We start from the raw sequence: 117,934 nt of genomic DNA on the forward strand, positions 1-117,934 counted from the left end.
GAGATGGCTGCAAATCCACTAGCAAGGGTAGCAGACTTGGAACTTGCAATACCAGACAGTCCTAAATCTCTCCAAGGGCAAGACAACACAGGCCCACCTGATAAAAATGGTATATGCAGAGTTTACATTTGCTTTATGGATAGAGAGGAATAGGAGAATTTTTGAGAAAAAGGAGACACAAGGGGAGCACATAGCAAAAGAAATCGCATGCTTTTGTACTGCTAGAGCCACCTCCACAGTGAAAACAAGGCTACTGCACAGCAGATTCTGATAGAGATTGAAATGAGTTTTCTTAGAAATGTAGGCTATAACTAATGATTTGTTTGGCTATCTATATCGCTACAGGCTACCAGTTTTATCTTACTTTGTAGGACAGAGGGGTGATCCCAAAAGAACAAGCAAGCTGTGTTATAGCTTAGTTGCGTAGTAATTATTCCCTTGGTATTAATACAAGATTATTAGTTACCAAAAAAAAGATAAGGAAAAACAGTCCTGGGATAAAAATTTAGTACCACTATATATCCCTTGTTTGATTACTAATCCTGAGATAAGTTATTCCGGGATTAAAAATAGTATAGGGATAAGTTATCCCTAGCAGAGGGCGGAATAGCAATTTCAGGATTAGTTATCCCATGATAAAATAAAGAAAATGACAAAAAGAGCCTGAGGTCTCTCAAATTATTATTTTTACTAAATAAGGTGGAGGATATTTTTCTAAACAAACAACTTTTTCTTAGAAATTATGCAATGCATATTACTTTTAATATAACAAACTAAACAACCAATAAAAAATAATACCAGGATAATTTATCCCAACATACTAATCCGGTATAAATAATCTCAACATAACTTATCCCATCATAACTTGTATTCACACCAAACAACCCCTATGTGAAATTGAGCGGATGTGTTCTTCGTTAATAGTGGAATTGATCCAAGAACTATCATGCTTACGTGTCCTTCATGGGTTGAAGTGTCGTCACAAAAATAGACTGAAGTTTGAAAGACCCAAACACTTCTTCCTCAATTGCTCCACAAAACACTCTTGTCAAGCCTCGTGTATATTTCGTGTGCAGGAGAGGAATTGACCCATGTGGTAACAAAATTCTCTTTATTACTTCTTGCTCTTTACTAATCTACAACTAAAAGAATATTTCTTTATAAACTGAATATAAAAGAATTCCTAACCAATAAGGAACACTCGTGACTAAGGTAGCATACTCAGTTTCTAACAGTCTGTTGAAAGATTAATGATATGAAAAGACATTTATCTGCTTACACTGTTACTTAAAAAAATGGTAGAGACTATTGTATAACATCATTTCAATGACTTTTAAGTTTCTGTTCATTGTCAGTATATTTTTTTTAGTTATCAGGTTAAGTTAACTTATACTAATATATAAATTTTCATAGATAATCTGATATACAACAACAACAACCCAGTGTAATCCCACAAAGTGGGGTCTGGGGAGGGTAGGATGTACGTAGACCTTACCTCAACCTTTTTGGGTAGAGAGGCTGTTTCCGATAGATCCTCGGCTAAAAAACGGGTAGAGAGGCTGTTTCCGATAGATCCTCGGCTAAAAAACGGGTAGAGAGGCTGCTTCCGATAGATCCTCGGCTAAAAAACATAGTCAATGCAGGCAGCAAAATATCAAGGTAGAAAATAAATGGAGCGACACATAATAATACACACATAAGAATAATACTCTACGGGATACCTAGATACCACTATTAAAAATTAAAAAGAAAAAAAAAAGAGATGGAAATGGCTATCGCCACCCCCACCCCCACCCCCACCCCCGCACACACAACACGACAAAACTCAACTACCTACTAACCTTTTATCCTAATTTTCGATCTCCAAATCTTCCCATCTAAGGTCATGTCCTCAGTCAGCTCAAGCTGTGCCATGTCCTGTCTAATCACCTCCCCCAAATTCTTCTTCGGCCTACCTCTACCTCTCCTAACTTCTGCGACCGCCAATCTCTCACACCTCCTAACTGGTGCATTCTCACTCCTCCTCTTGACATGCCCAAACCATCTCAGTCTTGCTTCCCTCATCTTGTCCGCCACGGAGGCCACTCCGACCTTTTCCCGTATAACTTTATTTCTAATCATATCTCTCCTAGTATGCCCACACATCCATCTAAGAATCCTCATCTCCGCTACCTTCATCTTTTGAACGTGGGCGTTCTTGACTGGCCAGCATTCTGCCCCATACAATAATGCTGGTCTAACCACCACTCTGTAGAACTTACCTTTCAGCCTAGGCGACACCTTCTTATCGCAAAGCACCCTGGAGGCCTCCATTTCATCCACCCTGCTTTAATACGGTGTGAGATGTCATCATTAATCTTCCCGTCCCCCTGTATTACGGACCCAAGATACTTGAAGTTTTCTCTTTTAGGTATAACTTGTGTCTCGATCTTCACTTCCACATCTGTCTCTTACGTCACACTACTGAACTTGCACCCCATGTATTCAGTCTTAATCCTGCTTAACCTGAAACCTTTAGACTCTAAGGTCGTTCTCCAAACTTCCATCCTATCGTTAACTCCACTACGTATTTCATCAATCAAAACTATGTCGTCTGCAAACAACATACACCACGGCACCTCCTCTTGAATATGTCGCGTCAACTCGTCCATCACTAAGGCAAATAGAAACCGGCTAAGAGCTAATCCCTGGAGCAACCCCATCACGTACGACCGGAAAGTGTTCTGAATCACCTCCCACTATTCTAACCCGGGTCTTGACACCATTGTACATATCCTTAATCGCCCTGATGTAGGCCACAGGCACACCTCTAGACTCCAGGCATCTCCAAAGGACCTCCTGAGGGACTTTACCATATGCCTTCTCCAGGTCAATAAAGACCATGTATAAGTCTCTCTTTTTATCCCTATAATGCTCAACCAATCTCCTGACAAGATGAATAGCTTCTGTAGTCGATCGGCCCGACATGAATCCGAACTGGTTCTCGGCTATCGACACATCCCTTCTCAATCTCATCTCGACCACCATCTCCCAGACTTTTATAATATGGCTTAGCAGCTTGATCCCCCTATAGTTATTGCAATTATGAATATCGCCCTTGTTCTTGTACAACGGAACCATTGTACTCTGCCTTCAATAAATTAAAAAATAAACCTACCGTAACTGATTAATTTAAACTGATAGTGTAAAACTTTTTTACACAATCAATACACATGCCTTAAATCCTCCGAAAACCTACAATATTTACTATGGTTATGGACCCACCTTGTATGTTTTCCAATTTCCATCACAAATTGCAACTTATATTATAGCCATTCAGTCTAATCTAGCTATTGAATTGAAAGGCAATTTCACCTTCCAATTGTAATTATTTGATTCACAACCACGACGAAGGAATATTATATATATATATATATATAAATCATAGTAAAAAGCTGTTGGTCCCATTTAAGTCATGATTAAATTGCAACCACATATTCTTACTTAAAATGGATGGGCACATTGACGCTGGACACAATTTTGTAAATTGTGTGGAACACGTATAGACATGCTAAACAAGCTTTTCTGTTCTATACACACATGAAACCATTTTCTGTCCCTATATATATTATATAGTATATATGACAAAGTGACCACCAAGGCTTTAAAATCTCATTTTTAAGCAGTTGCAGAAAAACATAGACAACCACAAATGGCAGAATCAAAAGATAACGAGAAAATATTGAGAGGAAGATGGAGTCTCAAAGGCACCACTGCCCTTGTTACTGGTGGCTCCAAAGGCATAGGGTGAGTTTTATATTTTCCCCTTTACTCTTCCATTTATATAAATCCAAGTAATTTAATAGTAAGTCATATATAGTAGTTGTCATGGAAATAAAATAGATGTTCCCTCTCTAATTATTTTGCTAATTTTTACTTTTCGGAGTGTAATTAGCTTTGATATTTGATACTGAAATGATTTTTCTTTTAATTCCCACGAGTTATCACTACACTTTGGTTTTTCTTGAATGAATTTGATGATCCAGTGGTACATCCTTTTTTATATATACCCGATTGTTGTTTCAATTTGGAGATTAATTTATTGACCCACAAAGTTTTTTTTACCGATTTTTTATCCCAATCAATTTATTCCAGATTTTGCCCCATCAGGATCAATTGCATTGAATAATTTTCTCACAAATTTAGTGTTTATCTTTCCTGAATTCACTCTTCCCCATTTTTGGTCTGAAAATAAAGAAAGGTCTTCAAATTTAAACTCGAATTCGGTTCTAGTTCATTGATTAAAGTTTAAAACTTATCAATTTTTGTTTATAATAACATTTTATCAACCATATTCACTTTTGTTTAAAATTTTCTAGATGAGTACTATTGTTTATCATTGAAGGCGAAAACCTTTTATGTCGTACTTATCTTAACTATTTGTTTAGTTTATGCTTTATTCTCTGTTTTTTTATTTTGGCTATTGGAATTTGAGGTATGCAATAGTGGAAGAATTGGCAAGTTTTGGAGCAACAGTATATACATGTTCACGTAATGAAAAGGAGCTGCAAGAATGCCTTGAGATTTGGAGAAAAAAGGGACTTAAAGTTGAAGGTTCTGTTTCTGACTTATTATTGCGCACTGAACGTGAGAAGCTTATGCAGACTGTTGGACATGTTTTTAGTGGAAAGCTCAATATTTTGGTAAGACTTTACCCATCTATAGTCCACTGTCTCAAAAATATTAATTAGAAGTGGTATTTGACTACTTTACTTTTTTTAATATCCAAGTTATAATTTCTCTTCATTAAATGCTTACTCTATTTGTGTGTCATCTCCTTTAATTACAAAATTCCATTAAAAATGGAGAAAAACAATGAATTGTGCCTTGAACTATTAAAATGACAAATAATTTGAGACAACTATTTTTAGTAACCACGATAAATAATTTAATACAGATGGAGTATATATTATTGTAGTTCTATCTCATGTCAACTAGTTAGTCACTAATTACTCTCCTTTTCAAAATATTAAACCCCCACACTTACTATAAACCTATGTTGCTAGAAGCCTACAACTCTAAAAAAATATTGCCGCATGCATGTCTGATCCTTCAGGAATACACTATGTTTGGAGGATCTGACGTGCAACTGCCAACATTTTTGTAGAGTTCGAGCAACATATAGTTAAAGAACTATTTTGTAATTAAATTTTAAGCAATTTAATTTTGTAATAATAGATTTTTTACACTGTGGGTTATAGTAAACACTATTGGAAACACGCGCATTCTAAAGTAATCATTATAAATATTATGCTCATCGAGAATTCTTCCGGATAACTTCCTGTAAAAAAAAAATAAAAAAAAATACATATTTGTGACGGAATTTTGACAAATTCGTCCATTGTTTCTAGTAGTGAAATCTTATTTTATTTTGAAGGTTACAAATCTACAACTCTACGGTTACTATAGATTGTTAATTACTTGCATTTTGATTTTAAGTAATGTGACAGAGTACATAAGTTACTTACAAAATAATAGTATATGAAAAATAAACTTAAAGTACAACAATTGTTTGACCAGTTTTTTCATGATGATTAGGTAAATAATGCAGGAGTATCAATATTTAAGGAAACTAAAGATTTCACAGCAGAAGATTACAACATCATAATGGGAACTAATTTTGAAGCAGCTTATCATTTATGTCAAATTGCTCATCCCTTATTGAAGGCATCTGAAAATGGCAATGTTATTTTTGTCTCTTCAATCGCTAGCTTTTCAGCTCTGCCTTCTCTGTCTCTTTATTCTGCCTCCAAAGGTAACATTTTCTACCCATCTTTTTTACTTTTTTAAAAATAATACTCCCCATTCTATCGTGTTTGCCATTATATTTTATTAATCCATTAAAAAAAATATCACATTTCTATATTTTTCCTAAATGAGAAGCTTTTATAGCGATCATTGGCGAATCTAGAGGATTAGTTATGGGTTCACGTGAACACAATAACTCTTGCCTATATATTAAAAACTATATTAAATATTTGACTATGGACTCAGTTGTTATTGTACATAGATTAATTTGAGGTTGTTATAAGAACTTATAAACTTCAAATCCCTTAACGGTTTTGATAGCCAGACAAGCACTGTGACATATTTATAACCATAAATTTCCAAAGTTTTATAGCTACACAAATGTTATGAAATGTTAAAATTCACAAATTTTAAAAGTTTTTCTTAAAAAAAAATCGTGCTCAATCAAAGTATGAAAAACAAAGTGGGAAGGGCGGAGTACCATATTTTCTTTGTGCTAAAGCACTTTATTAACTTTTAAATTTAAATTAAAGATTGGTAAATCAGGGAGAATTTTTTTCCAAAAGCCTCAAAAGGTTTCACTCTAATTCCATCTCTATCTTATATGTTATTTATATTTTAAATATCTTTTACTTATGATCTTCGAGACCATTGAAAAATGATGATTCTCTTCTCAAAATTTGGAGTATGTTATAAAATAAAGACTATAGAATAAATATACGGGAGAAATATATAGAGAGAGATAAGATTGTGTCTTACTTATGTTCTATGTTACAAAACATATGGCCTCATATTTATACAAGTAAAAATCCTTGATGACCAAGTGATTAGAGGACACATAGTGGCCAGGATTTTTGGTGACCAAACCAAAAATCCTTGATGGCAAAGTATAAGAGGAAACATAGTTGCCAAAATATTTGGTGACTAAGAAATGATCTTGCTCTCCAAAATAGTCTTGATGGACATTCATTAGATAAATAAATTACAACACTCCCCCTTGGATGTCCATTAATTAGATGATGTGCCTCGTTATAACTTCCAAATCCACTCCTCAAAGAGAAAGTGTACATGGTCGTATGCAATATAATTTACCCAACTATGAGTCGGGGTCGATCCCAAAGGGAACAATATACTAGGCGATTTAAACAAGTAAGGAATTATCACCAATAAAGCTAAGCCAAACGATAGATAATATTTTGGTTTTTTGAGAAAATTATAACTAATGCGGAAATGTAAACTAACCTAGAAAGCAAGTAAAATGATCAATGGCCACAAGTTTGGATACAAAGGAAGTTACACTCAAGTAACGATCCAATGTATTTCATGATTTTACAATTAAGAGCAGGTTTATGTTAATAGATAATGGTTTCTACAATCTCATTGAAAGTCTTCCAACCAAATCAATGAATTTCACTCTAAGCTTTTCCAAGCCTTAGAGTGTGATATCAAGCACAACCAATTGAATCTCAAGTAACTATCCTCTTCCGAGCTCAAGTTATTAGATGGGTTTAATGACCCAAATTCTTGCTATTAACTCTTTTCCTAACCTCTACTTTCTTTTCCAAGCAAAGTATGGGTATTTAGGCACAAATAATGTTGTACACCATTAAATGACATTAAAGCTTGAAGAGTTAATAGAGAAACAATAAACCCACTTCATTAGAAATAACAATCATTCAATACATAAGCATAACAAGAGGTTTAATCCAACACTTAATAATGAATAATATCATAAACAAGATTCAAGTAATGGAATAAAATACAACACCCTTAAATAAGCAATAAAAATCAAGGAATTGAAGAAAAGGTTGAGAAATTTATCATTAACGAGCTCCAATCTTCTCCCCCAAAGGTGTGGTGTAAAACCTAGGCTCCAAAACGTGTAAAAAACTGTCAAAGATGTCTATTACAAATCCTAAAAGAGTATTTATATCATTCCAAAAACGGGAACAAAATCTGGACAATAATACCCTCATGCACAACATGCTACTCGCATGTTGTGTCGCAGGTGCAACATGCTAGTCGCATGTTGTGCCAAAACCATAGCAGGTTGTGCCAATTTCTCTGTCAGCATCTGCTGCACAACCTGCTACTCGCAGGTTCAACATGCTGCAGCATGTGCTACTCGCAGATACTGCATGCACAACATGCTGCACAACCTGCTACTCGCAGGTTCAACATGCTGCAGCATCTGCTAATAGCAGATGCTGCCAGAAAGTGTTGATTGTTCTATTTTTGCTCTATTTTGCTTCGTTTTGCCCCGTTATGCTCTCCGGGCATCTTATCCTACAAAACAACATAAATACACAAAAAGTAACAACAAAAGTGCTTAAAGAGTCACAAAAGCTTAAGGAATTACATCGAATATCCCGTAATTTCACGACACATCAGTTGCACATCAATATCACCATTTTTCCGGAGATCATGTGTGAAAAATAACTTTGGTGAAATATGTTTCGTTCTATCTCCTTTTATGAAGCTTCCTTTTAATTGAGCTATATATGCAGCATTGTCTTCATTTAATACTGTGGGTATTTTTGTATCACACTTCAAGCCACATCTTTCTCTGATGAAATGTATCACTGTTCTTAACCACACACATTTTCTACTTGCTTCATGAATAGTTATTATCTCAGCATGATTCGAAGAAGTAGCAACAATGGACTGCTTTGTAGATCGCCATGATATAGCAGTACCTCCGCATGTAAACAGATAGCCTGTTTGAGATCGAGCTTTATGTGGATCAAATAAATAACCTGTATCTGTATAACCAACAAGATTTGTACTACCTTTGTTAGTATAAAACAGACGCATATCGTTAGTTCCCTTCAGATATCGCAATATATGCTTAACTCCGTTCAATATCTTAGTGGGCAGCCGTGTTCTCATAAGTAGTGGTCTTGCTATCAATTGTAGTCATTTAATGAACGATTCAGCAAGAACATTTTGGGTATGAACATGAGCTACAGGATATTCAACTTTTATCCCATCTGATAAACAGTAAGCATCAAAAGATTAAGACGTAAATTATCCAGCATTATCGAGGCGTATAGCCTTAATGGGATAATCCGAAAACTATGCCCTTAAGCGTATTATTTGTGCCAATAATTTCGCAAACGCCAGGTTGCGAGATGATAGGAGGCACGCATGAGACCATCTTGAAGATGCGTTTATTAGGACCATAAAATATCTGAATGACCCACAAGGTGGATGAATAGGTCCACATATATCCCCATGTATACGCTCTATAAAGGCAGGGGATTCAATGTCAACTTTCATTGGATATGGCTTAGCTATCAATTTATCCTGATAATAAGCGACACATGAAAATTCACCACTTTCAAGAATCTTCAGGTTCTTAAGTGGATGCCCTTTTGAATTTTCAATAATTCGTCTCATCATTATTGATCCAGGGTGACCTATTCGGTCATGCCAAAACACAAAAGTACTTGAATCATTAAACTTCTGGTTTACGATCAAGTGTGCTTCAATTGTACTAATTTCTGCATAATACAGGTCAGAAGACAGAGTTGGTAATTTCTCTAAAACATATTTTTGGACGGAGACATTCTTTGTAATGACAAGATATTCAGCATTTATTTCGTTTAATATCTCAACGTGATACCCATTACGGCGGATATCGTTGAAACTTAACAAGTTTCTTAGGGATTTAGAAGAGAATAATGCATCTTCTATAGCAAGTTTCGGCCCCCTAAACAGAAATATAGTAGCTCTTCCGGAGCCTTCAATCAAATTGGAATTGCCAGAAATTGTATTAATATTTCTCCTTTTCCTACGCAAGTGAGAAAAATATTTCTCATCTTTGAATAAGGCATGCGTTGTTTCATTATCAATCACACAAATATCTTCATGATTGCTCATTGATCCAAATAATATTTGAGGATTTTCTATATATTCCTCAAAATGAAAGAATAGACAAAGTAAACATTGGAGTAGATAATATTATTAAACAAAGCATGACACAAACTTTATTTACATAACTATATTAGCTAATACAAATAACATAGATGAAAATATCTAAGTTATTATAGATCCATCACCGATCATATGATTTATTTTTTCCTTAAGGGTGTTCAAAGAAATCTTCCACATCTAGATGTATGAGCTCAACTTTATCTTCAGAGATGAAATTTGCTTTGGCATTCTTTTCTGCCTTTTTGAGAAAGGCTTGATACAACTCAACTAGATGCTTTGGCGTACGATAGGTACGTGACCAGTGCCCCTTTCCTCCACATCGGAAGCATTTATTTTCTGAATTTTTCTTTTGCACAGCTTCATGCTTTTAATCCTTCTTTTTACACTGCTGGTGGTGAAGGGTATTATTTGGTGCAAAACGAGAATCATGATTAAAATTCCTTCCTCGACCACGGCCATGACCACAACTGGGGCCACGACCTCTTCCACGCCTAAAATAGCGAAAATTTGTCTCATTCACTTCAGGGAATGGGGCAGTACCAGTAGGTCGGCTTTCATGATTTTTCATTAATAATTCATTATGTTGTTCAGCCACTAGAAGATGTGAGATTAGATTAGAATATTTCTTGAACTTCATCTCTCGGTATTACTGTTGCAGGAGCATACTCGAGGTAGGAAAAGTGGAGAATGTTTTCTCCAGCATATCATGATCAGTGATATTTTCACCACATAATTTCAACTGAGAAATAATTTTAAACATGACAGAATTATATGCCCAAATAGATTTAAAATCTTGTAGCCTCGGATAGATCCAATCAAAACGTGTTTGTGGAAGCATAACCATCTTCAGGAGGTCATATCTATCTTTTAATTTATTCTACAGCATAAGAGGGTCTTTAATAGTGAGATATTCCATTTTCAAGCTCTCATCAAGGTGATGGCGAAGGAATATCATTGCCTTGACACGATCTTGATTCGATGACTGATTTTTATCTTTGATGGTGTCTGCTAGACCCATCGCATCAAGATGAATTTCGGCATCAAGTACCCAAGACAGGTAGCTTTTGCCAGATATATCTAAGGCAACAAATTCACGTTTAGAAAGATTTGCCATTAATTAAAAAAAAGAAAGTCAATAACTTTGAGGCTTTCAAAGTATTTGCTCGAAATGACAGAGTCTCGTGCTGATAATGTGTTATAAACTAAAGACTAAAATAAATACACGGGAGAAATATATATAGAGAGAGAGATAAGATTGTGTCTTACTTTTGTTCTATGTTACAAAACATATGGCCACATATTTATAGAAGTAAAATCCTTGATGACCAAGTGATTAGAGGACACATAGTGGTCAAGATTTTTGGTGACCAAACCAAAAATCCTTGATGGCAAAGTATAAGAGGAAACATAGTTGCCAAAATATTTGGTGACTAAGAAATGATCTTGCTTTCCAAGATAGTCTTGATGGACATCCATTAGATAAATAAATTACAACAGAATAATCAATTTTTTTCATAAAAGATAAAAATCAAACAACTGTGTGTGTGTTTTTTTTTTTTGGTTTTTGGAATAGTTTAAAGAAACTTGAATTGCAAAAAATCTGCTTAAATTATTGAAGTAGTTACTGTTATAATTTTCTTAGTCAGTAGAGACTTAATTTTATTTCGCTGTAGGAGCAATAAATCAACTGACAAAGAATTTGGCATGTGAGTGGGCCATGGACAAAATTCGTGTTAATACAGTTGCACCAGCAGTAACTTTAACCCCACTTATTGAAGCAGCAATAAAGGTAAGGTCTTTTATTTTAATCCCTTTTTTGATATATTAAAAAAATTATTTATCTCATTTAATTTACTAGTCAAGAATACTTTGTACTTATGTTTTTTTTTATTAGAAGCCTCGTGAGCTTAAGTGAAATTATACTTTAGTGAACTCCGTTTAAACTCGTACAACCACACTTCTAATTTATCAAATGAAAATAACTTTTAGCTTGTTTAGCCAAGCTTTCAAATTTTGTTTATTCTGAAAAGTGTTTTTTTTTTATAGAAGTACTCTTTGAAAAAACGTTTTTAAAAAGTAACAATTTGTGTTAAGCTAAGTAATTTTAAATAGTACTTTTACAATATTAGAACAACAATTTGTGCTTGACTAATGTTCTGAAAGTTCTTCACGAGAAAAATCACTTATTTATGGTACTACTAGAATTTTTTTTTTTTTTTTCTAAAAAATTTGGTCAAACACAAGCACTCTTGACTTAACAAAAACATGATCTAGCAAACTGTAAGTAAAATTATTCCTTAGTAAACTCCTTTTTAGTTTAATCTAGCATAAGTACATCTTTTCTACTCTCTCCGTCCCAATTTAAATGTTTTAGTTTGACTAGACACGGAATTTAAGAAACAACGAGAGACTTTTGAATCTTATGGTTTTAAATTAAAAAAATGGCCCTTGAATTTAGTGGTTTTAAACTTGTGATGTAGGATGTTTGGATTGTCAACTTACTAAACATAGAAAGAGACACTCTTTTTTAAACAGATCAAAAAGGAAAGTAAGACACTTAAATTGCGACGGAGGGAGAATATTTTTTTTATAAATGGAAATAACTTCATATGTTCAAAGTAGTTAAGTTTTCTTTATATATTTTATTTTAATGATCGACCTTACTGCAGAATCCTGTGCACAAAGAAGAAATAGACAAATATATTGTTCGAACTCCTATGGGTCGACCCGGAAAGCCCGAAGAAATTGCTGGCACAATAGCCTTCCTTTGCTTCCCTGCTGCTTCATATATCACAGGCCAAATTATATATGTTGATGGTGGATTCACTGCTAACGGATTTTAATTAGAGAAAATTGCCCTAGTCACGGGCCAGATGAGATGTTGTTTCTTTTCTTTTGGATTTCTTACGCTAAGCCTTATCATTCATAAGTTTGTTGAATAATGTGAGACAGTTTGTTTATACTTGGTAATATTATTGAGCTTTTCGCCTTTTGTAGTTGAACTTGAACTTCTTTTCTGGCGTAAATTTTTAGGGTTATTCTGTTTTGATTCCATCATTTAATTTGTATTATTCGTCTTACGGGTCATCAGTCAATTTTTTTTTTGGTATGAATGGGCTGGCCGGCTAGCGTCTGAGATTAGTTTGGGTCAAAGTGGCACCTCGCGGTATTAAGCCTAAAATGGGGCCTTTTGAGTTTTTTTTTTCTCTTTTGCTGGTAGCCTCTCAATGTCCTTTTACCAAAAATTAAAGACCTGTTCATTGGAAGGACAAACCGTGCAATTACTTCTTTTAAATGGCTACATATTCAGTAGAGGTTCCAGGATTTGGAGCAATTCAGTTTTCTCTTTGGGCTTTGTGTAATCTTTTACTTTTTGTGATTTGTACCTTGGGCCCTTAAACAGCCCATTATGGCTTGAACAATTTCCATGGCCTTATGTTTCTGGCCTACATGCTTCCATTTTCATGGGCTTATTCTTTTGGGCCTATATGATTATTGTGTCAGCAAGCTTCTATGTGTTCTCTGTTGTCATCATCACAATAAAAGGGTAAACATAGCCCACATTGACCATCCTTGTGCTCTGTTTAAACAGTAATTATTGTTATGGAGTGTTAAAATTTGAAAGTAAAATTTCAAGATATTATAGTGACTTATTTTTTAACAAGGACTGAAAATGGTTAGTTATGAATTTTATCGAATAAAAGATCGCTGAAAAGTTGCATGGATTTATATATGGACAAGTTATTCAACTATTAGTTAATTCGAGTGGTGGAAGATGAATTGAATATTTTATTAAAGTTATTCATGTAGTAAATTTTGGATAAGTAATATCATGTTTGGTAGCATTCTTTTGTTATGTATAAAATTTAAAATTGGTTTGCAATTTAGAAATCCTCATGTCTAATACATGTATAAGTTATGAGGAAATCTATGTTTTATTTTAGGAAAAAGGTTCAACTATTATCCTTGTTCTATCGAAAAAGAGTCAAATATACCACTCGTTATACTTTCGGACCAAATATACCCCTCTTGTTATACTTTCTATCCAAATATACCTTTCATACTTCGGCACAAACTTGCCCTTAATTTTGATAGAGTTCGGATTTCGAGAGTCAAATAAAAAAATCTTTGACTGCGATTTATTTGTATGCCCTTTAAATATTTTAAATTGTTATATATTCTGACTTATAGTACTTTTTATGCATTTCTAAATATGTAAATTATTTTTCAAACATTTTAAATATTATATGTCCGAATTCACGATCTAAATAAGAAAGTTCAATCTTGAAATCGAAAATGTATCACATAAATTGGACATACATGAGTTACTTACAAAGTAACAATATATGAAAAATAAACTTAAATTACAATAATTGTTTGACCAGTTTGTTCATGATGTAGGTAAATAATGCAGGAGCAACAATATATAAGGAAACTAAAGATTTCACAGTAGAAGATTACGACATCATAATGGGAACTAATTTTGAAGCTACTTATCATTTATGTCAAAATGCTTATCCCTTATTGAAGGCATCTGAAAATGGCAATGTTATTTTTGTCTCTTCAATTGCTAGCTTTTCAGCTCTGCCTTCTCTGTCTCTTTATTCTGCTTCCAAAGGTAACATTTTCTACCCATCTTTTTTACTTTTTAAAAATAATACCCCATTCTATCGTGTTTGACATTATTTTTTATTTATCCATTTAAAAAAAGAATATCACATTTTCATATTTTTCCTAAATGAGAAACTTTTATAGCGATCATTGGCGAATCTAGAGGATTAGTTATGGGTTCACGTGAACATAGTAACTCTTGCCTATATATTAAATATTTGACCATGGGCTGAGTTATTATTGTACATAGATTAATTTGAGGTTGATATAATAACTTATAAACTTCAAATCCCTTAATGGTTTTGATAGCCAGGCAAGCACTATGACATATTTATAACCACAAATTTCAAAAAATTTATAGCTACACAAATTTTAAAAAATTTTCTTAAAAAAAAATCGTTCTCAATCAAAATTTGAAAAACAAAGTGGGAAGGGGGGAGTAGTGGAGTACCATATTTTCTTTGTACTAAAGCACTTTATTAACTTTAAGTTTAAATTAAAGATTGGTAAATCAGGGAGAAAATTTTACCAAAATCCTCAAAAGGTTTCACTCTAATTCCATCTCTATCATCTATGTTATTTATATTTTTAAATATCTTTTTACTTATGATCTTCGAGACCATTGAATAATGATGATTCTCTACTCACAATTTGGAGTAATCAATTCTTTCTTAAAAAAATAAATTCAAACAAGTTTTTTTTTTTGGAAAAGTTTGTATGTTGAAGAAGCTTGAATTTCTAAAAGCCTACATAAATTTATTGAAGTACTTATGGTAATGTTATCTTAGCTGGTAGACCTAATTTTATTTCTCTCCGTAGGAGCAATAAATCAACTGATAAAGAATTTGGCATGTGAGTGGGCCATGGACAAAATTCGTGTTAATACAGTTGCACCAGCAGTAATTTTAACCCCACTTATTGAACAATCGATAAAGGTGAGGCCTTTTTATCTTAATCCCTTTTTTGATATTTATTAAAAAAAAATTATTTATCTCATATATTTTCTACTCAAGAATTCTTTGTACTTATGTTTTTTTTATTAGAAGCCTCATGAGCTTAAGTTAAATTATTCCTTAGTAAACTCCTCTGGTTTAAACTAGTACAACCACACTTTCTTCTGATTTATCAAATGAAAATAACTTTTAACGTGTTTGGCCAAACTCTTAAAATTTGTTTATTCTGAAAAGTGTTTTTGTAGAAGTATTCATTGAAAAAAAATGCTTTTGGAGAGTAACAGTAAGCAATTTTGAATAGTACTTTTGCCATATTAGAAGAACAATTTGGGCCTGACCAATGTTCCGAAGTTCGTTTCGAGAAAAACTACTTATTTTTGGGTACTACTCGATCGATAACGCTTATTTTTTCTTAATAATTTTGTTAAATACCTCAACTCTCTAACATAAGCACTTTTTACTTCACAAAAACTTGATCTAGCCGAGAGAGGGCAGTCTTTAGAAACAACGGGTTGGGAAAGCAAGAGAATGCTTCGCGTTTTCTTATCTTCTTCATTCTTTAGTAAACTCCTTTTTAGTTTAATCAAGTACAATTACATTTTTTCTATAATTCAATTAAAAAAATGGAAATAACTTCATATGTTCAAAGTAGTTAAGTTTTCTTTATGTATTTTATTTTAATGATCTACCTTACTACAGAATCCTGTGCAAAAAGAAGAAATTGACAAATATATTGTTCGAACTCCTATTGGTCGACCTGGAAAGCCCAAAGAAGTTTCTGGCATAATAGCCTTCCTATGCTTCCCTGCTGCTTCATATATCACAGGCCAGATTATATATGTTGATGGTGGATTCACTGCTAATGGATTTTAATTAGAGAAATCACAGACCAAATTATATATGTTGTTTCTTTTCTTTTGGATTTCTTACGCTAAGCCTTATCATTCATAAGTTTGTTGAATACTGTGTGACGGTTTGTATATACTTGGTACTATTATTGAGCTATTCGTCTTTTGCATTTGAGGTTGAACTTCTTTTCTGGCTTAAATTTGTTACGGGTCATCCTGTTTCGATTCCATCATTTAATTTGCATTATTCGTCTTCGTAAAATTTTTGCATACATATCCACTTCAGATATGCGGTGACTGCAGCTAGGCTCAACAAACAAGGTTAATTTTGACTGAAGTTTAGATAGTAATGGTTGGCCTCCAATCATTTAATTTGCCTGACTTCAGTCATTTCTGTTCGAAGTTCATGCACATATGATCGAAGTTCAACAAAAGGTTAAGAAAAGCTAAAATAATTGAACTTTAACTATATATGACTGAAGTTCAAGCAAAAATAACTGAAGCGAGGAAAAATTATTAAAATTATTTTCAAGTGAGGCTTCGAAAGCAACAGTTAAAAAGCGTGGCCTTAGGGCAAAGGTTACGTTGGTTTAGGCTGTTCCCGGAAAAGCATTGTCTAAAGCCGAAAAGTGTGGCCTTTGATCAAAGACTACGCTTTTTGATAGTTTAAGCCACACTTTGCTGGGGTGGTTTAAGGCCTAAAGGAATGTTTTTTGCGAGGCTCTTTGGTGAAGAAGTTGGAAGAGGAATTGTTGTAGAAGCATGACAAGCAAGCAGTGGCGGAGCCAGGATTTCCGCCGAGGGGGTTCAAAATATAAAAAATTAAACATACGAAGAAGCCTAAGGGGGTTCAACATCTACTATATATACATAAAAAATAATTTTAATCTTGTAAAAACAGTGTTTTTTTCCGCCAAGGGGGTTCGGATGAACACCCTCGGCATAGTGTGGGTCCGCCACTGCAAGCAAGATGCAATTATTTGCCAAAAATGTTGTGTTTATGACTTCCACTGCTCAAAAGAAGAAAAAACACTTAGGAGTCCGCGTGAAACTGACCACAAAAAATTGGCTCACAACTAGAAAACATCGCAACATTGTCTCCTAGCTATGAGGAATGGCTCCAACTGAAAATTTCTTTGGACCAATTGGACATTTCAGGATAGATAGATGGCAAAACTGAGTTCCAGGATGAGTTTACTGTTTACTCTTTAATTTTTTGTTTGTGTTATTTTTATCTGAACTTTAGACATGATTGTTAGAAGCATTGTTATATAAAAGGTCTGATTTGTTAAGTAGCACTTTTGAAGAAATTTATTCTTATGTTACTGTTATTTTCGTGGGTTGTTATATAAAAGGTCTGATTTGTTAATTTTTTCATTATACCTTTAATGTGATATTTATATAGCTAGAAGAGTGGAACTTAATTGATGCCTCACTGGCCCAGAAAAATGGATACTTAAAATGTTATGATAATGCATTATTATATGGGACCTAAGTTTAAGTGGGTGGACAATTATTTTCTCTATATTTTATAGGTACTAATGTGGTCCACTATCAGTAGTTTCTAAATAAGGCGTATGAAAGTTGGCTTTATTCTAGCCAGCACATATTTGTTCTGCTAAAATTAGAATAACAAGCTTCTTCTTTTTTATTTTATTTTAATTTTTATATTAAGTTAGTCCAAATAGCTTGATCTGGACTTCAATTATTTTATTTTTAGGTATGGAGCTTCCACGGGTACCTCTACATCCAGGTCCAGAAGTGTACGATGTGTTAACACTCCAACAGAAGCATTGATCACAAGGTGTGTGGGATGGGATCTTGAGAGGATCGAGAGGATGCCTAATTCCACGCCCCGTGAATACCGAATTTTGGAAGCACATGAGGCGTCATCCTCGCATCCTTGACTACTTTTGCCTGTGTGGATTTAGGGGAGTAGTAGAGTAGGATGTGTATCATATGATTGGGTAGTCATCACTACACTTATAGAGAGATGACGTCCTGAGACGCACACCTTTCTTCTGCGTGCGGGTAAGGCGACTATCACATTACAAGATATTGAACTCAAAATTGGTAGCCAAAAATGATGATAGCAGTGGTTCATATAAGGGAAAATAATATTTTAGCACAATGGAGCATTAAGAACATAGATTCTCAGACCAGCGTCAGTCCCTCCCTTAGATCTCTTCTTTTTGTGTTTTTTTTTTTTAGTAAATATATGCCTATGTGCAAAGTATTTAACAATTACAAAAAAAATCTAGAGCAAAAACAATGAGTGAATAAAAATGTCAAATATATACTAAAGGAGATCTAAAAATGTTGAGAAAAAAAAGAACAGTAGAAAACCCAATATAAAAAAAAATTGTTCGTAGTTTGTGTGAGTGTAGAGAAAGAGATGAGAGTTAGAAAATTTTTAGAAAGAAAAATACAAAAAGATGTGAGCTTTTAAGGGAGATGAATGTGAGAAAAATATTTAAGAGATGGACTTTTTTTTTTTTTTTCATTCTTAGGGGAGATGGGCGGGTGAGTGGAGAGTAAAATGAGGGGGAGAGGTGAGAATAAGAGCCCGTTTGGATTAGCTGAAAAAAGTGACTTTTAAGTATAAATACTTAAAGTACTTTTAAGTGTCGAAAGTTATTTTATAAATAAGTAATTACGTGTTTGGATAAAAGTGTTTAAATAATTTTTAGAAGTAAGGGTAGTATTGGAACTAAAAGAAAATATAAGGGATAAAAGGGTAAAGTTATTGGTCAAATCAAAATAACTTTTAAGCCTAAAAAATTAAGTTGGGATTGAACAACTTTTTGATTTTGGATTATTTTAAGCACTTTTTAATTTAATTTAATCTATTTTCTATTTTTATCAAATGCTTAAATAAGTTAGAAATGATTTATAAGCTAATTTGATCAATTTATAAGCCAATTGATTCTAAATAGGAAAGAAAAGAGTCAAAAAGAAAAGAGAGAATTGAAAAAAGTAAGAGAGTTAAAAAAGGAAAAAATAAGTTTAAAAAAGGAGAAAGGGTGAGAGTGTTGAAAAAGAAAGAATGAATTGAACGGATGAGGGAGTGATTTTAGGGAAGAGAGAGATGGAGTCAAAAAGAGAAGGAAAAGATATGGGGGCCCAAGAGGAAAAAAATCAAATAAGATGAGGCCTTAATCCAGAAAAATGAGGAGAGGGATAAAGATTGGGTTGTGTGGAATAGTAGGTAGATAGATAAATCTAATTTTACACCGGCCAATGGCGACATCTTTTGACATGGTAAGTGGAATAGCGAAACTTTTGACATTGAAAATTCAATAATATTAAGTTATAATATGACTTTTTCAATCATCATTGAATGCTATTTAATTTAATTTTCTATTAAAGTGTAAAATTGAAAAAAGCTAATTAATTTATGTCTTGATTTTATAAGGTAACATTTATTATGAAATAATTTTTTTAGTTAAAGTAATACTTATTATGATATAGGGGGAGTAATATTTATGACAAATCAAGGCTTTAAAATCTCATTTTTAAGCAGTTGCAGAAAAACATAGACAACCACAAATGGCAGAATCAAAAGATAACGAGGAAATATTGAGAGGAAGATGGAGTCTCAAAGGCACCACTGCCCTTTTAATTCCCACGAGTTATCATGGATGTACCTGTATTTATACGCGGTTTTTCTTGAAAGAATTTGATGATCCAGTGGTACATCCTTTTTTATATTTACCTGATTGTTGTTTCAATTAGGTGATTAATTTATTGACCAACAAAGTTTTTTTTTTTTTTTTACTGATTTTTTATCCTATCCAATTTATTCAGATTTTCCCCATCAGGATCAATTGCATTGAATAACTTTCTCACAAATTTAGTGTTTATCTTTCCTGAATTCACTCTTCCCCATTTTTGGTCTGAAAATAAAGAAAGTTCTTCAAATTTAAACTCTAATTTGGTTCCTTACTTAGTTCATTGATTAAAGTTAAAAACTCATCAATTTTTGTTTATAATGACATTTTATCAACCATATTCTCTTTTTGTTTAAAATTTTCTAGATAAGTACTATTATTTGTCATTGAAGGCGAAAACCTTTTATGTCGTACTTATCTTAACTATTTGTTTAGTTTATGCATTATTCCTTCTTTTTTTTACTTTGGCTATTGGGGTTTTAGGTATGCAGTAGTGGAAGAATTGGCAAGTTTTGGAGCAACAATATATACATGTTCACGTAATGAAAAGGAGCTGCAAGAATGCCTTGAGATTTGGAGAAAAAAGGGACTTAAAGTTGAAGGTTCTGTTTGTGACTTATTATTGCGCACTGAACGTGAGAAGCTTATGCAGACTGTAGGACATATTTTTAATGGAAAGCTCAATATTTTGGTAAGACTTTTAGCTCAATATTTTGGTAAGACTTAGCCCATCTATAGTCCTCTGTCTCAAATTATCATTTTTTTTTACACGCCCCTTAAAAATATTAATTAGGAGTGGTATTTGACTACTTTACTCTTATTTATATAATTTCACTTCATTAAAAGCTTACTCTATTTGTGTGTCATCTCCATTAATGACAAAAGTTCATTAAAAATGGAGAAAAAACAATGAATTGTGCCTTGAACTTTTAAAATGACAAATAATTTGAGACAATTATTTTTAGTAACTACGATAAATAATTTGAGACAGATGAAGTATATATTATTGTAGTTCTATCTCATGTCAACTAGTTAGAGCCCGTTTGGATTGGCTTATAAGTTGCTTATAAGCTGTTTTTAGCTTTTTTGAGTGTTTGACTGACTAACTTAAAGTCATTTTGTGCTTAAAATAAGCTCAAAAAAATAATTGGGCCCATTTGACTTAGCTTATCTAAAGCAGCTTATAAGCTGAAAACAGCTTATAAGCCAAAAAAAAAAAAAAGTTAGACTACCCCAACTTATTTTTTTAGCTCATAAGCTGTTTGCAGCTTATAGACATAAGCTCATCCAAACAGGCTCTTAGTCACTAATTACTCACCTTTTCAAAATATCAAACCCCCACACTTACTATAAAGCTATGTTGCTAGAAGCCTACAACTCTGAAAAAATATTGCCGAATGCGTGTCTGGTCCTTCAGGAATACGCTATGTTTGGAGGATCTCACGTGAACATTTTTGTAGACTTCGAACAACATATAGTTAAAAAACTATTTTGTAATTGAATTTTAAGCAATTTAATTTTGTAATAATAGATTTTTTACACTTTGGGCTGTAGTAAACACTACTGGAAACACGCGCATTCTAAAGTAATCATTATAAATATTATGCTCATCGAGAATTCTTCCGGATAACTTCTTGTAAAAAAAAAAACCATATTTGTGAAGGAATTTTGACAAATTCGTCCATTGTTTCTAGTAGTGAAATCTTATTTTATTTTGAAGGTTACAAATCTACAACTCTACGGTTACTATAGATTGTTAATTACTTGCATTTTGATTTTAAGTAATGTGACAGAGTACATAAGTTACTTACAAAATAATAGTATATGAAAAATAAACTTAAATTACAACAATTGTTTGACCAGTTTTTTCATGATGATTAGGTAAATAATGCAGGAGTAGCAATATTTAAGGAAACTAAAGATTTCACAGCAGAAGATTACAACATCATAATGGGAACTAATTTTGAAGCAGCTTATCATTTATGTCAAATTGCTCATCCCTTATTGAAGGCATCTGAAAATGGCAATGTTATTTTTGTCTCTTCAATCGCTAGCTTTTCAGCTCTGCCTTCTCTGTCTCTTTATTCTGCCTCCAAAGGTAACATTTTCTACCCATCTTTTTTACTTTTTAAAAATAATACTCCCCATTCTATCGTGTTTGCCATTATATTTTATTAAGCCATTAAAAAAAAATATCACATTTCTATATTTTTCCTAAATGAGAAGCTTTTATAGCAATCATTGGCGAATCTAGAGGATTAGTTATGGGTTCACGTGTACACAATAACTCTTGCCTATATATTAAAAACTATATTAAATATTTGACTATGGACTCACTTATTATTGTACATAGATTAATTTAAGGTTGTTATAAGAACTTATAAACTTCAAATCCCTTAACGGTTTTGATAGCCAGACAAGCACTGTGACATATTTATAACCACAAATTTCCAAAGTTTTATAGGTACACAAATGTTATGAAATGTTAAAATTCACAAATTTTAAAAGTTTTTCTTAAAAAAAAATTCGTGCTCAATCAAAGTATGAAAAACAAAGTGGGAAGGGGGGAGTACCATATTTTCTTTGTGCTAAAGCACTTTATTAACTTTTAAATTTAAATTAAAGATTGGTAAATCAGGGAGAAAATTTTTCCAAAAGCCTCAAAAGGTTTCACTCTAATTCCATCTCTATCTTATATGGTATTTATATTTTAAATATCTTTTACTTATGATCTTCGAGGCCATTGAAAAATGATGATTCTCTTCTCAAAATTTGGAGTATGTTATAAAATAAAGACTATAGAATAAATATACAGGAGAAATATATAGAGAGAGATAAGATTGTGTCTTACTTATGTTCTATGTTACAAAACATATGACCACATATTTATAGAAGTAAAAATCCTTGATGACCAAGTGATTAGAGGACACATAGTGGCCAAGATTTTTGGTGACCAAACCAAAAATCCTTGATGGTAAAGTATAAGAGGAAACATAGTTGCCAAAATATTTGGTGACTAAGAAATGATCTTGCTCTCCAAGATAGTCTTGATGGGCATCCATTAGATAAATAAATTACAACACTCCTCCTTGGATGTCCATTAATTAGATGATGTGCCTCGTTAAAACCTTATTAGGAAAAATTCTGTGGGAAAAAGTCTTAATGAAGGAAAAAGAGTACACATATCTAGTAATACGCTTTAAGAGCTGCCTCATTAAAAACCTTCCCAAGAAACCCCAATGGGACAAAACCTTGGTTAAGGGAAAAAGAGTGCAACACGTATTTCACTCCCCCCTGACAAGGACAAAAATTCAGATGTCGGAGTCTTCACATTCCAATCTTGAATATCATCTTCTCAAGAGTTGATGTTGGCAAAGATTTGGTGAACAAATCTGCAGGATTGTCACTTGAACGAATTTGTTGCACATCAATATCACAATTTTTCTGGAGATCATGTGTGAAAAATAACTTTGGTGAAATATGTTTCGTTCTATCTCCTTTTATGAAGCTTCCTTTTAATTGAGCTATATATGCAGCATTGTCTTCATATAATACTGTGGGTATTTTTGTATCACACTTCAAGCCACATCTTTCTCTGATGAAATGTATCACTGATCTCAACCACACACATTTTCTACTTGCTTCATGAATAACTATTATCTCAACATGATTCGAAGAAGTAGCAACAATGGACTGCTTTGTAGATCGTCATGATATAGCAGTACCTCCGCATGTAAACAGATAGCCTGTTTGAGATCGAGCCTTATGTGGATCAGATAGATAACCTGCATCTGTATAACCAACAAGATCTGTACTACCTTTGTTAGTATAAAACAAACCCATATCGCTAGTTCCCTTCAGATATCGCAATATATACTTAACTTCGTTCCAATATCTTAGTGGACAGCCGTGTTCTCATAAGTAGTGGTCTTGCTATCAATTGTAGTCGCTTAATGAATGATTCAGCAAGAACATTTTGGGTATGAACATGAGCTACAAGATGTTCAACTTTTATCCCACCTGATAAACAGTAAGCATCAAAAGATTTAGACGTAAATTCTCCAGCATTATCGAGGCGTATAGCGTTAATGGGATAATCTGGAAACTGTGCCCTTAAGCATATTATTTGTGCCAATAATTTCGCAAACGCCAGGTTGCGAGATGATAGGAGGCACGCATGAGACCATCTTGAAGATGCGTCTATTAGGACCATAAAATATCTGAATGACCCATAAGGTGGATGAATAGGTCCACATATATCCCCATGTATACGCTCTATAAAGGCAGGGGATTCAATGTCAACTTTCATTGAAGCTGGCTTAGCTATCAATTTACCCTGATAATAAGCGGCACATGAAAATTCACCACTTTCAAGAATCTTCAGGTTCTTAAGTAGATGCCCTTTTGAATTTTCAATAATTCGTCTCATCATTATTGATTCAGGGTGACCTATTCGGTCATGCCAAAGCACAAAAGTACTTGATTCATTAAACTTCTGGTTTACGATTGAGTGTGTTTCAATTGTACTAATTTCTGCATAATACAGGCTAGAAGACAGAGTTGGTAATTTCTCCAAAACATATTTTTGGACGGAAACATTCTTTGTAATGACAAGATATTCAGCATTTATTTCGTTTAATATCTCAACGTGATACCCGTTACGGCGGATATCTTTGAAACTTAACAAGTTTCTTGGGGATTTAGAAGAGAATAATGCATCTTCTATAACAAGTTTCGTCCCCCTAGTCAGAAATATAGTAGCTCTTCCGGAGCCTTCAATCAAATTGGAATTGCCAGAAATTGTATCAATATTTCCCCTTTTCCTACGCAAGTGAGAAAAGTATTTCTCATCTTTGAATATGGCATGCGTTGTATCACTATCAATCACACAAATATCTTCATTATTGGTCATTGATCCAAATAATATTTGAGGATTTTCCATATATTCCTCAAAATGAAAGAATAGACAAAGTAAACATTGGAGTAGATAATATTATTAAACAAAGCATGACACAAACTTTATTTACATAACTATATTAGCTAATACAAACAACATAGATGAAAATATCTACGTTATTATAGATCCATCACCGATTATATGATTTATTTTTTCCTTCAGGGTGTTCAAAGAAATCTGCCACATCTAGATGTATGAGCTCAACTTTATCTTCAGAGATGAAATTTGCTTTGGTATTCTTTTCTGCCTTTTTGAGAAAGGCTTGATACAACTCAACTATATTCTTTGGCGTACGATAGGTACGTGACCAGTGCCCCTTTCCTCCACATCGAAAACATTTATTTTCTGAATTTTTCTTTTGCACAGCTTCATGCTTTTCATCCTTCTTTTTACACTGCTGGTGGTGAAGGGTATTATTTGGTGCAAAACGAGAATCATGATTAAAATTCCTTCCTCGACCACTGTAGACACGTGATTTTTGACCCTCCCCGTGTGTTTCACCTTATAGTGTTTAAATATTTCTTTTAATTTTAATTCTTGACGTGTCGATTTTATTCTATTTTTATTTAGTAGGCTTATTTGCGAAAATCAAAAAGAACAAAATATTTGCTATTTTTAGAGTATAAGTTTTGTATTTTAAAGAAAGAAAATTACAAAAATATGCTTTGTAGGTTTTAATTTTGCTTAGACAGTTATTTATTTTAAGATTTTTTTTCTTTCTTTTCAGTTATCTAGAATTAGTTATTAAATATATATATATATATATATATATATATATATATATATATATATATATATATATTTGTTTTTATTTATTTATTTTTATTTTTACATTTAAAAAAAAAAATGATGAGTAAATAAAATTGTACCACCTCACCACAAAATGATAAAGTTTGGTAACAAACCTTATCACAAAGGGGAGGGGTTCACGTGATAGGGAATAAATTATTGTTGCAGGTGGGGCCCATGAAAAAAAAATGAAAGAAAGAGGGAGGGAGCACGTGACAAAAGGGGATTCATTACTTTTACATAGGGCAATACAGATAATGATACAAAAAGGAGAGGCATATGAGGGAATAAGGGGATTGAGCCACAAAAACAAATGAAAAAAAAAGACCTAGAATATAGGAACCTACAACCACCATAACAAAAAGAAAAAAGGAGGGGCCGCATGAGGTCTTTCTTTTTTCCTTTTTTGTAGCTAAAACGTGTACCCAAGAAGAATATAAAACTAAGAAAACTCAGTACACCAAAAATATATATAAGCAGCTCACCCTTTTAACTCCAAAAAAAAAAAAAAAAAACGAGCCCACCACCATCGTCCTCTATTCCCTGTTCTCATTTTCAGATCAGTCACCACCCGTCCCCACACCATCAAAAAAAAAAAAAAAAAAAAAAAAAAAGAAAAGAGAAAATCATCATCGTCTCCTTCACCCCATCATCAACGTTCCACCATCGAAAACCACCCTGTTCCCATTTTCACCACCATCCAAAAAAAAAAAAAACACAAAAAAAAAAACCACCAGTTAACCACCATCCAAACACCATTAAACTCACCCATTCTTAATCACATAAAAGACCCATAAGCTTACTCTTTAAACTTCAACAAAAATCAGCCTAAAACAGCCATGTGAACGTCACTTTCACTGCTCCTTTTCTCCATTTTTTTTGTCCACTATTAAAACCTTCCAAAACCACCATCGTAGACACCGTGAAAATCATCGTAACACCACCCTAGAACCACTGCTTTATCTCCGTTTTGGTTTTTCGATCTGAACAGAAGAGAGTTGCAAAGCTGTCCGTCATCGAGGTTCTTGTTCGAGGTTTCTGATTCGAGGTTCGCTGTCTGAGTCTTGGTCCAAACTTGCAGATTCAACGTTGTTGAACGCTCTTTAAGGTTCATTATTTTATCTCAATTTAATTAACATGTACGCAGTGGAGTTTGTTCAGCAATAAAGATCCTTTCTTCTACTGTTTAATTTATCATTTTTTTATTGTTTGTTTGTTTGATAATTCTATGCTTAGTACTTTCATTACTGGGTCAACGCTTTATTGTATGAATCTGTTATATTTTACTTAATGAATAATATTGTGGAGTTGTCATTAGTAAATTTGTTTAATGAAAGTTGAAAAAATGAGACAAGTGGTGGAGAAGGGGATATACTGAAGGAATAATCCATGTGAAAGTTTAGTTGGAAATAAAAGTTTTGGCTTTAGTATATGATTTTTGCTTTTAACGGTGCCAATAAAGTTTCTTGTTAGATTGATTAATGACCTTATCATATTCAGTGAGATTGCAAGTTAGTAAAACAACCTAGTAAAGTTTAGAATCATATAGTATTTTCACGGGTCTTTAAATTCTTAGCGTCCTATGGTGTTCTCTTAGTGTGTGCATTTCCACAGGTTCAAGTAAGTGGGTTAGCATCATGTCTAATTATTTGCCTGTATATTTTTATTTTTATTTTAATTTTTATGATCATCCTAAATTAATTTGTCATGTCACTATCATAAATTATCCTTTTGGCCATGTTTGCATATACGTCTGAGTACTAAAAGACTAGGGCTTATACCCAAAATGTAAGGTTCATTTAACTAATTGTGAGATGAGCGAGATGAGGTGTGAATTATTTCAAACTTCATTGTCAAGAGTAAAAGAAAAGAATGGTAAAATCAATTATAAGGGAGCGATATGGGTTGCGAATATATTTCAAAACCTGTTGTTAAAAGAGTGAAATTTTAACCAAATAATTTTAAGTCTCAGATTTTAGAGACAAATAATTGTCTTTAACGCTAGACGAGCTTTAGGCACGTTTTAAGACGTTTGTTTCGATTAAGAATGCGGTTACGCATCTTATTTCGAGATATTTTTTTTAATAATAACTCAAGGATGCGGTTACGCACCTTGGCTAAATTCGTTTTAATAAATAATCTTGTTTCGAGTAAGAATGCAGTTATGCATCTTATTTTGAGACGCTTAAAAGATCCGGAATGTGGTTACGCATCCGAGTTAAAACCAATAAAAAGTTCAACAAATCAAGGCTCGGGTACACAAAATATCCAAAATTAATTTAAGCTAAGTATAAGTCGATAAAGCGACCGTGCTAGAACCACGGGACTCGGGGAATGCCTAACACCTTCTCCCCGATCAACAGAATTCCTTACCCGGTCTTCTGTTTTCGCGGACCATAATAAAAGAGTCATTTCCTTTTGATTAGGGATTCATAAGGTGGCTTGGAACACCAAAACTCAATTCCAAGTGGCGACTCTGTAAATAAAATAATCCCTTTTCAAAACCGTCACTTCAAATGGAAAAACCCTTTAAATATAAAAATATGCGCGTTTATAGCGCGGGGACGCAAAAAAGGGGTGTGACAACCACGGCCATGACCACGACTGGGCCACGACCTCTTCCACGCCTAAAATAGCAAAAATTTGCCTCATTCACTTCAGGGAATGGGGCAGTACCAGTAGGTCGGCTTTCATAATTTTTCATTAATAATTCATTATGTTGTTAAGTCACTAGAAGATGTGAGATTAGATCAGAATATTTTTTTAACTTCATCTTTCGGTATTACTGCTGCAGGAGCATACTCGAGGTAGGAAAAGTGGAGAATGTTTTCTCCAGCATATCATGATCAGTGATATTTTCACCACATAATTTCAACTGAGAAATAATTTTAAACATACCAGAATTATATGCCCAAATAGATTTAAAATCTTGTAGCCTTAGATGGATCCAATCAAAACCTGTTTGTGGAAGCATAACCATCTTCAGGTGGTCATATCTATCTTTTAATTTATTCCACAGCATAAGAGAGTCTTTAATAGTGAGATATTCCATTTTTAAGCTCTCATCAAGGTGATGGCAAAGGAATATCATTGCCTTGGCACGATCTTGATTTGATACCTCGTTTTTATCTTAATGGTGTCTGCTAGACCCATCGCATCAAGAAGAATTTCGGCATCAAGTACCCAAGTGTCACGACCCGGCTGGGGGCCGCGACGGGTACCCGGGGCTAACCGCCGAGCACCGCTCGTATTATTACTTCTTAGGCTTATTAACAATCAATTATCCAATTCATGTTCGAATTTAAAAATAAAGAAATCCTTTTACATTTAGAAACAAAATGATTTTATACACATAAGCCCTTAGGCTAGCAAAACAATATATATATATATATATATATATATATATATATATATATATATATATATATATATATATATGTATACATAAAGACCCTGCCATGAAACTGCACGACCCACATCGAGTATCTACGAGCCTCTAGGAGATGATATCTACAAATGTACACAAAAGAATCATCATAGGCACCTCCGGAACAATGGAGGCCTTTCAGTCAGCTAGCAGCCTCTAAGAATCCGGAGCAAGATCTCCTCCCTGTCTACCTGTGGGCATGAACACAGCGTCCAAAGAAAAAGGACGTCAGTACGAATATTGTACTGAGTATGTAAGGCAGGAATGAAATAAACAATATAATGGAAAGATCATGAGTCAGGAGACAAGGATATAACCTGCACAAATATCATAGGCAACTATATTACTTACTTATATCCCATTTTACATGATCATAGTATACATGTTAACACATCCCACACATCATCGCGTCATCATCTGTATCGTCATTTGTATCGTTACCCGCGTCCGGGTAACCCTCATAAGCCGCCCACTAGTGGTGATCATGCCCGGCCCTCGCGGCTCGGTGTAAACATAGCAGCCCACATTAGCGGTGACATGCCCGGCCATATAGACGCGGTGGAAATCATAGTAGCCCCCATTAGCGGTGACATGCCCGGCCATATAGGCGCGGTGGAAATCGCATCGCAATATCGATCATAACACATTACCATCATACATCACATACCATAGCATCATGTACCATCTCTTAGTATTCCGTATATTTCATAATCATGTTTCAAGTTAGCATTATTCATTATCTTTTCATCATAGCATATATTAGCATTAAGAGCATACAATGGGCTCTAAGACAACCATATTATGTCAGGGTGACGTAAGGTCGTGACCCCCGATTTTATTATGGACATTCATGATTATCATGCCTCGCCTTGAAGGGAAGTAAGACATAAGGCGAGTGTTAACGATAATAACATCATTAGCATTATAGGGACATCGTGTCACAATTTCGTAAATCTGTATACTTTAGCTCATTGTCATCATTATCATACTCATAGGTGATTCAATAGATAGGAGAGCTCATAAGTTTCATCTTATAGAAGGATTATGGAAACTTGAAAGATTCATGCCTTTGAAAGAAGAGTTAAGCCCCACATACCTTTCTCGTTTAAGCGATTTAGCGTTCGCGTATTCTTCTTCAATGTCGCGCCTCTACCTTCAAAGAGGAGTCGTACTAACATTAGTCAATTAGCCATAAGAACGCACTAATATTCTAGAGAAAGTTGGGCAGTGCTTCCTTTGTTTGTACTACTTTTCCCGCATTCCATTTCAACTCCCAACATCCACAACAATAATTCACAATATAGTACTAGCTTTCATTATTTAATTACATTGGCAAAATCCACCATTTTTCTCCAATTTCTTCACATTTATGGCTATACCTCGTTATCGCATTTCCGCATACATAAGACTCATTCCATGACCTAAACATCATTTACAATGTATTCATAATCATAGCACAACAACATTCATGACTCAACCTAGCTATCACCCAACTATGACACTATTCACTCAGTAATGGTCCATTTTCTATGTCTTGCTACAATTCATGCATCTTAGCTTTCCAATACCTTAAACAACACGTAATGGTCATGAAACTTACCTTGGATGAGGGTTGAACAAGTCTTGAGTGAAGTTCTTCCTCTTTCACCAAAACCCTATCTCACCTCTTTTGGTTTTCCTTGAAGAAGATGGACTTTACTTGAGTTTACACACTTTGTTTCATGTATTTGATGTTGTTGATCTTAGTTTTCCTTTGATATCTCTTGTAATGGACGAGTAGGGAAGGTTCTAGTTTTCTCTTGAAGTGTAGAGTGGAGTGGAAATGAAATATGAAATGAAAAAGACCCATAACACTTAAATTTAAAAGCTGCCCGAGCACCATTATACGGACCGTATGTCCTGGCGTACATTCGGTCCATAGGCTGGTCCTCTCTTTGGCCAATTATACGGCCAGTATAAATTATACGGTCCGTAGGTTGGACCGTGTAATGCCCAGTGGTTCCGTTTTCGTTCTCGTTGTCTCGTTTGATCTCCGATCCTTATGGAACCTTCTTGACACTTGTTTAACACCCCAATATCAATCTTAGGGACATCATCACACTTCTCTAAGACATTATTATACTATCATGGACTCGTTTCTCGGAATTCTTACCCGATACACAACGTATGATTCGCTTTCCTTAGCAACTTTCTTTCCTTGCATCATGTGCTTTGAAACCTCGTCGAGGGTCATCTAATACTCTTTCTTACTTGTCTAAACATCGCATACGCTACATCCTCTCTTAGCCTGTTCACTGTATATGTACGGGGGATTTTCCAAGGTGTAACATTCTTCCCCCCTTTTGGAACATTCGTCCTCGAATGTTGAACACTCGGGATTTTACAAAAATATCATCGCCTCACAGGGATACATCACAATAGCAACATATCTATGGCCACACATGACCAAAAACATAAAGATAAAACATACATACCTTATATTGTCGACGTTTCATCTTGGATCTCCCCTGGGGGTTGGAATAAGTGCGGATACTTGGACTTCATCTTCTCTTCCGCTTCCCAAGTCATTTATTCCCGATTGTTGTTTCTCCACAAGACTTTGATTGAAGCAACCTCTTTATTTCGGAGCTTCCGCACTTGTCTATCTAAGATAGCAATGGGCACCTCTTCATAAGTTAACTTTTCCGTTATTTGCACATCATCTACCGGGACAATATTTGTGGGATCTCAAACACATTTGCGGAGCATCGAAACATGAAAAACTGGGTGGACTGATTCCAGTTCCGAAGGTAAATCCAATTCATAAGCTACTTGTCCCACCTTGCGGATGACTTTGTAGGGTCCGATGTACCTCGGTCTTAGCTTCCCCTTCTTATCAAATCTCATTACCCCTTTCATTGGTGAAACTTTCAAAAATACCCAATCATTAATTTGAAACTCCAAGTCCCGTCGGCAGTTGTCTGCATAGGAATTCTGGCGACTTTGGGCTGTCAACAACCGATCTCGAATCACCTTAACCTTTTCTATTTCTTGTTGGGTTAATTCGGGACCCACTAATCGTGCTTCTCCTGTCTCGAACCATCCGATTGGAGATCTACATTTCCTTCCATATAATGCCTTATACGGAGCCATTTGTATACTAGAATGATAGATGTTGTTATATGCGAACTCAATGAGGGGTAAGTGATCATCCCAGCTACCACCAAAATCCAATACACTCGCCCGTAGCATTTTATTCTACGGTCTGAATGGTACGCTCGGCCTGTCCATCAGTTTGTGGATGAAATGCCGTGCTAAACTTCACTTACGTGCCCAAACCTTCTTGAAAAGACTTCCAGAACTTAGCTGTAAACTGTGCTCCCCTGTCTGTGATAATAGACAATGAAATACCATGGAGTCGCACAATTTCTTTAAGATACAACCTTGCATAATCCTCTGCAGCATACGTGGTTTTAACTGGGAGAAAATGAGCTGCTTTCGTCAACCTATCCACGATCACCCATATCGAGTCATATTTACCACGAGAACGAGGTAATCCCACAATGAAATCCATGTTGATCACGTCCCATTTCCAGGTAGGTATCTCTATCGCTTGCAATAAGCCTCCCGGCTTTTGGTGCTCAACTTTTACCTGTTGGCAATTTGGGCATTGTGCTACGAATTCTGCTATATCTCTCTTTATACCATCCCACCAATACATCATCTTGAGATCGTGATACATTTTGGTTGAACCCGGGTGAATAGAATATCGGGAACAATGTGCTTCTTCTAAAATTCGTCGGCGCAATCCCGCCACATTCGGCACACATAACCTTCCTCGGTATCTGAGAATCCCATCAATAGAAACTTCAAATGGGGACTTTTCTTTCCCATGAGATGTGTCTCTCTAACGACATAACTGAGGATCTTCACACTGCCATTCTTTCACTTCCATATCCAAGGACGAAATTGTAGAATCCTTGACACTAATCCCTGCATCACCCGAATCAAGTATACGCACCCCAAGATTTGCCAATCGATGAAGTTCTCGAACCATCTCTTTCCTTTCCGGAGGAATTTCACATAAACTGCCCATTTATCTGCGGCTAAGGGCATCAGCTACTACATTCGCCTTCCCGGGGTGGTACAAAATGTTAACATCGTAATCTTTTAATAACTCTAGCCACCACCTCTGTCGCAAGTTCAATGCCCTTTGCTTGAAAATGTATTGGAGGCTCTTGTGATCTGTATGATGTCAACGTGCACACCGTACAAATAATGTCTCCACATTTTTAAGGCATGAATGACCGCAGCTAACTCGAGATCATGCATTGGATAATTCTTTTCATGTTTCCGCAATTGTCTCGACGCATATGCAATAACCTTACCATGCTGCATCAATACACATCCCAATCCGACACCCGAAGCGTCACAATACACCACATAGCCATCTGGCCCTTCTGGAAGTGTTAAAACTGGAGCTGAGGTCAGCCTGTTTTTCAACTTTTGGAAGCTACGCTCACAAGCATCATTCCATTAGAATTTAGCTGACTTCTGGGTTAGCTTCGCAATGGGGTTGAAATAGATGAAAAACCCTCTACAAATCTTCTATAATAACCTGCCAAACCCAGAAAACTACGAACTTCTGTCGGCGTCGTAGGCCTTGGCCAAGTTTTCACCGCTTCAATTTTCTGAGTGTCAACTCGAATACCATCATCGGAAATAACATGGCCCAGAAATGTCACAGAATTCAGCCAGAACTCACATTTTGAAAATTTTGCATGTAGCTCCCGGGCTCGAAGAATGCCAAGAACAATTCTCAAATGATCTGCATGTTCCGATTCCGTGCGAGAATACACCAGGATATCATCAATAAATACAATCACAAATAGATCCAAGAGAGGCTTGAATACGTTGTTCATCAAGTTCATAAATACGGCCGGAGCATTAGTCAACCCGAATGACATCACTCGGAATTCATAATGGCCATATCTCGTTCTGAAGGCTGTCTTGGGAATATCCGCTTCTATGACTCTCACCTGGTGGTAACCCGACCTTAAATCTATTTTTGAAAACCACTTGGCACCTTGTAACTAATCGAATAAGTCATCAATCCTTGGAAGAGGATATCTGTTCTTTATCGTCACCTTGTTCAATTGCCTATAGTCAATACACATTCGTAAAAACCCGTCTTTCTTTCTCACAAACAGAACCAGTGCTCCCCACGGCGATGAAATGGGTCTAATGAATCCCTTCTCGAGCAAGTCTTTCAACTGCGCCTTCCCCTCCTTTAATTCTGCCGGAGCCATTCGATAAGGAGGAATAGAAATAGGCTTTGTGTCCGGCAATACATCAATGGCGAAATCAATTTCCCTTTCTAGCGGAAGACTTGGAAGTTCATCTGGGAATACGTTTGGGAATTCATTCACTACTGGAACTGACTGGAAAGCTGGTGGAGTTGCCTCAGTATCATGAACCCGAACTAAGTGATAAATATAACCCTTGGCTATCATCTTCCTTGCCTTAAGGTAGGAAATAAACCTACCCCTTGGGGTTGCTGCATTACCCTTCCATTCAAGCAAGGGCTCTCCCGGAAATTGGAATTGAACCACTTTTGTCCGGCAATCAACATTTGCATAGCACGAAGCCAACCAATCCATACCCATTATTATATCGAAGTCGACCATTTCTAGCTCAATTAAATCAGCTTGGGTCTGACGATCACATATCACAATAACACAATTTTTGTATACTTGTCTTGATATCACGGGTTCACCAACCGGAGTAAGTACCTCAAAGGGTTTAATGAACTCGGGTTTCACCCCAATACAACCGGCAACATATGGAGTAATATAAGAAAATGTAGAACCCAGATCTATCAGCGTATACACATCTCGAGAGAATACAAACAATATACCTGTGACTACATCCGGAGAAGACTTGAGATCCTGTCGTCCCGCTAAAGCATATACACGGGGCTGAGTGGCACCTGAAGTAGATGCTGCCCCTCGAACTCTACCTCGGCCTGCTGTCACCTAAGGAGTCTGCCCTGCCGGGCGAGCTGATGAGGAACCCGCTGCTGAGCCTGTGGGCTGAACCCCACCTCTACCATATCGCAAGGGACAATCTCCCATCAAATGTCCTGTCTGTCCGCAAACATAGCACCCATCGGTGTCCTGACGACACGACCCTGAATGTAATTTGTGGCACCGACTGCATCGTGGAACTGGCGGTCGCCTCTGGCTGTGATCACCCCCAAACTGAGAACCCGGAGCTCTCGAGCTCTGACCCTGTCCCGATGGAAAAGAACAATCAAACCCCATGTCTGTGAACCGGGGAGGTGCACTTGTCGCTGACTGACCCGAATGTCAGGAATAACCCTGCCTTGATCCCCCTCTATACTCACTGCCTGAGCCCATAGATCTAGCCCTTTTTCCTTGCCTTCTGTCACCATCGCGATCACCCCTTTGTTGTTGTTGTTGCCCCTCTAAATTTTGAGCATGGGCCTGTATCCGGGAAATGTCCATCCCATCTTGCAAAGAAGCTGTCAGGCAATCTCTGAATAAATGTGGTCCCAAACCACTCACAAATCTATGTACCCGATCTCCCATGTCGGCCACCATGGTCGGAGCATACCTAGCCAAGGAATTGAATTACGTGCTATACTCTCGGGCACTCATGTTTCCTTGCCTCAAATTTAGAAATCTATCCGCTCTAGCCCGGCGGACCTCGGGTGGCAGATAATGACGAATGAAGGCATCTACGAACTCTTGCCAAACCGGTGAAGGCGCATTTTCCCCTCTTGATAGTACCCAATTGTTGTACCATAACACCGCCACATCTCGGAGTCGATAAGATGCCAACTCCACTGATTCGGTCTCGGAGGTATGGACAATCTTCAATGTCCTCAATACTTCATCAATGAAATCTTGTGGGTCTTCCTCCAGCTTTGACCCATAGAATTCCGGGGGATTTAGACTCATAAAATCACGGGCCTTTGTACTTGCTGCCCGGTCACTGGGACCTACATTTTGTCGTTGTGCTTGTGCGGCAACCAATTGGGTCAATAACTGAATAGCCTCGGTCATTTGTTGACCCGAAACAACTGGAGGAGGAATTGGAGCTGGAGCTCCTCCTTGCTCTTCCGCATTAGGCGGGGTAGAAGAAGTATTTGTCAATGCCTCATGGTGTGACTCGTCTTCCTCTATATTCATCGGAGGCTCTCATTCTACCCGCTTCTTTGTTATGGTCTTGCCCTTTTGGGCGGCAGTAGCTTTTCCTTTCGGCGGCATTCTGAAATAATAGCACACTATTAGGGAGGATAAAATCTTATGCACGGCTCTATCGCACGATTCCACAAGGAGAAAGATGGTCATTTTTCCTAAATGCCCTGTAGCCTCCTGTTTATTGATGTGACGCGCTACACACCATAAACAAGACTCTACTAGACACGGCTCGTAGACACTTTCTAAGACCGAACTGCTTTGATACCACTTTTGTCACGACCCGGCTGGGGGCCGCGACGGGTACCCGGGGCTAACCGCCGAGCACCGCTCGTATTATTACTTCTTAGGCTTATTAACAATCAATTATCCAATTCATGTTCGAATTTTAAAAAAAGAAATCCTTTTACATTTAGAAACAAAATGATTTTATACACATAAGCCCTTAGGCTAGCAAAACAATATATATATATGTATACATAAAGACCCTGCCATGAAACCGCACGACCCACATCGAGTATCTACGAGCCTCTATGAGATGACATCTACAAATGTACACAAAAGAATCATCATAGGCACCTCCGGAACAATGGAGGGCTTTCAGTCAGCTAGCAGCCTCTACGAATCCGGAGCAAGATCTCCTCCCTGTCTACCTGTGGGCATGAACACAGCGTCCAAAGAAAAAGGACGTCAGTACGAATATTGTACTGAGTATGTAAGGCAGGAATGAAATAAACAATATAAAGGAAAGATCATGAGTCAGGAGACAAGGATATAACCTGCACCAATATCATAGGCAACTATATTACTTACTTATATCCCATTTTACATGATCATAGTATACATGTTAACATATCCCACACATCATCGTATACATCATCGCGTCATCATCTGTATCGTCATTTGTATCGTTACCCGCGTCCGGGTAACCCTCATAAGCCGCCCACTAGTGGTGATCATGCCCGGTTCTCGCGGCTCGGTGTAAACATAGCAGCCCACATTAGCGGTGACATGCCCGGCCATATAGGCGCGGTGGAAATCGCATCGCAATATCGATCATAACACATTACCATCATACATCACATACCATAGCATCATGTACCATCTCTTAGTATTCCGTATGTTTCATAATCATGTTTCAAGTTAGCATTATTCATTATCTTTTCATCATAGCATATATTAGCATTAAGAGCATACAATGGGCTCTAAGACAACCATATTATGTCAGTGTGACGTAAGGTCGTGACCCCCGATTTTATTATGGACATTCATGATTATCATGCCTCGCCTTGAAGGGAAGTAAGACATAAGGCGAGTGTTAACGATAATAACATCATTAGCATTATAGGGACATCGTGTCACAATTTCGTAAATCTGTATACTTTAGCTCATTGTCATCATTATCATACTCATAGGTGATTCAATAGATAGGAGAGCTCATAAGTTTCATCTTATAGAAGGATTATGGAAACTTGAAAGATTCATGCCTTTGAAAGAAGAGTTAAGCCCCACATACCTTTCTCGTTTAAGCGATTTAGCGTTCGCGTATTCTTCTTCAATGTCGCGCCTCTACCTTCAAAGAGGAGTCATACTAACATTAGTCAATTAGCCATAAGAACGCACTAATATTCTAGAGAAAGTTGGGCAGCGCTTCCTTTGTTTGTACTACTTTTCCCGCATTCCATTTCAACTCCCAACATCCACAACAACAATTCACAATATAGTACTAGCTTTCATTATTTAATTACATTGGCAAAATCCACCATTTTTCTCCAATTTCTTCACATTTATGGCTATACCTCGTTATCGCGTTTCCGCATACATAACACTTATTCCATGACCTAAACATCATTTACAATGTATTCATAATCATAGCACAACAACATTCATGACTCAACCTAGCTATCACCCAACTATGACACTATTCACTCAGTAATGGTCCATTTTCTATGTCTTGCTACAATTCATGCATCTTAACTTTTCAATACCTTAAACAACACGTAATGGTCATGAAACTTACCTTGGATGAGGGTTGAACAAGTCTTGAGTGAAGTTCTTCCTCTTTCACCAAAACCCTATCTCACCTCTTTTGGTTTTCCTTGAAGAAGATGGAATTTACTTGAGTTTACACACTTTGTTTCATGTATTTGATGTTGTTGATCTTAGTTTTACTTTGATATCTCTTGTAATGGAAGAGTAGGGAAGTTTCTAGAGGTCTTTTGAAGTGTAGAGTGGAGTGGAAATGAAATATGAAATGAAAAAGACCCATTACACTTAAATTTAAAAGCTGCCCGAGCACCATTATACGGACCAACATATGGTCCGTACTATTTATACGGACCGTATGTCCTGGCGTACATTCGATCCATAGGCTGGTCCTCTCTTTGTCCAATTATACGGCCAATTCTACGGCCAGTATAAATTATACGGTCCGTAGGTTGCACCGTATAATGCCCAGTGGTTCCGTTTTCGTTCTCGTTGTCTCGTTTGATCTCCGATCCTTATGGAACCTTTTTGGCACTTGTTTAACACCCCAATATCAATCTTAGGGACATCATCACAATTCTCTAAGACATCATTATACTATCATGGACTCGTTGCTCGGAATTCTTATCCGATACACAACGTATGATTCGCTTTCCTTAGCAACTTTCTTTCCTTGCATCATGTGCCTTTGAAACCTCGTCGAGGGTCATCTAATACTCTTTCTTACTCGTCTAAACATCGCATACGCTACATCCTCTCTTAGCCTGTTCACTGTACATGTACCGGGGATTTTCCAAGGTGTAACACCAAGACAGGTAGCTTTTGCCAGATATATCTATGACAACAAATTCACGTTTAGAAAGATTTGCCATTAATTAAGAAAAAAGAAAGTCAATAACATTGAGGCTTTCAAAGTATTTGCTCGAAATGGTACAGTCTCGTGTTGATAACGTGTTATAAACTAAAGACTATAAAATAAATACACGGAAGAAATATAGAGAAAGAGATAAGATTGTGTCTTACTTTTGTTCTATGTTACAAAACATATGGCCACATATTTATAGAAGTAAAAATCCTTGATGACCAAGTGATTAGAGGACACATAGTGGCCAAGATTTTTGGTGACCAAACCAAAAATCCTTGATGGCAAAGTATAAGAGGAAACATAGTTGCCAAAATATTTGGTGACTAAGAAATGATCTTGCTTTCCAAGATAGTTTTGATGGACATCCATTAGATAAACAAATTACAACAGAGTAATCAATTTTTTTTCATAAAAGATAAAAAACAAACAACTGTTTTTTTTTTTTTTTGGAATAGTTTAAAGAAGCTTGAATTGCCAAAAATCTGCTTAAATTATTGAAGTAGTTACTGTTATAATTTTCTTAGTCAGTAGAGACTTAATTTTATTTCGCTGTAGGAGCAATAAATCAACTGACAAAGAATTTGGCATGTGAGTGGGCCATGGACAAAATTCGTGTTAATACAGTTGCACTAGCAGTAACTTTAACCGCACTTATTGAAGCAGCAATAAAGATAAGGTCTTTTATTTTAATCCCTTTTTGATATATATTAAAAAATTTTATTAAACTCATTTAATTTACTAGTCAATAATACTTTGTACTTATGTTTTTTTTTTAATTATTTTTAGAAGCCTCGTGAGCTTAAGTGAAATTATTTCTTAGTAAACTCCTCTAGTTTAAACTCGTACAACCACACTTCTAATTTATCAAATGAAAATAACTTTTAGCTTTTTGGCCAAGCTTTCAAATTTTGTTTATTCTGAAAAGTGATTTTTTAAATTTTTTTATAGAAGTACTCTTTGAAAAAACGTTTTTAAAAAGTAACAATTTATGTTGAGCTAAGCCATTTTAAATAGTACTTTTACAATATTAAAGCAACAATTTGTGCTTGACTAGACACGGAGTTTAAGAAACAACGAGAGACTTTTGAATCTTATGGTTTTAAATTAAATTTAGTGGTTTTAAACTTGCGATGCAGGATGTTTGGATTGTCAACTTACTAAACATAAAAAGAGACACCCTTTTTTAAACATATCAAAAAGGAAAGTAAGACACTTAAATTGCGACGGAGGGAGTAATATTTTTTTTTATAAATGGAAATAACTTCATATGTTCAAAGTAGTTAAGTTTTCTTTATATATTTTATTTTAATGATCGACCTTATTGTAGAATCCTGTGCACAAAGAAGAAATAGACAAACATACTGTTCGAACTCCTATGGGTCGACCCGGAAAGCCTGAAAAAATTGCTGGCACAATAGCCTTCCTTTGCTTCCCTGCTGCTTCATATATCACAGGCCAGATTATATATGTTGATGGTGGATTCGCTGCTAACGGATTTTAATTAGAGAAAATTGCCCTAGTCACAGGCCAGATTATATGTTGTTTCTTTTCTTTTGGATTTCTTACGCTAAGTCATATCATTCATAAGTTTGTTGAATAATGTGAGACGGTTTGTTTATACTTGGTAATATTATTGAGCTTTTCGCCTTTTGTAGTTGAACTTGAACTTCTTTTCTGGTGTAAATTTTTAGGGTCATTCTGTTTTTATTTCATCATATAATTTGTATTATTCGTCTTACGGGTCATCAGTCATTTTTTTTTGTATGAATGGACTGGCCGGCTAGCGTCTGAGATTAGTTTGGGCCAAAGTGGCACCTCGCGGTATTAAGCCTAAAATGGGGCCTTCTAAGATCTTTTTTTTTTTTTTTTTTTTTTGCTGGTGGCCTCTCAATGTCCTTTTACCAAAAATTAAAGACCTGTTCATTGGAAGGACAAACCGTGCAATTACTTCTTTTAAATGGCTACATATTCAAAAGAGGTTCCAGGATTTGGAGCAATTCAGTTTTCTCTTTGGGCTTTGTGTAATCTTTTACTTTTTGTGATTTGTACCTTGGGCCCTTAAACAACCCATTATGGCTTGAACAATTTCCATGGGCTTATGTTTCTGGACTATATGCTTCCATTTTCATGGGTTTGTTCTTTTGAGCCTATATGATTATTGTGTCAGCAAGCTTCTATGTGTTTACTGTTGTCATCATCACAATAAAAGGGTAAACATAGCCCACATTGACCATCCTTGTGCTCTATGTTTAAACTGTAATTATTGTTATGGAGTTTAAAATTTGAAAGTAAAATTTCAAGATATTATTGTGACTATTTTTTAACAAGGACGGAAAATGGTTAGTTATGAATTTTATCGAATAAAAGATCTCTGAAAAGTTGCATGGATTTATATATGGACAAGTTATTCAACTATTAGCTACTTCGAGTGGTGGAAGATGAATTGAATATTTTATTAAAGTTATTCATGTAGTAAATTTTGGATAAGTAATATCATGTTTGGTAGCATTCTTTTGTTATGTATAAAATTCAAAACTGGTTTGCAATTTAAAAATCCGCATGTCTAATACATGTATAAGTTATGAGGAAATTTATATTTTATTTTAGGGAAAATGTTCAAATATTATCCTTGTTCTATCGAAAAAGAGTCAAATATACCACTCGTTATACTTGCGGACCAAATATACCCCTGCTATTATACTTTCTGTCCAAATATACCTTTCATACTTGGCACAAAATTGCCCTTAATTTTGATAGAGTTCGGATTTCTAGAGTCAAACAAAAAAATCTTTGACTGCGATTTATTTCTATGCCCTTTAAATATTTTAAATTGTTATATATTCTGACTTATAGTACTTTTTATGTATTTCTAAGAGAAAAGATATCATTTCACCCCTGAACGTGGCACGAACACTCACTTTAGCAACTAAACTTACATTGTATTTATATACCCCCTTAACAACTTTCATTTCAATTATTTTCCATTTTAAAAAAAATAATACCACTCTCATAATGTGAGGTGTATTACACTCACTCCACGTCATTGCCACATCGTTGCCACGTCATTGCCATGTCAAAAATTACCAACCTTTCATTTTTTATTTTTCTTTTATTATTTTTTCTCTTTCTTCTTCTTTCTAAGAACAACACCCAGAAGCAACACCAAATTGAAATACATTTATTTCTTCTATGAAGATGACCCATATACACCCAGAAGCACCTCCATGTATATTCACATTTTCTACTGCAAAATCACTGGAAAAAAAAAAAAGATGACCTGAATTTCAGTAGTTGTTGATCGAATTGTCATCTTTAACCCACAACAGCCGCCACCACCACCATCATCTCCCCACCAAATTTCATCCCATTTCTTCTCAAGTTACTCCCACTTACACTCAAATTCATCCAAATTGGTTGTTTTGGTTGTTATTGTTGGTCATTATTATTATTATTAGCAGCCTCATTTCTTCCATAACTATTATTCCATAACTATATTTTTGAAAGAAAACAAAAAGCAAAATCAAGAAACCAAAAAATGATGAAAATGGAAAGAAAAGAATGATGAGAACATAGAGAGAAAGAGGAATTTGTGAAGAATAAGAAGGTGGTGGGGGCGGGGCTATGGCGTGAGGTGAGGGGTTATGAAGAAGAAGAAGGTGGGGGGGGGGGGGGGGGGGGGGGTTGTGGCTTAGGGTGGGGGTTGTGAAGAAGAATAAGGTGGTGGGGGCGGGGCTGTGGGGTGAGGGAGAGGGGGCAGGGCTATGGGGTGGGATGGGCTGGGGGGTTGTGAAGAAGAAGGTGGTTTTTTAATTGTATAATAATAATAATATATATATATATCAGCGGGTCCATCTTTTTATGTTCTTTACTTTCTTAATTTTTTTTTTTGCCACGTCACCATCTCTGGTGGGGTTGTATTTAATTAAGATGAAAGTTGTTAGGGGGGGGGGGGGGGTATATAAATACAACTTAAGTTTAGTTGCTAAAGTGAGTTTTCGTGTCAAGTTCAGGAGTGAAATAATGTCTTTTCTCTATTTCTAAATATGTAATTATTTTCAAACATTTTAAAGATTGTATGTCCGAATTCACGATCTAAATAAGAAAGTTTGATCTCGAAATCGAAAATGTATCACATTAATTGGACTTGGCGAGTAATAGATTACAATCTAGTTCTAGATTTCTCTAATTTTTCTTTCTGCCAAAGATTTTTACACAAAATTGTTCAGAAGAAGAAGACAAAACGCACAAAATTATTGTAAAATGACAGAAATTGTCCCTTATCTTTGACGGTAGTTTAAAAAGTAATCTCTTAAGTGTCACCTAAGCAGTTTTGGTCCTTTAAATTTGCAAAAGTGAACACTTTTGATCTCCATTAAATATTTATCAAACTTTGATCGTTAAATTTTACCCAAATTGTGGGGGGAATAACTATTTAACAAAAGATCCCTATTCTTCGATAAAAGCTAGCCTGCCTCGATAAATTACATGAGTTACCTGTTATCTTTTACTAGTATGAGGTAACTCTGTCCACTAAGATTTGGATAAATGAAAAAAAATAACTTAATATTTTTATCTTGGCTGATTTTGAACATGAAATTCATGCTTCTTAACCCCACTTCATTCACCATTATGCCACATTCTCAACATAGCAGCAGTATATAACCACTCAATTAGATATGGCAAATGATCGGTTAGGCTGACTAAGCTCGTAAGGTGTAATCCAATATTAATGTTATCACTATTTAAAGTTTTAAATACAAAATTCAAGTCTTTAGAAATTGGGGAAGGTGGGTGGGATGGGGTAAGGTTTGGGATATTTTTTTTTTTTTTTTGAATAACCTCAGACCAATTAATCGAATACTGATTAATACGTAATTTACCACTACTTGAAAACAACTCTTCTATTTTAAACTTCCAAGTCTCTGTCTTTGTTTAGAGTTCCATTTGCTGAATGAGTTAAAAAAGAATAGTCATGCGAGCCATCACGTTGAGCTATGTGGCTTTTAAAGAGCATTCTTTAGCGGGCAATTTTATTTGGCATTTAATTTGCAAAAAAATTACTGAATTATTAATTAATTTCCCCAGTCTGTCATTATATATTTTCCTTTATAAAACAAAAAGACAGTTGACTTTGAGGAGGAAAGTCAACCATTCAAGAGATGTTATATAACCTCTGTAGTCTATACATAGCTGAGTGACTGCTTAATTAGCATTCAAATCAAACCTTGTGTTGTTGCTGCTATGGCATATCAAGTTATCTCTTACTTTTCTGTTGTTTGCACTTTGTATTAATATTATTTGGTGACGCTGTTCTTTTATTTTGTGTTGTCTTCTCTCTCTAGTATATTTCTGTGAATCCAATAATAACGGGATGTTTAATTTCTGAAACAAATCCAAGTAATTTGAACTATTAGTAAAACTTCATTAACTTTCATAATCAAGGAAGGTTTGAATCTGTGTATCTTTGTTTTTTTCCGGAAAAGCTCCAACTATAACTCTATACTTAAAAGTATTCGAAAAGCCATCTCTGAAAAGTTATCATCAGAAGATTTGTCAAAATATATACGGTTGGCCCCTAAGTCTAATACACATTTCTTTTTCTCTACCCCATTTCTGGGAAGATACTAAAACATAGTGTGTTAAAACTTAGAAGATCCAACTATTGAGTATCAAAATTTGGGAAGATCTTTAACAAAGTTTGACTACAACGGATCAAGGTTCGTATTCATCATTGCGATCCTCTATGGATTATCTAAAGCTTTACTTCAAGCGGTGTCAGACCACAGTCTAGGTAAATCATTAGACGTGATATTTAATTTTTCCGGGTCGTGTTTTTGATGGTTCTATAATGCCAGATTGAAGAATCCGTTGTTCTAAATTTGCCGCAAAGCGAGATTTAGTTTGGCACTTTCAAAGAACAATTTTCGGACAAATTTGTCGTTCGTTTTATTTTTTTCCTTCAACTGATATATGTATCATAACTTATTGTTTAATATGACTGATACATTCAGATTACGTTTTAAGTTTTGAATCGGAAGGAACTAGAAACATATTGAAATTTTGTTGTCTGAATAGTTGAGATGTATGTGGCAACTTTAGAGATTGGTTGTCAGGAGTTAAAAGTGTTTATTAAACAACAAGAATTGTCTGCCACTATTTACTTCTTTAGTTTTATGTTCTTTTGTTTTCCGCTTTCATTGATTACAATGGAACAAGAGAAGGGAATATATTAAGAAGTGTAAGTTTACTGTCAAACAATATTTTAATCTCTTAAACTACTGATATATTCTACCCTCTATTAGTTATTCCAAATTTATGGGATATTTCTTTTGTTCCAATTTCTTTATTCCGTTTAAAATGAATCAAGTTTGGGAGATGCAGTATTTGAATAGGACCTATGAATTTAGAAGATTTTCTTTGGGTCACATTCTTCGTCAATAAAATTTTTGTGTAAGATTTTCTTTTGACCATAAAGTTAATATGTAATTTCTTAAGTCACGGAATTTTGAGTTGTTGGACTATTTAACAGTTTTGGGCATTCAAAATATTCGATTAGGCCATGAAGGAGATATGATTTCATTGTTAAAGTATTGTATTGTTTGTCCAATTTCAAATAAATTACAATTTTTGTAATTTGATTCCTACATTATGCAATAGATGAAGTTTGGTCCTCATTTGCGCACATTTATTTTAAGTTTATACAATTTTAAAGTGTTATTTTGTTTTAAGTTATTAATCTTTATTTGACGTTTTCTTTGAGATTAATATTTTAAAAGGCTAACCAAAATAAATTGGAGGATAATTTTGTGTCATAATATTTTTCCAGATCTAATGAGGTTTTAGGAGTAACCAAAGCACTTTAAGACCATAAACTACTAAGTTCGGAAGATTTCATATGGTGTATGACATTAAATTTGTATATTTTTTGCACTGTTTTCGGTAATTTTTGGCACATTGTTTTTGCATTATTCTGCAGAACTTTATGTAGATTTTTGTTATGCTTTTCGAATTTTCTAAAGCAGTCTTGCACAAAGCAAATATTGATCTGCATTTTGGGATGCCTTTTTTGCTATTTTTTCGCTGCGCATAAAAAAAATAGTTATTTGTACTGAGAAGGGAATTATACCATGTGTGCTTCTTGTTTCAATGGAATAGATTAGTCTAATAGGTTGTCAAAGTAACCTCTATTAGATAAAATTTATTTATTTTGAGCATTCAGCATGTTTTGTCTATGCGAAATAATTATCCCAAAGAAAGATTATTTTGGCTAGATTATGGATAGTCATGAATATGTGATACATTTAGTAATATCATGCTGGTAAGACTAGGCCGTTTTGGTAGCAATATTTTTTGAACTATGTATAAGAGTACCACTTATAAATTATTATTTATGTCCAAAGACTAGATAATAATGTTTTGTTAGGTATCTTGAGACGAGCCCTTTTAGGATATGTATGTGTTTGGAATATGTATCTCTGAAGTTTGTCGAAACTAAAGCATATACACATTAAAAATTTATGAATGTGAAAAAAAGAGTTCAGAGTCTTCTTGTGTCAATAGAGCATATTAGTACAAACTCCATTATTGCGGATCCACTCGTGAAGGGTTGCAACATAAAGGTTTTTTTATGAGCATGCAGCTTATATGGATGTCGTTGGACTTTGGACTCTATGATGAGTCACTTCAGTGGGAGTTTGTTGTTTTATCTATTCTTTTGACATGTTTAAGTATATTTTCTGTACAGATTAAAATTTTATGAAATTTATGAATTTCGTGCGTGTATTGAAAACTCTGAAATAAAGTTATTGACTTTTTACTGCAGTTTTGCATAACGTGTATGAAAGTGATATGGGACTATTCAAGTCATAAAGTAGGACCCGTTGAAAATAGACATGACTTAGATCATTTTACATGTAATTTCTGTGTTTGATCTATGTCATTGATTTTGCTAATATATGTGACCATTGATGGATTTGTTGAATTTTCGAATATATGTTACGAAAACCGTTTTGATCCTATATTGGTATTATCGATGGATCAGATTGTTTTGAGATATTTCAATTAAGATAGCAAAAGTTTGTGCACACTAAAGTTTTATCTATGTATGATTGTTCACAAATATATGTGGTCAAAGTGGGAGATTGTTACTAATTTTTTATTTATGGACTCACATTAATATATTTTACATAGATATGCTATCATTAAAGAAGTCTATTTTATGATCTAATAAAGCATTATTATATGGGTCTAAAAAATATAAGTTATTTCTTTTCTTTTATATTTGATGGAAATATATCTGAAAAGGCACCTATTCTGAAAAGTCATCTTTGAAGAGTTGTCTTCAGAAGAGTTGTCAGAATGTATACGGTTGGTCCTAAGTCTAACACCTTTTTTTTTCCTCTAACCCATCTCTGAGAAGATACTAAAACATAGTGTGTTAAGACTTGGAAGATCCAACTATTGAGAACCAAAACTTGGGAAGATCTTTAACAAAGTTTGACTCCAACGGATCAAGGTTAGTATTCATCATTATTTAATGATTTACTTGCGATCCTGTATGGATTGTCCAAAGTTTTCCTTCAATATGACCTTAATATATAAAGTTGATTCAGATATGCCATTAATTTAACTGAAACCCCCAATTAACCTGATTAAAAAGCAAATGAGGGTCAAATATGCCCTTAAAGTATGCGAAATTGAGCAGTTATGCAACATACAAATGATATGATTGAGCAGATATGCAAAGGTACAACATTGAGCAGATAAGCTCATAAAAAGGCAAACGGGCAATATTTACTAGAGTTCTGGACCACCACGTATATTTTCCTTCACAAATTGAAACTTACTAATAGCCATTCAATCTAAACTATTGAATTGAAACCTGAAAGGTAATTTCACCTTCTAAATCAATTATTTGATTCAAAACCACGAATAAAAAAGCTGTTGGTCCCATTTAAGTCTTGATTTTATAGCAACCACATATTCTTACCTAAAATCAATGTGCGCATTGACGTTAGGTCGTTAGCCATTAACATGCTAAGCTTATAAATTCTAGAAATTGTGCAAAACACGAATAGACATTGAGTTTTAAAGTCTTTGTACTGATAGCCTGGGGTGGACCCAACTGGGAGAACTCCATCCCGTGGAAATTATACTTTATATATAAGGTTAAAATTATTTTTTAAATATATATATATAGTAGATATTGATTCCCCTTGACTTATTCATGTGTCTACTTCTTCATATGTTGAACCCCTTAGTGAAAATTCTGGCTCTGCAACTGTTGATAGCGTAACCGCCCCCTCCCCCCCCCCCAACCAAAACTATTAATTTGAAGTAACCTTCAAAAACATATAAAGTCGAATGGATTGTTGAATTCGTGTAAACACAGGATATGATTAAATTTTTTCCTTGAAACCATTTTCTGTCGCTATAATAGAGCGGAGCTAGCATATCAGGTGGGGGTTCGGCCAAACTCAGTAACTTTGGTCCAAATCTTATATTTGTATTAAAAAATCCATTCAACATATACAAATTATTAAATTTAGAACCCAATAATTTTAAGAAACTAAAATCTCAAAATCCATAAACGTCAAATCCCAGTTCCGCCTCTTGCTATATATAGTATTTATGACAAAGTGACCACCAGGGCTTTAAAATCTCATTTTTAAGCAGTTGCAGAAAAACATCCACAACCACAAATGACAGAATCAAACGACAACGAGGAAATATTGAGAGGAAGATGGAGTCTCAAAGGCACCACTGCACTTGTCACTGGTGGCTCCAAAGGTATAGGGTGAGTTTGATATTTTTCCCTTGACTCTTCCATTTATATAAATCCAAGTAATTTATTAGTTAATATATAGTTTTCATGGAAATAAAATACATAGATGTTCCGTTTCTAATTATTTTGCTGGTTTTTACTTTATGGAGTGTAATTAGCTTTGATATTTGATACTGAAATGATTTATCTTTTAATTTCCACGATTTATCATGGAAGTATCTGTATTTGTATGAGCTTTTAACACGTTTGTTTTTTCTTGAACGAATTTGATGATCCAGTGATACATCCTTTTTTATATTTACCCGATTGTTGTTTCAATTTGGTGATTAATTTATGTGACCAACAAAGTGTTTTTTGTTTTTTTTAATACTAATTTTTTTATGCCAATCAAATTTTTCCAGATTTTGCCTCATCGGGATCAATTGCATTGAATAATTTTATTTTGCTCCATCGGGATCAATTGCATTGAATAATTTTCTCACAAATTTAGTGCTATCTTTCCTAAATTCACTCTTCCCCGTTGTTGGTCTGAAAATAAAAAAAGGTCTTCAAATTTAAACTCCAATTTGGTTTCTTACTAGTTCATTGATTAAAGTTTAATACTTATCAATTTTTGTTGATAATGATTTTTTATCGACCGTATCCACTTTTTATTTAAAATTTTCTAGAGAAGTATTGTTTAAGATTGAAGCTAAGGTGGAAACCTTGTATGTCTTACTTATCTTAACTATGTGTTTAGTTTATGTATTATTCTCCGTCTTTTTTTACTTTGGCGATTTGGATTTTAGGTATGCAATAGTGGAAGAATTGGCAAGTTTTGGAGCAACAGTATATACATGTTCACGTAATGAAAAGGAGCTGCAAGAATGCCTTGAGATTTGGAGAAAAAAGGGACTTAAAGTTGAAGGTTCTGTTTGTGACTTATTATTGCGCACTGAACGTGAGAAGCTAATTGAGACAGTTGGACATGTTTTTCATGGAAAGCTCAATATTTTGGTAAGACTTTAGCCCGTTTGTATTATTGTAGTTCTATCTCATGTCAAGATAGTTACTAATTACTCTCCTTTTCAAAATATCAAACCCCCATACTTACTATAAACCTACGTTGCTAGAAGCCTGCAACTCTAAAAAAATATTGCCGCATGCGTGTCTGATCCTTCAGGATTACACTATGTTTGGAGGATCTGACGTGCAACTGTCAACATTTTTGAAGAGTTCGAGCAACATATAGTTATAAAACTATTTTGTAATTGAATTTTAAGCAATAATTTCGTAATAATAGATTTTTTACACTGTGGGTTGTAGTAAACACTACTGGAAACACGTACATTCTAAAGGAATCATTGTAAATATTATGCTCGTTGACAATTCTTCCGGATAACTTCCCGTTAAAAAAAAAAACATATTTGTGACGGAATTTTGACAAAATCATACATTGTTTCTAATAGCGAAATGTTATTTTAGTTTGAAGCAGATATACAACTCTACGGTTACTAAGGATTGTTAATTACTTGCATTTTGATTTTAAGCAATGTGACAGAATACATGAGTTACTTACAAAGTAACAATATATGAAAAATAAACTTAAATTACAATAATTGTTTGACCAGTTTGTTCATGATGTAGGTAAATAATGCAGGAGCAGCAATATATAAGGAAACTAAAGATTTCACAGCAGAAGATTACAACATCATAATGGGAACTAATTTTGAAGCTGCTTATCATTTATGTCAAAATGCTTATCCCTTATTGAAGGCATCTGAAAATGGCAATGTTATTTTTGTCTCTTCAATTGCTAGCTTTTCAGCTCTGCCTTCTCTGTCTCTTTATTCTGCTTCCAAAGGTAACATTTTCTACCCATCTTTTTTACTTTTTAAAAATAATACTCCCCATTCTATCGTGTTTGACATTATTTTTTATTTATTCATTTAAAAAAAGAATATCACATTTTCATATTTTTCCTAAATGAGAAACTTTTATAGCAATCATTGGCGAATCTAGAGGATTAGTTATAGGTTCACGTGAACACAGTAACTCTTGCCTATATATTAAATATTTGACCATGGACTGAGTTATTATTATACATAGATTAATTTGAGGCTGATATAATAACTTATAAACTTCAAATCCCTTAACGGTTTTGATAGCCAGACAAGCACTATGACATATTTATAACCACAAATTTTAAAAAATTTATAGCTACACAAATTTTAAAAGTTTTTCTTAAAAAAAATTCGTTCTCAATCAAAATTTGAAAAACAAAGTGGGAAGGGGGGAGTAGTGGAGTACCATATTTTCTTTGTACTAAAGCACTTTACTAACTTTAAGTTTAAATTAAAGATTGGTAAATCAGGGAGAAAATTTTACCAAAATCCTCAAAAGGTTTCACTCTAATTCCATCTCTATCATCTATGTTATTTATATTTTTAAATATCTTTTTACTTATGATCTTGGAGACCATTGAATAATAATGATTCTCTACTCACAATTTGGAGTAATCAATTCTTTCTTAAAAAAAAAAATTCAAACAAGTTTTTTTTTTTTGGAAAAGTTTGTATGTTGAAGAAGCTAGAATTTCAAAAAGTCTACATAAATTTATTGAAGTACTTATGGTAATGTTATCTTAGCTGGTAGACCCAATTTTATTTCTCTCTGTAGGAGCAATAAATCAACTGACAAAGAATTTGGCATGTGAGTGGGCCATGGACAAAATTCGTGTTAATACAGTTGCACCAGCAGTAATTTTAACCCCACTTATTGAACAATCGATAAAGGTGAGGCCTTTTTATCTTAATCCCTTTTTTTGATATTTATTAAAAAAAAATTATTTATCTCATTTATTTTCTACTCAAGAATTCTTTGTACTTATGTTTTTTTTATTAGAAGCCTCATGAGCTTAAGTTAAATTATTCCTTAGTAAACTCCTCTGGTTTAAACTAGTACAACCACACTTTCTTCTGATTTATCTAATGAAAATAACTTTTAACGTGTTTGGCCAAACTCTTAAAATTTGCTTATTTTGAAAAGTGTTTTTGTAGAAGTATTCATTGAAAAAAATGCTTTTGGAGAGTAACAGTAATCAATTTTGAATAGTACTTTTGCCATATTAGAACAACAATTTGGGCCTGACCAATGTTCCGAAGTTCGTTTCGAGAAAAACTACTTATTTTTGGTACTACTCGATCGATAACGCTTATTTTTTCTTAAGAATTTTGTTAAATACCTCAACTCTCTAACATAAGCACTTTTTACTTCACAAAAACTTGATCTAGCCGAGAGAAGACAGTCTTTAGAAACAACGGGTTGGGAAAGCAAGAGAATGCTTCGCGTTTTCTTATCTCCTTCATTCTTTAGTAAACTCCTTTTTAGTTTAATCAAGTACAATTACATTTTTTTCTATAATTCAATTAAAAAAATGGAAATAACTTCATATGTTCAAAGTAGTTAAGTTTTCTTTATGTATTTTATTTTAATGATCTACCTTACTGCAGAATCCTGTGCAAAAAGAAGAAATAGACAAATATATTGTTCGAACTCCTATTGGTCGACCTGGAAAGCCCAAAGAAGTTTCTGGCATAATAGCCTTCCTATGCTTCCCTGCTGCTTCATATATCACAGGCCAGATTATATATGTTGATGGTGGATTCACTGCTAATGGATTTTAATTAGAGAAAATTGCCTTAATCACCAGCCAAATTATATACGTTGTTTCTTTTCTTTTGGATTTCTTACGCTAAGCCTTATCATTCATAAGTTTGTTGAATACTGTGAGACGGTTTCTATATACTTGGTAATATTATTGAGCTATTCGTCTTTTGCATTTGAGGTTGAACTTCTTTTCTGGCTTAAATTTGTTACGGGTCATCCTGTTTCGATTCCATCATTTAATTTGCATTATTCGTCTTCATAAAAATTTTGCATACATATCCACTTCAGATATGCAGTGACTGCAGCTAGGCTTAACAAACAAAATTAATTTTGACTGAAGTTTAGATAGTAATGGTTGGCCTCCAATCATTTAATTTGCCTGAATTCAGCCATTTCTGTTCGACGTTCATGCACATATGATCGAAGTTCAACAAAAGGTTAAGAAAAGCTAAAATAATTGAACTTTAACTATATATGACTGAAGTTCAAGCAAAAATAACTGAAGCGAGGCAAAATTACTAAAATTATTTTCAAGTGAGGCTTCGAAAGCAACAGTTGAAAAGCGTGGCCTTAGGGCAAAGGTTACGTTGGTTTAGGCTATTCTCGGAAAAGCATAGTCTAAAGCCGAAAAGTGTGGCCTTTGATCAAAGACTACGCTTTTTGATAGTTTAAGCCACACTTTGGTGAAGAAGTTGGAAGAGGAATTGTTGTAGAAGCATGACAAGCAATTTGAAGGGCAAAGGCATGCAATTATTTGCCAAAAATGTCGTGTTTAAGACTTCCACGGCTCAAAAGAAGAAAAAACACTTAGGAGTCCGCGTGAAACTGACCACAAAAAATTGGCTCACAACTAGAAAACATCGCAACGTTGTCTCCTAGCTACAGAGGAATGGCTCCAACTGAAAATTTCTTTCGATGAATTGGACATTTCAGGATAGATAGATGGCAAAACTTGATAGATGGCAAAATTGAGTTCCAGGATGAGTTTACTGTTTACTCTTTAATTTTTTGTTTGTGTTATTTTTATCTGAACTCTAGACATGATTGTTAGAAGCATTGTTATATAAAAGGTCTGATTTGTTAAGTAGCACTTTTGAAGAAATTTGTTCTTATGTTACTGTTATTTTCGTGGGTTGTTATATAAAAGGTCTGATTTGTTAAGTTTTTCATTATACCTTTAATGTGATATTTATATAGCTAGAAGAGTGGAACTTAATTGATGCCTCACTGGCCAGAAAAATGGATACTTAAAATGTTATGATAGTGCATTATTATATGGGACTTAAGTCTAAGTGGGTGGACAATTATTTTCTCTGTATTTCATAGGTAATAATGTGGTCCACTATCAGTGGTTTCTAACTAAGGCATATGGAAGTTGGTTTTATTTTAACCAGTGCATATTTGTTCTGCTAAAATTAGAATAACAAGCTTCTTCTTTTTTATTTTATTTTATTTTTTATATTAAGTTAGTCCAAATAGCTTGATCTGGACTTCAATTATTTTATTTTTAGGTATGGAGCTTCCACGGGTACCCCTACATCCAGGTCCAGAAGTGTACGATGTGTTAACACTCCAGCAGAAGCATCGATCACAGGGTGTGTGGGATGGGATCTTGAGAGGATCGAGAGGATGCCTAATTCCACGCCGCGCGGATAGCGAATTTTGGTAACACATGAGGCGTCATCCTCGCATCCTTGACTACTTTGGCCTGTGGATTTAGGGGAGTAGTAGAATAGGATGTGTATCATATGATTGGGCAGTCATCACTGCACTTATAGAGAGATGACGTCCTGAGACGCACACCTTTCTTCTACGTGCGGGTGAGGCGACTATCACATTACAAGATATTGAACTCAAAATTGGTAGCCCAAAATGATGATAGCAGTGGTTCATATAAGCGAAAATAATATTTTAGCACAACGGAGCATTAAGAACATAGATTCTCAGACCAGCGTCAGTCCCTCCCTTAGATCTCTTCTTTTTGTGTTATTTTTTTTTTAGTAAATATATGCCTATGTGCAAAGTATTTAACAATTAAAAAAAATCTAGAGCAAAAACAATGAGTGAATAAAAATGTCAAATATATAGTAAAGGAGATCTAAAAATGTTGAGCAAATAAAAGAACAGTAGAAAACCCAATATAAAAAAAAATTGTTCGTAGTTTGTGAGTGTAGAGAAAGAGATGAGAGTTAGAAAATTTTTAGAAAGAAAAATACAAAAAGATGTGAGCTTTTAAGGGAGATGAATGTGAGAAAAAAAAAATTAAGAGATGTGTTATAAAATAAAGCTATGAAGTAAATACACAGAAGAAATATGTAGAGAGAATATGTAGAGAGATATCAGTTTATATTACTTCTGCTCTTTCAACATTGCATTTGTGCATCCTATTTATAGAGAAACAGGACATGAGATATTTTGAGATATTTTGGGATATTTTGGGATATTTTGGATATCCACTATTTGGGATATTTTTGACACTCCCCCTTGGATATCCATTAATAGATGATGTGTCTCGTTAAAACCTTATTAGAAAAAACCCTGTGGGAAAAAGTCCTAATGAAGGAAAAAGAGTGCGCATATCTAATAATACGCTTTGAGAGTTGCCTCATTAAAAACCTTACCAAGAAAACCCAATGGGACAAAACTTGGTTAAGGGAAAAAGAGTACAACACGTATTTCACTCCCCCTGACGAAGACCAAGATTCAGATGTCGGAGTCTTCGCATTCCAATCTTGAATATCATCTTCTCAAGAGTTGAAGTTGGCAAAGATTTAGTGAACAAATCTGCAGGATTGTCACTTGAACGGATTTGTTGCACATCAATATCACCATTCTTCTGGAGATCATGTGTGAAAAATAACTTTGGTGAAATGTGCTTTGTTCTATCTCCTTTTATGAAACCTCCTTTTAATTGAGCTATGCATGCAGCATTATCTTCATATAATACTGTGGGTATTTTTGTATCACACTTCAAGCCACATCTTTCTCTGATGAAATGTATTACTGATCTCAACCACACACATTCTCTACTTGCTTCATGAATAGCGATTATCTCAGCATGATTTGAAGAAGTAGCAACAATGGACTGCTTGGTCGATCGCCATGATATAGCAGTACCTCCGCATGTAAACAGATAGCCCGTTTGAGATCGAGCTTTATGTGGATCAGATAAATAACCTGCATCTGCATAACCAACAAGATCTGTACTACCTTTGTTAGTATAAAACAGACCCATATCGCTAGTTCCCTTCAGATATCGCAATATATGCTTAATCCCGTTCCAATGCCTCCGTGTAGGAGAAGAGCTATATCTTGCTAGCAAATTAACAGAAAATGCTATGTCAGGTCTTGTAGCATTAGCAAGATACATAAGTGCACCTATTGCACTAAGATATGGTACTTCAGGACCAAGTAGCTCTTCGTTTTCTTCCTGAGGTCGGAACGGATCTTTGCTCACTTCAAGTGAGCGAACAACCATAGGAGTACTTAAAGGATGCGAATTGTCCATGTAAAACCGATTTAAAACTTTCTCAGTATAGGCAGATTGATGGATAAAGATCCCTTTTGCGAAATGTTCAATTTGCAGACCAAGACAGAGTTTTGTCTTTCCGAGATCTTTCATCTCAAATTCTTTCTTCAAATATTCAATCGCCTTTTGGAGCTCTTCTGGAGTTCCAATGAGGTTTATGTCATCAACATAAACAGCAAGTATAATGAACCCTGATTTTGTTTTCTTAATAAAAACACATGGACAAATGGCATCATTTATATATCCTTCATTTATCAAGTATTCACTTAGGCGATTATACCACATACGCCCTGATTGTTTTAAACCATATAATGATCTTTGTAATCTGATTGAATACATTTCCCGAGACTTTAAACCAAATGCTTCAGGCATTTTATATCCTTCAGGAATTTTCATATAAATTTCATTATCAAGTGAACCATAAAGATAAGCTGTAACCACATCCATAAGATGTATTTCAAGGGTTTCACAGACAGCTAAACCCATGAGGTATCGAAATGTTATAGCATCCATAACTGGTGAATATGTTTCTTCATAGTCGACGCCGGGTCTTTGAGAGAATCCTTGTGCAACAAGGCGTGCTTTGTATCGCACAATTTCATTTCTCTCATTTCTTTTCCGTACAAAGACCCATTTGTGACCAACTGGTTTTACACCATTAGGCGTTTGGACTACAGGTCCAAAAACCTCACGTTTAGCAAGTGAATTCAATTCTGATTGAATTGCTTCTTGCCATTTTGGCCAATCATATCTTCGTCGACATTCTCCGACAGATTGAGGTTCCTGATCCTCACTGCCCTTTATAATATTTAGTGCAACATTATATGCAAAAACAATATTCACCACAATTTTCGAACGATATAGTTCTTCACTCACTGAAGTCTCGGGTTTGCTGATTTCTTCAGGAATATCAGAATTAATCAGATCTTGAATCTCTTCATGAGATCCTTTCATAGTGTCATTCTGATCATTGTTTGTATTTCTTTTTCTTGGATTTTTATCCTTGGAGCCCAATGGCCTACCACGCTTCAGGCGTGGATGAGATTCAGAGGCTATGACACTAGTAGATTGTCCCTTTGGAACATCAATTCGAATAGGCACATTCTCTGCAGGGATATGCGACTTAGTTATTCTTTTCAAATCAGTAAATCCGTCTGGCATTTGATTTGCTATTTTCTGTAAGTGGATGATCTTCTGGATCTCCTGCTCACATATAGGGGTACGTGGATCAAAATGAGATAGTGATGGAACTCTCCACGCAATTTCTCTTTTGATTTCTTTTCTCTCTCCCCCTAATTGTGGAAAATTTGTTTCATCAAATCGACAATCTGCAAATCGGGCAGTGAATAAATCTCCCGTCAATGGCTCAAGATAGCGAATAATGGAGGGTGATTCAAACCCAACATATATTCCTAACCTTCTTTGGGGGCCCATCTTAGTGCGTTGTGGTGGTGCTACAGGCACATATACAGCACAGCCAAAGATTCGGAGATGAGCAATATTTGGTTCATGACCAAACACTAATTGTGACGGGGAGTATTTATTATAATGAGTCGGTCTAAGACGAACAAGAGATGCTGCATGTAAAATAGCATGACCCCAGACGGTTGTAGGCAACCGTGTTTTCATAAGTAATGGTCTTGCTATCAATTGCACACGCTTAATAAATGACTCAGCAAGGCCATTTTGGGTATGAACATGTGCTACAGGATGTTCAACCTTTATCCCAACTGATAAACAATAATCATCAAAAGCTTGGGATGTAAATTCTCCAGCATTATCAAGACGTATAGCCTTTATAGGATAATCTGGGAAGTGTGCCCTTAAGCGTATTATTTGTGCCAATAATTTCGCAAACGCCAGGTTGCGAGACGATATGAGGCACACATGAGACCATCTCGAAGACGCATCTATTATAACCATAAAATATCTGAATGACCCACAAGATGGGTGAATAGGTCCACATATATCCCCATGTATACGATCTAGAAAAGCAGGGGATTCAATGTCAACTTTCATTGGTGATGGCCTGGTTATCAATTTGCCCTGATGACAAGCGACACATGAAAACTCACTACTTTCAAGAATCTTCAGGTTCTTAAGTGGATGCCCTTTTGAATTTTCAATAATTCGTCTCATCATTATTGATCCAGGATGACCCATTCGGTCATGCCAAAGCACAAAAGTTCCTGAATCGTTAAACTTCTGGTTTACGATTGAGTGTGCTTCCATTGTACTAATTTCTGCATAGTACAGGCCAGAAGACAAAGTTGGTAATTTCTCCAAAACACATTTCTGGCCGGAGACATTCTTTGTAATGATAAGATATTCATCATTTGTTTCATTTAATGTCTCAACGTGATACCCATTACGGCGGATATCTTTGAAACTCAACAAGTTTCTTGGGGATCTAGAAGAGAATAGTGCATCTTCTATAACAAGTTTCGTCCCCTTAGGTAGAAATATAGTAGCTCTTCCGGAGCCTTCAATTAATTTCGAATTGCCAGAAATTGTATTAATATTTCCCCTTTTTCTACGCAATTGAGAAAAGTATTTCTCATCTTTGAATATAGCATGCGTTGTTCCACTATCAATCACACAAATATCTTCATGATTTGTCATTGATCCAAATAATATTTGAGGATTTTCCATATATTCTTCAAAACGAAAAAATAGGCAAAGTAAACATCGAAGTAGATATTTTGATTAGACAAAGTATTACACACACTTTATTACTTATATATGGAAACATAACCACATTAGCTAATACAAATGACATGTATGAAATATCTAAGTTAATACAGATCCATCACCGATCAGATGATCTATTTTTCCTTCAGGGATTTCAAAGAAATCTGCCACATCTAAATGCATAGGCTCAACATTATCTTCAGAAATAAAATTTGCTTCGGCATCATTTTCTGCCCTTTTGAGGGAGGCTTGATATAGATCAACAAGGTGCTTTGGCGTACGACAGGTACGTGCCCAGTGCCCTTTTCCTCCACATCGAAAGCAATTATTTTCTGAATTTTTCTTTTGCACAACATCATGCTTTTCATCCTTCCTTTTACACTGCTGGTGGTGAAGGGTATTATATGGTGCATAACGAGAATCATGATTAAAATTCCTTCCTCGACCACGACCATGACCACGACTGGGGCCACGACCTCTTCCACGCCTAGAATGGCGAAAATTTGCCTCATTCACTTCAGGGAATGGGGCAGTACCAGTGGGTCGGCTTTCATGATTTTTCATCAGTAATTCATTATGTTGTTCAGCCACTAAAAGATGTGAGATTAGTTCAGCATATTTCTTGAACTTCATCTCTCGGTATTGCTGCTGCAGGAGCATACTCGAGGCAGGAAAAGTGGAGAATGTTTTCTCCAGCATATCATCATCAGTAATATTTTCACCACATAATTTCAATTGAGAAATAATTTTAAACATTGCAGAATTATATGGCTTAACAGATTTAAAGTCTTGGAACCTTAAATGGAGCCAATCAAAACGTGCTTGTGGAAGTATGACCATCTTCAGGTGATCATATCTATATTTCAGATCATTCCACAGCGTAAGAGGATCTTTAACCGTGAGATATTCCATTTTCAAATTATCATCAAGATGACGGCGGAGGAATATCATTGCCTTAGCACGGTTTTGGTTTGATGCCTCATTTTTATCTTTGATGGTGTCTTCCAGACCCATCGCATTAAGGTGAATCTCGGCATCAAGAATCCAAGACATATATCTATTACCGGATATATCTAAGGCTACAAATTCACATTTAGTAAGATTTGCCATTAGTAAAGGAAAACGAAGAAATCAATACCTTCGAGGTTTTGAAGTATTTGCTCGAGATAACAGAGTCTCGTGCTGATAACGTGTTATAAAATAAAGCTATGAAGTAAATACACAGAAGAAATATGTAGAGAGAATATGTAGAGAGATATCAGTTTATATTACTTCTGCTCTTTCAACATTGCATTTGTGCATCCTATTTATAGAGAAACAGGACATGAGATATTTTGAGATATTTTGGGATATTTTGGGATATTTTGGATATCCACTATTTGGGATATTTTTGACAAGATGGACTTTTTTTTTCATTCTTAAGGGGAGATGGGCGGGTGAGTGGAGAGTAAAACGAGGGGGAGAGGTGAGAATAAGAGCCCGTTTGGATTAGCTAAAAGTGAAAGTACTTTTAAGTGCCGAAAGTTATTTTATAAATAAGCAGTTACGTGTTTGGATAAAAGTGTTTAAATGATTTTTGGAAGTAAGGGTAGTATTGGAATTAAAAGAAAATATAAGGGATAAAAGGGTAAAGTTATTGGTCAAATCAAAATGACTTTTAAACCTAAAAAAATAAATTGGAATTGAACAACATTTTGATTTTGAATTATTTTAAATACTTTTTAATTTAATTTAATCTATTTTCTATTTTTATCAAACGCTTAAATAAGTTAAAAATGATTTATAAGCTGATTTGATCAATTTATAAGCCAATCTAAACGGGTTCTAAACAGGAAAGAAAAGAGTCGAAAAGAAAAGAGAGAATTGAAAAAAGTAAGAGAGTTAAAAGAGGAAAAAATAAGTTTAAAAAAAGAGGAAGGGAGAGAGTGTTGAAAAAAGGAGGAGAGTTGAAAAAGAAAGAATGAATTGAACGGATGAGGGAGTGATTTTAGGGAAGAGATAGATGGAGTCAAAAAGAGAAGGAAAAGATGTGGGGGCCCCAAGAGGAAAAAAATCAAATAAGATGAGGCCTTAATCAAGAAAAATGAGGGGAGAGATAATGATGGGGTGGGTGGAATAGTAGGTAGATAGATAAAGTCTAATTTTACACCTGCCAATAGCGACATCTTTTGACATAGTAAGTGGAATAGTGAAACTTTTGACATTGAAAATTCAATAATATTAAGTTATAATATGACTTTTTTAATTATCATTGAATGCTATTTAATTTAATTTTCTATCTATGTGTAAAATTAAAAAAAATTAATTAATTTATGTCTTGATTTCATAAGATGACACTTATTATGATATAAGGGGAGTAGTATTTATGACAAACCAAGGCTTTAAAATCTCATTTTTAAGCAGTTGCAAAAAAACATAGACGTAGACAACCACAAATGGCAGAATCAAAAGATAACGAGGAAATATTGAGAGGAAGATGGTGTCTTAAAAGACACCACTGCCCCATACTAAACACCAACTAATATTTAAAAAAAAAAAAAAGTGAAATTCACCATCTTCAAACTCACGGGAAAAAAAAAAGTAGACTCCATATTAACAAAATCAAGTAATATAAAAAAAAGTGAATCCTATATTAAAAAAACAAACAATGTAAAAAAAAAAGTGCATCCCATATTAAAAAAATCAAACAATATTCATGTAATTTTCAAAGTATCTCATTAAATCAATAATGATGGATTCATTGTCACATGCGTATCAACCCATTAGTGAAGCAAATGAAATTATTGTACAGCAAAAACATGGACCACATATTATTAATTTTCTTCAAAAGGTTAAGTAGTCAAACCATACAATTTTTTTTCTTTTTTATATTAGCCTGAGATGTAATCTAGATCCATCATGTTAATTATTTGTTATGTTTACTAAAATAAATATACTTAAAATACTTATATTTTAAAATATAATAGAATTTAATTAGTTTTTCATTTTTTTCCTTACTCTAATAAATGTGAAAAGAGATTAATGTCATAAAAGAAAAAATAATATTAAATGGAGATCTAATTAATAAGGTAAATTAGTGAAATTATAATTCTAATTGACGTTTCCTTGATCATTTTTTTCCTTACTCTAACAAATGTGAAAAGAGATTAATGTCATAAAAGAAAAAATAATATTAAATGGAGATCAAATAATTAATAAGGTAAATTAGTGAAATTATAATTCTAATTGACGTTTCCTTAAAAGCCCGTGCAAAAGACAACATGAAATGTAAAATGAGCTAAACAAAAAATATTTACCAAAAATTAAAAAATAGTAGTTCTTCATTTAAATAGAAAATCAAATTTCTACTTTGTTTCATTTTAAACATGTAAAATTAATATAATAATTTGAATTAGAATTATTCAAAGTATCAACTGATGCTTAAATATTGCTATTGTTTTATCTCAAAGAGAGAAAAATAGTTTCCTTTTAAATAAGTCTTCTCTTTTAAAAAGTATTAATAAATTTTTGCCAACTTTGTATTCGTAGCAAACACTACTATAATAAAGTTTTTAATACGGAGCACAAACTATGATGTTATATTAATCGTGTTTTGAACATAATATATATCTATATATATATATATATATATATATATATATTACTTTACTACTATATAGAAGAGTCAGTTTATAAGCAAGATCGCCGTCCATCCTTTGGTCCAACTTTTTTATTTAAGGGCAAAAAAATCTTTTGTGATCCCACCCACTTTTTTCTTTAAGGGAAAAAAAATGACATTTTATATTTTATATTACTAACTCTTCTAAAAAGTAGATAGAAATACTTTATTATATTTCTATTTTCTACTATATAGAAGCATCGGTTTACCCATGCTTCGTCGTCAGTCACTCTAAAAAAAAAATAAGGTGGACCCCATACTAAAAACACCAAGTAATATTATTTTTTAAAAAAGGAAAAAAAGTGGACCCCACCCTTTCCAGACTCATTAAAAAAAGTGGACCCCACCCTCTCCAAACTCATGAAAAAAAATGGACCCCATATTAAAAAAAAGCAATGTCAAAAAAAAAAAAAAAACGTGCACCCCATATATTAAAAATCAAATAATATTCATGTAATTCCCAAAGTATCCCCATCAAGTCAATAATAGTGGATTCATTGCCACATGCGTATCAACCCATTAGTGGGAGTAAATGAAATTATTGCACAGCAAAAAACATGGAGCCCATATTATTGCTTTTCTTCAAAAGGTTAAGTGGCCAAATGCATATAATTTCCTTTCTTTTCTTATATTAGCCTGACATCTAATCTAGATATTTAATTGTTGTATTTGTTATTCCGCCATATCATTTATTTGTTATGTTTACTAAAAAATTAAAAAATAGTATTTCTTCGTTTAAATAGAAAATCAATTTCTACTTTGTTTCGTTTTAAACATGTAAAATTAATTTAATAATTTGAACTAGAATTATCCAAATCAAAATTTGATAAAAAATAATAAGTATTTTACACCTTTAAATTAATCGAATTAAAATTGAAAAGTATCAACTGATGCTTAAATATTGCTATTGTTTTATCTCAAAGAGAGAAAAATAGTTTCCTTTTAAACAGGCCTTCTATTTTAAAAAGTATTAATAAATTTTTGCCGATTTGTATTCGTAGCAAACACGAATATAATAAAGTTCTAGATACGGAGTACAACCTACAATGTTATATTAATCGTGTTTTGAACATAATATATATATATATATATATATATATATATATATATATATATATATATATCCATAAAAACAGTATAAACTTATGTATGTTTATTATCAATATAAAATATATATATTATCACTATCGAAACACAACTACAAACACATAGATACACGATAATCCAAAATATTGAGCCCGTGCTGGCCATCTAGTACATATATATATATATAAAAAATTAGTATCACTGTTATTAAAAAAAACTAGATTTATGCTTGTTATTTGGGGAATGTCAAAGAGATTATTTAGAAACAAATAGAAGTCATTTAGATAAATATTCCCTCAGTCTTGATTATGTGACACTTTTTGCTTTTTTAAAGTCAATTTTGGAATAGATCAACTCTAAATGTTTAAAATTAAATGTTTAAAATTATACAATAAGTACTATAAGTCACATTTCTTTTTGTGTCAATACGATGAAAAATATATTTCAAAATGGTTGGTCAATTTCTATACTTCAATTTCGTAATAAACATCCAATTTAATGATGATATTGACAGTAGAAAGACATTCAAAGTCTCTTATACATCTTTTAGAGTTGATTAATTCTTATAAAGAGAGGATCGAACCACTAATTCAATTCAAAACAGACTTAGGATTATCCCAAATATAAAGTTATTTTAACATCTACTTAGTAGTACAAAATTAGTAGAGTTAGCAGTTACCTTCGATAGAAAAAGTTAATATGTTGTCGAATGAATGATCAGGATATGTACAAGATGATCACATACACCATACACCATCATTGCAAAATGAAAAGGAATGAAATCAAATAAACATATATAAATTTTTATTAATTAAATTTAAGGGCCCTTTTTTAAAGTTGTCTTTAGGCCACCAATTCCGTTGAGCCGGCCCTGCCTCTCTAATTATTTTGCTAATTTCTACTTTTCGGAGTGAAATTAGCTTTGATATTTGACACTGAAATGATTTTTCTTTTAATTTTCACTAGTTATCATGGACGTATCTGTATTTATCATTGTTTTAAAAGGCAGTGTCAGGACTCGTCCCGGGGCTTGCCTCGGGGCAGGGCAGTGGCAAAACGCCTTGGGGCTAATGTGCGAGGCTTAGTTCCTATGAGGCTTACGCTCTAAACGCCCAACCGTACGCCCTAAACACGCCTAACGCCCAACGCCCAACGCCCAGGGCTCGCCTAATAGTTCTTACACAAATTATATTTTAAATTCCTTAATTAAAATCATTCACCCTCATAATTGTTTAACAAAATAATGATACTTAATAGTTTTTCATCTATAGAAATAGAAGATTGGATGTAACTCATATAACAAGTCGTAATATTGGATATTTACTATTTGAGAACGTCGTGAGGGTGAATATCACTTAATTTAAAAAAAAAAAAAAACACATAGCGGAATTGTATATTTTCACTTGTCATTGGTCATAAGTCCTATGTATCAGAATTATCATATAATTTTATTTTTTGTTCATGAAGAAGTTATGTTTTAATTGTAATATTGATAAATTTTATTGATTATTTGTTTATAGGGAGATAAAATGAATAGTATGATAGTAATAGTGTTTTAAGAAACTGTGTTTTTTTCCGTGTTTGAAAGTTAAAATGTTAGAATTGATTTGCATTTCATTGTATTGTTTATACTTGTAAAATTATGTTATATCTAATTACAAGTTATAAGCGGTGTATAATGGATTGCTTTGATCATTTTTTTGTGAGGATCAAGCGCGCGCGCTCGCGCTTACACACACACACACACACACACACACACACACACACACACATATATATATATATATATATATATATTTCATTTATTTACAGTTTTTTTAATTTTTTTTTATGTAATTTTACCTATTTAAATTTTTTTATTGTAATTATATTATTTTAAGAAATACTAAAAATTAAATACCCATGGGGCTTACGCCCCGTGCCTCGAAGCTTACGCCTCGTCGAGGCGAATGTAAAACGCCCCGCCTTACGCCCCCGCCTTTTAAAACACTGGTATTTATATGAGTGTTTATGTCACTACACATTTGATTTTTCTTGAACGAATTTGATGATCCAGTGGTACATCCTTTTTTATATTTACCCGTTTGTTGTTTCAATTTGGTAATTAACTCATGTGACCAACAAGGTATTTTTCTTACTGGTTCTTTTTTATCCCAATCGAATTTATCTAAATTTTGTCCCATCAGGATCAATTGCATTGAATAATTTTCTCACAAATTTAGTGTTTTCTTTCCTGAATCTATTCTTCCCTATTCCTCTCTTCCTGGTATGAAAATAAAAAAGATCTTCAAATTTAAACTTGAATCTGGTTCCTGTTATAGTTCATTGATTATTACATAGTTCATTGATTAAAGTTAAAACTTAACAATATTTGTTGATATTGATTTATTATCAATCGTATCCACTTTTTCTTTGAATTTTCTAGAGAAGTATTATTTATGTCTGAAGGTGAAAACCTCGTCTTTTTTACTTTGGCTATTGGGGTTTTAGGTATGCAGTAGTGGAAGAATTGGCAAGTTTTGAAGCAACAGTATATACATGTTCGCGTAATGAAAAGGAGCTGCAAGAATGCCTTCAGATTTGGAGAAAAAAGGGACTTAAAGTTGAAGGTTCTGTTTGTGACTTATTATTGCGTACTGAACGTGAGAAGCTTATACAGACTATTGGACATGTTTTTAATGGAAAGCTCAATATTTTGGTAAGACTTTAACCCATCTATATGTAACATCCCGTAAATCCGAATTAGGTATGAATGTATGAATCTAGTATAAAGGTGATATTTTAGATATACGAATCTATTTGGGATGAACTCGGGTGATAAACAGTCGTTTTGAAGTCAAACCAAAAAGTGAAGTTCTTAAGGTCTTCTAAATTCGTCTAAGTCTAGGATGGTCTGTACTTATGGACTGTTTTAGGGTACTTGCGTTAGGAATTTGTGAAATCTTCCTTCTTGAAAGTTGTAGACCTTTGAAATACCTTTCCAACGGTATATTATGGGGTTCAAAGGGACATCTGTACAAAAGGTTATGGCCATTTTACTGAAGGATTACAGTGCAGTCCGTTCACCGATCATGTTATACGAACTTGTTATACGGCCCATATAATTTTATACGGACCGTATAACTCGTCCGTACTTCATGACGCTCCAAATCGACGTTCTGTTCAGCCATGATAAAATATGGTCATATTATACGGATCGTATAATTTTATATGGACCGTATAATACGTTCATATAATTTCCGTCTCAGTTTTGTATAAATTCAAGCCTTGAGTTCTTTTATTTCATTATTCACAATTCCAAGCCCTAGCAACAATCCAAAACATCAAGGTAAGTCAATCCAAACCCTTCCAACTGAATTCTAACATATACTCTAATAATCTAAGCAAGAAATCATTGTTCCAAAACTAGGGTTTTCAAGAAAACCCATCTCAAGGTTCAAGATTTTGGAAATCTTCTTCAAAGTTCAACTCTTTAATTCAAGTTTTGGAGCATTACCAGGTATGTAGAGTTACTATCTATGTGTGGGAACATCATTGTTCTTCCCCACGCCTCCTAATGCATAAAGTATGAAACTTTACAAAACTAGGGTTTCTATTCTATACTATGCTCATGATAACCCTAGGTCCATATCTATGACTATATTATGTTTGAATTGCTATTATTCTATCATTGTGTTCTTGATACTCATTATGATTGTTGAGAATATGTCTGTAATCCATGAAAACCCATATTTTGTATTCCATGGGTTCTTGCATGCATGTTTTTGACTAAGAATGATTATTTCATGAATATCCTATATGTCTATAAGTTTTCATGCAATTAAATCATATAATTACTTTCATGCCACGATACAAGAAATATACATGCTAAATACAAGTTATTTCACAAAAATCATGGGCTTCTTAGCCAACTATATTATGTTCATGTTTTGAGAGTTGTTTTAATTACCTAGGAGGGCTTCCGATAGCCTGAAACTACGTAGCCACCGTAGGATGAGGATCGCTCCACCCATGTCCCGGACGATCTCTCATAATGACTGGATCCTTTCATATTTTATTAAATCTCATGTTCCCTGGCAAGGATTGAGTGTTCTGTTGGCGGGACGCAAGCACCAGACCATGGATCGGTTATAAGTTATTGCTCTCCCTACTTATGATATTTTTACCATGTTATATATATATATATATATATATATATATACATATGTATGTATTCATGTTCATGACCAGGTTTCAGTTCCTATCATCATCATTTCATATTCCATGTTATTTCATTCAGTTGCTTTACATACCAGTACATTCAAAGTGCTAACGTCCCCTTTATATTGCCCGGGAGGCCTGCATTTCACGATGCAGGTACTGATATACAGGACGACACATCTACTCAGTAGGACAGCATTCGTATCAGCTTATTGGTGAGCCCCATCTCATTCGGGGTTTAGTAAACTTTTGTTTTATGATTAGTTATACATCTAAGGTATGCTGGGGGCCTTGTCCCAGTAAGTATATTTTCCATGTTCAGACTTATGTTAGAGGTTTCATAAACTAGACAAGTCAGTTATGTTATGTCAGACATTCGGAGTCGTATAGCCATTTTGGCTCATTCATGTTATTTCCGCACTCACGTTTAAACAAGTATTTTTATTAAGTATTATGACTTACTACGTTTTATAAAGACTCATCATGCATTCACGTTATATTCCGCTCATGTTATACCTCATGATGATTCAGCAAGCATGTGGTTCGTTCGGTCACATGCTTACTACGTTTTATAAAGGCTCATCATGCATTCACGTTATATTCCGCTCATGTTATGCCTCATGATGATTCAGCAAGCCATGTGGTTCGCTCGGTCACATGCAGTAAGGCACCGAGTACCGTGTTTCACCCAGGACATGGTTCGGGGCTTGACAAAGCTTGGTATCAGAGCGTAGGTTCAAGTGTCTTAGGGAGTCTATGAAATCGTGTCCAGTGGGGTCACTTTTATATGTGTGTGCGCGCCACAGATATAAATTATTGACCACCAAGACATCGAGGATTGTCTCACTTCTTTCAACTCTAGATCGTGCAATAGAGCTATGTTATCAGAAATCAATTGAACTCGTGCATTGTTTCCCATTCTACCGAATACGCCTTGTCTCAACGGATGAGGGAGATGTAAATTCTAATCATTATCGATATGTTGCTTTCAGATGGAGTCATCAGGAATTATTCTAACTCGTGCCATGAAGCTTAGAGCAGTAAGTGACATTTGTTTTCTATCGAATTTTGGACGTATCGAATGCGTAAGTGATGAGAAGGAAATTTAAGACCAAGACTCGCCAAATGGGCCTGGTGTGTTTAACAGACGGTAATACCTTTTTTTTTGACAAGTTTCGGTATGGTAGTACATGTAGGCTATTTACCTTACATAGTAAGTTTATTTGGGTTCTTTGACCATGGAGCTATAGTATAAGGATGATAGTTCAGATTTAAGACCTTACAAGGTAACATGTTATGAAGTTGACCACGAGCAGATGATAGTAAATTTCTAAGGATAGTTTTAGATTATTTAAGCTTATTCAAATCAGACCTAGAGAGTATGACGTTAGTAAGTTACTACAAGAAGCAAATATTCTATGAGATAAAAAGATATGACAGTTCCCTTTTAGGGTTTTGTTATTAAGTATTTTATCCCTGATGTGTATAGTATGGTATAATTTTGAAAGTGGGGTTAGTTGTTCCAATTTCTCGTTTGAGACAGATGAAATTTCTCTAAGTGTGATCTATGTCTATAGTTCAGAAAGATAGTATACAATCCAAGAATAGAGTCAGATGAGGAGGAAAAGTTAGAAATAACCTTATGCTTCACATTAGTACTCAGAGAAGAATTAGAGAGTATGATGCTAGCAAGTGGTTAACAGAAGCATAATAAGTAAGTTTGAGTAGATACAGTGAATTAGAAATTCTCAGTAGAGTTAGTAAAAGTACGATTTGAGTTACTTAGTCAAGTTAGCACTACTAAGTGGGTAACTGTCTGAATACACCGAAGGCGTGTTAGAACCCAAAGGGTTTAAATTAAATTTGAGGTATAGAAATTGGTGAAAGAAGAAAACCATCTAAGCAGTAAGAGAGCAAGCTACAGAAGAAGAGCCTTTAGGAGTTATCAGGAAAGAGTTTTCCTCAAGACTGACAAAGCTAGTATGCCAGTTATTTACATTAGAAACCCGTTCATTTAAGTAATCCAGTTTTCCCAGTAATAAGACTTGCTTGAAGTAAGTCGAAGAAATGAATCGTCAGTATGTTGGGGGAAATTAGCGAAACCACTAGATGACCACTTATTGATAACTCAAGGGATCCACAGGCTTTAAATGTCAGCTTTTGAATTAAGGTGGAGATCATGTGATAAGGTGCCAATATAGATTATGTGTTTCGTAAGTTGATAGGTGTTAAGGAGATTATGTCACAGGATCACAGTTTCATGTAGCCAAGATAAGATGCGTAGAATGTTATTTTTGTCATGCTGTTGAGATCAAGTACTAGGTAATTATGTTATGAGATAAAGTTCTAGATCGAATAGCAGAGTTTAAGGGTATAACGGTTCCAATTCCAGAATAATTCATGCACTATGTAGTACCAATGCCCAAACGTACTCTACACATTCCTACTATACCTATCTTATGCCCTTGTTAAAGCTTTACACTCCATATTTAAGATACAAGAATTAAGACTCCATACGATAGTAAGCTATGCAAGAGAATGTTTTTTCATGTTTCTCACATCAGGTTGTACTCATGTCCAAGGTTAAAGACCGCATTCATGTCTCACGTATTTATCTTGCTTTTATACCCATGATCACGTTCTAGCTCCTAAGTGATTTCTTATTATGATGTTGACGTTGATAAGGATCGAAAGGAAGGTAACATAATAGTTTAAAGACTAAGAATCCTATGAAATGCACACTTATTCCTTGGACAAGAGGAGAATGCCTTAGGTGAATGACTTATTTCGACTCCAATGGTATACTACCTATGTTTTCACGTACTCATGTCCACGATAGACTTATTCGAGCATCCATCTAAATAAATAGTATAAAATAATGTTGGTAGGCAATAATGAGAGTAAGTCATGATGGATGTCTTATCCACGATTCTATGTAACACATGCTTATGTCCCTTTAGCTAATGTTTTACGATCATTATGACATGATCCCTTTCTCCTTTCGCTAAGTATCTATGCCTCGTTATGTTCAAGGTGACTATCTACCCATGTCTTAGATGCTCAAAGAACGAAGTATTCATGCCTATAATCCATTCTTTCATGAACCTTATTTATAAAAAAAAATAAAAAAGGGTGTTCACTCACGGTGATAAGAGTAAGCTATGTTGAAACATGTCCCATTCTTTCGGTATATCTAAATCCTAAAGGTAATGTTTTATCCATGCCTATGTCTCTGACTCAAGAGTGAAGCCTACAAATTGTGCTCCATGCAAGTCACACTTATGTCTTAGTCATACTTCAATGCTCATAAACTCAAGTCCATATGCCATAGTATGCAGGTACCCATGTAAATGCCATGTTTATCATGTACCCATGTCCCATGTCCTGATACTCATGTATTCATGTTTTATGCCATATTAATCATGTTACCATGAATGTTCCATGTTACGTCCTTCCGTTTGATGTACGCATGCCACGTTTATGTTCTAAGACAAAGTGCCTCCTATGATTCCTCGCTCTCAATCCTTTATGATCCACTCACGATAATAAGCAAGGTATGCCAAGGTATTCCCATCTATGTTCCAGAGCAAGCAAGAGTTCCTTTCCTTCACCCTATGGGGCTTATCTCAGGAGTATTCTACTCAGATTCGACGTATTTATGTCATGCCTATGCTAGACCTTTATGAATATGTAGGTAGGATAATAATCCTATTATATGACTCAAATCTATCTCTTTCGCACCGAGTTGTGCTCACATTCAAAGCTTAAGTCGTACTCATATCTTATATGTCAATCGTGATGGTGAAATACGAACATCTATGATCAAGCCTCTAAGTGTTCAGATCTCATCTCCGCTCATCATACAAATCCCCTGCTATAACAATCATATTTTCGATATTCAAATCTCATGTTATGATATCCATGTTTACACGTATTCGTATCTCATGACAATTTAGCACTCATGTATCCATATCATCTAGTCTTCATGTATTTATGTCCCACGTCAAGCGTCTTATGGCCAGGTAATCATGTAATGTTCGTGCCTATTTTCCAGTACTCATGTCATTCGTGCCTACGGATTATCTTCCAAACTCCATGTACAGTAATCATGTAATCATTCAGCCAATATCCGTGTGTCAGGCCAGCTCAGTATACATGTTAGCCACATTAAAGATTCAGAAATCACGTCATGTCACATCATGTGTAATAAGATACCCTGTGAGTTATGTGTCTGTACTTTATTTAGCTGGCAGGCGTTTGAGAAATGTCGTGAGGGTCTGAATTATGAAGGGAGTCCTACCATAAAATTTTCTAGATTCCTTAGTTAGTAGTGATTCTTAACCTCTATTCATAAATCGAGGACAGTTGTTTCACGATTCTCATTCAGGTAGGTACGACTCAGTTTCATGCTCCCATGTATGTTTCTATGTAATGACATATTTAGTTCTCATGATCCATGACCATGTTCCCATGTAATCATGTTGAGCTTTTATGTTTCATGTCATGTTTCTTCACGTTCATGTATTCAATCCATGTCCAGTCCCATTGACCCATCATTCGAGGACGAATGATCCCAAGGAAGAGATATTGTAACATCCCGTAAATTCGAATTAGGTATGAATGTATGAATCTAGTATAAAGGTGATATTTTAGCTATACAAATCTATTTGGGATGAACTCGGGTGATAAACAGTCGTTTTGAAGTCAAACCAAAAAGTGAAGTTCTTAAGGTCTTCTAAATTCGTCTAAGTCTACGATGGTCTGTACTTATGGCCTGTTTTCGGGTACTTGCGTTAGGAATTTGTGAAAACTTCCTTCTTGAAAGTTGTATCCCTTTGAAATACCTTTCCAACGGTATATTATGGGGTTCAAGGGGACATCTGTACAAAAAGTTATGGCCATTTTACTGAAGGATTACAGTGCAGTCCGTTCACCGATCATGTTATACGAACTTGTTATATGGCCCATATAATTTTATACGGACTGTATAACTCGTCCGTACTTCATGACGCTCCAAATCGACATTCTGTTCAGCCATGATAAAATATGGTCATATTATATGGACCGTATAACTTTATGCGGACCGTATAACTTTATACGAACCATATAACTTTATACGGACCGTATAATACATCCATATAATTTCCGTCTCGGTTTTGTATAAATTCAAGCCTTAAGTTCTTTTATTTCATTATTCACTATTCCAAGCCCTAGCAACAATCCAAAACATCAAGGTAAGTCAATCCAAACCCTTCCAACTCAATTCTAACATATACTCTAATAATCTAAGCAAGAAATCATTGTTCCAAAACTAGGGTTTTTAAGAAAACCCTGTTATACCCTATTTTAACTAGAGTCAAAATAGTTTACAACATCCCGATAATTCCGGGGTTAATTAAAGTTAGGGAGTCGCCACCTAATTATTTACGGTGAATTAGGACACCTAAAGTTCATTAAAGTTATTTTCTAAAGTTAACTCCGTTTTAAGGTCTACCAACTTAAGATTCTAGGTAAGAGTTCAATTTGTCTAAAGGGAAGGTATTAGGCATCCTTTAAGACCCATTAACAATGGTTAACCGACCGAACTTATGTTAAAAGACTAAGTGGTGTAAAATTAATTCTACAAGAGACTACAAACACTTTAACTGATTTTGGGATATCTAAAGTGAATTAGCGAATGAAACTAACACGTACATTAACTAAAAATTCTATGAGGGGAATTAGTAGATTAGTTTTGAATCAAAATATTAAGAATGAAATAGTTTTTCTTTTTGAAAATAGAAGAGTGGCTAGAAGCTAAACTCATTTAGTTTTAACACTTTTGAATCGAGTCATGCTTCACTCCTTTTCTTTTAAGTAGAAAAGTATGAGACTTAGGAACAACTCAAATTCTTGGTTTATTTTAAACGACGAGGTCACCTACTAAGCGCTAACCAACATTGATATTAAAATAAATGTATCAACCTCTTCTAACAGTCAACATATGGCTGAAAATAAACAGTTAGTCGCACCCCACACAAGTAAATCAAACAAGCTAAAATAAGCGGAATAATCAACAACCATGTTCGGCTTTAACGGGAGGATAAAACCCCTTTTTTTGCAATTCAACATCTGAACAGTAGCTTGAAGGCAAGAAAGAAAGAGAACGTGCAGGCTCCGCGTAATGCCAGTGTCGTTGAGTATCAAAGTGAAACTCTTCGGCTCCGGTGTTCATGCAAAGGGAAAGAAAAGAAAATAAGAAGGATTAGCAAAGGGCAATTTAATCTCTCCATAAAGTAAAATCGATGCCAACAAACAATTAATTCTAAATTAATGTCCACCAAGTTCATCGTGTCTAGAATGTTTCGGCATAAAATGAATATCATAGATATTTTAAAAGATAGGTACAGTTTGTGTATCCGAAGTGGCATCGACATCTCAAGGAATATTCACAAAGTTGAGCATTGTTTTATATAGAGAAAAACTTAGAACTTCCTACTGATGAATAGTTATTATAGGTAATAGACGTTCCTAAAAAAGGCTACAAACACAAAATAGAGCTTGTTGTCTATATGTAGTGACTACTAGAAGGCATAACTAGAATTTTCAAATCACTGTCAACAAATGAATAGAAAATTTTATGTGACACGAGCTGTTAAAGGGCAAAACCACGAACTATCATATAATCCAAATAGCTACCAGCTGGTTTAGCAAGGTTGTGTCATGCCAACAATCATAAAGGTTAGGATGCAGGATACAGATAAAACTTTCAGCATTTCTAAAACCTTGTGTGGGTGCAGTGAAATGGGACGTCGAGGCCTCGAATCTAACTCTTCTCCTCAAGAACGAATTCGAAACTAGAGTTGGGTGAGTCGAATACCTTTGTCGTGGCTAAAGTTCACCGGAAAAGGAAAACAAGTTTGGAAGATAGTTGGGTATCTCCGAAAACGCCGAGTAATGGCTCCCCAAAAAAAATCCTCCCCTCAAATGGATAACGAAACGAATATTTATAGTAGGATCCCTAGGGTTTGCTATGGTTCAAATTGGGCGGGATTTGAATTTTGGTTTTTGAAAACGAATCAAAAGTGAACCGTTGAAATTTGATCAATGTTCATGTGATTTGATTCGGGTGTTACCCGAAGTGGACCAATTTTTCTATTCTTTGTGAATCCGTTGTGTTTGAAGCGAGAAAAGGGAATGCCTTTCCCTGTCAACGACAGAAGGCTTAGGCGTCGCGACAATTTTGGTGTGGAAATGGCATAGACGAAACTGTCATGGCTAAAACAAATGGAGGAGGGAGAAGAGAGGGAAAGGGATGAGAGGAGCTGTGAGGGGCAGCGTATGATTTTGTTTCTCTAGGTTTTTAGACGAATAGGAATAGTGGGCCGGGTCGGGTATTTCAGATAGTGGGCCGGTCGGGTAAGTTAAAATAGTGGGCTGATGAGCTGGTCGGGAGTTGGGTAGGAGAGGTAATGGGCTGGTCTGTTGGGCCATTTATTTGGCTGGTCTAAAAAAGAGTTTTGTGGGCTGGTGGATCCGAATTTTCGGCCCTTTTCCTCCTTTAATTTAATTATTTTTTGGGCTTCTAATTTAATAACTAGTACAATATATACTATGATAATTAGTGATTAATATGTAGAAAATAAAGGACTTGATAAAGTATAGTTAATTTAATGAGCTCAAAATCCGAAAATAAAATGATAATGAGCCATTAAAAATTATGATAAAGTAATGCTCGTAATGTTGATAGTAAAAATAATGAAAATGAAAGTAAAGATATTAATAGCAGTAGAAATAAAAAATAGTAGCGAAAACAAAGTATTTAGCTCGTTAATAAATTTAGAAACCCAAGGAAATAAATTCGAATAAAGGAGAGACAAAATTGGGTGTCAAAAAACCTATCTCAAGGTTCAAGATTCAAGATTTTGGAAATCTTCTTCAAAGTTCAACTCTTTAATTCAAGTTTTGGAGCATTACCTGGTATGTAGAGTTACTATCTACGTGTGGGAACATCATTGTTTTTCCCCACGCCTCCTAATCCATAAAGTATGAAACTTTACAAAACTAGGGTTTCTATTCTATACTATGCTCATGATAACCCTAGGTCCATGTCTATGACTATATTATGTTTGAATTGCTATTATCCTATCATTGTGTTCTTGATACTCATTATGATTATTGAGAATCTGTCCGTAATCCATGAAAACCCATATTTTGTATTCCATGGGTTCTTGCATGCATGTTTTTGACTAAGAATGATTATTTCATGAATATCCTATATGTCTACAAGTTTTCATGCAATTAAATCATATAATTACTTTCATGCCACGATACAAGAAATATACATGCTAAATACAAGTTATTTCACAAAAATCATGGGCTTCTTAGCCAACTATATTATGTTCATGTTTTGAGAGTTGCTTTAATTACCGAGGAGGGCTTCAGATAGTCTGAACTACGTAGCCACCGTAGGATGAGGATCGCTCCACCCATGTCCCGGACGATCTCTCATAATGATTGGATCCTTTCATATTTTATTAAATCTCATGTTCCCTGGCAAGGACTGAGTGTTCTGTTGGCGGGACGCAAGCATCAGACCATGGATCGGTTATAAGTTATTGTTCTCCCTACTTATGATATTTTTACCATGTTATATATATATATATATATATATATATATATATATATGTATTCATGTTCATGACCAGGTTTCAGTTCCTATCATCATTATTTCATGTCCCATGTTATTTCATTCAGTTGCTTTACATACCAGTACATTCAAAGTGCTGACGTCCCCTTTCTATTGCCCGGGGGGCCTGCATTTCACGATGCAGTTACTGATATACAGGACGACGCATCTGCTCAGTAGGACAGCATTCGTATCAGCTTATTAGTGAGCCCCATCTCATTCGGGGTTTAGTCAACTTTTGTTTTATGATTAGTTATACATCTAAGGTATGCTGGGGGCCTTGTCCCACTAAGTATGTTTTCCGTGTTCATTCTTATGTTAGAGGTTTCATAGACTAGACAAGTCAGTTATGTTATGTCAGACATTCGAAGTCGTATAGCCATTTTGGCTCATTCATGTTATTTCCGCACTCATGTTTAAACAAGTATTTTTATTAAGTATTATAACTTACTACGTTTTATAAAGGCTCATCATGCATTCACGTTATACAGTGGCGGACCCAGGATTTCAGGGTCGTGGGTGCCTCATTTTCTTTAACATGAGTTTCTAACGATGACATAATATAAATGCACAACTATTTGAATGCAACACTAAAAGAAAACTGCAACTAATATTATCAATACCAAAAGAGGCTTTTAATCACAAGTTTCATACAAAAGAAAGACTTCTAGTCAGTAGTCACAAGTTCGATCCCAAAAAAAAGACTTAGTCTCAAGTCTGATCCAAAAAAAAAAAGACTTCTAGTCAATAGTCACAAGTCCGATCCAAAAAAAAAAAGACTTAGTCTCAAGTCTGATAAAAAAAAAAAGACTTGCAGTCACAAATCACAACTGCGCTCGACGACTTTTCATTTTCTGAAAATGATGAATAATAGCACCATTACTTATTGTTGCAAATATCCCACGCTCTACATACCAGACTAAACAACCATTTAAAAATTCATCACTCATACTGTTGCGGAGTTCATTTTTGATGTACTTCATCGATAAGAAAGCTCGTTCCACAGAAGCAGTAGCAACAGGAAGAATAAGAGTCAACTTGATAAGCAAATAAACAAGTGGCCAGGTCTGGTGCAATTTTGATTGAACCAGTACTTTAGAAAGATCAGTAATCCCCTTCATATTGAAAAATCTCTTATCAGAACCTCGAACATACACTATGAAATTATCAAGCTGGCAACTGAGATCTCGAAGCTTGTTGCTATCAAACTCATTCGGATAATATTCAGCCAACCTCATTACCTTTTTCTTATCAAAATTACCAAATGACTTAGCTAGATGTAAACAAGCCATACCAAGAAGTAAATCAGTACTAATAGTGTCGAAACGATTATTAAGCTCCTGAAGCAGCAAATCAATAACAGGATAAAAAATTCCAACACGAAAATGATGAGAATATGTATCATCAAGAGCTCTACGTTTCGACTTCCCAGGAATGTAGTTAGCATCCATCTTCGGAATAAATATCTCATGCATATTACAAAAAGAAAGGGCATCATCCTGTAATGATTTCCAACCCCTATCCCTCATCATTTGCAATTCTTGCTTTGCAGTATTGAGTAGTCCCATAGCATTGACAATATCTTGATCCATCTTCTGTAACGAGCAGTTCAAATAATTTGTCTTCTTCAGAACTTCCAACATCAAGCGCAACATAAAAACAAAATCAAACCCCTTAATCTTATCCACAAGACTTTAAGCTGTAAGTCTATCGATATAATTTGGACACTCACATGCAGCAAATTCAAGAACATAAAGAATTGATGGAAATATATCAATGAAGTTCTGTAATGTTTTATAATGAGAACCCCAGCGAGTGTCACCTGGTCGTTGAAGCCCACATTCTTGATTTAGTCCCCGTCCTGTGTGCACTTCACCAGAAATGAGCAACTCTTCTAACTTTGCAGCTTGATGTTGTCTGAGCAAATCCCTACGCTTATAAGATGCTCCAACAATATTCAATACATTAGTAACTATACAAAAAAATCATCCACATCTGAATTTTTCTTCACAAGAGCCACAAGTGTCAACTGCAATTGGTGAGCAAAACAATAAGTGGAATATGCAGATGGAGTATCACGCAAAATTAAACTTTTAAGACCATTTAGTTCTCTTTGCATGTTACTAGCACCATCATAACCTTGTCCACGTATTTGGGATTGGCTTAATGAGTGATCCGAAAGAAAAGAAAAGAAAAATAAAGAATAGATTGTTTCCTTCATTGATCGTGCAGATGTATCATTAACATGGACAATACCAACAAATCGCTCTATTACTTCACCTTTTTTGTCAACATATCGTAGAACAAGTGTCATTTGCTCCTTGTGTGATATATCCTTCGATTCATCAACCAGTATTCCGAAATAATCACCATCCAAGTCTTCAATAATAGCTTTGTTTGTTTCTTTTGCACAAGCATCAACAATATCTTTTTGAATTTTTGGACAACACATCATTTCATTTTTTGGACCATTTTTTAATATAATGCTTCCAACTTCCTGATCCATGGCTCTATACCATTGCAAAAGTTCAAGAAATATACCTCTATTTGTAGATGATATGCTCTCATCATGACCACGAAATGGCAATCCTAATCTTAATAGAAACCTTGCCACATCAGTTGAAGCACCCAAGCGATGTCGAGATTCATTTTTGTCTTTCTCGTTACGCTTGTCAAAAGAAGTGCGAATTGATTGTGATTGATTTATCAAATCAATCATCATGTTGAAACACTTGTTATGGATGCTATTTACCTCTCCAATATGAGTTTTGAATCTTTCCTTAGGCTTGTTCCAACCCTTATAACCCTTTTTCGTAAAATCATCTCCCATATTTCCACGAACATCATGCTCATTTTTAAACAAATAGCAACACAAACAATAAGCAACATCTTTTGATATACTGTACTCTAACCACTTGGAATGTCGACCTTTGAACCAACCAGGATGAAACTGACGCATTTTTTTTTTCTTCCCAAACTGAGTTTTAGGAAAACCATGATTCATAGGCTGACAAGGTCCTTTTTTAATATAATATCTTCTAACTTTATCACGTATATTAGGGTCATATTCTGCAATAGGCCTTCTGTTTGCCAGGTCTACTTTCAAATAATTGAAATTGATACTTGAAGGATTTGTATCCCTCTGAACTTCCGAAGGTATGGACGAAGCAACAGGTGGAATAGTAGAACTAGAGCTTGGTTGTCCACGTTTTAAACTGGTGACAAACTTATCCATCCGATTCACAAGATTTAAGACAATTCCTACAAAACAAGATTCAATTAATACTCCTTTTAAATGTAGCATACCGAAAGAAAGAACCATTTCCAAATTTAGAAAGGAAAGAAACAAATATGCTCATTTCCAGACAACAAAGAACACTAGTATTACAATTTTGCAAGTTCTATTATCAATTTATGCTCACGTTCGCTCTATTTTGTACTACAAAGTAATAGATTATGGATAGAGTATACTTTTTATTCTGCTTATTAAGAAAAAAATAGCACCAAGTGCTTGAAACAAGCTTTGGCTTTAGTCCAATATCTACGTATTCTGCTATTCCAATGCAATTATTTAACATTCTTAGCTAATAATGGTTTATGTAAGTTGTATTTTTGTTGTTTGTAAATTCAGTGAAATGCTTAGTTAGAGTCTACTACTTAATTTGATCTCTCCTTGGATAGATATATCAAATAAGAATCACCATGAATGAAAATGCAATAGCCTCATGGCAGACATGTTGAAATAGCTTTTCTGAAGTTATTTCATCCATCGTTCCAAGCTAAATTTATATGTAGCTTGGGATGAGTTTTCCCCCGTTCTCCCCAAAAGCCTCTCTTTTGTTCATAAAATAGCTGGTCAGAAGCAATGCTTGTGAATTCATTAGCTTAGCGCTATTTTTATTCAGACCACTAGAAATGCACATAAGAAAAATTCAAAATCATGAGCCAAAAAACTAACAAAGGAAAAAACACAAATTACACTATCCACAATTTGGTATTCAAATCAACAATATATGATTAGCAACCAGCCAACGATGAACCATTAGACGGAAGATTGGTGAGAAAATATAGAAGCCCTTAACTTGTAATGTGTAAGAACTAAGAAATAAACAAACATCATTAGAAAAATTAAATCCCCCAAAACCATAATTCAAATTTTTAGCTCTTAAAAAATTAAAATACCTGTGTTCTGAGATTAGTGGACGACGATAATAAAAATAAAAAACAAAATTGGAAAGAATAGGAGAAGAACTGAAGAAGATTGAAATTTTGTTTTGGGGATAAGGGTTTTAGTTGCGGTGTCTCTTGTTTGATTTTTGGGAAAGGTATACCCCTTTTACCTTTTATTTGATAAACTAAAAAGTAGGAAAAGTAAAATATTAAAATATACAAAGTCAACAAAAAAAGCAGTCTTATAATCCGTATATACTAACTCACAACGGCACAAGAAGAGAAGGAAGTAAAAGCTCTAATTATGATTAGCTAAAAAATTAAAATGCTGGCACGGAGGTTCGAACATAGAACCTATGTGACCCGCCGAAACACTTAAGTTGGACCTGGAAACCAAAGCACCCACTAAACTTTTTGGTTTCCAGGGTGCTTTTTAAATATTTATACCCATTTTTCATATATTTTTTATATGACTATACCTAATTTGCGTCGGGTTTAACGGGTGCTGGAGCACCTCCAAATTACATGTAGGTCCGCCCCTGACGTTATATTCCACTCATGTTATGCCTCATGATGATTCAGCAAGCCATGTGATTCGCTCGATCACATGCAGTAAGGCACCGAGTGCCGTGTTTCGCCCAGGCCATGGTTCGGGGCGTGACACTATATTAATTGAAGTTCTATCTAATTTCAAGTTAGCTGCTAATTAAACTGCTTTTCAAAAAATCAAACCGACACTATAAACCTATGTTGTTGGAAGCCTAGAGCTCTAAAAAAGATACTGTCGTGTGCGTGTCTAATACTTCAGGAATGCGTTATTTTTGGAGACATGCAATTGTTAATATTTTTGAAGAGTTCGAGCAACATGTAGTTATAAAACTATTTTGTAATTGAAATTTAAGCAATTTAATTTTGTATAGTAGAGTTTTTACATTGTGGGTTCTAGTAAACACTACTGGAAACACGCACATACTAAAGGACTCATCGAAAATATTATGCTCGTCAAAAATTCTTCCAGACAACTTTCCGGCAAAAAATTCATATTTTTGACCGAATTTTGACAAAATTGTCCATTGTTTCTAATATGATTTAAGTAATGTGAGAGAGTACATAAGTTAGTTATAAAGTAACAGTACGTGAAAAATAAACATAAATTACAACAATTGTTTGACCAATTTGTTCATGATTAGGTAAATAATGCAGGAGTTGGAATATATAAGGAAACTAAAGATTTCACAACAGAAGATTACTACATTATAATGGGAACTAATTTTGAAGCAGCTTATCATTTATGTCAAATTTCTTATCCCTTGTTGAAGGCATCTGAAAATGGCAATGTTACTTTTGCCTCTTCAATTGCTAGCTTTTCAGCTCTGCCTTTTCTGTCTCTTTGTTCTGCTTCCAAAGGTAACATTTCTACCCATCTTTTTACTTTTTAAAAATAATACTCCTCATTCTATCGTGTTTGACATTATCTTTTTATTAATTCATTTTAAAAAGAATATCACATTCCTATATTTTTCTTTAATGAGAAGTTTTCTCGCAATCATTGGCGGATCTAGAGGATTAGTTATGGATTCACGTGAACTGTTAGCAGCGGAAAAACTTACAAATTGAAGAAGTTGATGAACGAGGTCAAAGTTTAGAGAGAGAAAGAAGAGAGAGAATGTATTAGATTGAATGAATAATCGTCTTCTGTTCAGTGCATATATCAAAGGTAACAAAACAATAATACAACTGGACCTGACCGCATTGGGCCGACCCGGTACAAATAAAAGAAAAGGCTCAAGTGGACTAAGACTAATCTGGGCTAGTCTGAATAATTCCAACACCCCCCGTCAAGTTAGAGGGCGCCAACACCCCTAACTTGGGTAAAAGACCATGATGAACAACACCAGGAAGAACTTTAGTGAACAAATCAGCCAGCTGAGTAGCAGAAGATGTATGTGAAAGATGAATGAGACCCCCTTGAAGCTTGGCCCTGTTACACCCCGTACTTCGAAGAAACACTGTTAAATTTGAATGTAAGAATGTCGAGTTACGACTAGGTAAAACAACTTTGGAGTATGAGGAATGAGGCATTATTAAGTATATTGTTTAAATAATGGATGATTATGATCTTGTAAGTCGTCATCGGGAAAGAGTATTTTAAAATACAAGAATATGGTCATTATCATAAGTGATAAATATCATGTATGGAAGGTTTCGGGATATTTCGAGATCGAGCAAGTTGAAGAAAATAAGTTCGACGAAAATTTGAGAAATGCTGGACAGATTTTTAGTCAACTTTGGAGGGGTATATCTCTATGCATATTTGGAGTTTTAAGGCATTTCAAAAGCCTAAAATGAAGTTCGTCAAGTCTAGTTTATGATTCAACAAACCACTCATCGATAGGACGTCGGAGTAGAGAATTATAGACGCTACAAACTGAACTGTCGCGCAGAAACAGCACTGCTACAGTACGCTACAGCACTGCTACAGTACTGTAGCTACAGTGACGCCGTTTCAGCCCTTATAAAAAGGGGCAAACCCCCATTTTTATCATCTAAAAACTTCTCAAATTTTCCAGAAAATTCAGCAACAAAAAGGGGCCTAAATCTCACATAAAAGTGAGGATTGTGAGTGAAATTTCAAGCTACGAAGTACTAATAGAAGTCCGGGCAACGCATAATCACGAATATAATTTTGTTTGGAGTTAGAGGAGCATGGGAACAATAAGATGTTGAAGAATTTGCTACTTTCATAAAAACAAGGTAAGAATCAATTCCTTTTTCTTATGTTATGAAGGTTTGTTTGTGTTGTAGTATGTAGAAATGAGTAGAATTTATGGAAATATGAAAGTTTGCAAACTGGGTATGTATATATATTATATATGTAGCCATGGGTGTATATATGTTGTATACATATATGAGTTGAATTTTAAGTTGTATACTAGTTGTGGTTATTGTGGAATTTGTATTGGAAATGGAAGTTGAATGAAAATTGGATGAAATTGGAAAGAAGCCATGTTGGCCGTGTGGTAGATTGTTGTTGGAGATGAATTAGTAAGTAGAAAATGTGTTGGAATGGTTTTGTTGCATATATAAGAATTTTGGATTGAATATGGAAGTTGATGGAATTGTTGAATATTGAATATATAGCTTGGAATACTTTTGGTTTATGTTTGAATGGTCTTATATTAGTATGTGAATATGAAAATATTGATATCGGGTTGTAAGTGCAAAGTTGGATTTGGAATTGTCGCATTATTTGGAAAATAAGACTATTTACGCTAGAATGCGTTCCTAGTCGATTATTGATGTTGTATATATTGTTGTTGGTATGGTTGTTGTTGTTTTAGCCGAGTTTTAACCTCGGGGATGATATATATATAGGGGAGATGCTGCTCAAATTTTTATAGACAAGAATTGGTTAAGGTTGAAATTTTAAGTCTTATGAATAGTAAATTGGTAAATGTGACCATTTGTAGGTTTTGGACGAAACGGGATTTGAGTTTTGGCAAGCGTAAAGGGCAAGAAAGGTATGTAAAGCTATCCCGATTCTTCTCTTGGCATGTCCTAGATGTACTAGGCTTGAATTTACGCCTCGGGGAATATTCTGTCCATCGGAATCCGCGTTTGAAATCGTCGCTTTTTCATTCAATAGAATTGAATTCCTTAAGTATGCTTTGATGAAAAATTGAAATTTTTTCCCAAATTGCTTAGGAAGTTATGGAATGTCCTAGAACCTTTGTAGGTGACCCCATAAGCTTAAAAATACGTAATTTGAGCCCACCGCTTCATTGGTTCCGAGGTGGGCCCACTATTTTCAATTTTACCCTTTATGTGTCTATGACTTGTCTTCGAGCGTTTTCGTTAGAGATACTCTAACTACTCCTTTATCTACTAAATAAAAACTATTTTAAATATTTCATTAAGTCTTATAAATTGTTTTGAATCTTGAAAACGATCTCGGATAGATTATGCCTCCGTAACCCGTTATGACATCTAAATTTACTTACTATGTTTCTGTCCGATTTCATTGATTTGATTTGACATTCGATATGCCTCATTGAGTCTCTGGAAATATATATATGGTATTTTTAGTGCATTTAGTTTCTCACTACTCCGTTCGTGGATGCCTCAATGTTTCCCCCACTGAGCCCGGGCCAGGATATGTTGTCAAGCGTGATCCTTTGCATTGTTCGCCGTGCCTCGATGTGCGGGGGCAGGTATACGCGTACATGGGTTTGTGGAGTATGCTGTGCCATGTACGCTTGTTCTGATATGATCTGATATGGCCATCTGATATGATATGATATGCTATGTTACGGGGTTATTCCCCTTTTCTGATCCTTATGTGTTGTGGCACCAGTGTCGGGGGGTGACCACGTTCTGTCTGCCGAGTCCCTTGGCAGGGGCCGGATATGATATGGCATATGTTTCTGTACATACTCTTCATGTTTTGAAAATATGCATTTGATACTCTGGACATCTCACTCACATTTCTGTACGTTCTGTTCCGGTTATGATTTTGTTCCGTAATGGGACCAGGTATGACATACGTTTCCTGTAAGTACTATTTATGCTTTATGATCAGCATTTTGCTAATCTGGATATTCCGTTCATTTTTCTGTACCTCTTGTTCCGATTATGACTTTGTTTACTACGTTTCATGCTTTACATACTCAGTACATATTTCGTACTGACCCCCTTTCTTCGGGGGCTGCGTTTTCATGCCGCGCAGGTACAGACTACAGATTTGCTGACCCACCTGCCTAGGACACCTATTCTGCTATTCTGGAGCGCTCTTTTGTCTAGAGCCTATACTCTGGTACAGTCTGCTGCTGTTGGATATATGTACGCTATTCAGGGGTACGACGGGGCCCTGTCCTGTCTTATGTTTCTGTTATGTTCTGTAGAGGTCTATAGACATACATGTGGGTTCTGTATATGTTTTAGGTTGCTATGATTTGTGATAGCCTTATCGGCTTCCATGTGTTATATATGTTCCTCTATGACACTAGTAATGTCGACTGACTTTTATATTTATATAATCTGCTAGTCTGCTGGTTTGGATTATTGGGTACGTTTAGGTGTCCAGCACGGACACTAGTCACGGCCTACGGGGTTGGGTCGTGACAAAAGTGGTATCAGAGCAGTTCGTCCTCGGAATGTCTACAGACCGTGTCTAGTAGAGTCTTGTTTATCGGTGTGTTGTGCACCACATCTATAAACAGGAGGCTACAGGACATTTAGTGTGTTACTTTTCTTTGAATCTTAGATCGTGCGATAGAGCCAGCTATAGGAAATGAACCCCCTTTTTTTTTTACTAACCCTTGATTGCAGCTGGAGAACGGTATCGACGTAAGACAGCGACTGATGATATTGGAAGCTACACAGTACACAGGTAAGTAATGGGATGAAAGATGTATGCTGGGTAAGGTGTTTGAAATACGATTGAAACATGAAGCTGAAGATTGAAAAGAGAAAAAAACAAGCAGGAAAGTGTAGTAGGTGCAGTTTGAGTTGGGCATGTGAGGTAAGCCTCAGCATCTTTATACTTTTATTTGAAATTATTAGCCCCGTGTGGCTATGAGGCGATATGATACGATATGTATATATGTATATGTGTTGGCCCTGTGAGGCATGGTTGGTATTTCCTGTGTACAGGTTTTGGGATAGTAAGAAATACAGAGGAACCTCTGCCCAATTTTTTCTAGAAATACGGAGAGGAAAATGAGATATAAATTCTTAACGTGTCTTGAAGATCGATATCGTAGGGTAAATCTATTATGTTGGATTAAAGTTTAAGAGATACCCTCCATGTCATTTGTAAGAAGCATTATCCCTATTTGGAAAATTTTTATCCCGAGAAATCATATATGAGTAGCAAATTCTCAATTTATTTAAACGGACCGGAAATATGTTCCAACCCCATTTTGCTTTAGAACAGCCTAGGTTGAGGGGCAAAAATATGTGGAAGGGCAAAGATGCCCAACGGTTAAGTTTCCTCTAATTGGAAGAATACAAAGTGTATGACAGGCAGTTGAGGATTGAGTGGTCCGCTTACGACTCAAATATATATATATATATATATATATACAAATATGGAGGTAATTATGTGAATTAAGTACTAACAGATTCCGCGAAGTTCGTCGGATTCTAGTTTTCTTTTGCTGGTAGTCGGAAGATGCCTCACAGTAACATTATATCAGTTTTCATCGACTGATTGGAGATGGGATCTGTGGAATAAAAACTTAAACTCGTGAGCTGTCTAAAATTACATATATACACACATGGAGGTGAATATTGAGGATTTACAGGGGCGATACGGTAACTATATAGTTAGAAAAGTAAAAGAATCCCCTCTAAGTCGGGGTGGGACCCGCTACGAGGGCGTTTTGAAAGTTGTTAAGACCCCAATTTGCCTTAAATTACGTGGCCAAGGTCGCGCGGGGCAGTTGACGTGATTATACCGGCCTTAACGCACCTAAATGTATTGAAGTTTTCGAGGTTAAGCGTGTTAAGGTGGGAGGATGGGTGACCCCCCTGGGAAATATGTACGAAATCCCAAAGATTCAGCCACAAGAGACGAATGAAAGAATGAGATCAAAATTGGATAAGGGTGTGTGGTAAGCACGAAATGAAAGGGGCATACAAGGATATAACGACGAAGACTGAAGAGACGACAGACTAAAGAGACGACTGAAGCGATAAAGCATGGAGAGTTAGTGGACAGACAAATAACAAGAAAAAGGGATGACCTTGAGTACAGGCGTAAATCTTGGCTACAAAAGAAGAAGAATGGATTGCATAGTTTGGATAAGTTCAGTTTTACCGGGCAAGCAATACTGAAAGTAAGTAAAGTAAATACTGATAAATACGGGAAAAAACATTGATATCTACCTCGGGGAGAACTCTACCTCAACATTCGAGGACGAATGTTTTTAAAGGGGGGGAGAATGTTACACCCCGTACTTCGAAGAAACACTGTTAAATTTGAATGTAAGAATGTCGAGTTACGACTAGGTAAAACAACTTTGGAGTATGAGGAATGAGGCATTATTAAGTATATTGTTTAAATAATGGATGATTATGATCTTGTAAGTCGTCATCGGGAAAGAGTATTTTAAAATACAAGAATATGGTCATTATCATAAGTGATAAATATCATGTATGGAAGGTTTCGGGATATTTCGAGATCGAGCAAGTTGAAGAAAATAAGTTCGACGAAAATTTGAGAAATGCTGGACAGATTTTTAGTCAACTTTGGAGGGGTATATCTCTATGCATATTTGGAGTTTTAAGGCATTTCAAAAGCCTAAAATGAAGTTCGTCAAGTCTAGTTTATGATTCAACAAACCACTCATCGATAGGACGTCGGAGTAGAGAATTATAGACGCTACAAACTGAACTGTCGCGCAGAAACAGCACTGCTACAGTACGCTACAGCACTGCTACAGTACTGTAGCTACAGTGACGCCGTTTCAGCCCTTATAAAAAGGGGCAAACCCCCATTTTTATCATCTAAAAACTTCTCAAATTTTCCAGAAAATTCAGCAACAAAAAGGGGCCTAAATCTCACATAAAAGTGAGGATTGTGAGTGAAATTTCAAGCTACGAAGTACTAATAGAAGTCCGGGCAACGCATAATCACGAATATAATTTTGTTTGGAGTTAGAGGAGCATGGGAACAATAAGATGTTGAAGAATTTGCTACTTTCATAAAAACAAGGTAAGAATCAATTCCTTTTTCTTATGTTATGAAGGTTTGTTTGTGTTGTAGTATGTAGAAATGAGTAGAATTTATGGAAATATGAAAGTTTGCAAACTGGGTATGTATATATATTATATATGTAGCCATGGGTGTATATATGTTGTATACATATATGAGTTGAATTTTAAGTTGTATACTAGTTGTGGTTATTGTGGAATTTGTATTGGAAATGGAAGTTGAATGAAAATTGGATGAAATTGGAAAGAAGCCATGTTGGCCGTGTGGTAGATTGTTGTTGGAGATGAATTAGTAAGTAGAAAATGTGTTGGAATGGTTTTGTTGCATATATAAGAATTTTGGATTGAATATGGAAGTTGATGGAATTGTTGAATATTGAATATATAGCTTGGAATACTTTTGGTTTATGTTTGAATGGTCTTATATTAGTATGTGAATATGAAAATATTGATATCGGGTTGTAAGTGCAAAGTTGGATTTGGAATTGTCGCATTATTTGGAAAATAAGACTATTTACGCTAGAATGCGTTCCTAGTCGATTATTGATGTTGTATATATTGTTGTTGGTATGGTTGTTGTTGTTTTAGCCGAGTTTTAACCTCGGGGATGATATATATATAGGGGAGATGCTGCTCAAATTTTTATAGACAAGAATTGGTTAAGGTTGAAATTTTAAGTCTTATGAATAGTAAATTGGTAAATGTGACCATTTGTAGGTTTTGGACGAAACGGGATTTGAGTTTTGGCAAGCGTAAAGGGCAAGAAAGGTATGTAAAGCTATCCCGATTCTTCTCTTGGCATGTCCTAGATGTACTAGGCTTGAATTTACGCCTCGGGGAATATTCTGTCCATCGGAATCCGCGTTTGAAATCGTCGCTTTTTCATTCAATAGAATTGAATTCCTTAAGTATGCTTTGATGAAAAATTGAAATTTTTTCCCAAATTGCTTAGGAAGTTATGGAATGTCCTAGAACCTTTGTAGGTGACCCCATAAGCTTAAAAATACGTAATTTGAGCCCACCGCTTCATTGGTTCCGAGGTGGGCCCACTATTTTCAATTTTACCCTTTATGTGTCTATGACTTGTCTTCGAGCGTTTTCGTTAGAGATACTCTAACTACTCCTTTATCTACTAAATAAAAACTATTTTAAATATTTCATTAAGTCTTATAAATTGTTTTGAATCTTGAAAACGATCTCGGATAGATTATGCCTCCGTAACCCGTTATGACATCTAAATTTACTTACTATGTTTCTGTCCGATTTCATTGATTTGATTTGACATTCGATATGCCTCATTGAGTCTCTGGAAATATATATATGGTATTTTTAGTGCATTTAGTTTCTCACTACTCCGTTCGTGGATGCCTCAATGTTTCCCCCACTGAGCCCGGGCCAGGATATGTTGTCAAGCGTGATCCTTTGCATTGTTCGCCGTGCCTCGATGTGAGGGGGCAGGTATACGCGTACATGGGTTTGTGGAGTATGCTGTGCCATGTACGCTTGTTCTGATATGATCTGATATGGCCATCTGATATGATATGATATGCTATGTTACGGGGTTATTCCCCTTTTCTGATCCTTATGTGTTGTGGCACCAGTGTCGGGGGGTGACCACGTTCTGTCTGCCGAGTCCCTTGGCAGGGGCCGGATATGATATGGCATATGTTTCTGTACATACTCTTCATGTTTTGAAAATATGCATTTGATACTCTGGACATCTCACTCACATTTCTGTACGTTCTGTTCCGGTTATGATTTTGTTCCGTAATGGGACCAGGTATGACATACGTTTCCTGTAAGTACTATTTATGCTTTATGATCAGCATTTTGCTAATCTGGATATTCCGTTCATTTTTCTGTACCTCTTGTTCCGATTATGACTTTGTTTACTACGTTTCATGCTTTACATACTCAGTACATATTTCGTACTGACCCCCTTTCTTCGGGGGCTGCGTTTTCATGCCGCGCAGGTACAGACTACAGATTTGCTGACCCACCTGCCTAGGACACCTATTCTGCTATTCTGGAGCGCTCTTTTGTCTAGAGCCTATACTCTGGTACAGTCTGCTGCTGTTGGATATATGTACGCTATTCAGGGGTACGACGGGGCCCTGTCCTGTCTTATGTTTCTGTTATGTTCTGTAGAGGTCTATAGACATACATGTGGGTTCTGTATATGTTTTAGGTTGCTATGATTTGTGATAGCCTTATCGGCTTCCATGTGTTATATATGTTCCTCTATGACACTAGTAATGTCGACTGACTTTTATATTTATATAATCTGCTAGTCTGCTGGTTTGGATTATTGGGTACGTTTGGGTGTCCAGCACGGACACTAGTCACGGCCTACGGGGTTGGGTCGTGACAGGCCCGAACCAGATGGCAGTCCAATTCTATGTGCTTGGTCCTTTCATGAAATATAGGATTCTTGGCTATGTGAATGACTGCTTGATTATCACAAAGCAAGGGAATTGGAGATGAAGAGCACAAACCAAAATCAGTAAGTAGCCGAGAAAGCCAGACAAGATCAGCGAAAGCTTTGCTCATAGCCCTGTACTCAGCTTCAGCAGAAGACATTGAAACAATCTGCTTCTTGTTGGCCTTCCAACCAATAAGGCTGCCCCCAAGAAGAACACAGTAACCAGTCACAGACCTCCTGGAATCATGGCATGAGGCCCAATCACTATCACAATAAGCAGCAAGAGACAAGTCTGGACCATTGTTGAAGAAAATGCCATGCTCAGAAGTGCCTTTCAAATACCTCAAAAGATGAAGGGCGGCAGTCATGTGTGGAAGACAAGGGGCTTGCATAAACTGACTGAGATGCTGAACAGCAAAGCAAAGGTCTGGTCTGGTGCGAGTTAAAAAATCAACCTCCCAACGAGGGACCTATAAACCTCAGGCTTTGGAAGAGGATCACCGTCATGAGCTTTAAGTTTGACATTCAATTCAAGAGGGCACAGAACAGAAGAGGCATTGGAGCAATGAAACTCATGTAACAAATCCTGGACAAACTTCTTCTGATGGAGTAATACACCAGAACTGCAAGAAAGGACCTCAATGCCTAAAAAATAATTCAAGTACCCCAAATCTTTGATTTTGAATTGCTCATGAAGGATAGCTTTAAGAGAGGAAATCTCATCAACATCAGTACCAATCAATATAATATCATCAACATAGACAACTAATATCACAACTGAATCCCCAGAAATCCTTGTAAAAAGAGAATAATCATTCAGAGAATGAGAGTAACCTCTGGTAGAAAGGGCTTGAGAAAGTTTGGCACACCATTGCCTAGAGGCTTGTCTTAACCCATAAAGTGATTTTTGAAGTTTGCAAACAGGATGAGCATAGGAAGGTGAGGAAGGAGGTATATATCCAGGTGGCAACTTCATGAAAACCTCTTCATCCAAATCTCCATGTAAGAAAGCATTGTTGACATCTAACTGAAACATAGGCCACTGTTTCTTGATAGCAACATCAATCGGGGTCTTAACAGTGGACATCTTAACCACAAGAGAGAAATTTTCATGAAAGTCTATCCCGTCAACCTGTGTGTCCCCCCTAACAACTATCCTAGCTTTGTATCTTTCAATGTGACCATCTGCCTTGTACTTGACCTTAAAAACCCACTTACACCCTATGGGTTTCTTACCAGAGGGAAGATCAACTATGGCCCATGTATGATTAGCCTCTAAGGCCTGAAATTCTTTACTCATTGCATCTTGCCACTCAGGAATGGAGGCTGCCTGAGAATAAGTATTGGGCTCAAACACATGATTTTCAGAGGAAGTAGCTAAGGAAATAGCAGATGAAGAGACAGAGAGAAGAAGGTCACAATGATAGTCTTTGAGATAAGCAGGAGGATGATGAGACCTAGAAGACTGTCTAACAGCAGGAACAGGATCAGCAGTAGAATTAGTGACAGGTGGAGAAGAGGGAGAAAGGGGGGTGGAAGAAGATGTAGAAGGATTAAAATGAGACGGGGAATGAGGATCATGATCAGGGTGGATAGAAGGGGAAGGAGAAGTGGAAAAGGAATAATCATCGGGTATTGAAGACAAGGGGAAAGTAGAAGGTGAGTCTTCAGGTGGTGTAGAAAAAGGAAAGATATCTTCAAGGAAGACTACATCCCTTGAGTTGAAAACAGATTTAGAAACTAGATTGTATAATTTTTACCCCTTTTTAGCAAAAGGATAGCCCAAGAAAATACAAGGAATGGACCTAGGATCAAACTTGTGTCTATTGACTTTAGGTGTGGTAGCATAGCATAAGCATCCAAAGGTCCTTAAATGAGCATAAGTAGGAGGGATGCCATATAACATCTCAAAGGGACTCTTATTATTAAGAATAGAGGAAGGAAACCTATTAATGAGATATGTGGCTGTGAGAAGGCAGTCACCCCAAAAAGAAATGGGCAATTTTGACTGAAAAAGCAATGCCCTAGCAGTTTCTAGGAGGATTCTGTGCTTCCTTTCCACCACCCCATTTTGTTGTGGGGTGTGTGGACAGGAAGTCTGATGGATGATGCCTTTCTCAGCAAAGAAGGAAGAACCAGCATGACTAGAACCTAACTCCATGGCATTGTCACTTCTCACAGTTTGCACTTTAGTGTGAAATTGAGTGCAACCATGGCAATAAAGGCTTTGAGCAAATCAAAAGCATTGCTCTTAGCCCCCATCAAGTGGGTCCAAGTACATCTAGAGTAGTCATCAACAATAGTTAGAAAGTATCTAGCATTAGATGTAGTGGATGTGTGATAAGGACCCCAGGTATCTACATGTATTAATTGGAAAATGGAAGTAGAATGAATGTCGCTGGAAGGGAAAGGGAGCCTAGTCTGTCTAGCTAAAGGACATATAGAACAAGGAAAAGATTGAGTAGGAGATGAAGATAAATTAATAGGAGGAATGGTTTTCATTCTAGAAAATGGGATATGGCCAAGCCTGAAATGCCACACAAAATATATTTTATTAATATTCACAGAAGAACATACAGATGCTTTAGAGGAAACAACAGAATTAAAGTCATCAGCCAAAACAGTATCAGAAACTGGAGCATTACAAGCAGCAGGCTTAACAAAAAGAGAATGACTAGGGACAGAGGTGGTAGCAGCAGTAGACAGTGGAGGAATAGCCAGCTTGTATAAGCCATTGTCCAACCTACCAAGTACCAGTGGCTTCTTCTGTGAATGGTCCTGAAAAAGGCACAGATTCTTGGTAAAATGGGCAATACCATCAAACTGGGAAACTAACTGATATACAGAGATAAGATTGTACTGGAAAGTAGGGACATACAGCACATTATGTGGAGTAAAATTTGGAAACAGATTTAAAGATCCAGTATTTATTACCTTGACCTTATAGCCATTAGGTAAAGAAATAAGGCAGAGGATAGAAAGGGGTTTAATGTTGAATAGGAGAGACAATTTGGATGTCATATGATCAGATGCCCCTGAGTCTATGATCCATACTGAACTATCGACCTTTGAAAATAGACAAGGTTTGAGCAAAACACTATGAGTAGCAACTCTACCTGCAAAGTGAGCAGATGCCATGAGAGAATGAGAAGATCCAGTTGATATGTGAATTTTGGGTAGTAGGAACTGCAACTGAAAGTGCTCATCTTTTGGTTAAACCTGATCCCTCATAAGTCTGATCAGGAACAATCATTTGAGTACTCTCATTGAAAGGAACACTGCTGGTTGATGAATCAGTAGGATAACTCTCACAAGCAGCTTTGGCAGCAACCTTTCTAGGACCAGAATTAGAACCAGAACCCTTAGTGAATTTAAAGTTTGAAGGGTAACCATGAAGCCTGTGACATTTCTCAATAACATGCCCAGTCCTCTTGCAGTATTTGCAATATAAAGATGGCTTCTGAGGATCAAATTGCACTTTGGGAGCAAACTTAGATCCACCAGTGTTGAAAGAGGCATGGAAGGAGGCTGATTCAGAGGGAAAAACGGTACTAGTAGACACTTGTCTTTGTTTTTCATCACTGAGAAGGATGTTATAAGTAGTGTCCATGGAAGGGAGAGGCTTAATCATAAGAATGTTACTCCTCACTTGGACATAAACCTCATTTAAACCCATGAGAAACTGATAGACCTTTTGTTCATCCTCAGATTTAGCACCCCTAATACAATTACACCTATTCTCAGAATGAACAGAGATTGAAGCTAACTCATCCCACAGTTGTTTTGTCTTGGTAAAATAAGAAGCAATGTCAAGAGAACCTTGGGAAATGTGAGCCAAGGCTTTTTTCAACTCAAATACCTCAGCACCATCAGCCTTACCATACCTAGCTTCTAATTCCCTCCAAATATCCTTAGCAAACTCAGAGTATACAACAGACCTATGTATTTCCTTAGTAACAGAGTTGGCCAGCCAAGCAACAACTAGGTCATTGCAACGATGCCATTGTCGAAGGAGAGGAGATCCTTCAGGAGGCTTCTCAGTAGTGCCATGGATGAAATCAAGCTTATTTCTAACAGATAAGGCAATCAAAATTGACCTACGCCAACTACCATAGCAAGTTCCATCAAACAATTCAAAAACTAAAGATGAAGCTAGCAAATCAGATGGGTGCACATACAAAGGGTGACAGGGGTAAGTATAGTCATCTGGGTGAAATGGCATGTTAGCAGCGGAAAAACTTACAAACTGAAAAAGTTGATGAACGAGGCCAAAGTTTAGAGAGAGAATGTATTAGATTGAATGAATAATCGTCTTCTGTTCAGTGCATATATCAAAGGTAACAAAACAATAATACAACTGGGTCTGACCGCATTGGGCCGACCCGGTACAAATAAATGAAAAGGCCCAAGTGGACTAAGACTAATCTGGGCTAGTCTAAATAAGTCCAACATGAACACAATAACTCTTGCCTATATATCAAAAATTATATTAAATATCTATAAATATTTGACTGTTGGCTCAATTATTAACATAGATTAACTTGAGGTTGTTATAAGAATCTATAAACTTCAAATCCCTTAACGGTTTAGATAGCTAGACAAGCACTATGACATATTTATAACCACAAGTTTCGAAAGTTTTATAGCTACACAAATATTATGAAATGTTAAAATTCACAAATTTTAAAAGTTTTTCTTAAAAAAAAAAAATCGGGCTCAATCAAAATATGAAAAACAAAGTGGGAAGGGCGGAGTACCATATTTTCTTTTTACCAAGAGCCCGTTTGGCTTAGCTTATAAGCTATTTTCAGCTTTTTTAAGTGTTTGGCTGGCTAGCTTATAAGTCATTTTATGCTTAAAATAAGCCCAAAAAAATAAGTTGACCCGTTTGGCTTAGCTTAAAAAAAGCAGTTTATAAGAGCTTATAAGCCAAAAAAATAGAAGTTGGATACCCCAACTTATTTTTTTTTTGGCTTATATGTTGTTTTCAACTTATAAGTTGCTTTTTTTTAATCCCATCCAAACAGGCTTGAAAGCACTTTATTAACTTTAAGTTTAAATTAACGATTGGTAAATCAGGGAGAAAATTTTACCAAAAGCCTCAAAAGGTTTCATTCTAATTTCATCTCCATCATATATGTTATTTATATTTTAAATACCTCTTACTTATTCCATCTTCGAGACCATTGAAAAATGATGATTCTCATTTTTTAAAAATAAAATAAAATTCAAACAGGTGTTTTTTTTTTTTTCGGAAAAGGACCAAATATACCCTTGTACTATCGAAAAAGGGCCAAATATGCCCCTCGCTATACTTTGGGTCTAAATATACCTCTACCGTTATACTATTGGATCAAATATACCCCTCATCCGTTAAAATTGTCTGAGGTGGATATATAATCTTACGTGGCATTAACATTTGATGAGGCGGCATCCCACGTGGCATGCCACCTCATCACCCCTAGCCCATTTTACCTTCTCCTCTATTTGTTCTTCCACAAATAAAATTTACTCCCCTCTACCACCATTGCTATGCCTCTCTCCAAAGTGGAATCTCCAGCCACATTTCCAAAAGTAGTAAAACACCCAATCAGTACACACTATCTAGTCCATTACCCAAAATCCATCAATTTGAACGCAGTACGTAGAAAACGAAATGGAGAAGGGAAGTGATGGGTTTGTGAGAGCTAATCAAATTGATTTGAAGAGTTTGAATGAACAACTGGAGACGCACTTTAACAGAGCATGGACTATGGGAAAGAGCAGCAATAAGAAGAAACTGTTGGATGATTGTGCGTTAACTACTCTACCGCTACATCAGTAGACGCCATCGTCACCGCCGCTGCCGTTTCCCTCTCTCTATCTAATTCCCCCGTCGTCAAACGCAGGCAAACATACGACTGGGAAATTGACCCTTCCAAACTCAAACTCATTAACAGAGTTTGGAAAAGGAGTATTGACCCTTCCAAGCTCATTAACAGATGTTTACACCACGGAGTAATCGCCGAAAACAGAAAACTGACATTCCGGCGAAAATGTTGTCGGAGATTTCACTTTGGAGAGAGGCATATTTTAACCAGTAATGGTGACAACGGTGGTGGAGGGGAAGAAAATTTTATTTGTGGAAGAACAAATAGAGGAGAAGGTAAAATGGGTTAGAGGTGATGATGCCATCTCATCAAATGTTAATGACACGTAGGATCGTATATCCACCTTGGACAACTTTAACGGATGAGGGGTATATTTGGACTAAAAGGATAACAAGGGGTATCTTTGGCCCTTTTCCTTTTTTTTTTTTGGATTACAGTGCATGTTGAAGAAACTTGAATTTCAAAAATCCACATAAATTTATTGAAATAGTTACTCTAATATTATCTTATAGCCTGTTTGGTCAAGCTTCTAAAATCAGCTTATTTTAAAAAGTACTTTAAAAAAAACACTTTTAGCGAAAAACAATTTGTATTTGACCAATTAATTTAAAAACACTTTTGAGTAGCAATTAGTAGTTGACCAAGCTTTTAAAAGTGCTTCTAGATGTATTTTTCTCAAAAGTACTTTTCAAATAGTGCTTTTGGGGAAAACTATTTTTTTAACTTTTGAAAAACTGCTTCTGCTAATCCACAAAAGCACTTATTTTCTCCCAAAAGCTTAGTCAAATACTTTATTTTTTTAAATAAGCATTTATTAAAAAAATAAGTATTTTTTAAGAGAAAATAAATTTGACCAAACACTCAGTAGACCTAATTTTAATTTCTCTCTGTAGGAGCAATAAATCAACTGACAAAGAACTTGGCATGTGAGTGGGCCATGGACAAAATTCGTGTTAATACAGTTGCACCAACAGTAATTTTAACCTAAGGTATGGAAGCATCAATTAAGGTAAGGTCTTTTTATTTTAATCCCTTTTTTGAAGTACATTAAATTTTTTTATTTATCTCATTTAATTTTCTAGTCAAGAATGCTTTGTACTTATGCTTTTTCCAAAAGAAGCCTCATGAGCTTAAGTGAAATTATTCCTTAGTAAACTTCTTTCTAGTTTAAACTACTACAACCACACTTCTAATGTATATAATGAAAATAATCTTTTAGTTTGTGTGGCCAAATTTTCAAAATTTGCTTATTCTGAAAAGTGTTTTTTTTTTTTAAATAAAGGTGCTTTTGAAGAGTAACAATATGTGTAATCAATTTTGAATAGTATTGCAATATTAGAACAGCCATTTGTGCCTGACCAATATTCTGAAGTTCTTCTCGAGAAAAATTACTTATTTTCTAGTACTCCTCGAAAATAGTTTTTTGTCTTATAAATTTGGTCAAACACTCCTACTCTCTAACATAAACATTTTTCACATCACAAAAATTTAATCAAGCAGACTGTAAGTGAAATTATTCCTTAGTAAATTCCTTTTTAGTTTAATATCTTACAAGTGCATTTTTCTAATTTATTTAAAGAAATGGAATTAAATTCATATTTTCAAAGTAGTGAACAACAACAACATACCCTGTATAATTCTACAAGTGGATCTAGGGACGATAGACTGTAAGTAGACCTTACCCCTATCTTGGAAAGTAGAGAAAGGTTATTCCCGATAGAATCTCGGCTCAGAATAAAGCAAAATGAAGTAGGTCAAAAAGGAAAAAGGGACAGTAACTACAACAAAACCGTACGCTAAGCGAATAATGTTCAAAGTAATTAAGTTTTCTTTATATATTTTATTTTAATTATCTCCCTCGCTGCAGAATCCTACGCAAAAAGAAGAAATGGATAAATATATTGTTCGAACTCCTATGGGTCGACCCGGAAAGCCTGAAGAAATTGCTGGCACAATAGCCTTCCTTTGCTTCCCTGCTGCTGTGGATTCACAGCTAACGGAGTTTAAGTAGAAAAAATTGCCCGAATCATGGGCCAGATTATATGTGAGAGGGTTTGTTTATAAATAATGTGATACATTGAGAAGTGTGATGCATTATATTTCCCATTATATTATATTGTTAAAACTCGTGTGATACATTTGTGGATTGTTAGATATACATTATATGTTATCATAAGTATTTGTATACATTATATAAATATGTAATATATATATATATTTGATGTACATTACCTGTATTTCGGCTAGGGGTAGCAAATGGGCCGTTTGAACTGAAATTGGGTTGATCAAGATGGGTTGAATTCATAGATGAGCTAATGCCCAACCCTGTCAAAAGTGCATTTGGGCAAGGATGAGCTAGGTCAAGATGGGCTAAACAATGGGTCGTAATTCAACTCGCCCAACTTGACCCAATTCTTTACAATATTCTCAACTTTTAAGCAAATAAAAAATTTATTATTTTTTTAAAAAATATATATATAAATTTATTTTTTAAAGCTATACTATAGCAAGCTACAGTTAGTTTTTTTGCACAAATAACCAAAACCATCAACAAATATTTACCCATTTTGAAAAGGAAATAATTTTTTTTGCAACCTAAAGAAAGGAACTGTTTTCATGACAAAAACTAATCACATCAACGTTATCCACGTATGAGTTATCATATCCCCTAAAATTGACTTGAGTGAGAGTACTAGAGTTTGACTTACTGTTCCATATCTAAAGCTCCTTAAAACTGCAAACTTGTGTCGGTATGGGTGGGTCGAAAATAGGTTAAACAAAAACGGATAAGCATAGACCCTAAGGAAAAAACAATTAAAAACTTAAAAACAAAAAATTTCTAGTAAAAAAATTAAAATAAGGAAATTAAAAAAAATCTAAAAATAAATAAAAATAAACATTTTTAAAAGTAAAAATAATTACAAAAATAAATCTAAATAATAATTAAAAAAGAAGTTAATCATGTTTTGTAGCTTTTATACATGTGAATGGAGGACAATTGATGGGTCAGTTTGAGCTCATTTGATGGGCCAATTTGGGTTGATGATTAGTGATGGGTCAACTTGGGCTAGCCCAAATTAGCCCATCTTCAAAATCACTCTAACTCAAACCCATTAAAGCTTAGACGAGTTAGGCGGGTCAAATGGGTTGGGTTAGTTTTGCCACTCCTAATTTCGGCCATCATATGCCAAAAGCTAAAACCTGAGCTCTTTTATCCCAATGTTTTGGCCGGATTGTATTCCCACGTAAATTTTCCATGAAGTTACACCGGCAGCAATTGTAACTCCAGTCACTGAAGCAGATAAGGGTAAGTTCTTTTTATTTAACTCCTTTTTTCATATCTTAAAAAAACTTATTCATCCATTTCCTAGTCAAGAATGCTTTGTACTTGATATATTTTTTGGGAAAAATACATAAGTTACTCCTACACTTGTTTGAAAAAATTATTTATATTAAACTCTATGTCATACAAAAAATAGCTTATTATTTTAGCACACAACTTGACCTCTACCTCTTTTTTAAATAAACGAAAAAATTGTTATATCTCGTTTTTAAACCCAATTGTTAATTATAGGTCTGTCTCTCTCCTCCTCGCTTAAGTACTGTTATTAATTCTTCTTACTGTTATTAATTCTTTTTCAAACTCATGATGTGCATCTCCCTATCCCATGTATGCAACGTAAAACTTATCGATAAAATAGTCAAGTTCTTTTTTATTTATTTTTCTTAAAATTCTATATTTTGTTGCAAAATAAAAATCCTCAGCTACAAGAAAACCTAATAAGTTTGTGGGCCTAACTCCAATGGGTCGGGCCGAAGATGTTTCGGGGCTAATAGCCTTCCTTTGCTTCCGCTTCATATATTACGGGCCATATTCTATCATTTTCTTGCGCGGATTCCCCTTCTTTTGGTGTGGTCTTTAATTTTTGTCGTTCGCTTAAAAAGGTGACCGAAAATACACCGAGGTTTTGGGTTCGAACCCCCTGCTCAGTCAAAAAACAAAATCGCAAGGCAAGACTTTGCCTTAAGGCTTATCTAAAAGTTAACTTTATAAAGTAAAGTTTGCCTTACAAAGCAAAGTTTGCCGTCTCCGGCATAGGTTCTATATAACTTCACCCGAATAGGCATAATAGGTTCATAGAAACCTATGCCTTGCGAAATTATTCTTATTTTCGACTCCGCTGGATTTCAAGCTCGAAACCTCAGAGTATTTTCGGCCCCCTTTTTAAGCGAAGGGCAAAAATTAAAGACCAGGGAATTGAGGGGCAAAATTAAAGATAGTCCGTATGAAGGGCAATCGTGCAAATTGCCCTAGCGGCTAATGGTGGTGGATTTTAGATATGACCAAGCTGTGGACATGCTCTAATTGGAAGAAGTTATTCTCTTTACTTTGAGACTTGGTATATGATTGAGCTTCTTTTTGGATTTTGTATTTGAGCTTGAACATTTTTTTCTAGCCTAAAATTTTTACGGGTCATTTTGTTTTGATATTGTCATTTAATTTGTATTTGTCTTTTTAAAATTTGTGCATACATATCCACTTCAGATATGTAGTGTTTGAAGTTAGGCTTGACAAATAAGGTTAAATATGATTGAAGTTCAGATAAAAATGATTGGACTTCAGTCATTTTTACCTGACTTCAGTCATTTCTGTCCAAAGATGATGCACATATGGCCGAAGTTCACACAAAATTGATTAAACGTTAACTGTATATGACTAAAGTTCAAGCAAAAATGACTGAAGTGAGGCAAAAATAACTGAGCTTGAAGTGAGGTAAAAATAATTGAGCTTCAGCTATATAGATGTCTCAAGTTGTCTTGAAGTAGGTTCACGTGCAATTTTTTATTTTTTTTAAAAGAGGGCACAAGTTAAATGGATGAGGCAAAATGGGCCAATCGGGCATCAGTAAACTTTTCCCTTTTATGGCAATGGGTGACAATGGGTGATCGAGCTCTTGGGCCTATGTGATTAATATTTTTATATATTCCTTTCTTAAATATATTGCGAGCCAAACTATAGCAAACAAATTGGATCGGAGAAATTACTATAGCAATGTGCTTGGTTTTCTTTTTTTGGTTTATAAAAAAGGACAGATCATTAATTGTTACTTGTTGTGAAGGTGCTTCAACTATGAGCTATTTTGCTTGAGTGGTAAAAATACAAATTTTGCCTTTTGATGAAATTTACCTTGTTTTCAAAGCAATGGCTTGGAATGACATTGCTTTTGGTGCAATTCATATTTCATCCAATATATGCTTTGCCTCATGCTTTAAGCATATGTAACGCTTTTCACTTAAAAAGCTGCAACACATAATTGCCTTTCATTTCCTTGTCTAATATTTCCAATTCAAGTGAAAATAGCAAATACTGCAAGCAGGCATAAAACATATGATCCAAGAAATTGCTTTGTATTTATAGTTTTTTTTTATTATTATTATTTTGTATTTATAGTTTAATATATGCAATTCTTAGATGATAAGTAAGGAAAGTAATCAAAACCATTACTAATTCCTTTAACAAAACCTAATTTCTACTAGTCAAAGCCTTAAATTCATGGGAATATTGTATCACAAGCCTCTTAAGAAATTTTCAGCATCAAAGGCTACGGGTTAATGGTCGTTGAATTGAGAGAAGAACTTGTGAGGTCCAGTTTCAAGTTTCAACGAAGGCAAAATTAGTAGGTGGTTTCGTCACATCTTCTTACAAGTCTCGGTGGACAGAATTATCCCATACTAGTGCTGGTGGGGATAAAAGGTACTCCAAGTAATAATCAAGGTGCGTGCAAGCTGACTCGGATACCACCATCATAAAAATAACGGCAATACATAAATATTTAATTAATTTATCTGGTTCAATATCCTTCGACACCTCGAATATCTATAAATTCAGCATTAACCAAACACAATTGGAAATATGAAAAGGACATGAATTATTTCATTAATTAGGTTTGAGTTCTACTTTAGACTGTCTTACTAGTACCTACGAATAAAAGGGCATTCCCTAACCTAGACATTAATTAACTATTTTGTATACTTGTACTTTTTCCCTTAATCTTGCGTAGTTGATTGTGAAATCCTTCAAGTATGGTTTAGCTTAAGTAGCAGCTCGATGATCTGCTACACAAAGATATATAGTGTACTATAGTAAAAGAAAGAGTGATTATTTCATTCGGATGATTAAATCCTTTAATAATTTTATTCTCTTTCGCATTTGTAAATCTAACAAACAAAAAGGAGAAATTTAAAGAGGTGCATGAACTGCTATTCAATTTTAAAGTTCTGAATACATGTATAGTTCTAGACTTCCCTTAAAGATAAACCTAAATGGAAAATTTCCCTGACATTTGACCTAAACAATATATATTCATCTAATATACACATCATACAAGTAAACATCATTAATAAAGCTTCTATGATTCACAAAAAGTATTGTCATAATCAAAGATACTACAACTTAAAACCATAAAAATTTAACTAGATTTGGCAAAACCAAGTACTATGACCTCCTCGATTAGAAGATTAAGAGACTTTTTATTAACCAACCAAAAGAAATTAAACTTCTTGCCCAAAAAAAAAGAGACAAAAAGAAATTTAAAACAACAACAATAACAATAATTAATACTAGCAACGTAGAGAGATGAATCTAAGCTAAAACACTTGAACAAGAAAATTGAAGTACTTATCTGTTTTCTTGATTTACAAGGAGCTGTTTGTTTGAGCTGCTGAAAAATGGGTGTGAGGAATGAAGCCTGGTCCGAGATCATCAGTCCATTTTAAATATATCTCTCACAAAATTATATTTTTTATCAGCCAAAAAGATAGAGATAAATACTAGTAAAAAATAAGTTATATATTGGAGAACAAAAAAACAATAACCAACAAAACAAAGGGGTAAAGAATATGAAAAAGTAAAGTATAAAAAGAAGAAGTGAAGAGACAAAAAGAAAATGGAAGGATCTTGGATCAGTCTTCATTCCAAACACTTCATTTTTCCTTTGAATGAAACGTTCATAATTCTCTTTTTCTCATGATTTAGCAATGAAGAGGGGTATATATGAATAAAGCTGCACACACACTCGATTTCTCAATCAATAGCTCACCAAACAACCACATCATATACTAATTCAGAAAAGTGGAGGATTAGGTATATGTTAAAAATAAAACATAGGGAAATTACCTACAAGGGAATAGTAGGGGAGAAAAAGAAGAAGAGCTACCTATCTTATGAAATTCTTAAAAGTAAGGTATTTGTGTCAGCTTCCAAAATAATATTTGTTAGCTCTTCCATTCTAATTTATGTCGGCACTATTTGGCTATGCATAAAGTTTAGGCCAGAAAAAAAATACTTGAAAGTTGTGATCTCAAACAAGGTTTAGATATTTATTTGCTATAAATAAGCTCATCAAAAAGTAAAATGATATTTTTGAAGTTGAATTATTTTTAAATAAAAAAAAGGTCATATTTTTGTTAGATAAAGTAAAAAGAGAGGCGTGTCACAAAAAAAATAATGAAAGATAGAAGTAAGATCCAAGTCTATGATATGTATTTTCCATTTAATTTGGTCGAACAATTTTCACAGAATATTCCTAAGTATGTTACATTGAGACCAAAGTGGCACGTTATGTAAATTTGAGTTATGTCTTAAATTGTAATTTACTATTTTCTCCCTTTCTAATATATATAAGTTTGCCAAAGATGTTCTATTTTAGTTGAATTGAAGTGTGATTATCTTATGTAAAAGCTTAAACTGTAATAGGGAATGACATTCTCTTGTTACATTATTTAATTATTATCTTCGACATGTCCCTCGCATGCGCTTTTGATTCATTTTCATGAGAAAATTATGAAAAAGGCAAACAAAGTAAGACTAAGATAGATATCGACATGTAAAACTCAACTCATTTTTACATATCAAGTTAAGGATTATTTATAACTATAGAATAACTAGTTTTTTTTTTCATCATATTAGTTTACATGTGTCTAGTAGTATGTGTGACAAGATTCTTGAATGGGTTTTACTTTATTGAACTACTACTAATTATTAGTTAAAAAGCTTTCATTTTATAATTATCAGATTAAGCCCTAACCTTGTCGCTGATGAAAATTCAAAAACTTGCATTCCCTTCCTAAGAATATTTCTGATAAACTATTGGTGTGTGACATATTGTAACAGTTGTAGTGTACTGTTTTTCTCCTTTATGTAGTTTTATGGGTAGAATTTGGACAGAAGGTGCATGTGGAAGAGCACATGAAAGACAGGTCATGGAGATAGATTTTAAATAAAGAAAAGCTGATTGATTTTGGAGTCATTGAATTGTCTTGTTCTCAACCTCTTTGGTTGAAGGGATTTTTAATAGAGACAGTACCTATCACAACAGCTACAACTTCTTTTTTTCTGCACTGCTTCCTCTCTGGGAAAAGAAAAAGAGATTAACTCAAGCACTGAAAACAAAGCAAAAAAAGCCATGGGGAAATATGACAGGAGATCATGGTCCCCTAATAAATTTTGAAGATTACTTCCTTCATTCACTTTTATTTGTTTATTAATTTATCATGATATACATATTAATTAAGACATATTTTAATAGATTTGAAAAGTAATTAAAATGAGTAATTAATTCTATGGGTAAAACAAGAAAAAAAAATTATCTTCGGTTGATATACTAAAAGTGATAGTTAAAAGTAAAAATTTATTTTTAAAATATTGAACAAGTAAAAGTGAACGAAGATAATAATTTATAAGCTTAAATTATATGAGTCTTTAATTTTTTTTATACTATCAAGTCATTAAAAAATATATCTTTGAATAAATTTTTTTAAAATATGAGATTTATAATTTTGAAATAAAATAAAATAATATGCTGTAATAGGTAATGGAATCTGATGAATAAAGGTACAAAAGTTTCATTTATTGACGATCTATATGACTTAAACCTTTTCATTTATTACTGTGGGAATTGACAGATTTCGTTTGAGAGTATATATACAATGCCAAAAATCTAAGTCAAGCTAATTAATCAACTATGAACCTACTCCGTCGACTTCATGTTACTTTATTCCTCTTTATTTATATGTCTCAAAGTGCTATCTTCTTTTTAAGCTTGAATTTTATTTTTCTTTGAATGTTGTTCTCACCAACTCCACATACATGTTCGAACTTGTTTACATTATTGGTCTTAAACTAGGATTGAAGAGAGGACAAGTGAAGTAGATTGAAAATTTATGTAAACAAAAGTTATAGTAGCTCATGAATTCTCATAACACAAAATACACATCAGGTACTGATTTATTTATATATTGATTTATATTTGGTTATACACTCTTTCGATCCAAAATGCAAACCGAGACAAACTCAGGATTTGAAGTATGAGTTTCTACAACGATCTAAAGTTAAAACAATATTAGTAATTGATTTACAATCAAATATTTATAGATATTTAGTAGATTTTTTAATATGTATGTATAGGGTCTACAACAACATACCCATTGTAATCTCACGAAGTGGAGTCCGAAAACCAAAAATTATTGGGTTCACATGAACTCATAAGAATGCTTCTAGATCTGCCCTGTACGCAAAGATGATCAAATAAAAGCCATGGTTTCATTTATCGAAAATCAACTTGACTAACTATTTGTTCAAATGGGAAAATCTTATTAACAAAACAAGATATTATAAAATTTGTATCTTTTATACGTCAAAATAAGTGACAGAGGACATAGACTTAGTACATCCAGATCTGATATTTTCTAAAATGAGTAGAGAATAATATAGAAAAAGTATACTACTGAAAAGTGTTAAGACAAATTAGTGCTAAAAGAAAAGATTTCTCCATCATGAACTGTCCGCTGCAAATTATTATATTAATGCAAAGATATCAGCACAACTCAGAAAGGATTTTCCACTAGCTAATTACAAGTGGATCGCCTTAGACCTATGGTTATGATAAATGTCAATCAATGAAATATATTCATAACCCGTGGGAGAGAAAGCATTCTTGAAAATTATGGAAATTTTTATCATGAAATGTAATTAACATTTTCACCTTAATACTAGTTTGAACACTACTGTATATTTGTATCAATGTCTATATATATTGTCCATTGAGTTTCTTCTTCCCTTATAAATTATGTAAATTTAAATGAATTCCACAATGACAATATAAAACCTTTGTTTGACACTGTTGTTATATTAAAGTGTGTAACGACCTGGTCAGGTTCGGAAACGGCCCAATTGGATTAAAAAAAAAAAAAGAGGAAAATGACTTAATAATACTACTTAAGTAGGTATATTACAAAACATAAGGATACTTTTTCTTATATACAAAACATACCAGATCTGAAAAAATTAAAAATTTCCCCTTCCCTTTCCCTTCTCACGTTTCTCTGTTTGCACCTCCCACTCTTCCCTCCCCCAACAGCCCAAGCTAAAATCATCAAACCTATAAATTTCCTTTCCATTTGATCTTTTCACTTTTCTAGAACAATAAACTTTTCATCCATGGATTTTATACCGGTGAATTGGTAGGCACTCTAACTCTGTCATTATCGATTTTGTCAAATACGAAAACCTAATTGAAGACTCTGTTTCACCTTCTACTTCGTTGTCGCCGTTTTCGTCAATGTCGTCATCCTCGTCTAAGTCTTACCTATCACGATTATTTATTCGGTAGATTAGACATATGGTAACATTGATGCCGCAGACCTTCTTCCCCTCGCCTTCGATGGACTGCCAGATCCATTGTAGAGAGAAGAAAACGGGGGGAAGAGTTTGTGTTAATCTCAAATTCCAAGCCTTGCCTTCGATGGATTGCAAACCTTGTAAATTGAGGAGACGTCCTTCAATGTGTAATGAATTTGAGATCTCTAGGTGTTAGAATTAGAAGATTGGGTAATGAATTGTATGAATAATGTTAGAATCGTGACTTATGTTACAGAAAAATGTAATTTTTTCTATGTTGTTTTGCAGTTGTATTAAATTTGTATGAAGGTGATATACAATGTTATTGTAGTTGTATTAAATTTTCAAAAAGCTAAAATGAATTTTATACAAAACTTATACAGTTATATACATATTGCATACCATTTTTATACAATTTTCATACATAAAAAATGTAACAATTCTAGGCCTCGAGCGAGATATACATATTTCATATAGTTTTCATACACTAAATTTTTAAGCCTTGAACAAATATATACATTTCATACAGTTTTTATACACAATATTTGAGCGAAATTTCGTATATGTTTTGTAAGAAATCTATTGTCATGTTTTGTAAACTGAAATGTATCGTCATATTTTGTAAATATACCCTATTCTTATGTATACATACGTCATTCTCCCACAGCTTCGGTAGATTGCTTAGCCCCGTTTATCTTCGGCGCAAGAGCGCTCGATCAATGAGCTATTACGCACTCTTTCAAGGGTGGCTGCTTCTAGGCAAACCTCCTGGCTGTCTCTGCACCCCTACCTCCTTTATCACTTAGCGGTCATTTAAGGGCCTTAGCTGGTGATCCGGGCTATTTCCCTCTCGACGATGAAGCTTATCCCCCATCGTCTCACTAGCCGACCTTGACCCCTGTTATTTTGAGGTCATATCTAGTATTTAGAGTTTTCCTCGATTTGGTGCCGCTCATGTGGCCCGCACCGAAACAGTGCTTTACCCCTAGATATCCAGTCAACTGTTGCGCCTCAACGCATTTCGGGGAGAACCAGCTAGCTCTGGGTTCGAGTGGCATTTCACCTTAACCACAACTCATTTGTTGATTCTTCAACATCAGTCGGTTCGGACCTCCACTTAGTTTCACCCAAGCTTTATCCTGGTCATGGATAGATCACCCAGGTTCGGGTCCATAAGCAGTAACAAAAATGGTATTGGGCAATTTGCACGATTGTGCATGTTCGCAGATACTCTTTAATTTTGTCCCTCAAATTGGAGGTCTTTAATTTTAGTACTTCGCAAAAAATCTTTTGATTTCGGGTTCGAACCCCCGATCATTTAAAAAAAAATTAAAAAAACAATTTCAAGGCAAAGTTTGGATTTGCAAGGCAGAGGTTTGCCTTAAACTCTACCTGATCAGGCAGAGTTTTGCTACCTTCAAGCAGAGCTTCAATCTTTACCTTAAGGCAAAGTTTGAGTGCAAATTCCACTTAAGGCATAGTTTTGCCTTCAGGCATAAGGCAAAACTCGACCTTAAAGTAGAAGTTTGCATTAAGGAATTTTTTTTTTTACTCAGTTGAAATTTTGCAAAACTCTGCCTTAAGGCCTAACTTTTGCCCGAGTAGGCCTAATTTTGCTACGAACTCTGCCTTGTGATTTTTTTTTTAACCGAGCCAGGGTTTGAAGCCCAAACCTTGTGGTATTAGGCGGAGGGCAACAATTAAAGACCAGTGCCTTTGAAAGGGAATCCGCAGAAAAAAATGTCAAAAAATGCGCGGATTACCTTCATATGGATTGATATTTAATTTTTGTCACTCAAATCGGTGGTCTTTAATTTTTTGCCCTACTTCTCATTTAATGAAAATTGGTGGGTCAAAGTACCCTTATTCATTGGTCTATGAAACCATAGATTCAGGTTCGAACCCCAGTGAATTCTACCTATTCGGACAAAATTTATGTCTTATGCCTCTGTAGTATCCTTCGTAACTATGTCGGATAAGGGGTAAACTTATGCCTTATAAAAACTATGCCTTATAAAAACTATGCCTTAAGGCATAACTTCTCTATAGAAATCTGTAGGAAACTTAATTTCTACATAATTATGCCTTAAGGCATAACTTTATCCTGAATAGGCATAGTTTGCTATGAAACCTTAGCTTACGAAATTTTTTTATACTCTGCTGGAATACTACAAAAGTTATGCCTTGAGGCATAATTTTTGTCCGAATGAGCAGAATTTGCTATAAAATTCTGCTTAGCGATTTTTATTTTTTTTGCCTCTACTGTTGTTCGAACCCGAATCTCAGGGATATTTTTGGCTACTTAAAGTGCCAACAAAATTAAAGACCAGCAGTTTGGGGGGTAAAAATTAAAGACCACACCCCAAATAGGGCATTTGTGCCAATGATCACAATTGGATTGGCCCTACAGTCTGCTATGCAAGCAAGTGCAAAAATAGCCAATTTGGGAATCACCATTACCTATAATTGCAATGTGTAAAAAATTTTAAGTTTAGCCTCTTTTGAATCAACGAAAGACATACGGGTATCTGAAGCTAGGCTTCTGCAAGCAAACCTCACACATTTTGTTTTGCTTGACCAGTCTCAAACTTCAAATTCCTTTTTTTTTTTTTTTTTTTTTTGAAGTTTGGCTTGGTAATAGCAAGCTTCGGACATTTTTGTCTAAAGTTTGCAATACAAGCTCCACACCGGTTATTGCTTAAATGGAAGAGTTCAAATAGGTTGAGCCATGAAACTTTTAAGGGGAAAAAACATAACTATACAAAAACATAAAAATATTTACACAATGTTAGCAGAATTATTTAGTCAACATTCAATAGCAATTAGAGTTAGATATCATATCAAATTACTTTCCACTAAACCGACTTTCTTCGTATTCTTTAGCTGAAAAGATATCTCCTCTCACAGCAATTACTTTCCAACTTTCTCTCCATTTTAGTAAACAACTTTGCTAATTAATGTGGTATGCTTCAAATATACAAAAATTATATCATACATATATTATAAATAAATATTTATATTTAATTAAAAAATCACAAAAAGTTCTTTCGATATAACAGATTTATTCCATGAATATACAATTGTAACCTTTATAACAATAACTTGAATTTGTCATATACTACATTTATACCATAAAATTCGTAGTATATTTTAGATATTAAAAATTTATACCATAAAAATGCATGGTATATTTTACATATAAAAGTTTTATACCATGCAATATATTACATATAAATTTTATGTAATAAAAAATTTAAAATTACTTTCGATATAACAAATTTATACCATGAATATATTCCCATAAATTTATACAAGAAATATAACAATACTTTGACTTTGCCATGTTTTAAAATCTTTCCAAGACTTTATTTGTAGCACATAAATATATCCTCAGTTACGGATAGATATTTTAGCAGGGGTTTCTAATCTACTCTTGTGTGATTTCTGTTGAAGCACATACTCGGGGTGGATGCAGGGCAGACGATTTTAAAGCGGATTCCCCATTAATTAATAGAGAAGATCAACGCTTTGAAGCAGAAATAACTAAATAAGCAGCTTAATTTAATTCATCTTCCCTTAAATAAAAGAAAATATAAAAGGAAAAGTGTCCAATATAAAAGGAAATGGAATGAAACAAGACATTTTTCGTCTCATACTGTCTGAAAACTCTGATCAATCAAGCCATGAAGGAGTAGTAGCAGAGCATTGAACAACAAGAACTTGATAAGAAGGGGAAAATGGTTTATCAATTGAAGAGGGAGAATTAAAATTAATGGGTGTATCACTTAGAAAAAGAGAAATGAGAACAAAACAAAGATAAAGAATAAGAAGAATGAATGTAATCCCTCTTTTAGTGGGATAAATTTTAATGTGATCCCTAACTTAGTGGAATAAGTGACAGTACGTGAATATTCCAATAATGTAAGAAGATGTGCTATTTTTGATGAGTTTTAAAACTTATGCTAATTATGTGCCTAAATTTAGAAGTGTGACAAATGATGTTATTTTCTCAACTTTTAACCTACTATGCTCCTGTTCGGCCCATCTTCGTTTGGGCCAAGATCGGACTCAAACAACTTACCCTAAGCCTAGTCCAGGCCTTCACTGGCCCAATGCCATGGATTTGTTCTTTTTTTTTTTTTTTTTGGGCGCGGATTGTCCTTCAAAGGCAATGGTCTTCAATTTTTGCTCCTCAAATTGTTGGTCTTTAATTTTTGTCCTTCCCCTAATACCCTGAGGTTTGATGTTCTCAGTAAAAAAAAAGAAAAATCTCAAGGCAGAGTTTCGTAGCAAAATTAGGCTTATTCGAGCAAAAGTTAGGCCTTAAGGCAGGGTTTTGAGTAAAAAAAAATTGCCTTAGTGCAAACCTCTACCTCCTCTACCTTAAGGTAGAGTTTGCAGTCAAACTCTGTCTTAAGGTAAAGTTTGAAACTCTACCTGATAAGAGAGAGTTTGTAGTCAAACTCTCTCTTGCGAATCCCAAACTCTGCTTCGCGTTTTTTTTTTTTTTTTTAATTTTTTTGACTGAGAAAGGGTTCAAACCCAGAACCCAAGAGTTTTATGCGAAGAGAAAACATTAAAGACCGGCAATTTGAGGGGCAAAAATTAAAGACCACCCCCGAATATGGACAATCGTGCAAATTGCCCTAGATTTGTAGGCCCGCAAAACCAATATTCCCCCTTAACTATGGTTCGAACTTTGAATTAAAGTCTGAACCATGGGGTGACAAAAATAGGAGGTAACTTGTTGACCTCGAAGTTTTGTCCATGGAGTAAACGAGGTCAAAAGTTCAAGATCCTCCTTTCCATATTCATTAGGTGTAATCTTCCGAAACCATGGTCTACCACATGAAGACCCATCTTTCGCATAGTTTCATCTTTTCGATGTTTTTTTATTAATTATAGTTAAAATATAGAATAATTTAAAAATTGAATACCTTGATGATGCTAATTGCTAATTAATTTTATGTGTCATTTTGCTCATAGATTTATGTTGCGTTTGTTAGTCTTTACTAGTAAAAGTTGAAGCCCATGAGTCGGCCCATTTATCCGTAACGAATACGTGGGTGTTTTGATCGTAATACCATTTTTTTCAAAGGCACCGGTCTTTAATTTTTGGCCCTCAAATCGGTGGTCTTTAATTTTTATTCTTCGCTAAAAATTCCTTGGTTCCCCACATGGTAGGATTATACTGGGCTTGTTGTTGTTGTTATTGTTGTTGCTAAAAATTCCTTGGTTCAGGATTCGAATCCCAACTCAGTAAAAAAAATTTAAAAAATTCATAAAGTAGAGTTTGGATTCGTAAGACATAAGTTGGAGAGGGTGGGGTCCACTTTTTTCCCTTTTTTTTAATATTGCTTGGCGTTTTTAGTATGGGGTCCAATTTTTTATTTTTTTTAAGACTGACTGACGACGAAGCATGGGTAAACTGATGCTTATATATAGTAGAAAAATAGAAATATAATAAAGTATTTCTATCTACTGTTTAGAAGAGTTGGTAATATAAAGTATAAAATATCATTTTTTTGCCCTTAAATAAAAAAGTGGGTGGGACCACAAAGGATTTTTTTGCCCTTAAATAAAAAAGTGGGACCAAAGGACGGACGACGATCTTGCTTATAAACCGGCTCTTCTATATAGTAGTAAAGTAATACATATATATATATATATTATGTTCAAAACACGATTAATATAACATTGTAGTTTATGCTCCATATCCAAAACTTTTTATATTAGTGTTTGCTACGAATACAAAGTTGGCAAAAATTTATTAATACTTTCTAAAAGAGAAGACTTATTTAAAAGGAAAAGGGTTCAAAACACACTCAAACTTTGGCCGAAATTGCTATAACACGCTTCAACTTTACAGGGGTCCTATGACCCCCCTGAACTATTTTAAACTGAAATATTGACACCATAAACGATGATGTGGCACAGCAAGTGTGCTCACTCTCTTGTGAGCAAGTGACAGACAAAAAAGTAAATAAGAAAAAAATCTAATTTGACGAGTGTCATTTCTTAATTGGAAACTATACAATTAATTAAATTTAATTAACTTTACTCATGCTCTCTCTCTATCTAGCCCCTTCCCCCTATCTCTCTCTATCTAGCCCCTTCCCTCTCTTACATCTCTCAGTCATGGTCCCACTAGTTAATTTTTTTTAAAAAATGTTCATCTTCTCCCACAAGTGGAATTGAACCACTAGTGGCGACAAGCAGCCCACCAGTGGCGATCTGGCCACCATGTCACCGTCTGGTGGAATTGAACCACTGGGCCACAACCATTTGAAGCGCAATATAATTGCGCACAAACCCCAGGAATCACAATCCACAAATTCAGTCCAAGCAACCACGAATTTGCAAAAGCAATCTGCGATCACTGTAGCAATTTCGCCTGGGCAGCTGCGTTTGGCACAAAGAATTATTTCCCTCTCCAATTATGGGTTAATTCGTGTTGATTCAACACTTGGAGCTGATTCTCCAACATTTGATCTACCTACATGCAAAGATTTAGAGAAAAATTCAATATTCTAAGCAAAGTTACATGAAATTAAATAACTTCCGATGTTCATGGTTCAATTTTTGAAAGATCCTCAAAATTGTAATGGAAATCTTCTTGATAATAACTTGGTTGTTGTTCAAAATGAAATGATAACTAGAAAAGGACGAAAAATAAATAAATTATGAAAGACATACTACTAGAGAAAATAGGAGCGTGTATTACACATTGCAACAAATGTTTGGAGATGACGTTTTAATGGTGTCAATATTTCAGTTTAAAATAGTCTAGGGGGGTCATAGCACCCCCGCAAAGTTGGAGTGTGTTATAGCAATTTCGGCCAAAGTTTGAGTGTGTTTTGAACCCTTTTCTCTATTTAAAAGGAAACTATTTTCCTCTCTTTGAGATAAAACAATAGCAATATTTAAGCATCAGTTGATACTTTGAATTTTAATTCGATTAATTTAAAGGTGTAAAATATTATATTATTAATGTATGTAGATTGGGCCTAAACAATACCTATTGTTTTTTTTTTTATCAAATTTTGATTTGGATAATTTTAATTCAAATTATTATATTAATTTTACATGTTTAAAATGAAACAAAGTAGAAATTTGATTTTCTATTTAAATGAAGAACTACTATTTTTTAATTTTTGGTAAATATTTTTGGCTTAACTCATTTTACTTGTCATGTTGTCTTTTGCACGGTTTTTTAAGGAAAAGTCAATTAGAATTATAATTTCACTAATTTACCTTATTAATTATTTGATCTCCATTTAATATTATTTTTCTTTTATGACATTAATCTCTTTTCACATTTATTAGAGTAAGGAAAAAAATAAAAAAGTAATTAAATTCTATCTTATTTTAAAATATAAGTATTTTAAGTATGTTGCTCTATAATAATTTTATTTGCTCCCACTAATGGGTTGATACGCATGTGGTAATGAATCCATCATTATTAATTTAATGAGATACTTTGAAAATCACATGAATATTGTTTAATTTTTTAATATGGAATGCACTTTTTTTTTTCACATTGTTTGTTTTTTTAATATGGGCTTCACTTTTTTTTTTATATTGCTTGATTTTGTTAATATGGGGTCCACTTTTTTTTTTTGTGAGTTTGAAGATGGTGGGTTACACTTTTTTTTTTTTTTTTAATATTGGTTGGTGTTTAGTATGAGACCTACACTTTTTTTTTTAATTGGATAACGGATGACGAAGCATGGATCTAAACCCATGCTTCTATATAGTTAAAAAATATTAACATTAAGAAAATAATATTTTTTAACTGTATAGAAGAGCCATAACATGGACGACCACGGCCTTTTTCGCAAATCCGACTTCATTTAAGGGTAAACTATAATAGTAGCATAGTGGTTAAAATGGAATCTAGAAGATCTGATTTCCATTCTCAAGACTCACAAAATGCCTTATTCCACGTGTCAGGAGTACTGCACTTTGTCCAAACTCATTTATGTTCTTTTCTTTTTGTGGGATCAATATTTGTTCCATTTGTTAAGCATATAATAATATCATAAATACTTAGGTAAGCATTTTAATTTTATTTTTAATTAATTGAACATCTCATTATTGTACATAATAGTAGTATAATAATACAAACCCTCTTAATATTAAAAGGTTTTTATTCTATCCACAATATTTGAAAAGAATTTCAAATTGATGTTTTTTTTAATCATAATGACATGTGAAGAATTGCGATTATAATTTTTTCGTATAGTTTTTTTAATATTAAAACATTGAGTTGATCTAGTCCAATTTAATTTCAAAGATTAGCCAAATCGACTCTTGAGAAACAAAAAGATGTCACATAAATTTGGATGAGAAAATAATATGTTATTTTTAATATTATCAAACCCACCTCAAAACTTTTGAAAATCTAAAATTTCGCTGATTGCTCGGATTACTTTTAAATATATGACGTGACAAAGAAGGTTAATTTGACAACAGAACTAAATTCAACATATTTGTTAAACAATTTGTAAAACCTTATTATTGTAATTGCGTATTTGGAAATAAAAAAGGTGGCCCAAAATGATTTCACCTAATAACTAAAAAAATAATTTTTTGACTTAAAATATAACAATAAACAAAATGCTCTATGTACTTGATAGATTTAGGCTTTCTTAGAATTATATATGCAAACTCAAATCCTCACAAGATAAAAGAGCCTACCTAGAGAGTAGAGAGTCAACAAACTTCACTTTCTTAATATACCAATGAGTTTGAGCTGAACCCAAATTATGTACCGAAACATTCATTTATATTTTAATAGCATTGATCAACAAATCTAAAGAAAAAAATTAATCCAAAAAAGATTAGTACATGAAGTACAATAAAGTTTTTTCATATAATTATAATGTAGAGTTTGTTTGAGAAACTTTTAATAAAATATCAAAAGGTAAGAAAAAACGGAAAGGCATATGATTGCGCCTTTCGTAGACGAAAACAGTCTTAGTATGCTCCTACTGCGTGGGAATCTCAGTCGTTCGAGGCCGATGGACGATTTTACATATTTCTGCGCAATCCTTCTATTATTAAATACTTCACAATCTCTTCACAAATTTTAAAAATATATATGAAATTTGTATTTTAAAATAATAATGCAAGTTTTATAAATATTTATATTTAGTGCGTACTTCAAATAATTATAATAATATTCGCATTAATGTATACCCTAATAAAAACAACTCCATTTTAAAAATCTAGCAATTAGTTGACCTACAATATTTTTTTTAGCAAATAAAAATTCAAGATGAATAACTAAAGAATTTTAAAAAACTTACAAGTTTATAACCTTCCTTGTTATAAAAAAGCGAAGTGACGCCTGCACATAGAGTGTTCGTTCTTCGGACTTTGATAAACTTGCAATTACATCTTTTACGAACACAATGAAATAGGTTACAAGAGCATTAAAATTGAAGATTTATTTAACTTTAGCAATTGATAGTTGTTCATGAAGATGTCCATTGAATGATTTCGATAATATTCAAATGATAGAAAAAAGCGTACTTCGCTTTTATAGGAGGATGTCACGAATAAATCAAGAAATGCTCTATCAAAATTATTGTCAGACTTCTCGACCAATTATATTGCACCTATTTTTTTTATTATCACTAAGGCTACTAATCTTCATATTAATATTGTCATAGCTAAAATTTGATAGTGCAGTAGACAAATCCATGATTAATATAGTATATGCTCAAAATTTATCTATTAAAATAGTTCTCGTTCGAGATAGATGAAATAGTATTATAGGTTGACTTTTAATTGTTTAACGCAATATTTAACTGACAAAAACTATCAAAGGTTGTAATGAAGTGCTAAGTATTTCTTCATCATTAACTAGAAATCTGAGGTTTGAGCCCTGAATATGGAATTACTTTTAGTAAGAAGTGTTTTACCTAAACAGTGGGACTTTCTAATATGAATTCAAATTAATCGATCCCAAAGCGAATACCGATCATCGAATGAAAAATCAAAAGAAATTATGAGTTTCAAATTTACACGGCCAACCTAATCTAGTATATGTAAAATCAATATGAAACTATTCAACAGATTATCACCTACACATAAAAATATTCGAATAAAACTAGCATAGCTCACTTTTACCCCTTAAATCTGCTGATTTCCACTACCAAAGAATCTTTCCTACAACAATTAACTACTGGAACTGGATGCACAACATATGGAAATAAACAAGGAGAAAAAGATATATAATGGTTACACATAATTTTATACCAATAATATGCAGTGTATCTTGGAATATGAAAAGGCGAGGATAAAGATAAAATCGTAAACTGTGAAAAATAGGGGTGTACATGGACCTGGTTGGTTCGGTTTTTTTAAACACTAAATTAAACTAATTGCATCGGGTTTTTTAATTTATATACCAAACCAAACCAATAAAATTCGGGTTTTTCAACCTCGGATTTTCTCGGGTTATTCGGTTTTCTCGGTTTTTCGGATTTTTTTTGGAATAGTCTTGATACAAAATATATAACTTTTACTTCAAATATTTCTTTAGTCCTAATAAGATATAACTATATAATTAAGGTGTTTCATAAGAAAATAACACAAAATGCGAGAAAAGTGATGACATTGTAATAAAATATTCAACAAAAGATAATGAAATCGGTTAAAATAAATATTGCTAATTAATAAGCCATAAAGAAAATGACCATAATCTAAAAATACTAAGTCATGCTAAAATAAGTACGGCTAATAAGTATTAATTACATGACAAGAAAAAAAACT

At 34.5% G+C, this 117,934-nt stretch overlaps 4 protein-coding genes, 2 long non-coding RNA genes and 1 pseudogene across 9 annotated transcripts; all 7 read left to right on the forward strand.

Annotated features, from left to right (window-relative positions):
- The first annotated feature begins 3,520 nt into the window (after positions 1-3,520).
- LOC132607264 (tropinone reductase 1-like) lies at positions 3,521-12,725 on the forward strand. Of its 2 annotated transcripts, XM_060321163.1 has the most exons (5): positions 3,523-3,786; positions 4,475-4,682; positions 5,578-5,794; positions 11,397-11,512; positions 12,393-12,725. In XM_060321163.1, the coding sequence occupies exons 1-5, from the start codon at positions 3,692-3,694 to the stop codon at positions 12,564-12,566; spliced, it is 810 nt and encodes a 269-aa protein (XP_060177146.1). In that variant the 5' UTR covers positions 3,523-3,691; the 3' UTR covers positions 12,567-12,725. The 2 variants fall into 2 exon arrangements, with proteins under 2 accessions (XP_060177147.1, XP_060177146.1); XM_060321164.1 differs by lacking the exons at positions 11,397-11,512; positions 12,393-12,725 and adding an exon at positions 8,412-10,037 and having other exon boundaries at positions 3,521-3,786.
- A 292-nt stretch (positions 12,726-13,017) lies between these two features.
- On the forward strand, positions 13,018-16,292 carry LOC132608321 (tropinone reductase 1-like). The gene is made up of 4 exons (XM_060322358.1): positions 13,018-13,098; positions 14,125-14,341; positions 15,154-15,269; positions 15,987-16,292. Exons 1-4 carry the CDS (start codon positions 13,018-13,020, stop codon positions 16,158-16,160), a joined length of 588 nt encoding a protein of 195 aa, XP_060178341.1. The 3' UTR covers positions 16,161-16,292.
- Positions 16,293-19,645: 3,353 nt separating this feature from the next.
- Positions 19,646-40,703, forward strand: LOC132607265 (tropinone reductase 1-like). Of its 2 annotated transcripts, XM_060321165.1 has the most exons (5): positions 19,647-19,828; positions 20,290-20,497; positions 21,688-21,904; positions 39,588-39,708; positions 40,360-40,703. In XM_060321165.1, exons 1-5 carry the CDS (start codon positions 19,818-19,820, stop codon positions 40,382-40,384), a joined length of 582 nt encoding a protein of 193 aa, XP_060177148.1. In that variant the 5' UTR covers positions 19,647-19,817; the 3' UTR covers positions 40,385-40,703. The 2 variants fall into 2 exon arrangements, with proteins under 2 accessions (XP_060177149.1, XP_060177148.1); XM_060321166.1 differs by lacking the exons at positions 39,588-39,708; positions 40,360-40,703 and adding an exon at positions 24,926-25,470 and having other exon boundaries at positions 19,646-19,828.
- A 7,858-nt stretch (positions 40,704-48,561) lies between these two features.
- Positions 48,562-52,636, forward strand: LOC132607266 (tropinone reductase 1-like). Of its 2 annotated transcripts, XM_060321167.1 has the most exons (5): positions 48,579-48,828; positions 49,605-49,812; positions 50,443-50,659; positions 51,475-51,590; positions 52,308-52,636. In XM_060321167.1, the coding sequence occupies exons 1-5, from the start codon at positions 48,734-48,736 to the stop codon at positions 52,479-52,481; spliced, it is 810 nt and encodes a 269-aa protein (XP_060177150.1). In that variant the 5' UTR covers positions 48,579-48,733; the 3' UTR covers positions 52,482-52,636. The 2 variants fall into 2 exon arrangements, with proteins under 2 accessions (XP_060177151.1, XP_060177150.1); XM_060321168.1 differs by lacking the exon at positions 51,475-51,590 and having other exon boundaries at positions 48,562-48,828.
- Positions 52,637-53,977: 1,341 nt separating this feature from the next.
- LOC132608322 (tropinone reductase 1-like) lies at positions 53,978-98,605 on the forward strand (annotated as a pseudogene).
- LOC132607268 (uncharacterized) lies at positions 82,808-85,380 on the forward strand. Its single transcript, XR_009570230.1, has 3 exons — positions 82,808-83,220; positions 83,937-83,987; positions 85,193-85,380. It is a non-coding gene; the product is annotated as an uncharacterized LOC132607268 (long non-coding RNA).
- On the forward strand, positions 87,771-90,490 carry LOC132607267 (uncharacterized). Its single transcript, XR_009570229.1, has 3 exons — positions 87,771-88,183; positions 88,900-88,950; positions 90,156-90,490. It is a non-coding gene; the product is annotated as an uncharacterized LOC132607267 (long non-coding RNA).
- Positions 98,606-117,934: the final 19,329 nt, after the last annotated feature.

The sequence above is a fragment of the Lycium barbarum genome, chromosome 8, assembly GCF_019175385.1.
Source record: "Lycium barbarum isolate Lr01 chromosome 8, ASM1917538v2, whole genome shotgun sequence".
In the NCBI taxonomy this organism is placed as follows: domain Eukaryota; kingdom Viridiplantae; phylum Streptophyta; class Magnoliopsida; order Solanales; family Solanaceae; genus Lycium; species Lycium barbarum.

Excerpts from the sequence above, each read along its gene's own strand:
- LOC132607265 (XM_060321165.1), top strand. Across the intron at positions 20,498-21,687 it reads ATGGAAAGCTCAATATTTTG|GTAAATAATGCAGGAGTAGC; the intron begins GTAAGACTTTTA and ends CATGATGATTAG. Across the intron at positions 39,709-40,359 it reads GAAGCAGCAATAAAGATAAG|AATCCTGTGCACAAAGAAGA; the intron begins GTCTTTTATTTT and ends ACCTTATTGTAG.
- LOC132607266 (XM_060321167.1), top strand. The coding sequence starts at position 48,734 with ATGACAGAATCAAACGACAACGAGGAAATATTGAGAGGAAGATGGAGT. Across the intron at positions 49,813-50,442 it reads ATGGAAAGCTCAATATTTTG|GTAAATAATGCAGGAGCAGC; the intron begins GTAAGACTTTAG and ends TTCATGATGTAG. Across the intron at positions 51,591-52,307 it reads TTATTGAACAATCGATAAAG|AATCCTGTGCAAAAAGAAGA; the intron begins GTGAGGCCTTTT and ends ACCTTACTGCAG.
- LOC132607264 (XM_060321163.1), top strand. The coding sequence starts at position 3,692 with ATGGCAGAATCAAAAGATAACGAGAAAATATTGAGAGGAAGATGGAGT. Across the intron at positions 3,787-4,474 it reads GGTGGCTCCAAAGGCATAGG|GTATGCAATAGTGGAAGAAT; the intron begins GTGAGTTTTATA and ends TTGGAATTTGAG. Across the intron at positions 4,683-5,577 it reads GTGGAAAGCTCAATATTTTG|GTAAATAATGCAGGAGTATC; the intron begins GTAAGACTTTAC and ends CATGATGATTAG.
- LOC132608321 (XM_060322358.1), top strand. The coding sequence starts at position 13,018 with ATGGCTACATATTCAGTAGAGGTTCCAGGATTTGGAGCAATTCAGTTT. Across the intron at positions 13,099-14,124 it reads TGTGTAATCTTTTACTTTTT|GTAAATAATGCAGGAGCAAC; the intron begins GTGATTTGTACC and ends TTCATGATGTAG. Across the intron at positions 15,270-15,986 it reads TTATTGAACAATCGATAAAG|AATCCTGTGCAAAAAGAAGA; the intron begins GTGAGGCCTTTT and ends ACCTTACTACAG.